The sequence below is a fragment of the Gymnodraco acuticeps genome, unplaced genomic scaffold (genome assembly GCF_902827175.1).
Source record: "Gymnodraco acuticeps unplaced genomic scaffold, fGymAcu1.1, whole genome shotgun sequence".
Classification (NCBI taxonomy): Eukaryota; Metazoa; Chordata; class Actinopteri; order Perciformes; family Bathydraconidae; genus Gymnodraco; species Gymnodraco acuticeps.
In genome coordinates, this window is record NW_022992206.1 from 1801225 (window position 1) to 1945403 (window position 144179).

The 144179-nt window shown below is 39.2% G+C and overlaps 8 protein-coding genes across 13 annotated transcripts; 4 read left to right on the forward strand and 4 right to left on the reverse strand.

The window, feature by feature from the left end:
* Positions 1–3009: 3009 nt before the first annotated feature.
* Positions 3010–33444, forward strand: ngfb (nerve growth factor b (beta polypeptide)). 2 transcript variants are annotated; one of them, XM_034205791.1, is made up of 3 exons: positions 3010–3153; positions 25595–25728; positions 31319–33444. In XM_034205791.1, exon 3 carries the CDS (start codon positions 31330–31332, stop codon positions 31915–31917), a length of 588 nt encoding a protein of 195 aa, XP_034061682.1. In that variant the 5' UTR covers positions 3010–3153; positions 25595–25728; positions 31319–31329; the 3' UTR covers positions 31918–33444. The 2 variants fall into 2 exon arrangements, with proteins under 2 accessions (XP_034061682.1, XP_034061683.1); XM_034205792.1 differs by having other exon boundaries at positions 3017–3153; positions 25598–25728.
* Positions 33445–46054: 12610 nt separating this feature from the next.
* On the forward strand, positions 46055–55354 carry tspan2a (tetraspanin 2a). The gene is made up of 8 exons (XM_034205727.1): positions 46055–46272; positions 49336–49438; positions 53023–53120; positions 53557–53631; positions 53708–53800; positions 53883–53954; positions 54127–54210; positions 54383–55354. Exons 1-8 carry the CDS (start codon positions 46204–46206, stop codon positions 54446–54448), a joined length of 660 nt encoding a protein of 219 aa, XP_034061618.1. The 5' UTR covers positions 46055–46203; the 3' UTR covers positions 54449–55354.
* Positions 55355–56073: 719 nt separating this feature from the next.
* slc25a55a (solute carrier family 25 member 55a) lies at positions 56074–62528 on the reverse strand. Of its 2 annotated transcripts, XM_034205725.1 has the most exons (10): positions 62329–62528; positions 61562–61669; positions 61128–61253; positions 60682–60737; positions 59381–59471; positions 58337–58455; positions 57927–58122; positions 57683–57837; positions 57221–57296; positions 56074–57137 (listed from the first exon to the last, which is right to left on the reverse strand). In XM_034205725.1, exons 2-10 carry the CDS (start codon positions 61579–61581, stop codon positions 56978–56980), a joined length of 999 nt encoding a protein of 332 aa, XP_034061616.1. In that variant the 5' UTR covers positions 61582–61669; positions 62329–62528; the 3' UTR covers positions 56074–56977. The 2 variants fall into 2 exon arrangements, with proteins under 2 accessions (XP_034061616.1, XP_034061617.1); XM_034205726.1 differs by lacking the exon at positions 62329–62528 and having other exon boundaries at positions 59381–60256; positions 61562–61587.
* Positions 62529–66458: 3930 nt separating this feature from the next.
* On the reverse strand, positions 66459–67321 carry tshba (thyroid stimulating hormone subunit beta a). The gene is made up of 2 exons (XM_034205789.1): positions 67151–67321; positions 66459–66737 (listed from the first exon to the last, which is right to left on the reverse strand). Exons 1-2 carry the CDS (start codon positions 67310–67312, stop codon positions 66459–66461), a joined length of 441 nt encoding a protein of 146 aa, XP_034061680.1. The 5' UTR covers positions 67313–67321.
* A 622-nt stretch (positions 67322–67943) lies between these two features.
* Positions 67944–90742, forward strand: slc5a8l (solute carrier family 5 member 8, like). Of its 2 annotated transcripts, XM_034205767.1 has the most exons (17): positions 67944–68012; positions 70553–70695; positions 71361–71456; positions 84963–85028; positions 85230–85281; positions 85598–85665; positions 86065–86219; positions 86704–86844; positions 86928–87057; positions 87174–87262; positions 87585–87697; positions 88664–88731; positions 88836–88922; positions 89006–89199; positions 89993–90102; positions 90228–90313; positions 90426–90742. In XM_034205767.1, exons 2-17 carry the CDS (start codon positions 70672–70674, stop codon positions 90537–90539), a joined length of 1593 nt encoding a protein of 530 aa, XP_034061658.1. In that variant the 5' UTR covers positions 67944–68012; positions 70553–70671; the 3' UTR covers positions 90540–90742. The 2 variants fall into 2 exon arrangements, with proteins under 2 accessions (XP_034061658.1, XP_034061657.1); XM_034205766.1 differs by lacking the exons at positions 67944–68012; positions 70553–70695; positions 71361–71456 and adding an exon at positions 84315–84668.
* A 670-nt stretch (positions 90743–91412) lies between these two features.
* On the forward strand, positions 91413–93453 carry si:ch211-105j21.9 (uncharacterized protein YBL113C). 2 transcript variants are annotated; one of them, XM_034205769.1, is made up of 4 exons: positions 91413–91617; positions 91929–92394; positions 92474–92626; positions 92704–93453. In XM_034205769.1, exons 2-4 carry the CDS (start codon positions 91941–91943, stop codon positions 92835–92837), a joined length of 741 nt encoding a protein of 246 aa, XP_034061660.1. In that variant the 5' UTR covers positions 91413–91617; positions 91929–91940; the 3' UTR covers positions 92838–93453. The 2 variants fall into 2 exon arrangements, with proteins under 2 accessions (XP_034061660.1, XP_034061661.1); XM_034205770.1 differs by having other exon boundaries at positions 92707–93453.
* On the reverse strand, positions 93016–108558 carry sycp1 (synaptonemal complex protein 1). 2 transcript variants are annotated; one of them, XM_034205764.1, is made up of 34 exons: positions 108336–108558; positions 107839–107962; positions 101039–101123; positions 100903–100946; positions 100630–100794; positions 100403–100470; positions 100234–100307; positions 100064–100122; positions 99882–99948; positions 99683–99756; positions 99500–99608; positions 99077–99171; positions 98822–99006; positions 98607–98674; positions 97928–97989; positions 97692–97808; positions 97496–97600; positions 97234–97337; positions 97039–97156; positions 96861–96931; positions 96698–96779; positions 96553–96615; positions 96401–96463; positions 96094–96210; positions 95899–96009; positions 95699–95791; positions 95478–95552; positions 95279–95365; positions 95049–95195; positions 94581–94634; positions 94218–94289; positions 93995–94102; positions 93800–93865; positions 93016–93701 (listed from the first exon to the last, which is right to left on the reverse strand). In XM_034205764.1, the coding sequence occupies exons 2-34, from the start codon at positions 107959–107961 to the stop codon at positions 93561–93563; spliced, it is 3072 nt and encodes a 1023-aa protein (XP_034061655.1). In that variant the 5' UTR covers position 107962; positions 108336–108558; the 3' UTR covers positions 93016–93560. The 2 variants fall into 2 exon arrangements, with proteins under 2 accessions (XP_034061655.1, XP_034061656.1); XM_034205765.1 differs by having other exon boundaries at positions 108332–108545.
* Positions 108559–109150: 592 nt separating this feature from the next.
* slc16a1a (solute carrier family 16 member 1a) lies at positions 109151–119235 on the reverse strand. Its single transcript, XM_034205768.1, has 5 exons — positions 118946–119235; positions 115251–115519; positions 112423–112566; positions 110939–111712; positions 109151–110126 (listed from the first exon to the last, which is right to left on the reverse strand). The coding sequence occupies exons 2-5, from the start codon at positions 115465–115467 to the stop codon at positions 109891–109893; spliced, it is 1371 nt and encodes a 456-aa protein (XP_034061659.1). The 5' UTR covers positions 115468–115519; positions 118946–119235; the 3' UTR covers positions 109151–109890.
* Between the last annotated feature and the right edge of the window lie 24944 nt (positions 119236–144179).

The window sequence follows — 144179 nt, forward strand, 5'->3', positions numbered from 1 at the left end:
TTATAGAATTTGTCCATCACAAAGGCTTGTTGTAAAGGAATAAAGGGAGCACATTTGTTGAAGCTTTTCCACTCAAATCCGACATATTTGTACTAGAACAATAAGTGCACAGGGTTTAAATGTTGCCCAAAGTAAATCTTGGTTTTCTCACTATGTGCATGTTGTATTTCACTCAATTTCCAATTTACTTTCCGAACCGAGGTTGAAATAAGAGAAGGATCACTTCCTTTTTGCCAGACATCGTCCATCCTCTCCCCAATGGAGCTACCGTAAACATGAACCATAACGCTCTTCCTGTCATCTACTTGCACACATTGAAAAGCTTACCCCCTCATTATGACAGCGTTTCAAGCCTGTATGCCATTATATAAGAACATATCTGGATGATCAAATTACATTGATAAGTAGATAAAGCCATAATGTACAGAATATCCCCTTCTCCAGGCTGAAGACTTTTCTTTTTGTCGCTGCTTTTAATTGAACTATTCATATCTTAGACTGCACTGTAACTTTTATTCATGTATTTTTTCTTTTAATGTTTATTTTATTAGCTTTTCTTTTTAATGACTGATTTTAAATGCCATTTTCTTAATGTCTTTCATTTTTTGTAAAGCACTTTGAATTGCCTTGTGTTGAAAAGTGCTATATAAATAAACTTGCCTTGCCTTCTGGCATTGAGCCAACAGCAAATGTACTGGAATAAGTAAGTCTCCTAAACCCCAATAAAACACGAACGCATAGTTTCCCATGGTCAAGAGCAGGCTGCTGCCAAATTAAAAGTTCAAGCTGCTACAACACCAAAACCAAACAATACAAGTATTTCCCTGTTTCCTTTAGGCAACCTGTGTGGTACTGATATATCACATAAAGTCTGTTCACATCTGAACACTGGAAACATTGATCAAATGTCACCGAAAAAACCCATTTGAGACTTTTGTTTTCTCCTCAATTGAGCTTTTTCCCGGCAATCCATCCTCCTTCATTACGTTTTTTCCAGGACATGTCTAAAGATGTCCGAAATCTGTGATAAACAGCAGATGAGGTCTGGTCTGGCCTGAGTGACTAAATGGGCTCCTGCAAATGAGTTTTACAGGAGATCAGCAGGAGGGCCAGGCGCTTCAAATCCCCAAAGCCCTTCAGTGCCAAAGCAGGAAGAAGCCACTAATGTTACTTGTCTGTCATGTCTGGTCTTTCAGATTCACTAAAGAGGGGTCTAACTGTAATGTTAGAAAAATAATTTAGTCTAATCCTTTGTAGCATTTAGCATGTAGCATTGAACTACAACTAGCTGGAAAATGATCAGCAAAATCAGAGAGCACCTTTTTAAACATGGCTACCCTTAAAATTACCTATACATGCCATTAAGGGTCAGAGCAATAATCAACGCCAGAGTGTAACCTTGTGTAATATGGTAAGATGATTTTGCTTCCACATGGTCTTCTAAGGTTCCAGATGTGTGAGGCTGCTAGTGACATAAATACGAACACACTGAAGCCCTTATTTGAAATAAAACTCAACCATTATTTCATTTATGAGGAAAGGAGGGACTCAACAGGATGAGAGGGACAAGGATCCATCGGACCCTCTCACAGCCAAATACTTTTTCCACACCTGGATTAGTTTATGCTGTCTCGCCTCTAAGATCAAATCTCCTTTTGAAACATTAGCACCATACACTCACACAACCTCTCAGTGTTTCATATACCAACACTCAGTAACTATATCCTGTGTTGGAGTCGGTGTCGTCAATTACGTCAGCTTCGAAAAAGTTGAACACTTTCACCAATTTACCATCTGGGGGGAAGACAAGCACCTGCAATAACTCTGAGGAGAATTGTCAATGAATGAAATACTTTAAAATTATTTACGGTGATAGGAAAAACATTATATTCCAGTTCAGCATCACTGACTACAATATCAGCCAAATGAGTACACTCATGGAAAACCTTGGAGAGTTTCTGATCTGTGTAAGCTGATCTCATAAACATCTGTCTCTGTGAAACATCTGCTGGTGCTTTTGAGAAGAGGATATCCAAATCAAAATGGCTAAACACAGGAGATAACAATACTTTCAGGAAAAATGTAAGCTTTTCTGGGATTTCTACTTTGTGTTACATAATCAGATAATGGGTCCTCTATAGATCCCTTGTGGAGCTTCAAGAACCGGATAATAAAGTAAAAGCAATAAGTAATAAATTGGAAATAAATATAATTGACATGTCACAGTTGCACACCTCTGCCAACCAGTCAAGTTTACATCCACGTCTGTCCATTACTTACATATGATTTATTCTACTAAATATTTGAGTGAAAGTTTCATAATAAGCACATTTTATTCTTAACTCATTGAAGTCATTTTTTCTGAGGTCACAGTGACCTTTTTAGATTAAAATCTAATTATTTTATCCTCAAGTCAAAGTAGACATGTATGCCTAATTTAAAGAAATTCTCTGCCAAAGAGGATTGATAGTGTAACATTTTTTCACAATGATTAGATAGAACCATATTCATTGTACCAAAAATGCACGTAATGTGTATTCTAGTTATGTTACCATTAATGAAATAGAACTGTGGATAAAGCTTTTTTTACAATTTAATATATGAGCAAACTGTTTGGAAAGGGCTACTGCTAGTATAGGAACAATCAAGGTATTGCATTTAAAACAAAAGTCTGAAGGAAAGTCTAAGATCACCAACGTAGGTTTCATCTTCTGGGAACAATAAATGTGTGTACAAAAAGTGTCCCAATACAACTTGTAGAGGAAGAGCTAGCGTTAGAGAATTCTGGGAATAAATAAGCATTTGGATTTATTTTCTGGGCACCACTGAATTCCAGATTTCATGTGAATATTGTTTGAGTTATTTGACTCGGGAGTGATTTAAGTCCCTTGTTGGTGGACCATAGTGAGCGGGCTCTAGGACCTGGGGCTCTCAGCAGGCAGTCGGAGCCTGCTGTCTCTGGGACGCTTCTCACTTACTTTTAGAACAATTTTCAAACAAGTGCAAGACTCAGAAAGGACTGTTGGAGATAATTGACGAAGAATCTGTCCTTCCGCTCCCTGGCATCTTGTGAAATTGGACACAAACTGGGATATATTTCAGTGATCCTCAGGAGTCTAACATCAGTGGAGAGAAGAGAGAGCTTCTGCAGAGGTAGAGGACTCATTTACCTTCAATGCATGCATCTACAGAAACGTACTATTGTATACTACAAAGCAACAAAAATATTTTAGCATGATTTGCATTAGATTACAAAATAGACTATTATACAGACAATTGAAAGGAATTGTATTTATACAATAGTTTTGGATGTGAAGCGTTCATGTTAAAGTAAAACCCTTGTGAAGGTAGTAAACTCTACATGCACCACTTGGACACTTGTTCTGTTATGTTTTAGGATAGTAAACCTGCTGAGGAACTATCTGAAATACTGTGTTCTTTTACATCTAAAGAGGGTTTAAGGTTGGAGATCAGACCCAACAGGGAGCTGATCATCTCCTCCATCCCCTCAGAAACTGTTGAAGCTTGGCCTCTGGCTCATCAGGTTACAATGGCAGCGATCAAACCTGCACTCGTCTCCTTGGGCTACGTGATATTCTCAAAGCATTCCTGCACAGTTGTTGTATTTGTATGGCATGTTGGGTTGGAAACAAGGAACTATAGCTGCAGGGTAGTTTTGTGTGCAGCAGACTTAAAACAAATTATTGCATTCTTGACATAATAGCTGGTGATTATACTCGAGAAGACTTGCTATGCTATTTTGACGAGTACTTTTTTTATACTGTACATTTGTCATTATGGAGAATTTTAACACACCTTAAATATATGTATTTTGGATAGGTAAGATTATGTTTTCATTAACTCATTTGCACTCTGGAGGAAAATCACTAGATGTTTGCAGTGTTTAACAGTTTCCAAGTACAAAGGAAGCATTTGCGCTGCATAGTAAATATGGGAACAGAGCAACTCATTTATAAACTAAACCATATGGCTGTTATCAACAGGCAGGAATAACAAACTGGACGATCAATAGGGAGGCTTCTCTAGCTCCAACAAAAGAGGCAGTGGTCAGTTTACAGCGACAAAGAGAGTGATGAAGTCAGAGTGATGAAATCAGAGGGGGGAGCTGAAGGTAGGATGATGGGCTCAGAGCTTAATTAATAAAAGGTCATAAGAAAAATATTATGTATCTCTGAATGGGTTATTTTGAGTTCATTTTTAAATCCGTCCTCATTGGATTCATTTCAAGACCAATTGTCATCTAGACTTTTGAGGAATCTTTGAACTTGCGGTTACTTTTTCTGTGGTTGGTGCTCATGCCTTCAAAGTGAACTTGCTGTTTTTTCTGCTTTCTAATAAAAGGGAAAAGTATACACAAAAGCTTACTTCGAATGTTGCTCCCTTGCTCCACTTTATTTAAATAAATAAATCATAAATGCATTTATCCAGTGTGTACGAGATGCCAGGTGATGCCAGATGATATCCACAACACTATGCCAAGTATGTGAATTTGAAAATATATATTTTTTATCTGTTGTATATTTCACTACATGTTTGATTCATGGATCATGACTCCCCTGGAGCACATGTACATGAACATGCATGCTTCTGAGTGTCATGACTATGATTTATGATAATTACTGATCATTGAGTAATAAAATAACTCTGAAACTAAGGTGGTTATTAAGTTGATAGGACTTTGGAAGGTGTTCCCGTCATGCATCCTTATCTGACATGTCTACTAAATCTTAAAGACAAATATTCTCTGTTGAGAAATGTCATTGATTCTTCGTATTATAGGTACAAATCTCCTTTGTCTTTTAAATGACATGATAAATTGTTTAGTCCTTAAAATATAAAAAAGGGAGACTATCAAACACAATTTTCGCGAGCCAACACTCCAAAAAACGATTGGGGTTATAGATTCCGCTTTTTAAAAAAAATACTTTTTCAACATAGAACATTTTGTTTTTTACCTCAACTTGTAAAATGAGCTTACAACTCATTTTAATAAATCGGTCAAACTGAAAAAGAAAAAAAGAATGTTTTAATGTTTTTAGTGATTTTGAAAAAAATATTTCTGCGCTCACTCAACTGTAGGGATATATTAAGTTAGAGTAACTCATATCTATTGAGTTTCGACAGTATAGTTTCAAAACCGAACACACGCGCGGACTTTTCTACCGCATGTTGAGTTGGAGCAATCTGCATTCATCTTGGAAGCGGAACACTTGGTAGCAGTGGAACAAAAGGATTTTCACCTAATAATCTATCAAATTACCTGGTAAGTAGCCATTTTTGTTCAGTTTAATTTACAACAGCTGTTTACTGCATATACAGTCTAACACAAACTGTAAGGTATCATCAGCTACTTGTTTTAAGCTAATGTAGCATGCATAGCATACTGATTAGCTATAGCTGTTTGTATCCTCCTGTCCTTTGTTTCACAGTTGCAGTCAAAGTTCATTATTTGTAATACAGTATGTATATATATATTTTTTTTCTTGTCAGAATTAACGTTACATTTGATAAAAACTCATTTAAAAATAAATATGAACAGCAACTGACAATGCCCGGCATGTTCAGTTTTTGCAAACAAGCCTTTGTTTTTCTTTCTCAACATTAAAATGTTCTCCTTTTAAGGATGATTCGGTGGAAAGAATAAAAGAGGTTGCTATCCGGTGCTTGGTGGTGTGTCTTCATGAAAAGGAGGATCTCTTCAAGTAAAACTTAAGTAAGTAAAGACAATGCTTAAATCATACTGTAACTTGTGTTAACCTGAAACACAATGCAATGTTTTCAAATCTGATTGCACCAAAAACACTGAAATGTATTTTCTAATCTACTTATTCCAGGATGGTGAAGTGGAAGTTAGCAATGAGATGCTGAAGACTGTCTTGACCAGGGCTGCGGATGCAAGAACAGTGATTGAAGGAACAGAAGTCCTTCAGATCTCGGATGTGACAAGAGCCTGTGCGATGCTAATGGGGCTAATATACACACTTAACCTTAACGACCCAAAAGAGATGTTAAAAACGTTGGAAGCAGGTTCATGCCTTTATTTACATTGTTGTGTTTACTTTTATTTCATATTTGAGAACATTTGTTATAAAAAGGTCATTGTGTAACAAACATTTTAAAATAAACTGTTAACAAGTGGAACTTCAATGTGTATGTTATTTTTGACTCAAAGAAATTAGTTTCTAATACTCAAATAAATTAAGGTAACAATTTGCATGGACATTTTTGAGTAGTATGGACTTAAATAAATACATGACAATAGCTTAAATTAAACAAAATGCAACTTAATATCACTCCATCTTTACGATTAAAATTAAGTTGGTTCAACTTAATTTAAGTTTTTAAAGGTGAAATCAATTATGTTTGTAGTACTGAACTAATTGAGTTAATCAGATTATAAATGGGTACTCGGATTAACTTGATAATCGATTAAATTGGAAATACTTAAAAAGATCAACGCAAATTGTTACCTCAATTTATTTAAGTAGAGCCGGCGTATTTATCTTTAGAGTGAAAGTGGTCAAAATGCTTCTTTGTCTAACCAACGGGTCTTTATCCAAAGATTATTAATTTACAATGAAAAAATAAAAGAGTAATGTCAAATGTAACAAGCTGAAACTAGAGAATGTCTAAGAAATAATTAATATAACAAATAAAACCTTTTTTCAAAAGTTCTTTCCTAAGTTTAAGCCCATTTCCTAGTTAAAAAATATTCAACTTATCCTTCTTCGTGTCCTTCCAATATTTTGGATACAAGAGAAATGTTTATATAGAGATACAGGAAGTTTTCCAATGGGAATATGACTGCTAGTTCTGGTCCAACACAAAATGAACTTCTCTTTTTGGCTGCAATATAATTAAATTACAGACCACATATTGCACCATTATTTAGATCTGTTCTTATTTAAAAGTGTTTTCCCATTTTCATGAAGACAATGTGATGCATTTTATGTATTCAGTAGTGGACTCACTCTGAAGGGTGTTATCATGTAAAATAGAAAAAGAACAGAACGCCACATGTTTACCCTCTGGTATGCAAAGCAACAATTTACTACAGTGGAGATTTTCTGCAGACAAGCATTCCTCATCGCTGAACAATCTGTTCCACAGGTGGATGCACAGGGCAGGCTGGACTCTGGTTACAGATGCTGTACGGGCCATCTGAGCAGAACCATGGTGTTACAGCTTTCTGCCTAAACACAAACCTGTTCCTGCAGAGACACATCCGACTGCTTTTCTTTCCATTGATCTGGGAATTTGCTTTCTTAAAGATGTAATGTAATTAGCCCTTTCTTGCGAGGTTTCTCTTTTATTAGAGATATAACTACTTTTTTAAAGCGATATATTTACTGTTTCACTTTCTTTCTTTTTTTTAATACAGACCTCAATACAAATGGGTTTTTACCAGTACAGTATCTTGTTTTCTAAGAAAATCGTTTTTATCTACATCTTGCACCTGTTAGTTGTATTTCTTTTCCATTCCTAACCTGGTGACCATACTCAACATTTGCTCAGCACCACTATAGTGGTGCTGAGCAAATGTTGTATACAATTGTATACAATAAAAGCTTTTATATCACCGGCTTCAAACTAAACACACAAGATGAAGAGTTAGTGCAAATTGGGAAGTTATGACAACCTCAATTTTACTCTGATGTGTTTTGTAATGGAGTTAACTTTTCCTCTTCCAGTCAACGCGAGAATTATATTGGACGTGTGGAGGAGGGAATATAGGGTGTCAAAGTTCAATTAAGTTCATATTTCAATGTTGGCAGCAAAACCATGGCTGAAATTCAGCTGCTGGCCAGTATGGCCGTAAGGCTCCTATCAGGAATGTACAACTTTGTTAGCGTAAAAATATCCCACTCCCTGTCACTCCTGAAGTTACACGGCAGCTAATAAATATTGATGAAGGCAAACACTCCTTTTCCTGACAGAGTTGTTGGTGAGCAGAGTACAGCGGCGTATGTGAAGAATGAGTGAAAAAATAAACCATTTCAGGTTAAACTCAACTGCATTTCATTGTGCAACCAATAATGAGAATTCAACTTTGAACCCCATTCAAATCAATCAATGTTTAATACAAACGATGAATCATGTGATAATTGTTCTCCTCTCCTGTCTCCCAATAGAGCAGGGCTGTAATTGCCATAATTACAGAGGGCTTGTGTTATTCCTCCCTTCACCAGCATCAAACCCGATTAGCCAGCCGTCATATATAATTCCATCAGCATCTATCCTTCTGTGCAGACATGTCCCATCATCTCCTGCGGCCTCGGGCAAGGTTCAAGGACTATGGTACCCATTTACAACGCATGAAAAGAAAGCTACTCTACAGCTGAAAAACAACTCTTAATAACTCGGGAGGATCATCTCTCTGATACCACAGATGACAGTTAGAATATCCGTCCACGTTTAAAATGTTTCCTTGCGTAACTCAAGAGAGCTGATTAAAAATAACATAAACTGTGTAAATGTGAGTATCTGTGGGGATAAAAATGACATACAACAAGCCTGTGCCTATGGTTGAGTTGCATTTACTCTCCCATGAAGAGCGGGAGTCGCTCATCATGTGAGAGTGTGTGTTACAATTAGGCCACACACACACACGCCGTGAATCACAACCGTCATCCAGCACGCCAACTACAACTTGACCCTGTAACCCCCTGTTATTATGAGATGGGAAACTTACAGTAAAAATAGCTAATGTTTATTTGATTGTTAAATAAGTGTTCCCAAAATCCCGGTTCCCAAAATCCCGGTGCCCAATCCTATTTCACCATCTTCAGACTACTATGACACATCAATGGGTTTTCCAATATCCACATATTTATTTTAACTCCACTTTTTCAAGGATGTAATTTCCTCATAAAACTAGATTATAATAACAATTTTGTAAAAGGAAACTTCTTTTTGATTTGAGCCTCTAAGAACAAATAAGGTTAAAGCACAGACCAATGAGAGTGACAGGATACAAACAGTCAAATATACTTGAAAGAGAAAACGTCAATCACAGCACCACATATGCATTTCTACAGCTGCTTCTGTGGCTTCCTCTTATTTACCTTCCATAACAGCAGAGGGGAATTTATTTGAAGAAGGTGTAACCATAATATGGGGTTACGGAAAATTACAGTAAGGGAAACAAAAGATTCAGTAAAAAGGAGCCACATAGGTGTCAGCGTTTATGTGAGAAGCCGTTTAATTGGTCATAAAAGGTGCAGATGGATCACACGCTCAGTGAACCCAGACTTTAAACAATCAATTTGGAAAGAGTTTTCCACAAAATGTCAAAGCAAGGATGGAAACAAATGCCAGAGAGGGAAATGGGAAAGATCTTTTGAGCAGCTTCAGAATTTCTACTCGAAGGAGAAGGTCCAAAGCCAAAATGTGGTACTTTTAACTTATAGTACTGTGTACTTTTCATAAAAAACATAACATATGCCTCTTGTTAAAAATGAAAACTGTAGAGGAAACTTCTGTGTAGCTATGTAGTGGGAGTCACCGACTCAGGAAGGAGACACGGGAAGAGCAGTAGCTTTGATGTCAAACACATGATGGTTTATTTGGAGTTAACGGCCGGAGGATTCACATCACAAGTCCAAGAGTCAGAGGTTCTGACTTCACGGTAGAGTTGCCACCTCAATTCTGAAGAACTCTACCCCAGACCCATGTATTTAGCTAGTTCAGAGAGCATCATCAACATGCTGCATAACAAGATAGAATGATAACACCTCTATCAGCTGACGCCAACAGGCAGGAACAGGGAGACAAAACACTGAGAGCACAGCAGCCAAGGTTACAGGTGCCTGTGCTCAGTCAGGACAGTTTGAACTGATACACTGGGTCAAAGTTATGGGCCTTGGAAAATATTCCACAACAAAAACAATAGTATTTTGTTTTATAATGACAAAAAGAGAAGATCACATCTTAATATTTTACAAAAGACAGCTGGATATGTTTTCAAACCAACATGCTTTGATAGTTTGAACTGTTGCTCTTCAGAAGAACTGCTGACAGACACAAACGGCAACAAACAAGAAGGTGTCAACATGAGTCCTATTCTGCAGTTCCACAGCAAAATAGAACTGTGTGAAAAATAAATGTTTTTCAGCAAAAACCCCAAAGTGTCAAAAGATGTGTCTGGCACCACATTTTTAAAGGAACTGCATGATTTTTTAAAAATATGACAGCAATGAGATTTAACATTAGCCAAGTGTTGACAGGAGGATTTAAAGGTCTAGCCAAATCATTTCCTAATCAAAGCAGCTATCGTGTCCAAGCGTTGATTGCCATATCTGATCTGGCGTCATTATGTCCTCCTTGGCCATAATCCTGTAACAAAAACTAAAATCAATGCTAGGAGAACTTGAGCACCAGGTCACTGAGACTGTTCAACCCGTAACCGAGCCAAATTCACAAGTAGATCATATTATCAAGATCATCTCAAGAGACGGAGCTCTGCCAAAGTTTGATCATAAACTTCCGCTGCATTGTTCAACAACACTCACGATGACCCCTCGCATTGTTTTTGTCGTTGATTTTATTGAACTCATGTGGAGTGTGTGGAGCTGAGCCTGTTTACTGACGCTGTGTATAGAGACTGGGGTCAGCTGTGTTTCGTCAGCACAGCGAGACCAAACGCAGCCATCACCGAGTAACAAAACTGTTCTCATTAAATCTGCCGTTTTCATGTGGGTTTTTCAGTCATCGGCAGCGATTGTTACTCACGTTGTTGGGTTTGGGCACCGTAAAGAAAACCACTTCACGACGCATTCTGTTTTCACTTATATTTGACGTCATTAAGATGAATAGATTTTGTGCATGCAAAGTGATGTATAAACTGAATAGTTAACAAGAAGCAGGTCCTCTTGTGGGAAAAGCTTAGAAATACTAAATGAAAGCAAAATTATTATTCCTGCAGATTGTGTATCCTATAGCAGAAATATAAACAGTAGGCCAGTATTGTCATCCAGATGTTGTTCTCTCTGGTGCATCACTTAAAGCTTTAGATGAAAAGTGTTTGCTGGCACTTCCTGATCCGGCTCTTTGGCTTCACTCCGATCGGTCTCAGTCCGGACCTGATGTGATCTTCAGGTGTCAGCGCCAGCCAAACTTTCACACATCTGCCTTAAATCACAACCGACTGCCAGCAGAGGCCCCATTTCTCAACCGAGGGTCATACTTCGTTTGAAACAGTTTCCCACATACTTGTCTGATAACAGTGAAACAGAACATTGCCTCAACGAGATGCAACAGGACTGCATTCTGGGGGAAAAAAGGAAATTATGGGCTTCAATTGCATGCTATTATACCGCTTAACATGTTTCCTTTGACTAGTTGCCAAAGGACAAAATAAGACATTTTACTTCCCTAAAACTAAAGGACAAGCTGAGGCAGGTCGGCTTTAAAAACGTAAATGTGTTTAAGCACACGTATAGTGTGAGGTAAGAAAGTTGTTGTGATGCAACGCAATGAAATAGTCTATAGATAAAACATTGGGCTTTAAAAGTGTGTTTTTATTCATTTCATCCAAAGGAAATAAACACTCGTCAAATAAGTCTGAAGATCTTATTTGAAAACAGCAAATAACTCATCTTAATATAAAGGAGGATCTAATGTTCACTGGGGACCACCAAAATGGATGTTGACTGACATTTATCGACCTCACCCTGAAACTAAAACTGCAGTCTCTTTAGAAATCCCCTCAATGATTCATTTGATCTTCTTTCGCCTATACGTTTCCCAGTATTTTCTGGGTAAAATATCCCTTTTTACAGATAAAACTTAACCAACAGTTATGTTTCATTGACCCATTGCCATTATCTTTAACTCAAATGAATGTTACTGTGTTGAACACACTGACAGCTATCACTTCCTGCCGCTGTGTTGACGTGCTTGAGTCTTTCTCAAAGAGACTTTGAATCCACTGAGGGCCGACTGATGCAAGATCTGCATTCAGAAAGAAAAACGGTTCACCATACAGCCAAGGGGAATATTATTTAAGAGAACAAGGACGGAAACTCATTCACCTTTTTGTGCTAAACCACGGATGACCAGTCTTTCAGCAAATGTGGATTGTATTCACTCCTTCCTCTACTGAAAGCAGAACGTAGCTTTGTCTATCTTTCTAATAACACTGCCCTCTTCTCTTTCCATGCCTCTTTACGTTGCCCGTTTTCGACTCATGCAGAAATTAGCCTCAGGAAGAAATATACTCCACGGTTGCCATTGCAGCAACATTATGGTCTATTTACCTTAAAAAAGCAATTCAAGTAACAACACTTGCTGCCTATGAAATCACCACAGAGCTGCGTGCATGGTTAATTGATGGATTCAAATGCGTCAATTAAGATTTGAAGAAGTACACACTAGACATAGCAGAAGTTGAAAGTTAAAGCAACTAAAGTATAATTACAGTGGCACGCACCCAGCAAAACGGTGACAGATAGCAATTAAGTCATAAAGAGGAAAAATATTTAAAAGTTTCAAGCTTCTTTTCACATATGATTGGCAGGGAGTGCAAACATTTGAAATGACTTATCCTCATGTCAAGAGGATTTCCAAAACGTTGTTGAAATTCAGATGAAGACTAAAAAAGGCACACACACATAAAATGATGCCAGGTTTAATTTAGGATTGCAGGGGAAAAAGTCACATGATATTCGATATTTTTGACATTATTGAAAATAGCAGTTCTGTTATGTATAAAAAATGTTTCCTAAATATCTTCATCAAAGAAATTGGCACCCAATTACCTTTTTTCCAAGCTAATTTAAACTGCATTTCTCAATAGCAATTGACTAAATGTATTTCACATAGATTAGATCTTAAATAATGGAAATGTTTACAGTAGCAATTACGGTTAAACATGTTTGCATGACGGACTCGTACATTATATTTCTTGAAATCAAAAATGATGAATTCATAATCACAATGTTGTGCGCAGTTTTGGTTTCATTTGAACATATTCAATAATTGTCAAAAGTTGGATTATTGTTTGCAATCAAAGTTATGGATTTTTTATTTCCACTAAGTTGCAGTTTTTAAAATGATACTCATTTGGACGTACATTTTTGGTTAAAGCCTGAAAACTTCACCACATTTGTTATCAGGCTAACAGTGACGTGCGGTGAGGTTCATGGCTGGTGAGGCACTGACTCTTTCAGAGTCAGATTTACAAATATTATATTCTGACCTTAATCGAAATATTCTGTTATTTTCAAAAGCTTTTTTGGTCTGATGTTTCGATTCATTTTAAACAGACCGTTCAACAAAAGGATACCCACAATCTAAATATTGGATTGTTCTTTCTTAGTAAGATCCCATTTTCATTACCAATGTGGTCTTACCTTGACTTGAAGATGAAGTCCATGCTATCCTTCTGGACAAGGACAACAATCTCTATTACTTTTTTGTAAAAGTCCTCCTTATCTTCCTCTAGTTTCAAAAGTCTAGTTTGTTGTTTACGTCTGGTCTACCGTCTCTGCGTAGAATAACAGTAGCAACAAGAACCTGTGGGCTCACTTGCGCCCCCTTCAGTGCGGCAGAGGTTATGGCTGCCTCCCCTGGTGCTTTTTTCATTGCCGTTGTACGGCGAGCCTAAATATCATATACGTGAAATAAGTTATTTAGAGACTATGGATGGCGAGGATAAATGTAATAAAGGGATCTATCTACAAACATTACACTGGTGACCTACAGTGAGATGGTAACAGGCATGCGCTTAGGGCCCGCTATCCAGACAGTTTCTGTGAGGTGACGCATTTTGAGGTGAGGCAGAGCTCATCTGTGCCTCACCTTACCACACAGTAACTGGCTTGAGCGCGCTCACAAAATAAGTGCCCGCGCTAAATTAGTGCCCGCGCTCCAGCAAATTACTGTGGCCTTACGTGAGGCAGAGCTCGTCCCTGCCTCACTTCTCATCGCTACCCGTAGTTGTAGCGGAGCTCGGCAAATTTGCTGATTTTGACTATAAAAGCGATTGGAATCATACATAAATCACATTTACAACACAGATCAGTGGAGACATTTTATTATTATTATTATTTAGTTTTTCTTTAGTTGTTTTTCCGTTACATTGTAGTATGGCCAGTCTATGAGTATGACAGGTGAGGCTCTGCCTCCCCTGCCTCCCCTGACTGCACGTCGCTGCAGGCTAACATGCAAGACTGTTTTGGAAGCAAAGAAAAAAACACTTATTTTCTATTATTCATTATTTTTGTAAAAACGTTAGTATTTGTATATTTTACTGTAGATGTCATTCCAGGAACCCCTGAGTTTGAGGGCTTGAATTCAGCACAAAGCTTTGCAGTTTTGCATGAATGACCGCAGCAGTGTAATGAGCAGCCTGTCACTCAAAGCCCATTGCTGGCTTTCAGATAAAGTCACCTGCACCTCCTTTCCTCTCTGAACGGGAGCCAGCACCGGAGGGGTCGGGTTACCTGCAGGGCTGTGTGACTTTTACCATGAGAATGAAGCCAATGCCATGTTTTTTTTCAGAGGGAGGTGGATTGTTCTAGTCTGCAGACTGGATTGTGTGGCTGCTTGTCAGTCATCCCAGACGGGCTCATTAAAACGACTCCATTAGAGTTAATGAGATGTAGGGCAGCGGCTGTGGGTGGCCTCTTTATTCAGGGCTAACAGACCACATAACTGATTTGGTTAATTCACAACAAACCTTAAGAAGCCTGGAACTATTCTAAAACAAGAGATGTTAACATAATAATCACACTCCATGAGAAAACACGACTTTAGAACAACAGGCTCAGCTGGATCGGCAGGGAGGTGAAAACAACAAACTGCCTCCTGCAGGATTGTACAGGTGGATGCTGGGGTGAACAACAGCAACTGAAGCAACAGCAAAAGAGTCACAGCAGAGTTTGCACATGAGCAGCAGCACACTAAAGCTGCCATCACAGAAAAAGAGAGTAGAAGAGCAGGAAGGGATTGCATATAAAGACCACAATATTGCAACAAGTCCTCCAACTCATACGACCAAATGGGCCGATTGGTCAGGCCCTTATTACAACCAAATATGTCGTTTGTTCAAGCGCTTAATATGTCCTATAATTACGTTTTAAATGTTTCGCCCTCTAGTGCTCCCGTTGAATGCAAACGTTACAGATGGTCGTTTATTCACAAATAACCATCTCTGTAAAATCCTAAATTGTATGTTAGTTTGGCCATTAAAACGCTTTTTGATTAGATTTCTAGCGAGAAGGGTATATTGTACTTTTAGAATCCACGTCCAGTCGATATGTAGGATCTATAGTTTGATAGATATTACGAAGATGATTTGAGGTATGCGGCAGCCTCCATGTAAAGTTATGGGTTGAAAACAGTATTTCCGGTCTCAACGTTTTCATAATAAAACCAATGATCAAATGATTTAACAGTGATATCTGCAGTACTCATCAACTAAAAAACATAAGTTTATCCTTGTTAACTATACGACATTAATTGGTTTAAATTGTGTACAATGCTTTTGTGTTTTTCCCATTGGTTTTTCTCTTTCGATTCTGAGAGACACATTTATTTTTTCAGAGGTTTTGATAGGCTAAAACATCGATTGTTTTAGCCGCAATACCGGGATATGGTGTTTATGCGATATGAAATCGGAATTTAAAAAAAAAAAATAATAATAATACTTTATTCCGAGTGTTCTTGCTTTTCTCTTTGGAAGTCATCACATAACGGCATTGTAATACACGGTTCGTCTGCATTAAATATTACATATCTGCCGTAGATATTTATTTATAGAGCCCTGATCAGAAGACCTTTTGACAAACTGTAAGAAATGCCGCCAAAACTGAATATGTGACGTGGATCATAAATATATTAGCAATTAAACAACATCTTCCATTTCTTTTCACACAATACGTCTCCTTGCAGTATCAACACTAATTCGGCTGACTTTTATATTTTATCCAATTGGTAGATAGGCTGTATTTACACCATAACGGTGCACAGCTGATAGAAAGGGATTTTTTGTAGTTTTTAAAGATATTATTTACTGAGCTACCTTTCCAACTCCTCATGCAGTTGACTGTTACAGGTCTATACAGGTTCATGGTACAATGCATAAGCTTCAAATCGAGAGACTGAAACTGTATTTTCCTTTACCGTTCTGTTTTAATTTCACAATAAAGTTAATAGTCATATTATGTTTGATATTATTATGTTGTATTAACGACACCACTGTTTTTTTAACCTGCACCGCCTAGTGGTTAAAGCACGTTATTGAATTTTGTTGTTGAATACGTTTTATTTGATGAAAACATTTAAATATTAAGAGTAGCCTACATACACAATAGGGGGAAAGTAGAAGGCATGATAGAAATATAGAATAGAAAATATCAAGAAGATACTGTAGTGATCTCTACAATAAAACAGTTTAGTGCAGGACGTCCAAAGATATTAACAGGAGGATGTGCAAAACAGACAAACTAATAAGGCTTTATTTAAACATTAAAGAATACTTTAAGTTAAGGTCTTCTTTTGAATAAAAAAAAAAACCGTTGGGGTTATCCACAGATAAATATGAAGTCTGACAAAGTACTTAACGTCCAATATATTGCATAGTTTACTTTGGCACTTGACAATCACCTGAATTTGACTGAGGTGTAACTAAAGTCTGATTTAAGGGTTGTTTATATTTCACATCATTAATCAGAATCTGCAAAGTAACTAAAATAAATGTAGTGGAGTAAAAATACCAGGTTAACCTCTGAATTGTAGTGGAGTAGAACAAAGTAGTATGCTGCTGTAACAAAAACATTTCCCAACTTGGGATCAATAAAGTATATCTTATCTTAAGATGATCGATGGCTACTGCCATATTTGCAAAATGTGCCTCTGAACCTTGACAAGTGCATGTTTCAGGCTTATCAATGAACAACAGGAGGGGTCACAGACATAAGACCAGCTGTTAAATAAAGCTCTTCTGACCTTAGGTGTCATGTGGGTATATTAATTCACCCATTTATTAATTATATGTTTTAAATTTGATAACACCACTGTGTTTCATATCCCCTAAACCTCCAGGGTGTACACAGTTTAATACTGGCAACTTCTAATTGTGGGAAATACGATAACGTCTTATAAAGAGACGTGCCATAGAACATGTTGCGAAACACACAATAGCCAGCATGTGTAGTTCTGGGGGGGGGGGGCTGGAGCCGGGGGCTGGAGCCGGGGGCTGGAGCCGTCCAATTCCAGTTTTGGAAAGTCTGCCGTGGTTCCATTCCATTTCATAGAGCTGTTTGACGCTCAGCGTAACCTTGTCGCACTGCCACTCCAACATCCAATCACAGGGCTTGATGACTAATCACGGAGTTTGTAAAGCAAGGCGGATGTTGTAGTCCCAAACGATAGCTGGGGATTCTGGGTAATGTAGTGTCTTCGGAAACTGTAGTATCTAAACTCCAAAAAAACTATTTGTTTCTCTGAATCGAAGGTTAAAAACACAAAAGCATTGTACACAATTTAAACCAATCGATATTGTGTAATTAACAAGGATAAACTGATGTTTTTTAGTGGATGAGTAATGCAGATATCACTGTGTAATCATTTGACAGTGAGGAGAATATATCCGGTTTTATTATGAAAACTTCGAGACCGGAAAAACTGTTTTCACCCACGCTAACTTTACATGGAAGCTGCATACACGTTATTCTGGCGAGACCTCAAATCATCTTCGTAATATCTATCAAACTATAGATCCTACACATCGACTGGACGTGTATTCTAAGAGTACAATATACACTTCTCGACAGAAATCGAATCAAAAAGCATTTTAATGGCCAAACTATTCCACAATTTAGGATTTTCCAGAGAGGGTTATTTGTGAATAAACATCTCTCCGGAGCGTTTGCAATGAACGGCCGCGAGCATGTTGTTTCTTACATGACCACTAGAGAACCTCTAGTGGTCGTGTAAGAAACAACATACACTTTAAAACGTTTCTCTGGGTCGTAATAAGGGCATGAACAATCGACCTATATGGTAGTTTTTTGTTGGAGGACAGGCTGCAATATTGCAAAGTTGGGCTACAACTTGTGTTTTTATTGCATTGATAATCTCCCAATTATTTATTCTATTTAAGATTCAAATATCAGACCATACTGTATGCACAAAAGCAACAGCATAGTTTCTGCAATGAAAATCTCAAGTCTAAAGCAACATGTAATATTCCAAACACGGAAGAAAAGGCATACATTGGTGCAATAATTATAATGGTGGAAATAAGTTACAGGAATAAGATAAAATACATATATCTCACATCAAATAAGGCAAACAGAGTGTAAAATTAAACAATGTACAGTTACAAATATACTATAGTTCTATATGTATGTGTGGTCCTAATGGTTCATTTAAAAATTGCTGATAAATATTCCCAAGATTAGAAGCTATTCTTTTTTTTTAAACTGTGCTAAACACAAATACAATCAGTTTACAAGTAGAAAACAAAAAAATCAGCAAATTCATATTTAAGATTCCGGGACCAGGGAAAATGTGGACTTTGAGGTTAAGAATTAATACATTAATAATCAGAATTTCATTTTCTGTAAAGTGTTTATGATCGGTCAGTGTGTTGCAGTGTTTTCATGTGCAATTGAAAACTGGATTTAGTATGTGAAGACAGAGTTAGGAGGAGATATTTAGTGTCTAAGTTCTGATGTAATCACTTGCAACAAACATATGCCAAACCCAGCATAGCAAACACAGAGCAGAACTAATGGTCAGCTCTATCCCAGAACCTGTTGGATACAGAAGCAGACTGCAGCTTGTATGAGAAAGTTATATGAACTCTATGGGACGATTCGGGGAACTCAAACTAAGAGGGGATTGGGCCTTTTAGTGAGCTCCTTCCACATTAGGGCCAGTCCTCAGCCATTGCCCATAAAAACAGCAACACCTCCAACTAACCCAGAAATATAGGTGGATTTAAAACCAGACCATTTGCAATCCAGACAGTATAATATGCCGTAGCAAAGACAGCCTAATAGCACCCATGGCTGCAGGTATTGTGCATGCTACTGAGTGGCATGGCTTACTGGGCCACTTAAATGCAACAGAGCATCATTAATGTAATTATTTGCACCTGTGTTTTTTTTTTTGAATGGTTCAAATGTGTGCTGTTTAAAAGGGTACATTGACCAGATGCATAACAGCAGAGTTAAGGCACTAAACTACGCTGCAAAATATGAGAAATTATGTGAAGAATATTATGGAAGATGTCACAGCAGGTTACTTAGCTTGAAGAAGAAGCGATGATCCTCGGCAGTGGAGATGAGGTCCAAAATGTTTGTTTCCCATACCTGAAGACACATTTAAGCAGGGGTGGTTATAGGGGGGGGGGGGGGGGGGGGCAGTGCCCCCGTAACACTGACTTTGGACCCCCCTGTGGCCCTGAAAATGAAAAAGAAAAAAAGAAAAGAAAAAAAAAGTTTATGATTAAACGATTTCTTGGCTGACAGAATAGGTGGAACTAACGCTATTTGTCATTCTAGTCGGACCCATTAGAGCGTAACAACTGTAACTATAAGTATCTGAAATAAATATGTGACCTGAAACAAATACCAATAACTGTATTGCATTGTTTTCTTATGCGCAATTACTTCATACTGTCTTTGTCTTTTTCGTCCTGCATTTATTGTGCCCCCCTCAGAAAATAACTGGCCCCAGCCTGGCCCCCCCATCAAATTGGTCCAGAACCGCCACTGCGTTTAAGGACGACAGTTGATGAGAGTTGAGTCCCTGAATGCAACACAAACGAGTATATCCTCTCAAAGTGAAACGGCATGGACTAGCTTATGTTATGAAATGCTCATAAGATGTAATTTGTCGTTTTTAATGTTAAATGATTAAATATTGAGCAGCTGGGAGAGTAACAGTTAAAATAACCCGCCCTTGCTTGATAGTGGTGCGTTCAAAGTAAAGTTGTAAAGTGTGTAAACCATAGCTAGCTATGACCAAAGGACTCTATATAACTTCACAATGCTGCATTGTATGTGGCTACCAGTTTGTTTGTTTATTTCTGATTTACTTTTGTCAGTTTAGTAGCTTTAGCAGATAGTTTAGTTTAAGGATAAAACACATGAGACTGTAGTAGGCTCTAGAAATAATTTGATGTTAATGTAACACAGCAAAGTCAACCTTTGATATACTGTATACAGTCTGTGGCTGAAACTAAAAGGCTTACATTTACTTAAGTATTGTGCCTAAGTACAAATATATGGGACTTGTACTTAACTGAAGTGGAAATACTTCATGCAACCCTGTATTTCTTAAATACTACATCTCAGTGGCAATATATTTATTTCGACTCCACTAGGCCTATATTTGTTAAGCTTTAGTTACTTTCCAATATACAATTTGCATAACCTTTCTGTGCAGTGAACGTCACATATTTCCAGCCCGTTCATTTTGAATGTGAATGTCTTTGACTAATTAAAGGATGAAGTTTTCCTTTATAACTTGAAAAAAATCTTCTTATAATTGAACTAGACAGACATTTTCTTAAAAAAAACAAAACATAGTTGACTTTTTAGAGAAACATGGTTCTAACAAGAGAGATTTGATGATGCATTACTCTGGAAATGTAACTCCTCATCCTGCACAACCTTGAATATCCACAGCAGTAAAATGCACCATGCACATTCATGGTACAAAACATATAATTTATCATATTTGATAAATAAATAAAACTAAATTGATGCCACACATCATACATGTTGACCTAAAAACCATAAATATAATTTATATTACGTGCATTCTTTACAATGTTAAATAAATAAAAAGGTCCATTATAGCCTACACAATAAATAAACAATTACCGCAGTGTATTATGACACAGTCAAAAATAGAGGGAGGATATGAGCATGACTAATAAAACAGATAAACTACACTTGAAGATTGGAATTAGGTCTTGGGTGTAATGTGTTTTGCAGCAGTGTGAAGCACTTGTAGCAGCCAATAGAAAACACAGTTTTTTGCAGTATTACTCAACTTTTTTCCCAATTAAAAGTTGAGAGCACAACTGCAGAACAGTCCTGCGGGTTTTAATGAGGTTTTATTAATATTCCATAAGGAAACCTTTCATTGTTGTTTTAGCACATTTCCCACAATATTATCATTGGCACATTGTGCTGCAAAAACCCTGTCCAAAATCATCCAAAAGCTCTTTTATCGGGTTAGGAATGAATGACAGGCGTTTTCAGGAAGCGAAAGTCAAACCTAAACAAACTTTACACAGAGCGGCCAATCAGGCTCCACCGATTGAAAATCAGCTCAAATATGGAAGGTCAAACTTTTGAGGAACTCTTTGAATCACTCAGCTTACCATAATAACATATTGAGGCTGGCCAATAACATCGTCTCTGACCCTGACCGTGTCCTGAACAGTGATATAAATTGTAACCATCTAATCTGAGATAGGTAACAACAAATGTATAAAGTTAGATTTAAGGCGAGACACCCCAGGTGAATAGGGTAATTTTTTTAACTTAAAGCTATCAGCTAGAAATTTCTCCAGTTAATTACTTACAATAAGGCAATTGTCTTTTGTATTACAAGTTTTTCTGAAATAGCATGTTTAAACATGCAAATTATCCATTATCTCATTAAATATGCACATATTTTAACACATTTCAGGAATCGAAATCTGAACTTTGGATACAGCCAGATTCAAAATTCTTGTTTCATTTTGTAGTCATATTAGTATCTAAGGCTTTTACAGAAGGGATATTGGATATCTCTTTTTATCACTCCATAAATCAGAAAATACTGTCAACAGCCCTAAAATATCCATTTTCGCCATGTTTTTAGGTATACAATGTTGTATAATTCAGGCTATGAATTATATATGAACAAACTCTTCTGTAAAAGCCTTCATAATATTGATAGGAATATAACTGGAAGGTTTGGTGTATTTACGTGCTACTGAAGTTGACATTTCGAACTCAGAGTAGGAGAAAAAACTCAATTTGAGAAAACGACCTTTAAAGATTGCAGTGAGGCGCTAGCTAAACCCTCCTGTTCTTTGGATGATAGCTTGCGCATCGACGCACTCCGTGAAGGTATTTCATGTTCAGGGTCATTTTTCTTTTATAACCTTGCTTCGTGCAAGTGACAATTGTTGTCGTCTTCTCTGTGAACGTTTTTTTCGCCGTTCTTTTGGCATTTTGAGATTTCAATTTCTAGCTGAAAGCTAACCAGGAAGCACACCACGTGACGCATCTGAACGAATCACGTTGTCAGAAATTGACACCAGCCAATGAGATTTCGTTTCTTGGTTTAAGACCCCTTTGTGCTTTCACGATTGGTTGGAAATGACAAAGGAAATGACCATATTTGGATCCGATGAGATTGTGCAGGAGAGACACAGCTTTCCAGCGATACCTCTGTTGACATGGTGCACACAGCGGTCGCGGTACTTTATGTTACGTTATAATGCTAACTTTTGGTGAATTTAGGAGAAATCTACAGACGCAAATAGACAAACTATAATAAAATAAACACTTAAATGTGTATTTTGTACGTTTTCCTTCCAAAAGCCTGAAAGAAAACATGTTATGGAATCAAAATAGCACAAAATCTCAAAATTGACCAGTAGGCTACTTGAAAAACGATGTTTTTGCCTGCCGTGTCTCGCCACACTCTTTTTTTGTGAACCAGTCAATCCTAATTTTAAATACCGAGTTAATCCCAGGTCAGATGTACGTTAAAGGATCTTAAAAATATTGTCTTCAGTCAATGTAATTTATGTAAATGTCTGTTTCCTTTCCTTAATATTTGTCCTTGTGGCTGTTGCAAATGGATCTTGTGTGATGCAATAACAATTCCAGACTTGATCTAACAATATAGTATTATCCTGTTGTACTGTAAGGTGTGCAACATCCTTCACTGTAGCATCACCGTTATCTGAGAGAGCAACATTTTTCCTGTGTGCAGTCATCAGGTGGTTCTGCTGCAGCCCATCTGCTTCAAGGCTCAATGCGATGTGAGATGCCCCAGTGCACACTAATGTTGTACGGCAGCGTTATGTGCATATTTGTAGCCCACCTAGTAGCTTGAATGAATGTTGCTATTCTCCTTCACGGCAAGACCAGACTGCTGACTACATGTTCCTTAACCACAGAGCAACCGCTGTGTGTCGACGGCCAAAATCTGAGCCTCAAATGACTGGGACATTTGTTTTCTGTTAACGTGATTGCTCTTTTGCATGATACATAAAATAATAGTGTTGCAGATTTTAAATAACAACATGAGGCATTTATTCACATCTTGTAATTTTCAGAAAACTCATTATATTCTTTGCACAAATGACACATTATACATGACAAGAGATAGTTTTTCTCTGCTGCTGTAATACAGTTAATTTAAGAGGAATTCTCTGGCATTTCAGATAAGGTGAGATTGCCCCAAAAACAATTCTCTTGCACTCTACAAACCTTAGTTCTTCAATAAATTCACATGGGAAGCAATCAAACTTTTTATTTTTATTAAATTCTAAGCAACACTTACTGACACTGATGTCTTAGAGTTTAGAGATTTTTTTTCAGCTCATGCCAAAGAGACAACTCCAAAAAGAGTGTTTTGAAGTGAGGCTAGTAATCTAATTAAAAAATAAAATAAAATGGGAGAGGAACATTTGTGAAGGGCAACGGTCGTCCACAAACATGAGACAAACAAACAAAGAACAATATCCTATTCAAATGAGAGAGAAGAAGTCTACAGACATGTGTTTGGATCATTTCAATTGAAAAAACATGTAATACTTGGGTACCATTTAGTCAGGAATACATCTGTTGTTAATTTTAATCTTGTGGTTATGTTTTTCCATGTAGTAAACATCTTTAACCTTCTCCCTTCATTGTGGACTCTGGCGCTGCAGCCTCAGCCAGGAGACTGATCCAGCCCAGATCACTGTTAAGACCTCAGTTATAGACAACCTTACAGTGCTTCTGACCACACATGTCAGTGCAACTCCATGACTACTGAAAACCTCTGGAGAAACATACTTCTTTTTTTACATGAAACTGTTGTATTCTGATTTTTTCAGTTTTAACCACCATGTCTGCCTTGTGCATTTAAACATACTTTATTAGGGTTAGTGGTGGATAATGAACCTGGGAGGAAGCTTCTTGTGAAGGTCAGATTTAACACCTACAGCAGTTGGGTAGTCCAGCAGTTAATTGATTTGCACTATGAGGGACAAATAGTTACACAATTTGAGAGAGTAGACAGACTCAGAGTCATAGGAACAATGTGTCTCCATTGTTAAACAGCCCGTCGTGGACTGAAAAGTCACAGATTAAAACGCCATGACAGCCAGAGAGCACCGTTGTCGTGGTGCTGTAAAACGAGAACACTTCCTGTGCTGGCATACATTCTTTAGTTAGAGGAGTAAACTTCAATATTTACAGGCCTTTTACTGCTGTTTAGGAATAGCTTACATTCCTGTCATTTTGCAAGCGAACTGTTTTTCTAACTTCTTCAGCCATGCTTAAAGGTAGCTACTTGCAAAGCTACAGTATCCTCAATTTAAAGAATATACAAGTATGTTTTCCTGTCTTTTGTTTCTGTTTGTGTCAGGTGATTGACACTAAGTACGTTTGAACATAACACTTAACTCAAGCACACTTAGGCTCGGTGACACAAAGATAAAAACAAAATGACAAAACATAATTAAGGCTTCTGGTTTTCAGTGATGGATTATCTTTAATGAACGGTGTCTGTGTTTCATCACTGCAAACATCTTCATCAAAGCACTGGATGTAGGAAATCATGCTTGATGGAAAACAGACTACAAACAGCAATATCAATATTTAAAAGATGTTATGCCGTGTTGACAGCTCATCTGGTTTGTATATGAGGCTTTATACACAAAATTCCTCAATGCTCTGGATTCTTCTTTTTTCCTAAGAAATATTTCCTCATTAAATATGTCTCAATACATCTCGTGTTTAAACAAACCTTTCAAAAACGGATGGGTTAGAGATTGCTGATAGAAATTACAGCAGTAATATAAAATACCCTAAATAAAGTACTCAGATCCCTTGCTTCAGTAAAAGTAATATTACATTACAAGTAAACGTCCTGAATTGTAAATGTTACAGAAGTCAAAGTAAAGAGTATTATTAGCAAAATGTATCTAAATGTATCAAAAGTCAATATGCAGAATGGCTCTTTTCACATTATCCAAATAATTTTTAAACATTGGGTAAATTAGTGTTAAAGTACTGTACAAAAAAAATGTATAACACACAAATGTATTGTATGTACATCAAATAATTTAGTGGAGTAAAACAAAATAGTAGCATAAAATGGAAAAACTTAAGTAAAGTACAAGTATGTCAAAATAGTACTTGAGTAAATGTACATTCCACCGCTGCATGTTACCACTTTTTACATTATGCAGGTCTTTTTTATTTCTGTATGTTCAGTATGTGAGGATCTGGTGAGCGGGAACAACATATTAACTTTGTTTCCAGTATGGTCCTCACAAAGTATGTGTTTACAGTGGGTTTATGAGCCGGGCGAGACACTTTCCCTGCTTGTCTCTCAGCAGGGTGCGGAGCGGTGTGGAGCTGGATGGGGGCCACAGCCGGGCCTGATGCAGGAGCCCAGAACACAGCGATCCCTGATCACGTCCTCTAGAGACCGCCGAGGTGCTACAGTTCACGTGGAGACACTGAGAAGGTACAGGATAGTACTCTGCAACACAAAGCACACAAAACGTAAAAGAAACCCCATATCAGTTGATGCAACAGCTTGTGTCACAAACACAACATACAGCAAACTGCGTAGTCTCATCAAGTGTGTCAAAAAAAAAAACATTTCCTACTCTGAGACTGGTCTTTAGTAAATGCAGTAGATATTCATCTCACATTTCATTCTTTAAAAGGATCATCATTTTACACATCCTTGTGAACGTTTAACCCTTTTTTCAAACTGGTTGTGTGATTTCTTTTTTATCTCCAGGGAAGCAATTAAAAACAATACATTAAGGTAGGGATGAAATAATAGGAAGTTGGCAGCAATTGAAACAAGCAGGAAACGGAGTCAAAATAAGAAAAACAAGTTTAGAGACCTCCGTAGCTCTCTCAAAGTGACTGATGTGAACATGTATGGTTTTATTTGACTTATATCTCTATCTTAAGTATAACATCTCAACTTTAAGCAGGTTAATATACAGTATATGGGCGTTCAACTATATCATCTTCACTGGGTATTCCTCTGTTAAAGATAGTGGTATACACAAAGAGGAACACCAGGGGAAGATGGTATACAGTAGTTGATGGCACAGGTGTAACTAATACTAATAATTAGTGGTATGGCAGGTAAACAAAGAGCAAAACAAATAAGAGTGGGTTATCTGAGGCTGAAGCCATGACCACAATCATGTGCAATCCATGTGCTTTTAAAATGGGCTCCATTGACAAAAAGAGTCATGTTTGCTTACTCAAATCTCCTGTTGGCCTCCATGATAAAACAGACACATTTGTATTGAGTATTGTTTATAATAATCAAACTATGTAACTCTGTGTAGTTAAATATAAGAAATAGTCTATGAACAAAAAAACAAAAGAGACTTGCGAGATGCTGTGCTCACTTGTCATCAGCCTTTAGCTCTTTTTCCAATAGATGAATGTTCCCTGCTTTAAAAAATTGGTACATAGTGTCAAAAGAAAAAGTAAACAGTTTCCCCTGCACGAGTTGTCTGTTTACATCTTTATACTAATCATCCTAACATCAATGCAGTCGAAGGATTTTTTGTCCGTCCAAATGTTGCCCAATTTATTGGTGTAATCATCTCTCACATGGTGCACTATGATTCTTCTTTTGATGTGTTGTGCCAACATTTTAATCCACAAGCACTCACTCTGACACCTGAGGCAAACGGAGCGTATAATAAAGCTTCCCGACCGAGCCTGCTGCTGCGGCATCGCAGGTGTTAACACGCCTGCTGCATTGTGTTCGACGCAGCACGCAGCCTGTGGATTTAGACGGGCCAGAGCAGACAGATGTTGTGTTGAGGAGCCGCAGTGATGGAAACAGAAACTGATGGGATGTCACAACATTGTCTCAGATTCCTGTGGGTAATGTGACACCTATTTCCATGGGTAACTTACATAGACAAGATCCATTTCATGTTCTTAAAAAGGAAATTCAGTACCGTTTCTGGAGAATTGCACTATATTCTCCCTGCTTGCCCAGAGATAATCGTTAAGTCTGAAAGATTACATTAAACTCTCTGTTCAGATCGTAGATGTCTATGAGAGCAAATTGTGAAAAAAGGTATATGAAAGCGTCAAACTCATCCATAAAATCATGGATATTATGCTGAATACAGAACACAAGAAACAAATATCCATACAATAAAACCATAGATTTAAAAGAAATAGCATTTTTCATATCTCCTGTGAAAAAGAGAAAACCCTTTAGTGTGTGTGACGTGATGCATTAGCCTGCTGCTGCACAAAAACACCATACTGTAAAGTGTTGCAGATGTCCTTCACCCTCCATATTTCTACATAACCAGAGTTCAATGTGATCTCTGTGGATGTTATTAGGTGGATTTTTCACTATTGAGCATTAAACTAGAAATAGAACATTCAACCTTGGTGTACTGCCACTGTAACATGAGATTATCCCCTGAGGAAGAGAAATGATTGTGAATCTCATGCAAAAACTATGTTAAAACTGTTGCTATGAGACGATAAGTGTCAAACCCAGTATTAGGCAAGGTGTGTTTTCCACTTTAAAGTGGAGCTGCTCCTATTAGGTCAATCTCACTGCTCAACATGTTGTGCCTTGACACTGTGAAGGAAAAATGGGGAGTATCCACACATCAGACATCTCTGCCTCACAAGTCTTTGGAGCTTTAATCCAGCGTTCAAATCCTCTGCTCTGCACCTGGCCTACATACAAGACAGCTACTTGTCAAAAACATAAACCAGTAACAAGAAGTTAGTCTTAGTAAGAAGAAAATGATTTTCTCTGAAAGAGAGTATTTTGTCAGATTACTTTTGCATGGGCGGACTTTCAGACATTGGGACCCTAGGCACAGACATGCAAGATGCCCCACCACCTGTCATATAAGCAAGGCACACAATATAGTTGATGAGATTCTTTTGGTAGTTGCTTTTGAGTCATTTTGTACTCCTGTTGACACTATCATCAGTACATGTGTGTTTCTTTTAACTTGTTTTTGACTCTTAGTAGTTGTTTTGTGACTCTCCGTGGTCTCTATGTGGTCATTGTTGGTGTGCGCCTCTTTGAGGGACATTTTAACGGTGAAGGCCATTGAGTTTTCTGTACCTGTTCACAGGGCCGTTTCTTCCTATATGCGGACTATGCGGGGGCATAGGGCCCCCGCGGCCACTAGGGGGCCCCCAAGCTGAAAGTATTTTTTATTTTTTTTATTCATCAAAAAAACGAAAAAAGTTTAATTCATACACACAAAGATGAACAAAATTAGTAGAAGCGGGAGGACTGAAGCATAGCTTGTGGAAAGTAGCCCTCCCGTGCATCATCCTAATACAGCGGCATTATTCCGTCAAAAACGTATATAGAAATGAAGGAGTACAAAGAAATAAAGAAAACAGGATAACAAATTAAATAAGAGTTAGGGCAGGAAAACAATAAATGCATATATATATATATATATATATTAGGGCTGTCAGTCGATTAAAATATTTAATCGCATGATTGTCCATAGTTAATCGCGATTAATTGCACATTTTTGATCTGTTCTAAATGTAACTTAGAGGAATATTTTTCAAGTTTGTAATACTCTTATTAACATATGAGTGGACAAATATGCTTTATGCTAATGTTTATTATCATTTGAACAATGACAAATATTCTCATGAATATTAAACACAACAACCTCTGAACATTACATATTTTTATACAGTTGTTGATGTACAGCACTTTGTTCAACTCTGTTGTTTTTAAATGTGCTATATAAATAAAATGGATTGGATTACAAATATTCGCCTCAATTCAACCTGGAACCTCTCTCATACAATACAGAGTGTGCGTGTGCGTGTGCGTGTGCGTGTGCGTGTGCGTGTGTGTGAGAGAGATGGATCGTTGGAGCTATGTGCAACTCAAGGCATATGCTCGAACGGGAGCTGCCTGGACGCTGCAATCATGTTGCGCACTATCCGTGCTGAGTGTGCTGACTTTTCGTACAATGTCCCACTGTCTGGCTTCCTGCATAAGGTCAAGTGCTCAGCGCAGTTGTGGCGAAATGTCGCTCCTCTGTTTTCATTTAAACAGCTCCTTATATCCGTTAGCGCAGCTAGCTAGCACCAGATGCTAACAACAACAATGCACGTAAGGTCTCTCTCTCGCTCGCTCAGGCCACACATACACACACCCTCCCGGTCCTCCCAATAGCCAGTCGGTGCCTGCCGGTGAGCATGGAAGTGTGGTCTGCCACAAGCGGGCAGCAGGAGCGGGGCTGTCAGCATCAGCTTGTAGATGGTATTTTAAACTCGATGCGCTCTGAAACTACGGGGCGGCCGAGGAAAAAAAATACACATGCGTTAATCGCGTTAAAATAATTAGTGGCGTTCATTTTTTTTTAACGCGTTATTAACGCGTTAACTTGACAGCCCTAATATATATATATATATATATATATATATATATATATACGAAAACTAGATATAGGGTCATTTTCTGCACATGTCAATAACAGTTTCAACTATCTTTTTTTGGAAATTAAAATACTATATATAAATAGGTACACATGCACTGGGAAAATGAATAATAATAATAATAATAACAATAATAATATATGCGTAATTGCATATAAACATTGTGAACACTTATTTTCAAGTTACTTTTTTTACATTCATATGTTCACGCTGTGGTTTGGAACTGCTTTTGAATGTTATTAGACATTTTGTTATGGAAAATGTTGTGCATAATCAGTACTGTTTTAAGCTGTACTATCTCAACACATTTTAATAGATTGAGTTTTTTTAAATATGGGAGTTGTGTGTTCATATTTACCAACACCACAGACTATTCGTAATACTTTTTTTTGGGATGTTATTATTTTTTGTAGATTTGTTGAGTACGTGTTTCCCCATATTTCGGAGCAGTATTAAAAGGTAAGGGAGAAATAGACTGTTATAAAGAGTATATTTTCTTCAAGAATGTTCTTAGTATGATACCAAATACCTATTGTTTTTGACAGTTTAGTCTGTACATAATTTATATAGTGCTTCCAATCAACAAGCAGTCCTAAAAATGTACATGCACCAACTTTTTCTATCTCTGTATTGCAAATCCGTATAATGCAGTTATTTCTACTCTCAGACTTTGTATTGAATAACATGTAATTTGTTTTGGCCACATTAAGGGATCATTTATTAACTGCAAACCAGTTACATAGTATTTTTAATTCTGCATTCACAATTTGAACAAGATCGCCAAGATTATGATGGGAGCAGAGAATTCAAAGTTCAGGTTCAGCCTCAATATATTTGGGGAGAATTAAAATGAGCCGTCTTTATTTGTAGACAGCCAAGACCCTCCTGTGAGTGTTCGGTGAAGCATTATATGCTTACAAATCCAATGTAGGATATAAACACGACTAAACTGCAATGATAGCAAAGCTGTGGCTTGGGTTTTTGGGGTAATAAAGTCCAAATCATTGTTGGGCTGACAGCTGAGAAAATGCTGCATCTCTTGCATTTATTGACATAGAGGAGCCTTATTGTTTACCTTTTTAATATGATTTTTTGTAATTTTCAATTGCTTGGTTTTCGTGAAATTAGCCTGTTTTCCTATTCAAGTGTAACAGATTGATGCATCTCCACAGATCATCTTAAAGGCTTCGGAATCCCCCCCATTGTAGTTAAAAAACTGTCAAAACTAGGGCCCCCAAACAGCATCTTGCATAGGGCCCCCAAAAAGCTAAAAACGGCCCTGCCTGTTCAATTATTAATCCATGGACTTTAACACCCCACACACACAAATCTGGCACCAGACACTTTTTATGCTGCTATGGACAGTTTTGCACTAATGTACATTTCTCAAAGATATTGAAGTGACTGTTATTTTATATTGATTTGTGTGCTTTTATTTATGTCTTAATGTGTGCATGTGTGTAAATGTGTTTGTTGATTGTGTATATATATATATATTGTATTCTCAGTCTGTACACACAAACTGAAAGATTGACTTTGACTTTGATGAATGTTTAAGAAACACAACACACCAGTACCTATACATCTGCAGTAACAGTGTTCTCTGTGCTTGTTGACAGGTGGTGTTCTCATGAGGTCGTCTATGCTGGTCCTGTTCCTCCTCTTCAGCGCCCAGGCTGTGGCCGCCATCTTAGGAGCAGCACAGCAGCAGGGTCCAGGCAACAACTCCAACACCATCCCCACAGTGGACCCCAAGCTCTTCACCAAGCGCCGCTACCTCTCACCCAGGGTGCTCTTCAGCGACCAGCCGCCTGATGCAGATCCGGCGGGGTCCCAGGGGGGCGGCAGGAGGACCCCCAGGAGAGCGGGGCAGCCTCAGCACAGAGGAGTCTACTCAGTGTGCGATAGCATCAGCAACTGGGTGGGCAACAAGACCAAAGCCACAGACATCTCAGGCAATGAGGTGACGGTTCTGCCGGACGTGAACATCAACAATGTGAACAAGAAGCAGTACTTCTTTGAAACGACGTGCCACAGCGAGCGCTCCGGCAACTCCGGTTGTTTGGGGATCGATGCCAAACACTGGAACTCCTACTGCACCAACTCACACACTTTTGTCCGAGCGTTGACCTCGTTTAAGAACCTGGTGGCCTGGAGGCTCATACGCATCAACGTGGCCTGTGTGTGTGTGCTGAGCCGTAAGTCATGGCGTCAGTAAAGACTTTCCATTCACATCACAAACACACTCAATTACAAACACAGACATGCTCATCACCAGAGACTTCTCATCCTCTAAACAAAGTAAGTTATTAGTATATGTCAAAGTATCAGGACTGCATGTATATACAACAGCCCTGGGTCAAATAGTATCTGCTAGTAGCGGGTACATTACCAAAGATGCTGTGACACTTAGCATCATACTGTCCTTGCTGCAGGAGACACCACCACATGTGTTAAAATGTGTATAAATCCTTTGTGACATTAATTGTCACAACACTTTTTTGGGTCTAAACACTTTACAGTGTGTTTAAAAGAAGTGAGCTTACCAAACTTCTACAGCGCACTCCTCATATCTGCCAGTTCCTCTTCACAGCAGACATTTTGACACATCACTGCAGATAAACACAGGTATTATCAATACCACTCATTATGGCTCTGGTATTGTGGCTCGCTGGAATTAACTGGACCTTAATTACCTTAATCAATTACACCTGTGTACACCCTGCAACCACATGGCAAAATGGCTGCTGTGAATGTAGCCTATTAGCTTAGAGGCTGCATGTATGTTGCATTGTGGGTAATGTAGACACCATGTTTTGATGCATGGAATTAAAAAGACAATATTTCTGGTTCTGCTGCATCGATTTTGTATTCCTTTTGTATTTGACATTTAGTACAGTTATTAAACAGTATCAGAATGTGTGCCCTGTCCTAAATTCAGAGCATTTTTAAATAGTATGATTATTTTAAACTTGTTGTCTATTTCCAGAACAACCACATCCAGCTACAGTCCTTCTCACACTGCATAGATTTTTACTTTACCTTTCATTTTTAGCAATTTGATAAACACGGGTTAAGCTGAATGACAGCTCAACTTCTCCAAACTAATAATATAAGAAGCCACAGATGATTTAAGATTGGGAATATATATTTTTAATGAGTTGCAGCCGTCGATATGTCCATAATGACCTACTGCAGAAAAACTACATTTAAAATAGCAATGTAACCTTATCGTGTACTTTATCATGTTCTACTTCCACATGACCTTTAACCTACTTTCCACCTCTGCAGCAGATGTATTTCTAACCTGATACGATGACCTCTAGTGGCATACAGGTGACAACTACAAGACATTGAAACTGGGTTTTACGTAAGCATACACTGTATTTCATTTATATAAAGTATTTGGTTGAACTAGACCCTGGTGCATTTGAAACTGCAGCTTATGAAGACACATAATTGGTGTTTAACAAACTACCATAGACTGTATAAAACTACTTTAAAGACATCACAGGTTTAAACCTGTCTTATACCGCAGCTCAGTTTGTGCACATCAACACAATCATGCTGATTACAGTGTTTTATTTTCTCCACCCATTATATATTCCTATAGCACACCACACTCACTATAAGTGGACTGAAGCAACCCACACAGTTTAGAAATACAGTTTGACCCAGGTCTGATATAAGAAAACTTTTGTTAAAATGTTGTTGTTTATTGTTATTTATTAAACACTTACATACATGCACTGTGTGTTTCTTGAAGTTTGTTGTTTATGTATAAAATATATTGTTCATCAGAGACTGAGGACAGAGCAATCCCTTTAAACAAAAAAGAAAATGTAGTCTTTAGCCTTACAGAAAAATGAGTTGAAAACCCATGTGGTTTCATTTTACAGCCACTAATTTGCTGTTTTGGCTTAGCTTTATGTTTTTCCCCTGCTCTTTATTCTACAGTGGATATGAAACAATGGGAACATACATAAACATGTATTTATGAAGGTCTGTGATTCATCATCTAACTCGGGTGCGTTCACACCTGCCTTGTATAGTCCGGTTGAATCGAACCCTGGTGCGGTTCATTTGGGTCGGTGTGAACACAATCCGAGACCTCTTAAGTGAACTAAACAACCGGACTCTGGTCCACTAAAATAGGTGGTCTCGGAGCAGGGCCGGCCCTGACCAAAAAAAAAATAATTCCAATGTTAATAAAATCACACAGAAGCTGTATATGTTTTTTGGGAGATTTTTTTATTTGAACACAAATACAACATTAAAACCTATAATTGCAGTCAGCAGCCTCGCCAACACACCAGTGCTTTCTAAAGGCCTATTCACACATGGCCCCTCCACTTGCTCCCTGCTGAGGTCAGACAGGGCAACAAGTTGCTCCTCTGCTGACAGGCACACAATCCACCTGTACTAATATACAGTCCGTGAGAGACTAATTGCCTCACCTTAAGAGCTGGATGTGTAAGAAGTACAACCCAGAAACATTTACTAATTTAAAACAAAAGCTGCTTTGCTGAACACTTAAACATACTACTTCTGGGTACCGAAATATTTGCTATCAATCACTTCAGTCTTGGTTAAAAGCAAGATTTAGCCAAAATCCAACCATTAAAATACTATAGGCCTCAATCTCACACCTCAACACCTTACCTTAGCCTGACTCTCCTTGCCTTTCTTGAAGCAAAATTATCTATGACATCATCATAAGACAGCTGTTTTGAGACCACATGGTTGATGCTTATGATGGATAGTCCACTGTCCCATAGAAGCTCTCAGGTAAGTTTTGACCAGTTTGAGCTTTGAGAAGCTTCTTTCAGCAGCAGCCACTGTAACAGGAAGAGTGGCAGAGATTCTCAGAGCAACCCACAAATTGGGGTACATTTCTGTCAGCCTCTTCTCATGAAGGAAGGTCAATAGTTCCATGTTTGTCATCTTCTTTGATGGCAAATGTGGAACATTTTGCATTTCTGCAGCAAGTTCCCTGCCATCAATGTCTGGTTGTCCATCATGGGTCAGAGCAGAGCTCAGGGTTTGACAGTGCTTTGGCAGTTCTTCGTTTGATGTGGTGGGAAAGTTGATGAGCACTCCAAACTTGTCATTTACCTCTTCAAGGTGCTGAAATCTCTCATCAAGTGAAGAGAGGGCTGTATCCACAACCACATTAAAAAATGTGATTTCCATTTTTGTAAGTGCATCATCAATAGGCTCATCTGGAGACTCATAACCAAACTGCCGTTTTGTGGATCTCAACCGCTTTTGTTTGAGAACAGACTCCACGTTCATCTCCTCACACATCTCCTTTGCAGTTGTCTGTGCATCAGAAAATCCAGTCCTTCTGTAGCAGGTGAGGGAATCTCCTGTTTTCTTCAGCAGGTTGACAGCGACATCTAACTGCATGGAGGGTGACTGCATCAGTTTGCTCACATGCTGGATCTTGTAGAGGATGTTATACCATATGGTTGTGCAAATGATAAAACGGTAAGATCCAATCTCCTCAGCCAAAGACTGGGCTTCAACTCTCACCACAGGGTCTGCAGTTGTTTCCCTCACCTCCAGAAGAGCCTCTCTGATTTGCCCAGCCTGGTACATTACTGCCTCAACGCTTTTTATCCCGCTTTCCCATCTGGTCTCTGACTACGATTTCAGGGTTGTTTTGACATGTTTCAGCAGGATGTCCCATCTATGCGTGGAGGCAGAGAAGAGTTTGTACAACTTTGTTAAATAGCCAAAGTAGCCTATAGCATCTGGTGAGCTCTTTGCAACATCAGCTACCACCAGATTTAAGGTGTGAGCACCACAAGGGACAAAAAAAGCTATTGGGTTCTGCTGAAGCAACCTAGCCTGAACACCTTTATTCTTACCCTTCATGTTGGCACCGTTGTCATACGACTGTCCTCTGCAGTCCTCAAAGGGGATGTTAAGGTCCTCCAGCCTTTTGAGAATGAGCAATGTCAAACTTTCTCCTGTTGACTGCTCTGCCACAAGAAAGCCCAGGAAATGTTCTTTAACCTGTGGTTTGTCTTCTAGCGATACTATCCTGACAATAACAGAGAGTTGTTCTTTATGACTCAGATCAGGAGTGCAATCCAAAATGATGGAGAAATACTTACACGTTTTTATCTCTTCCACAATTGTGTCCAGTATTTTAGAGCTGATTGAGTCAATCAGTTCATTTTGAATTATTTTGCCCATATAATGTGTGTGACTGCCAGCTCCACTTGCCACCCTACCAACATGCTGCTTTATGACTGGATCGAATTTGGCCATAAGCTCCACTTCTTTTAAAAAGTTGCCATTGTCTGGTTGGTTTAATGTGTCTGTGGACCCCCTCAGAGCCAGGTTTCTCTCTGCTAAGGACTGAATTATTGCCACGAATCGGGTGAGAACGTCGCGCCACCTTTTTCTCTCAGCCTGAGCATGGGCCATCTCTTGCATATCTATTGTAAGTCCCCTGGCAAGACGGACGTCTAACTCCTTCCATGTTGCCATGTTTGTGTTGTGCTCCTTGCTTTCTTCATGTACCTTGAGCAAGTGACTTGCATTTTTCCAGTCCTTTAGTCCTTCCCTATTGAGTATGTAATTTCTCTGTGAAAACATTTTGCAGTGCAAGCTATCATTCTTTTTTGAATACATCAACCAGCTTATTTTGATTTTTTCTCCGTTGATTAAGACTCTGTTAAAATAGTCTTGCTGACACCTTCTCCCGTCTTTTTGTTTGGGAAAGATAAAACTAGGTTTCATTTTATATGGTCCACTCTGAACAAACTCTGTCCTGTCATTATCAGTAAGAACAGATGGCCAGTCGGCAGGGTCTATTGGTGAAGCCTTTATCCCTGATGCTGTATAACTTGGCTCTGCTGAGGTGGAGGGGACAGGAGCGCTTGATGCTGTATCACTGGGCTCTGCTGAGGTGGAGGAGACAGGAGCGCTTGATGCTGTATCACTGGGCTCTGCTGAGGTGGAGGAGACAGGAGCGCTTGATGCTGTATAACTTGGCTCTGCTGAGGTGGAGGGGACAGGAGCGCTTGATGCTGTATCACTTGGCTCTGCTGAGGTGGAGGAGACAGGAGCGCTTGATGCTGTATCACTGGGCTCTGCTGAGGTGGAGGGGACAGGAGCGCTTGATGCTGTATCACTGGGCTCTGCTGAGGTGGAGGGGACAGGAGCGCTTGATGCTGTATCACTGGGCTCTGCTGAGGTGGAGGGGACATGAGCGCTTGATGCTGTATCACTGGGCTCTGCTGAGGTGGAGGGGACAGGAGCGCTTGATGCTGTATCACTGGGCTCTGCTGAGGTGGAAGGGACAGGAGCGCTTGATGCTGTATCACTGGGCTCTGCTGAGGTGGAAGGGACAGGAGCGCTTGATGCTGCAGGGCTGGGCTCTGCTGAGGTGGTATGAGGCCCAAAAAATGTCAATAGTGCATCTGGAGAGAGAAGAGAAGTATATGTGACCATCAAGAGATGTATTATATTTGCTAGACCAAATTATATTATAGAAATCAGAAAACAGGAGCAGCTCACAACATAATTAGAATATCATGGAATATATTGCCTCCATGTAGAATTGATGCATTTATCTCTGCAAAAGGAGCCCCGACCAAGTACTGAGTACATATTTGAATAAACTTTTCAGAAGATCAAAATATCTGTATTATAAATCCTTATCTAATATTATACTAGATACAGGATTATTGATTTTCATGATCTGTAAGCTGTATTAATCACAATTAAAACAAAAAAGGTTTGAAATATTTCACTTCATGCATAATGAATCTAGAATATATGATTAATTTGTTTTATTAAATTAAAGAAAAACAGTTCTATGATATAGTTATTCTTTTAGATGCACCTGCATATTCTGCGACTTACCAGATGGCAAAGAAGCAGCTACATACATTGTAATATAGCATATTAAAGATAAAGGCTAAGGTATGCAGTATTTACAGTAGTGACAAGCATTTTAACACTGATGTAAACGTTACACTATTGATTATTGAACATACTTTAGACAGCATAAACTGTAAGGCAATACAATTAAAGGCCTACAACTATAAATTATTGAGGGGATGTAAAAGGAATAGCATTTTAATGACTATCATTATTAGCGTATTACTACAAGCAGGGCAAACATTGGCTCACCTCAACAGATATAGTAGATGAGCAGGTGATGTAACTCTTTCCAAATGTCCCTGAATTTAAGGTGGGAGTAACGGTAATAATTGACGTTAACTCTAAATGTAACTATTGATTAGCAAACAAATGACCTTGCTATCGTCTAAAAGTAAGCTAGCAAGTTAAAACTGTTCCATCAACGGTAACTACAATCAATTTTTTGACTTTGTTTAATCATCATCACATTAACGTTACTGTACCTTTGTTTTTCTCCGGTCTGTCCTCCTCCTCTTTTCTTTTCTTTCTTCCCTGTGCACCAGATAACTTTGTTCTTTTCGACATGCTAATTACCGTCTTTGTTTTCTTCTCCCGAGTCACAGCAGGTCAAAGGCGGCGGGTCAAGTGTCAGTCAGTGACACTTGACCCGCCCCCCTCGCTCCTTGAGGACATAAACAGCCTGCGGGGCTGGGGCAGTTCAATTTACCTGAATTAGGGGGGGGGGGGGGGCGCCATAGTGTATGGGCTCTGTACGCAATATAGACGTAGTTCTGTTAAGATAAGATAATAAGATGTACTTTGTTGATCCAAAATCGGGAAATTGTTTTATTTAAAAAAAAAAAATCACAATTACATTATTTTATTTTTTTATAAAATATATATTTCCCCCAATTTTCGGCGCCCCCCTGGCTTTATGCGCCCTTAGCATTCGCCTATACTGCCTATGCCAAGGGCCGGCCATGTCTCGGAGCGCTTGCTTGCGAACTCTGGAGCGGTTCATTGCTGGTGTGAACGCAGTCCGCACCAAAACATAGGAAGCGTAGTATTTACGTGTCACACAAGAACGCGGATGTCTTCAAAATCTTTAGCGAAAGAGTCTTTCAAGACATCCGCGGTTGTTTAGTTAAAGAGTGAAGCAGAATGAAGTGTTGAACAGTGTCGTGTAAAGTAAAAATTCTCCGTCAGCTACATAAAAGTAAGAACAACTGTCGTCGTTGAAACGCCCATCCTTACTGCAGAACGTCTCTCATTATATGTGTTATAATGTTTTTTAACGGACGTTGTCTGATTATATAATCATATGCGCGGGCCGCCAGTGTCTGTTGATCTCCAGATCAACAGCAGCATGAGAATAACCTGCCGAAAGTGCCGATGCTCCATGGCGGAGGCTCCGGTAGAAATTGTCGGGATTTGCGTTTTTACCCCCTTAATGTCTGACCAATGGTTGAACTGCATTTCCGTGCACATGACTTGTGTTTAAAGTGTATAGTCCGTTTGAGTTTTGCCCGTGTGAACGCAAACCGAACCTTCTGAAAAATGAAACCATGTAACAAACTGGTCTGGTGCGCACCAGAGAGCGGACTATTAGGTGTGAATCAGTGATAATATCATGGCTCGCCATTTTCTGTTTTGGCTTTGACATTTAAGTGCTGTCAGCGTACTTCACATTGTTCTTTAAAAAATACAGTCAGTAGGCCTATTAGTATATATTCAGGCTCAAAGCTAAATGTTGTATCACAGCTGACATTTAAGATGTATGTGGTGACACTGCAGAGCTTCGGTGTAAAGTGGAAACAGAAACTAAAAGAGTCTGCTGAGTTTTATTTGGAAAACTACACTTTTAAGAGAAGTCTCACAATTTATAATGTTTACCTTCCAACTGTTAATACAATTTTTCAAAGACAATTTGTCTACTGAATTGTTTACTTCAAAGAACTGCTCCAAAAAGAATACAACACTGTCCACTGGAGGTCAAAGGGTGGAACTTGTCTAATATGTCTAATGAACCTCACAACAATGGATCAGCTATTACAATCATAAATGTAATACTTCTGATCAGACACCAAAATGTAAGTAAGAGACTTTAAAAACGTCCAACATTGTAATACCCAAAAGTACCTAAAGTCATAGTACTTGTATGTGATTGGATTCTTCTTATAGGTGCCTATGTGTTCATCACTTTATTGTTGCAGCTAGTAAAAGTAAGGCACGTTTTAAATACTTTTTGTACTGCAAGGTAAATAAATATATCACTCCAACCACAACAACAGAAAATGAAATAAATGACGTAAAAAAAAAAAGTAAACATTGTGTGCTTCTCAGTCTGACCACTAGATGGAGACCTTGGTGTTACTGAAAATGTAAACCCATGATAATTCAGCATGTCTTTCTAGTCATTTTTAAGTGATCTATTTTGAGTGGTAGGCCTACTGATGCAAATATTATGTTCCTAGTTTTCAGTTGTGGGTACACACTGCCAATCATTTTTAATTCATTCTTTACTTACAGGCCCTGTGTTTCATACTAGTCTATCACCATGATTTTGAACCTGTTACTTGTATTAACTGAGTCGCATGACCTGTCCTTTTAAAAGTGTACAATTTCTGCTTCGTCACCTCTGATGTCTTGTGGTTCATCCGAATGACCGTTACACCTATCTATCTATCTATCTCCTCCATAGCCTCAGTCTATGAAAAGCGGTGCCTGCGAAGGGCACGAAACATCATCAGAGACTCTTCCAACCCCAACCATACACTGTTTATCCCCCTACGGCACCCTCTCTGGGACACGCTACCGCAGCCTCCTGGGTAGAACCAACAGGACTACGCACAGCTTCTTCCCTTCAGCAGTCAGACTGCTGACAATGAACACCACACTGTCCCATACTGCCTAGTTGTTGTCGTGTGCTGTGCTGAAGCGCAATTATCGTTGTACATTACTGTTGTAGATACAGTATTCACTGTATTTATTATTATCTGTGTATTTATTCTTATTGATACATTTCCCATCTATTTACCTTTATTTTTGTATCATTTATTTTGTACATACTTCTGATAATTGTTTATATAACTGACTGTTTTGCACTCTGGTTAGACCCTCTTTAATTTTGTTACACTGTGCTTGCATTTTGTAATGACAATAAAGTAATCTAATCTAATCTATCTATCTAACTAAATCAGTCTTTTGATATTATTGTGGCTGTCTCCTGATAAATAAAGAGGATGTAGGCAGTGTTGTGTCTCATGATCCTCTCTGATTCTCTGGCAGGAGAACAGGGGGTCGCTGTTTCCCTCCCACATCAGTGCAACAAACAAAGGCAAGCATGAGAAGCTGTTCTGTCAGAGCGAGGGAACCCGAGCTGACCCCCTCCGGCCGGAAGAGAAAACACAGAACAGCTTCATATGTCGTCTTCATTACAACAACAATTTGCATATTAACACAGAAACAGGTATACGACACTCTCACCATCACAATTACAACATGAAACATATTGTGCAATTCCTTGCCTGTATTCTGCTCAAATATATTCATACATATTTATTCTTACCCAGCTTTAGTGTTCATTAGGCCTACAGCAGAGGTTTTGGAAATGTTTTGTTTTTGTTTCTGAATTGTGAAGCATTGTATGCTGCTTTCTGTGCACAAACAGTGCTATATAAATTAAAATAATTAATTATATCCGTAGAGCCATGCCACCAGGACTTGCGCTTATATAGGATAAAGATTTTTCCTGACCGTGCTTACAAGACTTTGAAACTCGACACTCGACAGTATAATTAAAGAGTATCCTGTTTTTGGTTGTTTTTTTAAACAATAAGAATGAAATTATTTATACAGCTGTTAAACTGGTATATATTTTTTGTTAAATGTGCCAGTCAGTGACTTATCTCTGGTCACTGGCCCTAAGGTGCATATACACATGTTCCAATATTTCCATAATAAACAGTGATGTCATTTGAAAAATACAGTAGGCCTAAGATCTGCAGGTTTAAAAGCACTGATAAACTCTAATCCAACATCTAATGTAAAGGTCACAGAGATAGTCAAAGTGAGACTGTTGCTTTTAGTTAAACTAAGTCAGACTTGCAGTAGTTCTGAGAAACCCATGATGCTCACATGTGACTAAAAAGTGCCAAAAGAAATAAAATCTACAAACAGATGGCAGTTTTCTTTACCAGTTTTCTATCTCCTGCCCACATAGATTGTTATATAATGTGATGTTTACTCATTTATACACAAACACAAATATGTGATGGGAAGGGCAAGATTCAAGGCTTTATTTGCATGTGCACATTAGCTACAGTGTAGATATGGCAATGAAAAACTTAAGTCACAGGCTCCTCCAACAGTGCAACATGAATATATATATATATATATATATATATATATATATATATATATATATATATATATATATATATATATCAGTGGTGAACCCTCAGGGCCTTCAAGGTATTCAGAGAATACCCTGGAACACTCAGATAAAACAAACAAAAAAATCGATTTAATTATATAAATAAAATGTATATAAAATGAATAAATGACAATCGTATCTGTGATGTTGATCTGTAATATTACAGTGTTACGTTGATTTGTTTGTCCTTCTCGGACCATGCACTACGCATTTCAGTGGTTTTGTGTTATAAAAGAAAGCAACCAATCCAACAAGTCCTCCAACTCATACGACCAAATGGGTCGATTGTTTAAGCCCTTATTACGACCAAATAGTCGTTTGTTCAAGCGCTTAATACGACCTATAATTACGTTTTAAAATTGTCGGCCTCTAGTGCTCCCGTTGAATGCAAACGTTACAGAGGCTTGTTTATTCACAAATAACCCTCTCTGTAAAATCCTAAATTGTAGGATAGTTTGGCCATTAAAACGCTTTATGATTAGATTTCTAGCGAGAAGTATATATTGTACTTTTAGAATCCACGTCCAGTCGATATGTAGGATCTATAGTTTGATAGATATTACGAAGATGATTTGAGGTTTCGTCAGGAGAACGTGTATATGCGGCAAGCTTCCATGTAAAGTTACGGGTTGAAAACAGTATTTCCGGTATCGACGTTTTCATAATAAAACCAATGATCAAATGATTTAACAGTGATATCTGCAGTACCCATCCACTAAAAAACATCAGTTTATCCTAGTTAATTATACGACATTAATTGGTTTAAATTGTGTACAATGCTTTTGTGTTTTTCCCATTGGTTTTTCTCTTTCGATTCTGAGAGACACATTTATTTTTTCAGGGGTTTTGATAGGCTAAAATCACGCCGCAATGCACGTCGGGATATGGTGTTTATGTGATATGAAATCGGAAAACATTTTTTTTTCTTTATTCCGAGTGTTCTTGCTTTTCTCTTTGAAAGTCATCGCATAACGGCATTGTAATACACGGTTCGGCTGCATTAAATATTACATATCTGCCCTAGATATGAATTTATAGAGCCCTGATCAGAAGACCTTTTGACAAACTGGAAGAGATGCCGCCAAAACTGAATACGCGTGACGTGGACCATAAATATATCAACAATTAAACAACATATTCCATTTATTTTCACACAATACGTCTCCTTGCAGTATCAACACTAATTCGGCTGACTTTTATATTTGATCCAATTAGTAGATAGTCTGTATTTACACCATAACGGTGCACAGCTGATAGAAAGGGACTTTTTTGTAGTTTTTAAAGATATTACTGATTTTCTGAACTACCTTTCCAACTCCTCATGCAGTTGACTGTTACAGGTCTATAGTTCATGGTACAATGCATAAGCTTCACATCGAGAGACTGAAACTGTATTTTCCTTTAACGTTCTGTTTTAATTTCACAATAAAGTGAATAGTTATATTATGTTTGACCACTGGTCTGAACCGCACCTCCTAGTGGTTAAAGCACGTTATTGAATTTAGTTGTTGAATAAGTTATATTTGATGAAAACATTTAAATATTAAGAGTAGCCTACATACAAAATAGGGGTCAATGATAGAAATATAGAATAGAAAATATCAAGAAGATACTGTAGTGATCTCTACAATAAAACAGTTTAGTGCAGGACGTCCAAAGATATTAACAGGAGGATGTGCAAAACAGACAAACTGATAAGGCTGAATTTTACTCAGGTGTAACTAAAGTCTGATTTAAGGGTTGTTTATATTTCACATCATTAATCAGAATCTGAAAAGTAACAAAAATAAATGTAGTAGAGTAAAAATACCAGGTTAACCTCTGAATTGTAGTGGAGTAGAACAAAGTAGTACATGCTGCTGTAACAAAAACATTTCCCAACTTGGGATCAATAAAGTATCTTATCTTAAGATGATCGATGGCTACTGCCATATTTGCTAAATGTGCATCTGAACCTTGACAAGTGCATGTTTCAGGCTTATCAATTACAACAGGAGGGGTTACAGACATAAGACCAGCTGTTAAATAAAGCTCTTCTGACCTTAGCTGTCATGTGGGTATATTAATGCTGCCCATTATGGACACAAGCAATTTCCCCCCATGTATTAATTATACGTTTTAAATTTGATAACACCAATGTGTTTTGTATCCCCTAAACCTCCAGGGATGTATACAGTTTAATACTGGCAACTTCTAATTGTGGGAAATACGAAAACGTCTTTTAAAACTACAATTCCCAGTAGAGACGTGCCATAGAACATGTTGCGAAACACACAATAGCCAGCATGTGTAATTCTGGGGGCTGTCCAAGTCCAGTTTTGGATAGTCTGGCGTGGTTCCATTCCATTTCAAAGAGCTGTTTGACACTCGGTGTAACCTTGTCGCACTGTCACTCCAACATCCAATCACAGAGCTTGAGGGCTAATCACGGGGTTTGTAAAGCAAGGCGGATGTTGTAGTCCCAAACGATAGCTGGGGATTCTGGGTAGTGTAGTGTCTTCGGAAACTCTGTAGTGTCTAAACTCCAAAACAAAATTTGTTTCTCCGAATCGAAGGTTAAAAACACAAAAGCATTGTACACAATTTAAACCAATCAATATTGTGTAATTAACAAGGATAAACTGATGTTTTTTAGTGGATGAGTAATGGAGATATCACTGTGTAATAATTTGACAGTGTGGGGAATACTTCCGGTTTTATTATGAAAACTTCGAGACCGGAAATACTGTTTTCACCCACGCTAACTTTACATGGAAGCATACAGTACACGTTCTCCTGGCGAGACCTCAAATCATCTTCGTATATCTATCAAACTGTAGATCCTACACATCCACTGGACGTAGATTATAAAAGTACAATATACACTTCTCGCTAGAAATCTAATAAAAAAGCATTTTAATGGCCAAACTATTCCACAATTTAGGATTTTCCAGAGAGGGTTATTTGTTAATAAACGACCCTCCGGAGCGTTTGCAATCGACAGGAGCATGTTGTTTCTTACACGACCCTAGAGGTGCTACACTTTAAAACGTGACTCTGGGTCGTATTTAGCTGCTGAACAATCGACCTTTATGGTCGTTTTTTGTAGGAGGACAGGCTGAACCAATCATATCTTGTTCTCTGAGTAGAATATCCTTCAACCAATGTATTCTACATCCTTGATAGAATCAGCGCCATATAGGCTCTATCTATATGGCGCTGGATAGAATGCCCTGGCCGTTGCACTGAATGAGAGCGTACGTTTGGACTGACAGTTTGATCAACCAATCATATATTGATTTGTAGCCAATGGGCGTATTCTTTCAGAGTTTCCCTCGGTTCCAGGGTATTATAGAAGGCCCGCTAGTTAACTGGCTCGAGACAGAGGATCTAGATGAATGCGACGAAGCAATTCATGCCGTTTTATTGGTTTTGACGTTGAAATGACAAGTGCAACAGGTGAAGATGAAGTTGTTGAGGAATTGTTGTGAGTACCCTTTTCAAGACGACAATTCAGTGAAAAGACGGACATTATAATGCCGCGGAGGGGGGAGCCGGCGGCGGTGGTGGGGGATGTGTGTGTCTACAGAAGGTCCAGTTGTGATAGACACGGTTCGCCACTGAATATATATATATATAGGACATAAAACAAATAAAACAAATAAAATAGTGCAAGAGAATGTTGCATTTGTTATTTATCTGTAACTCTCATTTGAAAAGACAATGCCCTTTATTTCTAATGTTGCCAAACGTGAAGCAGTGATATCACACTCTGAAACGAGGCTGTTCCTCATGTGTTGGGGGACCTCCCGGACCCGGAGATTCCCCCGGGGGTCCCATCCCGTCCCTGAACCCCACCTTGGCTACCACACACACACACACACACACACACACACACACACACACACACACACACACACACACACACACACACACACACACACACACACACACACACACACACACACACACACACACACACACACACACACACACACACACACACACACACACACACACACACACACACACACACATGCGCAGGGAGGGGCTGCGCGAGCGTGGTGTGCAGCTTTGTGCGCATGTTCTGCTGTTAGGATGGTGTCGCTGTGCAGCTCCTCATCATTGCATGGTTCATGTCCAGCTGGAAGAGGCTCTGTACAATAACAGCCATCAGAAATCGGGAATATCGACAAATCAGGAGACATCATGAGCAAAGTACAGGGAGGGATGAAATGCGTGAAATATCTGCTGTTCATCTTCAACTTCATCTTCTGGGTAAGTCCGACTCACTTCGCGTGAAAACAACGTTATCGCTATTTTAAAATCACCCGAATGTTTTGCACATTGTGGCCATTTTTATTCTATTTCTCTTCGATTTATATTTGATTTATTACAAACAATTATTAAGCTTTGTTTGCATGTGGAAAACCGGTTAGTGCTGTGGCTCAGAGTCGTGTTTACATGTTCAACGCTGCAGGATATGTCTGTGTATTGCTTTTGTTAGATATATTTTTTTAATTAACTTGGTTTCGTTTTACCCTGGGGGAGTTCATCTACCTGCTCTGTGCAAACTCCTCTCTGACTGGCTCCCTAAATACTCAAATCATTGCTTTATTGCCATCCATCATCTTCTTATCTAAATCCATCATACATAATCCATCACACCTCTTAAAGTGCTCTCTATCTATTACAATGTAAAATAATTCATGGTTAAATCTGTACAAACCCTTTTAATACCCATGCTTTATGTTGTATGTATTGTACTGTAACACACACACACACACACACACACACACACACACACACACACACACACACACACACACACACACACACACACACACACACACACACACACACACACACACACACACACACACACATACACACACACACACACACACATACACACACACACACACACACACACACACACACACCACACACACCACACACACACACACACACACACACACACACACACACACACACACACACACACACACACACACACAGTGGCTTGGTGCTGGGAGTTTCTAACAGACAGGGTTAATCTGTTTTGGGAACATCATGGAGGTTTATGTCTGTTATGAAACATTATGATCAGATAAGGTTACCTGTGGCTCCGGCTGCTGTGGAGTCACTTTTGAATTCTCTTCTGACATTGTGTCGGTTCTTCTTTTGAACTGTGTAGCTGATGGGAATATAGGCTTGGTAAACTTTAGCTTGAAACCCTCACACAGTTAAAGCTACTGTTCGTTGTGTAGCTATGAAACCTGTTCCACTAAATAGTGAAACACTGAAAGAAAAGATTATTACTTTGTTGTCTGTTGTATTTCTTAATAAGTAGACAGCCACTGAATTGTCCATCCCGTCAAACCCAGGTTGCAAACCAATAGAGTGGAGCTGCAATCATTAGTGCACACATTGAAGTGAATTAAATTAGTATGACAGAAAATGCAGTTTTTAGCCGGTCAAATATTGAAATGTATTCATTTTCTCTGTTTTATATTACATTTAACTGAATCATTTTAGCTTTGGACTGATATAAAAACGATTACATTTGTACAAATCACCTTGGATTTCAAGAAAATGCGATGGACATGTTTTCTAGACCACACGATTCATCTAGAAAATATTTGTTATTTGCAGTCTCAACATCAATGCCGCATTATTTGTATGATCCCACCTCAGATTGCATGATCTGCCTACATGTGTTATGTTCAAAGAATCCTTTGTGTCAATTCAGCACGAGATTAGTTGGCAATGGGTTGAAATATGTCGATTAGAATAGAGATAACCGATAAATGAATCGGCTGCAACTAACAATTGTTTTGTTATTCTTTTGGTCAAGAAAATGTCTGAAGCAAATGACATCACAGTTTGAATGCTAAAGGTGATTTAGTTTAAATTGTTAGTTTTGCATGAACAATGTGTCCAAAACTCAAAGATGAAATGTACTATCACATAAAACAAATAAAAGCAGCACTGTGATGCAATGTTTGGAATTTGTTCTAGAAAATGACTTAGTTAATATGCGTGACAGACTCAGTGGTTGTAGATAGATGCTTGAGTTTGACTGCTAAACGATACAGTGTATAGGATATTGGCGGTTGCATTGGCAAATCTCTGTAAGACAATCTCTTGTGTCACGGACACACAGCGGCCTCTTTGTCTCGCCGTTTGGGGACTGAGAGCAGGGCCGTTGTGGTCCGGGCCAAAAGAGGCGTACAGTACTACGCTGTCATTTTGGGGTGCAAAACCAAACAAGCAGCCAATGCTAGTGTGAGTTACATCACCAGGCCCTGTGAGGCTGGCACAGCCGGCGGCTGCAATGCACCATGGGAGGTGGACCATTGATACTATGATGTTAAGATCTGATATTATGATTGTCCCTCTGCTGTCTTCCTTCTCCGATCATTTTGACTCTTGCCTAGTTCATGTGTTTTCCTCCTAGAATGTTATTTTTAGGAATCAGGGTTACAAGTAAAATGGTTGCGATGATCACATTTACATGTATTATCAGATATCTGATCTGTAAAATGAAGATCAAGAAACATTAAGGGTTGTTATTTATTAAAAGTATGTGTTCAGGAGTTGTGTAAAATGTTGTAAAACTCAACTGGTTTGCTCTAAATAAAAACTTATAATAGGAAATAATCACTAATACACCCCATCTGCTGCTATATTGCTCTCATGTTATTCATATGATTCAAGAAATGTATTCACAAAAGTATATTTAGTATTAAAACCCTTCATCAATGTTAAACATGGGCAGTTTACACCTAAATGTTCTTTGTGTCTAAGGTCAGAAGGATTCACTTTCTGAGGGTGAGACCTGCTTCAATCGATGGTTTATTTCTGGTCAAACTCACCCAGGGAGCAGTGATGACGTCTCAGTGTCGAGAAAAACATCACACCTGATGTCCTATCTTCATTTGTACTACATGCCATTAAGCAGAGGAAACGTTTTCCCTGGTGTTACAGCCTATGATCTGTTTGAGAGTCCAAACAGGTCTTACACTTGTAGTCTCTAAGAGCTGATGCATTAACATTTTTGGCAGCAGTTTGTTCGGGATAAACAGGAGAAAAAAGGGACAGTGGGCACCAGTAGCCACTTAACTGAGGAGACAAAGATGAGAGCAGCACATTCAGAATATTAATCAACAGAAGAGCCAAAGATAAAAACTAGAGGGGCCTCAACATTTAACTGTGAAGGGATTTCTCGGAAACATCAAACCAGAGACATCATTTAAATCCTCCAGAGACCACATTTCAAACAGTGTTCTTTAACACCCTGCCACAGTGAGTAATTGTGACCTGACTGTGGCTCCTCAGCTGTCGGGCCTGCTGGTGCTGGCGGTGGGACTCTGGCTCAGGTTTGACCCCAACACAGTGGAGCTGCTGACGGGGGACGGAGCCCCTGACACCTTCTTCATAGGTACGTCCTCCAAACACACCCTACATCTACTGCAACATGGGGCAAGATAACAGAATAACATGTTTAAGTTGTTTATTTATTTTAGTGTATTAAACTGTTTTTATTTTTTCTTGATTTTAAGTGAAGTAATTTCATAGTTCAAGTTCTTATGTCAACAATGCAACAATGCAAGTTTGGCCTGCAGCTACTGAAGCTAAGTAATGTTATGAGGAATTGGAAATCTATTCTTCAAAATAAATCTTCAAATTCGAGCTACATTGTGGTTAATAAAATCCACAATGTAGCTCGAATTTAGAGATTTATTTTGAAAAATGTCAACGCTATGTTGCTGATTCATTTCCTTTTCAAGCTATTGAACATAGTTTGACTTCTCAATATAAAAAGTATCAAATGTAAGATGCTCAAAGATGCTCAAAGATAGCATTTCTTAGATATTAAGACACATTTTCAGGCATAAAATAAACACTATTCAGGTGAACAAGAACAAGCTTCAGAGAACAAAGGGCAGAGCCAGATTTCACGCTTGAAGACATAAGGTTTTATGGTGCGCTGTAAAAATCCTTTCACAAACATCCCTCTGGGATTCTCCTCCACCATTTTAACTGGAGAGCCTTTCAGGGGCCGCAGGTGTTGTTGAGCGGTAATGAGCGCTTAACAGACCTTTAATGCATGGTGATGTTTCAACACTTCCTCCCCACGACCCAACTCACTGTTCTGAGTGGTTTAGGCCCAGATCATCGGATGTGCCACACCGCTCTGCAAAGTGTGTACTCACTAACATATTACAGTGCTGAGAGGAAGTGAGCACATGTCAAACCGTTATTGACATGCACCATTAGCAGTAGTGCTCTGTTTTATAGGTTATGGAGAGAATTGCTCATGTTTTACAAATAATAATTCGATTTTTCCTCCCACTGGGGGAATACAAAATGATCAATCAGAGATGCTCAGGCAGCGACAAATGGACCTGAGCCTCAAACTGATTCATGAACAGCACTTTGCACTCAGGTTACTTTTGATTGAGCTAAAAAATAAACACTAAAACATTCAAACATAAAGGGTGGACAAACACCCTTCAGTGTGTGGTAGTGCACACAATGGGCTTCTCTCTTTCTCTGTCGCTCTGCGTAGGAGCGGACGATTAGAATGTAGCCTATTCTTGTAACTCCCGTTTGGATCATGCCCTAAAATGGTGACTTCACTTCCTCAGCGCTCTGCTCTCATGGGGCTGCCTCCCTCAGGAGAGGAGGAGCAGGTTGGGTGGGGCAGGATCATGATACTGCACCATTCAGGGCAACTTTGTGAGGAATAAAACACAAACAAAGTTTCTTGTTGAATGTAAAAGGGAAAAAGTGAAGTCCAATACAGCCTTAAAAATATGACTGTAAATATGTAACACCCAATATAAACTGGACAAAGATGCAGTCATGCAAGATATTATTTGAGAGATACTCACTTGAGTTCTCACAGTTGTTCATCAGTTTATGCAAACTACTGCGGCGAGATCATTTTCGTTCAGTTTGGTTTAATTTGACATGCAAATATCACAGAGCGTGCACACTTTTTTAATCGGTGCGTTGCCCATAATCGGTGCTTCACATTTCAACAGGAAATACTTACATTTTCACTCAACTAAAGTTACAGGCATCTGCTCGCTCATCACTACATCAATAATATTAATCCAGTACAGTATAATAAACACTAAAAGTGGGGCAAACTGCATTTATATAATATATTAAATAAAGGAATACCTTCCTTTCTGTGTTGAACTGCCCTTGTTCTAATGTTAGACAGCAGAGATATCTATTTATCTACATTTCCAATTAATCCTGCATAGGGCGTCTAACAGAGGAGCCTTAGCAACAACATAAATATGACCATGAGCAGAATGCTGCCTTCATGCACCTCCAGCACTGAGACTGAACAGAGGGACCTAACGAGGGAAAGTGGAAGCATTCCCTGTGGCTGAATCATTTTCCATGCTGTCACCTTGTTGCTCCCTGCGCCTGCATGTAAACAGCCATTATGTGCATTTATCAGAAAGAGACTGAGATGTTTACACTAATATGTATCGCAACATGCTACCAGCCTTAACAAGGAGGGCCACTTTCTGCTGGTTTCTCTACAAGTGTTTAAGGCAGCAGCTCTGTGTACACTCTGTATATACAGTAGAAGCTTGGCCCATTATAACCCTCCACTTTGAAGCAGCCTATCCCTCGTTTCCTGCCCCCTTCAGCTATCTACCTCATCTTCACCTCCCCTTTTGTTCAACCACAGGAAAACAACAGCTTGCAATCCCCCCCCCATGTGGATTAATTAAATTGCTGCAATGGTTGCCGTCTATGTCACGGAGAAGACCCTTAGCGTGGACCCCGGGGACAGAGTCGGTGTATAGTTACAGTGTGAGGGCTACGTAGTGAGGGCTGGGAGCTGAGGAGCAGACTGGGGGGGTGATGACATCCAGGCTCGAGGGGAGCAGGGACGCCTGGGGGATGTAGTTTAAAAATTAGATTTTCGACCAGACAGATGGCATCTGTGTGCTGCTGTACCCCACAATGTCTGAATCATTGGAAATAACAGCATCAAAGGTCTAAAACCAGAAGCCTTGTTTCTCAGTAGACTCTATCAGCTTGAATGCTAACTCTAATGGTGATAATGCAGAGAGTGTAGCTGCACCTCTGAGACAGAGATGGAGGATTTCAGCTATTTGCAGCTCGCCTGAAGCAGCACAGAGTCCAGTGTCTTGCTCAACACACTCAAAGGGATGGCAGATGGTATTTATTTTCAAACTGAGCTTTCAGTTATTGGACTGTCTCAACCAGCTCTTATCTTCAAACCAAAATTATTTTTATTTTTTAGTTCATTTTTAGAAACAATGACACCAACTCTAATCTGACAGATTAAATGCACTCATCTCTCACTTACGATTCCCCCAGAGGAGGAAACATTACAAAGAAATACTATTTTAGTTCTGGTCGTGTCAGAGATTCCTTTTGCATCTCGATTCAAAGCTTTAATATTCACAAGCTGGACTGAAGGAGTGGGCTCGTAATCACACTGAACTGTGGGAGGTGGTTCAGCGCTTTCGGGCTTCTCAAAGAATTTCCACCTACACTTTTCTGCTGCAAGTCAAACAGTCCTTTTATAACTCAAGTTACAGCAAAGACTTGCTTAATGCTGCCAACTGCAGTTTAAACTGTGAATTGCAGTCATGCTACAGACACTGGGATAAGATTGTATTCATTGAGAACATATATTCCTCTATCCTGAACATTACTGGATTAAAAAATTGTTTTTTAAAATAATTTCTTTAATTGTTATTTGTATTATATATATATATTTACTTTATTTTTACTATATTTTTTATTATTGTTTATGTTATTAAAGTTTTCTTTAAATAGTTCTCTTTGTTTTTTATTTTTGTTTTACTTTTATGTATGCACCACGACACCAAGTCAAATTCCTCGTACGTGTCAACCTACCTGGTAATAAACCTGATTCTGATTGTGATTCTAGTGGATTGTTACTCCTAATTTATTTCTACAGATAAAAACGATTTAAAGTACTACTTTTTCTCTCCTCAGCCGTGTACATCCTTCTTGGTGCAGGAGGCCTGATGATGATCGTCGGGTTCTTCGGTTGTTTTGGGGCTGTACGCGAGTCGCAGTGTCTTCTTGCATCGGTGAGTTTGGGTGCTTTAAAGTGTTCCTATTCTTGTACTTTAAACATGTAATCAATGTGAATCAATCCCTCAAATGTTTTACTTCTACAGGTTTAATAACTAAATGTCCTGGTTATTTATATGCAGTTCCCTGGAAAGATCTATGTGTAATTTGATTCCAATTATAGATGAAATAGGCTTTAATTGGCACGATAATTGGTGTTAATTAATCCTAATTATTTTTGCGAGGGTAAGCAAGAGTTTTTAAATTAATGCACATTAGGTGCAAACAATAGAAAATGTGTCTGCTATTAATATTTTTATTTTCTTAAAAGCATCTAGGAAATCACAGGGAAACGATTGATCTATAAAATGATCAAATGAAGGGATACAGACTCTCCTTGTATAAAGATACCTCTAGTACAGGACATTAATGAGCCTTTCTCCTGCTCTACAGTTCTTCGCTTGCCTTCTGATAATCTTCGCAGCAGAGATTGCCGCTGGTGTGTTTGGATTCATAAACAAGAAACAGGTACAACATTGAAATGAAACATTATAAATCAGATTGTAATGTATTTTTCACATGTAATAACTGATATTTTCTTTAGATTGTTGAGGAAGTCCAAAAGTTTTACAGCAGCTCCATTGCTGACGTCTCCAATCCGAATGACACAGCAATCGCAGTCATTTACCACCAAACTGTGAGTAAGACCTCTCCTCTTCATATGGCTGAGTCACAGTGAACCAGCATCACCATTTGATCTTTCATCTTTTCATTCACAGCTGAACTGTTGTGGAGGCTCCACATCAGACACGTCCACCACACTGTGTGCAGAGGCCGAGGAGAACACCCAGGTGACCCCGCTGCCTGCTATGACACTTTAGACCCACAGGGGGGCACAGTAGCACTGATTTAAGATCAAACCATAATCGGACCATCAGCGGGATCACAGATGTACATTTATCCACAGCGGGGTTGTGTGCAGTAACTGTTATTAACAACATATATGGTTTTTCTATTTTTTAGGATTGTCTCACTGCAATATCAGACTTCTTCGATGAAAAGCTGCACACTATTGGCTACATAGGGATTGGGATAGCAGGAGTAATGGTGAGACTTACAAATCATTGAATTCAAACTTCATCAATCATGATCCCAGTTTACAATCACTTCTATAAATGTTCCCTCAACGACGATTTGATGGCTATACTGTATTGTCCAACTTTACACAAAGCTCATTGTCTCATTGTTTTAACATGTCCAACAATGTGTCTGATTCCAGGTCATAGGGATGATCTTCAGCATGGTCCTGTGTTGTGCCATCAGGAACAACAGGGAGGTTATTTAGAAGTGGAGTCCCACCCAACCAGCGAGCCCACTACACCCTCAATGACCCCTTTATCATTAAGACAACTGAATAAAGATGGAAAACCCCAAAGTTACATTTTATGTCATTTCTCTAGTCCATAAGAATCTGGTGGGGGAGTTCAGGGAATATCACAAAGAGAGAATTCAATACATCCCAGTTGTCCACGGGCCAAAATGCAACACGATACGCTGGATCCTAATCTGCACACCTCAACTCCACCAGCACTGAGTGAAAATGATTTTTTCCCCTGTACTGTAAACCAAGCTCTGCTTTTGGCACGACTCTGAGACATAACTCAGTTTTAACATCTTTTTGTTACACGACGCACTACACAAAGCCTTTTTAGACACAGGAATGTTGTGACTGCTGTAAATATGGACAGCTATTTTATGCAATTGTTGTTAACATTATTTATTGTGCCCTTTTTATGTAGCCAATACTACTCCGTGTGCTTATATGTTTTGAGGACTAGCCTACCTTTGCTGAGTAAAGTTCCACCACGTGCCTATCTTGTCACTACATTTGCCTATTTATTGTGATTTGAATATCTACATGAGTTCCCTGCCACCACTCTCAAGTATTTCTACTTTAAAGCACAAAAGAGGAAGTGAAAATGTGATATTAAAAGGGTTAGGGAAGGTCTGATGATGAACTGCCTTTCTGTGAATCCCCAAACGTATCCAAAAGGTCCCGAGTAACACAGAGTCGTGAGCTCCTCTCGAGCACGTGTGAACTGTAACAGTGAGATAGTTTGCATTTTGTGTGAATTATTTTGGATGTACATTTTGTTGGTGTGCCAATAAGATGTGAATTATAGAATAATATAGTTTATGCCATATTGTTAACCGTAATAAATAGAAATAAATATTGGGTGCTTTTAAAAAAGTGTTTGGTTGTTTTCCTGCCTTTGAAGTCTCTAATGCAAGTTTTGTCTCATGGCAGCACGATGCTAAACCAGTTCAATAATGCTGGGAACAAACAGACCACACTCAACAATAGGGCCTCTTGAGACACATTACATTAGTGAGACAGAATATAATATTCAAGAGGCCTTTATACTTACTAAAATGCATTTGTTAGGCTGCCACCTATATTTATGATATTTCTTTAAAAGATAACGGAGTCCCTTTCCCACGCCACCTTATCCCTCCTGTCCGTCTAGCCATTTCACAATAAGCATGCATGATACTTGTTAGCAATCAGCTGAGTTTATCTATTCACACACATTTTAGCATAACAATGTATAATCCACCCTTAAAATGTCATCTTTTTAAACTAAATTGACATTGAGTCCTCTCCTGATCAATTTCCGCTTTATCAAGGTGTGCGTATGTACAATCCTATTTTACATGAAGGACATACCCAGATTAGCAGCTCTTTCAATAGCCTCTAGTCTAGTGTTTCTCCTTTAGCATCGTTAGGTATTATGACGATTGAAGCCATTTGTCACTACGGATTCAATGTTTTTGTTCTTGCCTTTGTTCGAGGGGCTGCGCTGGCATTATCTCAGTTTAAACCAGCTGTCTTTTGGACCTTTCAAAGTTTTTGTAACAAAGCAGGAATCATTTATGTCCGTGTGGTGTAATAAATCAATGAACACAGAATGAGTGTATTTACATTTTTAATGTTAATATATGGTATGTACAAACAACACAAATACATGCTGAGTCACAGTAATATTGTTTTTATTTGGCATGTTTTCTATTCAGACAGAAAGGTCTTTCTGCTTTGTTTAAGGCATAAACCAATAAAAACATTTTAAGTCAAAGTATCCATATGAAAATGTCTTAACTGAATTGATGTGGACAGATACATATATAATATGCATGAATGCATCTCAAGTTATTGCAGGTAATACTACTAAAACAACTCCAGGGTAACATCAAGTATTTAACAGGACATGTTATGGATTGGAAAGCCATATGGTCCCATGTCAGTAGGAAGGTTCATGATCAGTGAGATTTAAACATGTACAATACCAGTTCTTGCTGGAAATGTGTGTGACAAAATAATTAAAATATCCCTTGGCATTCAAATGGGCTCAACGAGACTTTGTAACATGAGACAGCAGTGGAAAAGGAAAACACAAAGTACTGCAAGCTACTGCATTCAGGAATTCAAAAGTAAAAACTAGCATACACATAAAGTACACCAAAAAAAACCAAAGTGATAGCATGGAAGAAAACACAAAAATAGGATGTGTATTTGAAGGAAATAGCTTTCTTCCCTCACAGAGGGAAACAGGACTGTCTCAGGGACAGAGAAAGAATAACACTGCAACTCTGCATCCCCCAGCCCGGTAAGGCCAACAGCTTCAAGTGCAAACATTGGCTATAGCCTCCTGAAAAAGTCACCAAAGTGTTTAAGTGCAACACAGCAGAAGATGAATCATAGGTCTTCATAAGTCTTTCTGTCTCCAGACAAGACTCTGCTGTAAACTGATGGTATGTAGCTGCCAGTTGTTCCACCATCTACGATCAGAAGGTCCTCAGTCAAGTTGATATGCTCTCATGCCGACAGGAGGTTTAGAGGAGTGTTGTCTAGGATGTATTCGCCAACTCCAGCAAAGTACATAACCTGTGCGATGCCGAAGAGAGGCGCGATCACCAGAGCTCGACAGCCAGCACCTTTCAGTAAGGCTGAGGCTCCCTCCTTCCGCACTATTTTACTGTGGAGAACCAGAGGCAGGGCTTTATGTAAACAGGCATTCAAAACAATCAAAGTGATTTTGTAACAATCTATCGGTCTTACCTTATACAATCAGCCACTCCACTATAGGCCTCCTCAGCGGACCCTTTGTTCAGTGACTGCAGTCTAGTCTTCACCACTACAAAAAGAATGAAAGAAAAAATATGAAATGACATTAAGAAACATGTCTGTTACTAATAAACAGGGCACATCATGCAGAACATATCACACACTTAAATACTGATCATTCTCCATTGCTAACAACCATGTGTTGATGATATGGAGGAGAGCTAGCTAACGTTAGCTTTAAGAAATATCAGAATGGGGATAACAAAGAAAAGCATAGCAAGTTAAGACTTGAATAATTATAGTTGTTCAAAAGAGATGTTTTCACAGTAGTATAAAAAAGGTTAGAGTTGGAACTATGACCCGTTTAACTTCCTAACAAAAATAGAGGAATTTCACTGGTGTGGTAACACCTGATAGATTTCTGGCATCATGGCTGACATGGCTCTGAACACTCACCGTCACACGGGTTAACAACCACAGCGGCGGTGGATCCGGCCACACACCCGGACATGAAGGCCCAGTAGAACGGAGACGCAGCATCAGGACTCGGTTTGCCCAGGCGGTTCAGCTTGGCAAACAACGGGAAGTAAACAATAGAAAAGGGAACATCCCTGAAAGGAACAAAATAAATAGTTGTTTCAGACTGAAACCCTGATACCTAGTAACTGGTCTGCCTAGTTAGCATGAATAGGACTTTCACCTGATCAGGGTGGCCCCCAGGCCTTTGTAGAGCCCCTGGATGCCGTGTGTGTGGAACAGCTCCTTAGCGATCTGAGTGGCAGAAACGGCTCGCGGTGATGAGGACACGGTGCACGAGTTGAAGGAGCGGCTGAGCACCGTGTTGGTGGCCACCAGCTTGGTGGTAGACATCATGACGGGCTTCTGTTGCTGGGCCGCTTTGGACAGAAGACAAAATATGTTAATACACACACAGGCAGTATTTGAGTAAAATGCATATTCAGAGTTTCATGTATTTTTGTCTGGATATTTGTCTGTTGATGTTGGACATGGAGCTGCTGTGACGCAAGTCAAATTTCAGACTTGATCTGACAAATAAAGTAATATCGTATCCTAGATTATAATTCAGTATCAACGGTGTGCTCTTCTCACCAAGTCTGCCTGCGTCCTGTAGCTGTATCTTGAGCATCTCCATGGGGGTGGTGACAACAACCTGACACATGCCTGCTCCACACCCAGCCAGCATCTCTTTGAACATCGTCAGACCCTTTCTGTTAACACAGAGGAACACAAATCATTTAAATCCAGTGTATTGATTATTATGTGTTTAAATGATGTTCAGGGCCCAAGAGTTCAAAGCTTTTAATCTCAATCAGATCCGATCAGATTTTGAAATCCCATTTTTTGTGATCCAGGATCAGACAAGTCGGCCAGATTTTGTCCCTGGAGTTCAAAGCAATTCAGGACAGGATCACCCTGAACCAGATTACGATTTTTCAAGATGACTAGATCCTGAATATCAGCGCTTTAATCCTACTGAGCTCCATCTAGTGGACATGAAAAATAATACAAGGAAGACAAGAGACCACATTGCAGAGACATCTATTGTCCGCAATTACTTTTGAAAGGTGATGACAGATGATGGACTTTTTTTTTGTTGAAGATATTTTTTCTTTAATCTAAATTACATTTGTGATTGACAATCTTTGTTGTGATACTTTCATGAGCATAAACATTTATGTTAACATTTGGTTGAAAACAAAATAGGCCCTCACAAACGTGAGCAAAAAATGAAAAATAAAATTGATTTGCCATGAAGGCTAAAAATAGTGTATTATTTCAGTTAACAAACTTTGCCATCTTATTTATATTGAAACATATTTTTAAATCAATTGTACAGTACATGTTGCTCTGGTAATCCACTGGAAATCCACCCCTCTGGTGGGATCAGGATAATCCAGTTGTTTGGGATCAAACTGATCCCAATCCTGTGTTGTCGGTTTGAACTACCCGTTTTGAAGATTTGATCCAGATTAAAGCTTGGATTAGATTTCCTGATCTGATCGGATATCAAAGTGATCCTAATCCTGTTTTTTGGTTTTGAACTCCCCAAAATCCAAATCTGATTTGATCAGATAGGGATTCAAAGTTTTGAACTCCTGGGCCCTGATGACTGAGGTTGATGATTTTGCTTACCCATTTTTGGAGAGGTGTTGCCTGAAAAAGTCATTAGCAGCCAGCTTGATGGCCTTCTCAGGGGTGACCAGGGTCAAGTTTACGGCGGCACCTGAAATAAAAACACACACTGTTAGCATTGAAGTCACAATCAACAATTCACTCAGTTTCAAAAACATTTCCCTTCCACTATCTTTAACACCATAGGAATTTAATTAGTCCAACGTACAGAAAATCTACACACAGATAGGAAAAATGTTCAATTTGAAAGTAGCTTCAGCTATAAATCACGAGGGGTTATGTCGAAAGAAATAACATTACATGAGTTTCAAAAGGAAAAGGAGAAACGAGCAAAACACAGGACGAGAGAAGAAATGAAGAGGGTGATGAATATCCAGAGGAAGATGCAAACACTATGAAGTACACAAGTCAGTTTATGATAAAGATGACCCTCTTACAAAGAGAAAACTTTAAAGATGATAATGTGTGTTTCTATTGAAAAGACAACAAGCGAGTAAGTAGGTTAATGACGGCAACAGACAAGAGACGAGATGTTGACAGACTAAATCCTCATATGGCAATGCACTGTGTGCAGACATGAAAAGCTGATCTGTGAGACTGTGGACCATCTAGAACTTTAGTCTACCACAGAGTAGTTTTCAAAGTCAACAAGGACACACTTCATAGACAAAATGAGGATCTACAACAAGTTGACAGTGAAGAGGAAAACCAAGTAGTTATTGACAAGAAGTCCAAATATAGAACAAACAGATGGCAAAACAAAAACATGTGCCTATATTTTTAGATAGAGCAATAATGTAAGAACCATTATATGATTTGCCTCCAGCGTGGCTGCGCCTTATCGGCTAGCCTTCAATATCCCAGGGGGACCCAGGTCTGCAATATGAAAAACACAGATGCAAACAAACGGCATTCCTCACAAAAGCAGAGAACCAGACTAAAAAGCTCTCAATTCTCCTCACATTTAACTATGTCCACAACTTTTTACTTCTTTTGACAATAAAATGGATTCACTTATGATTAAACAGTGTTCTCTTACTCATTGCATGAATGCTATTCAAAATATCTTAAAGTGGCAAAACCACTCTAAATGAGAGCAGCTTTGGCCGCCTCACTTTCATAACCTTTCCTAATAACTGTCATTTTAAGTAAATAAAGCAACCCATGCACTTAAAATACACTGTATATGAACCTTCAATAGCTGTAATCACGCAACACATTTGACTCTGTCCTACATCTAATCCTCTGCTACATGTTTCAGCCTACTGCTTCATAACATTTCGTAGGTGCATAACTCTTACCTCTGTACATGCCAACAAAGCCCTCTGATCGAACTGTCTTGACAAGGCAGTCCATCCTGAAGAAACGGAGAGCAGAGAAAATATTATTGGTCTGAATCATATAAAGTAGCAGATTGTAAAAAAGAATTTTACAGATGCTTACTTATTTATTACCATTATATATTTACAACATGTAACAGTGACATGTACGTTAGCATACATGCTAGTTGGGCGCGTAAAATGGGCAGTACATTTCCAACCAAAGGCATTTGAACGCCTCATTAGAGGAATGAGAGAGATTTATATTTATCACGGTCCATTGAGTCAGGTATTCCCCTAAATCTAAAAAGTAATCATGACGTCATTGAAGGATTAGCAAAAATAGTACTGATGATACAGGGACCTATAGGTATAGTGCCAAGAGATTTGGCAAACAGAGCGTTGTCGTGTGAGACGAAAATACTTACATGCTCTTGTAGACCTGCTGTCCTGGTCTCTGATTCTGCAGTCTGGTCTTTGCCAAGTCAATGGGAAAGACACAAGTCACCCCAACAATGCCAGCAATACCTCCATTGATGAGCTTGGCTGGAAGACTGAAAAAAAGAGAACAAAGTTATTATATTGGAAATGGCATTTACTATAAAAACAGTGACAAATAAAATGAAAGTAGACGTAAAATGATGGCTGGAATAGTTTTTAGATGTGATACTGTTCTCTCAGGTTGCATTGTACAGTTACATTTGATTATTATTATTATTAAAATCAGTGATGTCCTTCACATTTTCTTAAGCCATAGTCCTTTCATGTCTTGTCAAACTAACTCAAATATGCTTAAATGTTTGTTGTGAAAATTACTCAAATGGTAATTGGTCACAATAGTAAATACATATATGAGACTCACCTGTTTTGTTGCTGAGCCATGATGATTTCCAAAAAAGGCAAAGATAGTAGTGTCAAAAGGTAGTGATGCAGATCCAAATGTTCTTCAGTCAAATCAATAAATAGAGTCCTGGAGAGAGAAATCGGGAGGAGTTACTTTAGATATGAACAGGTTCCTCAGAAGTCGCAGACTCTTGTGTGCATAGAGCTTATCCCATCCACAGCAGCCGGCTTTAGCTTATCTACCTCAAAGTCACGGGACCGTGAAGCGCTACTTGTAATATGAGTAGTGCAACCCGTGGGTTAACTCGCATACCGGAACACCATACATGGGCATGACCATTTCAGTCATTATTCAACATGACTACAGACTAGCGTATTTTCAAGTAACATGCAGGCAGCAGTGTGAATGTGAATGTATTCGTTGTAAACTGAGTTTTATCGGGATACTGTCCGTGCAAATAAACGCAAAAGAGCTCCCAATAGGCCAATACCTTAAAGAGTTATTACTATTTTCTTGCGATTCACGACTTTTTTTTTCAGAAAAAAAATCTGCATTCATTGTCAAGTAAGTGTTTATGTATAGCAGGAAGGTAAGATGTAGAGTCAACAGTTAGAAATAAATCATAAAAGCAATTATCATCATACAGGTTTGTCTCAAAACATTTAAAGAGCCAATTCTTTAATTCGTTAGCTGTTACTAAACGTTAGCTAACATTGCAAACGACTAAATGACTTTTAAATGCATAATCTTATTATCAATAACGAAATTTAAAAGTTAGTACTCACCAAACGATTGTCTTGTATGCTTTAAGTAAGATTGTTTCGAGCCGTTAACTTCTGTTTCCGTATGAGTCCCCGGTCTGCTGATATATAGCTACGAGGGAAGAGAGTGGAAATTTCCATTGAGCTCTAGACGGGGGCGGATCCACCAAGAATGTAAATCCGGAGCTGATTGGCTACTATTGAACCTTCTCTATTTTAATTGGAAGTTCTACCAATCAATCGACCAATGCACCAATCATGCTTCTACAAATGAGTAAGGGGTGAAGAGAAGATAAAATAAACCATTGTTCGGCGAACATTTTTCTGAATTAGTATTGTTAAAAATAGAAGTAAACAAACACTTAGCAGCTATTTAATCATGATACATCTTTTGGAGTGGTAATCCCGAAAGTCGGTGAAGGGTTAAGACGCGGTTTACTAAAAGACCTTTACTAGATGATCGTGTTCCTGCTCGAGTTCCCATTGTCTCTGTTAAGATCACCCTGGCCTTAAGATCATCCTGGAACATTCTGGTGAACTTGTTTGGGCTTGTTGTAACTACCTGGTTAACTAGAATTATCCTAATTACCTTATTCTAATTGATGCTATTTTGGAGTTAAAGTAACTAAACGCATGAATGTAACATTTTAACATAACTTTTTTTTCTCCAACTACATACATCTGACAGACACAGTTGCTATAACCAACTACATATAAATATTTCTCCATACAAACCATATCACAAGTTTAAAAAATACAGTGCATTGTTACCAGGAACTACCCTACAGGATGCAACAGTTACAACTGGCTCCATGCAGTTTGTACCTGCCTTCATGTAATTGCATTAGTAACAATCATAATAATATAATGCATAAAATAAAAACAATATAGGCCACGTAACTTAAGCAGGACAAACATGTTGTGGGGAACAATTGAGACTGAGCATTAATAAAAAAAACTAAACTCACAGGTGTGTTTATGTGTATAATACATTGTCAGGGAAACCAAAGAATCTGCTAGGTCATGTTGTATGCTCTGGCAGGTACTACTTAATTTACATATTTGATCCGATCTGTTCATCATAACAAGAAGGTTTTGCAAAAAAAGAGAAGCACAGCCAATGGCTTCACCTTAAAAGTTTTAAATTTTTTAATATTGATGAATATTAAATGAAACAATGTCCATCTGTTGCTAAGGTTAAACCAGAAACTAATGTCTATTGAATTACTCAAAGGGGTTTTGTTGCATGAGCATCTAGTAAATTCTATAGGTTTAAATGGCAGATTACCCAAATGCACCGCACCCACAAACTGGTATGTGTCATAGAAAAATTACAAGGTAAATATGCTGAAGGCAAGAGGGCTCTTGTTGAAATGTAAACTGGTTTCTCGAAGAGGTTAGTGTGCAAGGCAAAGAAGACCAAGGCATGACTGATAGAAGTGTTGCATCAGTGTGTGCTACCCCCGAAGGTCGGGTTTTTTTCATTGACAGCTTTCTTACACGTGTCATTTACATAGTGTTTCTTTTAATAGTTTTGGACCTTTTTTTTAGGAAGTTCAGGGTCCTAATATAAGCTGCATGGGACAACATTATATTAAGTTCAATAACAAATATCTAACAAGATTGCTACTGAAGAACATGAACGCGCACTGTTTTTTTGTCTTTTATTTTTATCAAAAACAATGCTTAAACTATTAAATGTGACAATAAAAGTTGCATTACCATTACTTTTGTCCTCAAGAGTATCCCTCCATATTCGTGTGTGCAGGGGCGCCGCTAGGGATTTTGGGCCCCATGAAAAGATATCACAATTGGTTACTTAAACATATTTTTCTTAATATTCTAAAATTGTTTGGGCCCCTGTCAGTCACGGGCCCTAGGAATCGTCCTAACTTTTCACCCCCTTGCGGCGCCCCTATGTGTGTGTGTGTGTGTGTGTGTGTGTGTGTGTGTGTGTGTGTGTGTGTGTGTGTGTGTGTGTGTGTGTGTGTGTGTGTGTGTGTGTGTGTGTGTGCATGTGTGTGTGTCTTATGATAAAAGCCATCAGTTATGTAAATGTGTCACAGTACGAAGGCACAGTAAACATCTATAATTGTATGCTATGCTATAGCTTTGTTAAGGTGTACTTACGCACAGTGATTTAAGGAGCTAAATGCTCACAGTTTAGCATGTTAGCATGCAATCATTTACCTATTAGCAGTGATTATGTCATCAATTAAAGTATTGCAGAAGTGGAAATTCTGACTAGATATAGGCGCTATAGTAGAAACGATAAGGTGTTATAATATTTGTTACAGTTCATCTTGAAGGGAACATGAATGTGAGTACTAAAAACATCTTAATCCATTCAATAGCCATTGAGATATTTCAGTCTAGACTGAAAAAAAGGTCACATTTGTTTTAGTTGAATAAACACAACACAAACAAAACTGTGTGGTTTGTCTCAATGAAAGAGTGGTTGGTATGTGCGTCACATGGCTGTTTTCCTGGATTGCTGATGGAAGCAAATTCCAATTCATCCACTGCTTTTTCCAGTCTGATGATTGTAGAGTTATGTCTGGTCAACTTTTTGTATAAGGTATACAGCATAATTAACCCTCTAGTGAGGTGGGTTTATGAGTAAAGTCAGGCTAGATCATATAGATTCATTGAACTCAGGAAACCATTTGTTGTTGTTATGTTGGTTACAGGATAAGTAGCAATATTGAAACTGAAAAACAAAGACATAAACAATGGACCATAAATCCAGGAATGTTCAATTTGACAGCAGAGTGTAAACAGTGCCGGTCTGTGAGAAGTTGAAGAAGCTTCCTCAAGGTTATGGGCTATAGGGTTCAGCATTAAAAACCGGTTTACATTAATAATTTCCCACACTTAGCTCGTGCCCAAAAAATACAAGGTTTCTAACTTTATGATATGTGTCAGGGATAAGTGGCACAGAGTCAAAGCTTAACTATTGTTCACTGATGAAAGTGAAACAGAAATTAACTTTCTGCCATTCATTTAACATCTTTTGTTTTGTCCTTCAGTTCACCAGCTTCCTGTTAAATTTGATATTTTATTAAATATCTCAATATCTGAAAAGCTGCTATTGAGCTGCAACACCATGAATAACACTTATAATGCTCTGATACGTACAGTTAGAATCTGAGCCTTACAAGATAACAAAGACAAACAAAGAGACACTTAAATAAGCAAATTAAATGTACACTGACGGAGGAATGTTGTAAATATAGAAGTGAGATGAATATAACCTAAGGTGAGGAAAGAGCAATGTAACAGAGTTCCACACGATGGACTTCATAGTCAGTTTCAACTTTGAACTGCTGTGCTATTAATAAGCTCCAGCTGTCTCCCTCCAGAATTCACGGTGACAACGGGAAACAACACATTGATGCTGTACTGTTATAGACATATCTACTCAACAAATTGGTAAAGACAATTGTCATACCGTCATTTTGGAGATGGGTAATTATTCTGCCTTATCTTTGTGGACCAACATGCTCACTGATAATCCATTTGGTAAGAAGAGGTGAGTTAACGATCATGCGCCTTCAGAATGACGGATGTGGCAAATATATCCTGAGGTGACATTGTGGAGCGTCATGGCCTTGTGATTGTGATGTGGAAGCTACTGTAGGGCTATGTACAGGATGTGATTAAGTCAAACACAGCTTAGTCAGAGAGCTATTTTGAGACGTCAGCTTTAATTGAGTTGAATTCAGAGTATCCCTCTCAGAGTAAACATAATATGTCTGGGAGTCACACACACACACACACACACACACACACACACACACACACACACACACACACACACACACACACACACACACACACACACACACACACACACACACACACACACAAGGGTACAGGAGGATAAATAATGACACTGACTAAAATGCGTGCCAGGATCAACCCCGCATTGTAAAGTGAGTAGCAGGGCTGCAGCACAGGCACGCTTGGCAACAAAGACACAATAAACAGTCAAAACAACAATAGGAACAATAGGTACCAGAACAGACAGTATAGATAACTCTATATCCATCACCAACTAAAGGATGGTGTTTGTTTCATCTAAAAACATTCATGACTTATGCAGCTGCTGGGTCGTTTTAACAGTAAAAAGAGATAAGCTGATACCAGGAGAATCAGAAAGGGATCATGTAGTTTCTCTGGCCAGGGTACGGGTAGAGACTTCTCACTGGTTTGGTACAGCGAGCTCTGTCAGGGCCGGACCTCTGTATGCACTCATTGCTGTCCGTTCTGCAGGCCCCACAGTGGCAGCTGAGGGCCACAGGGTAGGTGAAGACAGGGTTGGAGTCCACGGGGCAGCCGGGCAGTACGGCCGCACGGTATTCCACCTTGTCATAGGTACAGCCTCGCTGGATCAGGAAGCGTGTGCGGAGTGGGTGCTTCAGGTTACTGTCCTGCTCAACATACAGTACACAAACACATCATCAACTCATTATACATTTCAAATCCTTGAAAACAAACAACTTTTTGTAGATTTTTATCTTAAAATTGGATAAATCCAGCCGTGGCTCTGTCTCTTTGTCAGGGTTGAGGTCAAGGCCCCCTTAGGCCCCTTGAACAATAGCCAACAGACATATTTACATTGAGGTTGAAACTGAATTGTTGATTAATGTACACTTTTCTAGGTAAATAAATAATGCAACAAGTTTGTTGGTTAAATGTTACAGTCTTTCTAAAAGATCACCTATTTAAATCTGTTTGTTTTTTATTTGACTGTTCCTTGACACCTTTACATCAATCACTTTCCAATATGACAATCTTTATTTTTCCAGCTGAAGAAATGAATGAGAATCTATGTCAGACATACCTTTGAGTAGCAGAATCCCATGCAGATGGTTGTGTTGATCGCCACACAGTAGCCACACTCTGGCCGTTCCACATACAGGGTGAAGTCTGTGGGTAAGCACATGGGAACAGCTGGGCTGAACATCAGGAAAAGGAGCCAGCTGGTGAACACTGCACTCTCCATGTCAAGCAAAGGGATTTAATTCCCAAATAAACTTGGGATCTGCATGGAAAGGAAATATAAAGACACACATTGTCAACCAGAGATCAGCAAGGACATAGAGCGTAGTATCTTCATTATGATTTGCTCCTTTTTGCATGTGAGAGTCACCTGCTCCAGAGATGCAGGACCTGATGATGCGGTGAATCCCTCATGAACAGTATTTATGCAAACTTTTTCGTATCCAAGGTAGCAGTTATCTTCTATCTGTGACGAACTAATGGACTTAGTGTTTAGTCCATTAGTTGAGTGACATGAATTAATAATTATTTGAATGATCAAAGTTTATGCGTCAAAGCAAAGTGACGCAATTGATTCTAAATGAACTGAAGATCCTGGGCTTGTTCAGTGTCCACTAGATGTCACAAAATGCACTGTAAACCCCAATAGTACTACTAACTCATAAGTATTATGGGTACTGCAATCAAAACCAAATATCAAGTCAACCGAACAATAAACTTATACGTTCTTTTAACGAAAAGTACTGTTTAATTTTATGTGAATCATAGTTTATGAGTGAATATTCAAATTTGAATTAAAACTTCTGAGTGAACAGTCACGCAGCGTCTGACGTCATTACGTCATGACGTTGCGACGAATCGAGAAAAATCCATCCAACATGGCGGCTCTTGCAAGCGAAGGGATTCCACACATGGTTTAACTTGTAAGTACCAAAATAAGTCGTTAAAATTGTTTTTCTTGTTATAATATTGTAAGGATATACCACCTGGGCCCAAGAGTTCAAAACTTTGAATCCCTATCTGATCAGATCAGATTTATCTTTTGGGGAGTTCAAAACCAAAAAACAGGATTAGGATCACTTTGATATCCGATCAGATCAGGAAATCCAATCCAATCTTTAATCTGGATCAAATCTTCAAAACGGGTAGTTCAAACCGACAACACAGGATTGGGATCAATTTGATCCCAAACAACTGGATTATCCTGATCCCACCAGAGGGGTGGATTTCCAGTGGATTACCAGAGCAAAATGTACTGTACAATTTATTTTAAAATATGTTTCAATTTAAATTAGATGGCAAAGTTTGTTAACTGAAATAATACACCATTTTTAGCCTTCATGGGAAATACATTTTATTTTTCCATTTTTTGCTCACGTTTGTGAGGGCCTATTTTGTTTTCAACCAAATGTTGATGACATAAATGTTTATGCTCATGAAAGTATCACAACAAAGATTGTCAATCACAAATGTAATTTAGATTAAATAAAAAATATCTTCAACAAAAAAAAGTCCATCATCTGTCATCACCTTTCAAAAGTAATTGCAGACAATAGCATCTCGCCTTGCACCACCACTCAGTCTCTCATTTAGAGAGAAATCCATAGGTGGGCCTAGATCATCAGCAGGTGCGAGGGGCTCTGGGGGATCATCGATGTCAGAGAGGGGGACTCTGCGATGGACGGCGATATTGTGTAGCACAATACAAGCCAGTGTTATTTGGCATGCTCCTTGGGGTTCCACTCAGATAGTTGAGGCATGCAAAACGCCTCTTCAGTACTCCATTCAAGCGCTCAATGGCATACCTTGCAAGCAGCTAATCACAGACTCAACCAGAGAGAAAGTAGTAGGCCTACATCATCAGCTACCATGTCTGACAGAGAGGAAGACAGTGAGGAGAACAGTCAGGAGGGTAGTGATGACAGCTTGTAGGATTACTGGTCATGCTAATGTTGTCTTGTGTTCACCTCTGCATGTGTGTTCTGTGTTCACCTCTGTGTGTTCAGTGCCGTGTGTCTGGCAAATAAAGTCAAGACCCCCTCAAAGTTACGGTTTATTTCATTTTAAGGATGAGCACCAAGCAACATCTCCAGGTGCTCCTTTGAGAACCAGGGCAAAAAAGTTATGTGCACCCCTGTTTATGTTCCTATGCATTGCACTCGGACATGCTGTGGAGTGAATCGAGTCACCTCTGAGAGGGAGTTGGTTGACAGCTAAAAAAGCTATAATATCAACGACAGCTGACACGTAATAACGGTTACGTGCCAGCTGATCTGCACCAAAGTTCTAATGTCCTTATTTGTTTCCTCGCGTCTCTCTCTCTCTCTCTCTCTCTCTCTCTCTCTCTCTCTCTCTCTCTCTCTCTCTCTCTCTCTCTCTCTCTCTCTCTCTCTCTCTCTCTCTCTCTCTCTCTCTCTCTCTCTCTCTCTCACTCACATGAAATGTGTTCTTTTGATGCGGCATGTCTTAGCAGTCCTTTATCAGTCTGTAATGCGTGTTTCCAGTCGCAAAAACCTTTGACAGTAAAAGCCGCATCAGATGAAGACGTATTGACTTTAAACTGTCTACAGCGGAAACAAAAGGCTGCGTCTGCTTTTAACGAATATTCAAGCCATGGTCTGTTGTAGTACCATGCAGCGGCAAAAGTGCGCTTCTTTCCTGAAAACAATCTCCCTGGATAACGATCCAGCTTCACCTGCTTGGGTTTATTAACCCCAAGATCATCACTAACTCAGTCCCGGGGTTTGCCGAGGTCAAGCTTGTGATATTAAGGCGTGCTGCTGCAACGGCAGGTGCAGGGTCGCCAGCAGCACCATCGGCTGCAGTTCTTTCATCGCTATTTCGTTTTAATAAATCCTTAGACCTTTTAAGCCAATTTTTTATGTCCATTTTGTAATTCAAACAGAAATGGGAGTCTACAGAATGCACAATAAACAAATCCAGAATAGGAGGCAGAGTGTGACGCTGTGATTGGTCTAAATGGGGACGAATCACAAATCACAACAGACACATGCATTTATTTGACTTAGCCTGCGATTTGTTGTTGTTGTTCTGACATCACATACATCGTAGCATAAAAGTTCACAGTTTATTTATAATTAAAAAAATGAAATATATATATTTTTTAATTTTTATAAATAATAAAAAAACGTGTTTATTGGGGGAGGGCAGGAATGTAAAATGGGAGGGCCTGGCCCTCCCTGGCCCTCCCACGGCGCCGGGCATGAAGGTAACTTGAACAGAACTGGCCTTTCTACAGATCCGATCATCATGCTTTGTTGAAGTTGCATGGTTGAAATGGTTCAATGGCATGGAAGTGCAAAGTGTGTTCTGTCTCGTCAGACACCCGGGCTCAGTTATTTAGGCACTATCGTTTGAAGCATAGCCAGTACTCAATAGTTAACCCTTTGCCATTTGTCTATGACTCTTTCATTTTTTACTTTTCAATCATTTATCATTGCAGGAAGTTGAGAAAAGTGAGAAGAACCTCATCTTGATAGAAAAGCTCATGCAGACGACTTTTGCCCTTCGTCGCCAGGAGATCGTTCAGGAAAATCCCTCGGTCGGGGACTTTTTAGAGAAATGGCCCTCCGGATGGAATCACAGGTAAAACACAGACGCTCTCAGACGTTTTAATCTGTCTCTTTTCTGCCCCTTCTCACATCTTTCTCATAGTCTGCACACCGTTTTCCAATTTTGCTTGCAAAAACTGCCTACTTTGCACACAATGGAACAGTGTTGTTGTTCAACGTTAATTATAAAACAATATTTATTTTTATAATATAAATAATAATACAAATTAAATGAATACTTTGAATATGATCATGTTGCAATATATTTTTACGGAAACAACTAAACAGGTTGCATCACTAATAATTTTACAGTTGCATATACATTAATGATCTTTATACATTTGTGTGTTCCTGTAGGTTTGTGCCGAGCTTCACCGAATAGAAGTTTGGTCCAAATCAAGTTTTTCCAATGACAGCCGAGGCTAAATTACTTGATTGGAACACACCATAGTATCAATGCTTATTTACTTTTACACATAACCACATTCATTAAAATGCACAAATAATAAACAGATATTGTAAAAGATACTGGATTGTATTTTTCAGAAGAGTGTCACAAATATAACAATAACAAATAGGGGGGGGGGGAAATATTTAAAATTATTAATTGAATTTGACAACAATCAAAAATAAAAATGTATATATTAATTTAAAAAGCCATTGCTTTTTAATTATGCTAGTTTTTGCTTGTCTTTCCAGGAAGTACAGGATGTCCACATGAAACGCAATGCAGCCCTTCGAGCCCTCCCATTATACCTGCGTGAGGAGGACCCACAGTTCTTCAAGTCTTGGAGCGTAAGTATTTAGTGCACTCAAAGTACTGCTAGTGAGGTCAGAATGTGTGCTTGTAAGAAACTGTTTCGCTATTTTACCCTTTCAGTTAAAAAAACAAACAGACGGGAGCAATCAAAAATATGTTCAGATATATAAAAGAAAGGTTCACCTAAACACATTTTTTAAATACCTTCCTATATACTTACCTGTTGAGGAATATGTGAATGAGATTGTTTAGTTACTTCAAGTCAACCTTACAGTTGGACTCTATGCATTTCCAGGCAGAGGAGGTGGACCGGCCAGACATCACCAACACACCGGTTGCTATTGTCAGCATGGTCGCCGAGAGGCAAGGCAGGCAAGGCAAGGCAGGTTTATTTATATAGCACTTTTCAACACAAGGCAATTCAAAGTGCTTTACAAAAAATGAAAGAGATTAAGAAAATGGCATTTAAAATCAGTCATTAAAAAGAAAAGCTAATAAAATAAACATTAAAAGAAAAAATACATGGATAAAAGTTACAGTGCAATTAAACATTAAAAGAAAAAAAAAAAAGTACATGGATAAAAGTTACAGTGCAGTCTAAGATATGAATAGTTCAATTAAAAGCAGCGACAAAAAGAAAAGTCTTCAGCCTGGATTTAAAAGTAGTCAGAGTTGCAGCGGACCTGCAGGTTTCTGGGAGTTTGTTCCAGATATTTGGAGCATAATAACTGAACGCTGCTTCTCCATGTTTAGTTCTGACTCTGGGGACAGAAAGCTGACCAGTCCCTGAAGACCTGAGAGATCTGGATGGTTCATAATTTAGCAGGAGGTCAGAAATGTATTTTGGGCCTAAACCATTCAGTGCTTTATAAACCAGCAGCAGTATTTTGAAATCTATTCTTTGACACACAGGAAGCCAGTGTAAAGACTTCAGAACAGGAGTGATGTGATCCACTTTCTTAGTGTTAGTGAGGACTCGAGCAGCGGCGTTCTGAATCAGCTGCAGCTTTCTAATAGATTTGTTAGTGAGACCTGTGAAGACACCATTACAGTAGTCCAGTCTACTGAAGATAAAAGCATGGACAAGTTTTTCCAAATCCTGCTGTGACATTAGTCTTTTAATCCTAGATATATTCTTTAGGTGATAGTAGGCTGATTTAGTAACTGTTTTAATGTGACTGTTGAAACTCAGGTCAGAGTCCATGACTACACCTAGATTTCTGGCTTTATCTGTTGTTTTGAACATTGCACACTGAAGCTCAGCGCTAACTTTTATACGTTCTGACTTGGCTCCAAAAACCATTACCTCAGTTTTATCTTTGTTTAATTGGAGAAAGTTCTGACACATCCAGTCATTGATTTGTTCAATGCACTTACTCAGTGTTTGAATTGGAGCATAGTCTCCTGGTGAAATTGTTACGTAAATGTGTGTGTCATCTGCATAGCTATGGTAACTTATTTTGTTGTTCTTCATTATCTGAGCCAGTGGTAGCATGTAGATAAAGAGAAGAGGCCCCAAGATGGAGCCTTGAGGAACCCCACATGTCATATTTGTCAACTCAGATGTGTATTTACCTATAGAAACAAAGTTGTTTCTGTCATTTAAGTAGGATTCAAACCAATTCAGAACTGTTTCCGAAAGTCCCACCCAGTTTTCCAGTCGGTCTAGTAATATGCTGTGGTCAACAGTGTCAAACGCAGCACTGAGATCTAATAATACTAACACTGAAGTTCTGCCACTGTCTGTGTTTAAGTGGATGTCATTGAAGACCTTTACAAGAGCAGTCTCAGTGCTGTGGTTTGGACGAAAGCCTGACTGGAACACATCCAAACAGCTATTTAAATGCAAGAAATTACTCAACTGTTGAAAAACAACTTTTTCAATGATTTTACCTAGAAATGGGAGGTTTGATATGGGCCTGTAATTGTTCATTACTGAAGCATCTAGATTATTCTTTTTTAAGAGCGGTTTAATGACTGCAGTTTTCAGGGCCTGTGGAAAAATACCTGAGTGAAGAGATTTGTTTACTATATGAAGTAGATCTGAGGCCATGCAAGGAAAAACATCTTTGAAAAATCCTGTTGGAATAATATCAAGGCAGCAGGAGGAGGATTTCAGAAGTTGAATAATGTCCTCTAGGTTGTTATCATTAATCTGATGGAATTGTGTCATGGTGTTTGAATTGATGTTAAGTGGACACAGAGACAACACATTTGCTGTTCCTGATGCAGAGGCACTGACTGCTTGTCTGATTTTCTGAATTTTGTCAGTGAAAAAGGCAAAATCATTGCACGCCCTGGTGGATAGAAATTCAGAGGCTACTGACACTGGGGGGTTAGTTAGTCTGTCGACGGTAGCAAACAAGGCACGTGCGTTGTTTTTGTTTTTGGTAATGATGTCAGAGAAGAACGATTGTCGTGCGTTTTTCAATTCCAAATTATAAAGGCCAAGTCTCTCTTTATAGATTTCAAAGTGAACCTGGAGATTTGTTTTTCGCCACCTGCGTTCAGCTTTTCGACATTCTCTTTTTTCTGTTTTCACGGTCATGGCCTTTCTTATGGAAGCAAACAAGAGACAGAAGTATTTGAATTTTATTAGACACCGAATTTATAGCATTGAAAATAATTACTTTGAAAATCATGTATCTGAATGTTTTTGCTCCGAATTTATCTATGTGAAATAAAAATGTAAAAATTCAAGTGAAAAAAATTCGAATGTTCAAATTCAGATCCCAAAAATTCGACGTCAAAAAATTCGATGTCAAAAAATTCGGTGTATAAAATTGGATGTCCAAAATTGCGATGCAGCATCATCCGGGCTACTCAGACAGGATAAGCAATCGAGCCCTAATGCAATCAAACTGACTTGGCCTATCAGAGCACGGCTTTGTCAGTCATGTGATCACAACAACCCGGGAGAAAAATGACGGAGAACAGCGGGGCTCGCCGCTCGGGTAAGTAGTCAGTTTGTGCTCTTTATCTTACAAGCAGTGAGGGCTCGACAGCATTTGTATCTTACATTAGCTAAATGAGTGAAGTAGCCTTGTGCCTTGCTGTTAGCAAGCTCCGTAGTTATCATTAATTGAAGTGAATCACAACGTTACCGTGTCCTTTTGTGTGTGTGTGTGTGTGTGGGGGGACGGGACGGGGGGGGGACGGTTTGCAAAGTAACGTAACGATCACTTCGGTTAGATAAGTCAAGTAGACCATGCTACACTATACGAAATACTCTCTTACAAAAGCCCTGCATTTAAACATGTTAATGTTACTTTAGTAAAAGTATGCTAGTATAATTAGGAAAGTGTTGTTAGAGTATTTAAAGTAGACACAAGTTATACTATTATATTATATCATTTGATTTATTGTTATTACCGATGCACGAGTTGACTTAACTGTTGTAGTTGGAGCTCATTTGAACAATGAGCTAACTAATTATTACTTTCATAATGGTGTAATGTGCCAACTATTTTCTACATTAATAGATGAAGGTCTGGTTTGTTCAAACTCTCAAAATAGTAGGACCAGAGCCCGAGAGACTCTAGGGCTCTGAGTAGGACATGCGGTCATAATTACCCAGAGTCCAAAGTAACACCTTTACAATGTTAAAGCTGTTAGTTAAATGTAGTGACGTAAAAACTAAAGTATTCAAGATAGTGTAGTGGAAAAGAGATAATGTTTTTTTTTTTTTTTTAAATGTTACCAAAACAAAATCTCTTGTTTTGGACTGACAGCAATGATTCAAGAAATAGTAGATAAATAAATACACACACATCAATTTGTTGTGGATGGAACACAACAAATGGTACTCTTACCTGTGATGCCTCCTCCACACATTATAACCAGACTGTATCATTCAAACTACAAGTAACAGTTCTAGCTACTTGACTTCAGACAAACAATTCAAAAGACAAAATCAACACAATTTATTGAAAGACCAATCTTTATTTCTCTCCTTTTGTTTGTGTTATTAAACCCTGTCAATCTAAAAAACTGAGCAACTCAACAGTTAACTTTATATTTCTTATTGTCCAAAGCATCTATTACACTATTTGTTCCCCTCTCATATTCACAGGATGGATGATTAGAGACTTTGGGGGAGACCTCAGCTTTATGAACTTCCTGTCTGTTGCTTTGGCCGGAGAGGGCTGAGGGTCTTTCCCTGCGAGGAGTCCTCCTCGCAGGGAAAGACCCTGCAGACCTGATGGAGGAGGACCAGACCTGATGGAGGAGGACCTGCACCACCTACAGAACTTAGCCCATGCTGGGCATAGCTGTTACCACCTGCACAGGCCTAGTCTGTCAATTAACAGATTAACATTGAGTGTAACTTATGTATATTATTTCGTTTTTATTTAAAAAAAAAAAATGGTGATGGTTCATGCTTGATAACTTTTAGTTCACATTTCAATAAATTGTATTTGCACTCCTTTTGTCCGTTATTCTTACTGAAAATGTTAGATTACACATTCACATCTGACTGAAGATTGGCACCATTTATTTATGACGTTCCAAACTCGGCGGCACAAAGTGATGTGAAGCTCATAAAGTGAGGCAAATGCATTTGATCAGCTGACTTTTTTTTTGCCAAACTTTATAGGCCTGACAATAATCACACTGTCTCTGAGGTGCAACGTAAAACACAAAACAACACAAATGAAGTTCCTGTTAGACTAGAAAACTAGTCAGTGTGCAGGTCTTTGTGTTACAATACAAGTGTCTCTTAGTGAATGTCCTGTACTGCTCTTAAATCTCATCACATCAGCTTCTCCTTTCCCTCTTGGATGTTCTTCTGGACCCTCAGAGAAAGAGAACATGGTGAAGCAGTCCTGTCTCTCAGGCGTGTCCTTTCCTAACAGAAATATCAAAAAACATATTATTGCAGAGCAAGTGTGTTATTTAAGAAAGAGGTGTGTTTGTTTGTTCATAAATATAATGATTTTTTTATTTGAATGTGTTTTTTAAATCCAACAGTGTACTGCAAAGATAATCAGATTATGAATCAACCGTTCTAAATTCATCAACATTGAAATAAATGTATTATTAAAATAATATTTAACTGTTATCAAAACTTAGTGCAACTGTAGAAGCTTGCTCTGTCCGGTTGTCTCACTGAAAGACAAAGGGTCGCAGCTCTCACGTGATGTTGCTTGGTAAAATGTAAATGTAACCTTTTGCTAATAAAGTCCACTCAACATCACTGATGTGTAGGGGATCTAGTATTCAGCCATGTTTAATGGCATGTCTATCAGTGTATTGGAGTCATTACTTTATGCATTCTTTGTAAAGCATGAAAAAGGTGTACCTTGGAATCCGTGCTGAAGGTCTCTGCTGTTAGGACTCCAGATCTGTCTCTCCTCCTCTGGTCCAGCCTGTCTGGATCACCTTGAGGACACTTTGAACAAACAGATGTAAAGTTACATGCATGGGTTACAGACTTCTTTCCATGCAAACAACTTTTTATCTTCTTTTAAAAACAGGTCATAATCTTATTGTTATACTTAAGAAATGGCTGGATATCACAGTCCTTATACTGTATCAGTTTGATTTGAGTATTATTGTGTAGGTCCTTTTTATTTTACTGTTACTTTGGACGAGGTTTTCATGAGTCAGTCAAATTAATTTGTTTTCATATGCCATATTCATATGTATCACACACGTAAGGGTAAGACACAAACCTATTGAACAAATGCAATGCAATGGATAAGCTTCATTTCCACTGAAGTCACAGATAACGTCATATATAATATTTAAACAAATCATTTCCTTGTCACTAAAGCATTGACTACGCTATTCATCGTCCTTAAATGCAGGAATTAAGTTACATGTTCTGTTCTACAGCCACGATGAGGCTGTTTCTCAAGTGTGATGATAATACAATTAAAAGAGGCATTGGTAATAATATTAAAAACAACAATGTTTGGGTCGTTCGTCGGATAGGCGGTTAGCTGCAATAAATAACTCCAGTTCAACAAACCATATTACAATATCTAAGGGAGCGTTATTTCTGGACCATCTTGAAATGTGACGTTCATATTTTAAAAAGGTACACATATTTCATTGTGAGGTTGATTTAATATACACTAAGCCTCTCTTCAACAATACGTTGACGTTAGCTAGTCTATTTTATGCTATAGTAGAGCATAGCGAATTTAAACGAACCATAACAATGCATACAGTAACCCAACTAGCAAACTAACTATCTAACGTACAAGGATGACCTTATTTTAGCAACCTCGCACAGAAGCCTTTTGGTATACAGTAGCATCCCACTTAATGTTTTACACTCTTGGATGCTACGCATAGCATCGTTAGCACAGATGGAGCTACGATTGCTCAAATGCTAACCCAACTCTAAACATTCATTAACGTTAGCTTAATAAAAACCCCAGTAACATAACATAAAGTACGCAGGGTTGACTTACCGAAGAAACTGCATCCATGGACGGTCTGTTTCAACCGCAGATAGATCCTATATTTGCATGACGAATAGTCCACCAGGAACAAACACAACAAACACGGCCGAGTTCAAGTAGTGTTCTCCTCATGAGCTGAGCCGCTGTAGCATCACGGAGCTAACGGAGCTAGGAGCAGCAGTCCCGTTGTCATGAAGGGGGAATCTAACTATATACAGAATATGTTTTTGTAGATCCAGGCTAGAAACATGTTCATTTTCTTATGTTAAGTTGGACATTTTAACAAAGGGTCTACGGGAATTGCTCCCATCTGCATCCATCGCCTACAGTTTGCAGCATTGGGCTTCACCGCACTGTCCCGGGGTTTGCCGCTTGGCTCTGATAGGCCAGAAGTCGGTTTGATTGCATTAGGGCTCGATTGCTTATCCTGTCTGAGTAGCCCGGATGAGGCTGCATCGCAATTTTTGACGTCGAATTTTACACACCGAATTTTTTTACATCGAATTTTAAACACCGAAATATTTGACGTCGAATTTTTTTCACTTGAATTTTTAGGATCTGAATTTGAACATTCGAATTTTTTTAACTTGAATTTTTACATTTTTATTTCACATAGATAAATTCGGAGCAAAACAAATTCAGATTCATGATTTTCAAAGTAATTATTTTCAATGCTATAAATTCGGTGTCTAATAAAATTCAAATACTTCTGTCTCTTGTTTGCTTCCATACTTTCTCCATGGAGATATTTTCTTGCCAGACACTTCCTTTACCTTAGTTGGAGCAATGGCATCTATAACATTTTTTAATTTTTTAATTAAAATGATCTACTAGCTCATTTACTGAGATGTTGGCAGGGGCAAGTGTGGAAGAAAAACTCTGAGTAAACATTTCCCTAGTGTTTTCAGTTAAATATCGCTTTGTGGTTACCTCTTTTTGAACATGTTTGTGAACAGAAATAGAGCTCTCAGAGAAAACACAGGAATGGTCAGAGAGTGCAACATCAGTCACCACAACCTTAGAGATATTCACACCCTTTGAGATAATTAAGTCCAGAGTGTGCCCCTTATTGTGCGTGGGCTCCGTCACATGCTGAGTCAGTCCATAGCTATCAAGAACACAAAATAGTTCTTTAGCCCCTCTGTCCTGGGGGTTGTCAACATGGATGTTAAAATCACCAACAATGACTAGACGGTCAAAGTCAATACACACTATAGACAGCAGTTCAGTAAATTCATCAAAAAAGTTTGCACAGTATTTGGGTGGTCTATAAATATTTAGGAACAGAGCTCGAGAGGAGCATTTCAGCTGAAGGGCCACATATTCAAAAGAATCAAAGTTTCCATACGATGTCTTCCTGCATTGAAGGGAATCATTGAACAGAATAGCAACTCCACCCCCTTTCTTATGCATTCTTTCCTGACTCATAAAACTAAAGTTGGGAGGGGTTGATTCGATAAGAACAGCTGCACTGTTATTTTGTTCAATCCAAGTTTCTGTTAAAAACATAAATCGAGATTGTGCTCAGTGATAAAATCATTGATTAAAAATGTTTTTCCTGCCAAAGACCTGACATTTAATAAAGCTAGTTTAAGTTTGTTAAACACACTATCAGTCATGTTTTTTGTAACAAGCTGTGGCTGACATGGAATCACTGCTAAATTAGATACACTCACACAAACGTTTGAGCGCTTCCTGTTTCTATGATTCACCGCTCTTAATCTATTACCTATCAACACAGATATCGTCAAAGCTACTGGCAGGCAGGGCCCCGACATGTCCTGGAAAGAGTTGAGAGTGCCATACGCCCTTGAGCCTGGACCCATCACATATCAGTAAGAGTTTGTTGTGTTTTGTACACACACATCCTTATCAGGCTTCGGAGACTGCAGATGCCCCCTCGAAGGGAGGGGAGGTGGTCGACGTAGGCACGGTGATGGAGACGGGCGAGATGGTGCGGGGGTAGAGGACATGCTGCCAGGGGGGGGAGGTGGTTGACGTAGGCGCGGTGATGAGGACGGGGGAGATGGTGCGCGTCTCCGCGGTGATTTTGGTGGGCGTCGTTGAGGAGCGGGGGTAAAGGACATGGTGCCAGCCCTGCGTATCGCCTTTGTTTGGTCTTTGAACTCCAGGAAGGAATCGGTGCCAACCCTCTGTATCTCCTTTGTGTGTTCATCGATCTCCAGGAGGGTGGGCGAGGGTGAAAGGGTGAACGGAGTATCCTCAAAGGCGTTGACAGGGGGGGAGGGGGTGACGGGCAGTGGAGACTCCTCCATTTGTCTCATAGGTCTCCCATAATCAGAACATTCCTCAGGCGGGTGCAGTGATAATTCTTCAGGGTTTTCTGCGTGATGTGTTGTGTCTTTCTCCTGTTTTGATTCCTCTTGCCGCTTGTCCTTGGCAGAGGGAACAGATTGATAACGCAGGCAGTTGAATATGTTAGAGATAAACAATTTCACTCCTGACTTGTTCAGGCAAACTCCATTTGCCTTGAAAAGATGTCTGCGATCCCAGAAAAAGTTAAAATTGTCAATAAAATGAACAGAATGGTCAGTACAGGCCGTTGAAAGCCAGGTGTTCAGTGCAAACAATCTGCTGAATCTCTCCACTCCTCTTTTGACTGGCGGTAGTGGGCCACTGATGAATACCTCTTCATTTAGAGAGCTGGCAATTTCCAACAAACATTTAAAGTCTTCTTTCAGCACTTCTGACTGTTGTTTCACAACATCATTTGTTCCAATGTGCAGTACCACATTCTTCACAGTCGGATGTTCAGCCCCAATATGCAGGATCTTCTCAGCCAAGTCAGAGACCACATCCTTGGGAAAACAGAGTACTTTGGTGTTGCTCTTATTACACAGACCTTTTACATCTCTTACAACAGAGTCACCCACAATCAGAGTTTCAGGCCCAGTCGTTAGCTTTCCCTCTAGCCTTTTACTTTTGGAGTAGCTATTGGTCCTTACCCTGCTGCGTGAAGAGGACAGGTTATCCAGGTCATCAGATCTCCGGTTCTCGGTCAGCGGAGCGTATCTGTTCTGGATTGGCACACTTGGTGGTTTAGGAGAATTGTTTGTAGTTCTCCCTTTAGCAGCTGTCCACTGCTGTTTCCTAGTATGAATAGGGGTTGAAGAGGCGCTCTTCCTGGGTGATAACAATGCAGGCCAGCCGGTCGCATCACAGATTTCGGAGCTCTGGGCTCTGCCTGTTATCCGTCCTCCCAAATCCTATGGAAATGATTTACTCTTAGGCTTTGCACCCAGAGAGTTCCAGGGAGGACTACCACTTGTAGATTTATTACCCGGTACACAGCCCTCCTGTTCCTTGGAATCCTTGTAGCTGCTAACTAGCTGTGAGTTAGCATACCCTTCTCCATTATTTTGCAACACTGGTAAAGTCGTGTCATTCCCACGACATAGTCCATTCAGTTCCACGTTAACTTCCAACCGTTGCATTTTCATTTCCAACACAGCCATCTTCTGTATAAGTTTCTGGAAGTCATCTGTAGAGAACGGAGGCATTTTGCTACCAACTAGCTAAATAGCAGTAGCCTACCAGGCTTTAGCTGTTGCTAGGCCACGCTATTGTAAGACTGACGTCGTCGTAAAAATGTTGAAATATGGCTGAAACCCTCCGTCTATTTACGAAGATGAACTGTCCCAGTGATAAGTTAATGTCCAGGAGCCGCTGCTCGAAGTTTTCAGAAAATAAGAATAGGAAATCAGCATAAAAAGTAAGCAGAGGCAAGAGCAAGCAGAAAAGCGTCTGCACTGTAAGAAAGATAGGACACACAAGCACTCCAATTCAAGTTGATCTCAGTCCGGCAAGTACTGCTATTCTGGTGGAAGGTGATTTCGTCATCAGCAATATCCCCAGGATGGCGGATTCCTTTGCATTGTTGTTTGGCTTGATGTACGTGTTACATTTGGACTACCCCAAGAAACTCATCAACACTTTCACTTTCATACAGAAAGTGCTGATGGGCCTTGATGATGGTAAACCACTGAAGCCCTGCATACTCAATCTAAAAAAATGACCTGTTACTGAAAAAGTAGGCCGTGTTACAGATTGAAACTTTGCACATGCCAATGTTTGTTTTACACAGTTAAAGGTAAGTTTGAGAAACCGGCTCGAGATACACTTGTTGTTATATTCCATGGAATGCTCTTAACATCCCGATAGCAATGAATATCTGAAGTGCTTTGACAAAAAATCCATAAAGAAGTCTCATCTGTGGAAGCCGTAGTGCTGTAAAAAGCACGACCAATCATCTGAGGCCGGCTAAAGTAACTGGATGGCCTACCTGCCTGTCAGCCTTCCATCTGTGCACAAACTTACCTCGTGCCCTCATTGGTCATGTGCGCGTTCGTGTGTGTTGGAGGAGGGGCTCTGTAAGGAAGTAGCAGATTGTTTCCGGCTGTGTATTTTCAAATTCTAGCGCGCTCGAGCTGGTTTCTCCAAAATTACCTTCCCCACCTTTAATTTGTTGCTTAAAGCAGTTGAATGATGTTTACATTGGGTAGAATGTCTAAATCTACCTCAGTTGTTCATGTTTGCACTGAAAGTGCTGATGGTCCTTGATGGTGGTAAACCACTGAAACCCTGTGCCTACAGTTGTTCAAGTTTGCACTTTAACTCCTATGGCACGCTGTTTGAGTATTTATTTCATATCCTTGATATCAGACAGCAATTACCTACACTAGCTGGCTCTTTGATTGCACTTGTTAGATATATGGTCACACTAGTTTGACATTCTGCTTTACTAGTTGAATAACACATTATACTAGTCACTCTTTTTCAGCCACTAGTGGCACTTTTGTCTGACTAGTTACTACATAAGCCTTACTAGTGATGCCAGGAGTAGCACCAAAGTCCCAACTTGTAATCTTTTTTGATGAACAAATGACCCTCTGACCGTACTAGTAACACTAAAAGTTAACAGCACTGCAAAAACTCAAGTTGGGACTTTAGTGCTACTAGTGCTGCTCGTGGCGTCACTAGTAAGGCTTATGTGGTAACTAGTCGGACAAAAGTGCCACTAGTTGCTGAAAAAGAGTGACTAGTATAATTGTGTATTCAACTAGTAAAGCAGAGTGCCAAACTAGTGTGACCATAGATCTAACAAGTGAAATCAAAGAGCCAACTAGTGTAGGCAGAAAAAAAACTAAAGTCTACAGAAGTTGTTGAAGTTCTTTGAGTATTTTGTATTTAAATAAATAAAAAAATATTGGTCAATGAGTTATCTAGAAATATATTTGTTGATTTCAATATTCATGCAATTAAGTACTTTTGCATCAAACTAATTAATTATGGAGACATTTAAAAAAAAAAATGTGTCAAACAATGTTTATAAGTACAGTATATTTAAATAATACACAAATAATAATTAAAGTTTTAAGTTTAAGTAACTTATCATTTTTGATCAATGATTTACTCTATAGTCTTAAGTTAGTTTACTTAAAACTTTGGTGGTAATCAGTTTCCACAAAAGTTTTGAGTACTCCGAACTAATCGGGTTTTACAGTGTGCCTAAAAGCATACATTCTTGGAAGGATGCATATTTTCTAAAGCACTTTTACATTTTAACCAGAGTTGTACTTGTTTTTCCAAAACAAACCTAATCTGTCCCTCATTTGGATACAAATTAACTAGATAAAAACACACTTTTTGAACTAGATAATGTCTGAGCACTTCTGTCAATGTGCATGTATGCTTCATGCATTGGTGGTTCCAAAAATCCACACCAGTCAGCAAAGTTTATGCAAGACTTTCACAAACGGCACAGTCCAAATTTGTTATAAACATGAGTAAAACATTCAGAGTAGGGTTATCTAATCTTTTGTCCTATAAGTCGGTATGTTCACTTGAGCCAAAACTGCATGGATTTACTTATTTTTGTTTAATGATTGTCAAGGGTAGTTAAAGTCTCTCTGGTACATTCTTTTTGTCATTCCAATAGAGAATATCTTGTCTGCCTTCAGCACAAACCCCAGAACCACCGAGCACCACCTTTTACAATCACTGGAAGGCTGACTTGAGTACCATCGTGTCCTTGATGGATTATTAACTAAGTAAGCTAATCTTTATAGTCTGCAGAAAACGTCAGAGTGGCTAAAACACCTGCGGGGGATGAAGAGTGGTTAAAGTGTCTTATACCTCTACTATCAGCTCGAGCAACTCTGATAGTTGGATTACAAAGTGGAAAACAGCGTTGGACTAACGCCTCAAACTCTGGATTTTTTTATTCTTTGTTGAAAGGACATTTTAAGGATGAGTGCAGTTTATTTACACCCGTCTCACATTTGACACAGCTTGCTTTCTCTGACTTACTTATGTTTTGGTTTGAGTACAACTGGAGTTTAAGACAGTTTCAGGCTAAATTAAAGGGAAGATCCTTCAACGTTAGAAACAACAAATAATTCAGAAGCATTCATAACAAGAGTTCAGAGAGAAGTGTTGGTGAAAGCTGCTAAACTAACCATGACTGGTACAGGTGGTCCAGTGGCCACTTTCTCCGTTTGGGATTATGTGGTGTTTGCGGGAACTATTTTGGCTGCAGCCGGCATTGGCCTTTTCCAGGCCATCCGAAGCCGCAAGGAGACCAGCAGTTCTGAGTTCTTGCTTGGTGGACGACAAATGACAGCTGTGCCTGTTGCCATGTCGCTCACTGCCAGCTTCATGTCTGGCATCACGGTCATCGGCACACCGGCTGAGGCCTACCGCTTTGGAGCTGCCTTCTGGCTCTTCGGCTTCTCCTATGCCATCATGTCTGTTATCACCGCTGAGGTCTTTGTCCCACTATTCTACAGACTGGCAATCACCAGTGCCTATGAGGTACGGAAATTATTAAAATATTACAAAAGCTGGCACCAAATACCTTATATAATTGGAGCATGCATTTGATGCTTTATTGATGGGCACTTTGACAAGTTAACATGGCTGTAGCTTGTTTAAAGGGTTTTACTGTTATCCATTGCTGTACAAAATCTGCCATAAAAGCATTTCCTCCCATAATTGGGCAGACATTGGAGTGAATAAAAAACACTTTGCATATTGTGTAAATATGGATATATAAATCAAATGAACAGTTTACTGAAGTGTGACTGTCTGTTTTCCTTCCATTTCTAGTACCTGGAGCTGCGCTTCAGCCGGCCCGTTCGTCTAATTGGGACAACAATGTACATTGCTCAGACGGTAAAGTAAAACATGCTTTTCAAACATATTCATGGTTGCTATGTATTTAGATAATTCAAAAATAACATGATAAATATAACATGGTGAAAAGCACCTGTTTTGCTTCATGTAAAATGGATTCTTGATACCAATTTCAAGATGAATATGAATCACGTTTGATGTGTTTCCAACTAATCAGCTAATGGGAGTACTTTTTTTCAGATCCTGTACACCGGCATGGTCATCTACGCCCCAGCTCTTGCACTAAATCAAAGTAAGTCTGCTGCAGCAGTTATGAATAAAGAGTTCTTCAGTCGTCCAGAGGTAACCTGTGTTAGATTTGATTTGGCCTGAAAACAGAGTTTATACTGTTCAATACTGATAGATAGGACAGATGGTTTCTCTGTCTCATGTTTAACTTCAACACAGATTTAACCTAAAACTAAAAAAGCTGAGTATGTGTTTTCCTTTTAAATACAACATTTTTAGGAGGTTATGAGAGCGGCTCGGATTAACTGAAATGTCTCATGGTGTTATGTCTCAATGCATTTGTTCTGAAATCATAAAGGAGTTTTTCTGTGGTTACTCAGTCACAGGGCTGGATCTATGGGGAGTGCTGGTGGCCACAGGAGCAGTGTGCATTGTCTACTGCACTTTGGTCAGTATTCTGCACTTCATATAGTATATAAATAAATGATCTGCATACCAACCCGGGCGCCGTTCATAATGGCAGCCCGCACTGCTCCTAACACTAGGATGGGTCAAATGCAGAGGAACCATGTCGTTACATAGTACCTGTACTATGTAACGACAATAAAAGTGCAAAAAATAAATAAAATGTTTCAAACTAAACTTATTTTTACAGATTGTACACCCCTATTTAGGTGTGCGGTTAATTACACTGTCAGATCTGCTTGTGAAACTAAAGTTGTCAAAGTTGATTTATAATTGTACACATTTGAAATTCACAGCATGAAGCATCAACTAGCACTACATTGGAAAGATCTTCAACATTACTTGGAAATGATAAGCTGACAGGAACTTGGATTTGTTTCAGGGCGGTCTGAAAGCAGTGATCTGGACGGACGTAATGCAGATGGTGATCATGCTGGCAGGGTTTGTGGCGGTTATAGCTCGAGGAGCCGTTCTGCAGGGAGGCCTGACCAATATTTGGGAAGATGCTGGCAAAGGAGGCCGACTAGATGCGTTTGAGTAAGTACACCAGCAGAGTTGTGGAGGATAGTATTTGTTGTTGGTTTGTTTTAAACAGATTATGATGTCAGATGGGCGGGGCTTCCATAATCAGATCAATTAGACTGCAGTGACAGAAAAAACTATTTGATTAACTCCGGTAATTGTTTCCTGTGACTAACTGCTTGTGTATACACGAAAGGAAGGTTCTCTGGAAACTGTTGATTAAATATCAATCATTTATGTTTATTCACTGGAAAAACAGAAACGTTGACTGTATTATGCCTATTGGGTTAGCTGAAAGCAACAATATACTGTTTTTATTCAAACTTAATATTATTGCTTTTAACTTACCTAATACAATTATCAGTCATTTGTTGACATAATACATTTCATTCAATTCAACTTTGTTCTCAGTGTTGATTTAAAAGACCTTTCTTTACCAGATGTTTGTGCTGTTGATGTCCCCAAACAATCAAACCTTACACATGTTGTTGACTTTTAGCTTTGACCCGGACCCTCTGAAGCGACACACTTTCTGGACTATTGTAGTCGGTGGCAGCGTCATGTGGGTGTCCGTCTACTCCATCAACCAGTCCCAGGTGCAACGCTACATCTCCTGCAAAACCTTGCGACATGCCAAGATGTGAGCGTTCCTGCAATGCCAAAAGTATGTTGTTAGATGTGAGCAAAGGTTTGTGCACTGACGTGTCTTCTTTAACATCCCAGGTCTTTGTATGTGAACCTGGTGGGCCTGTGGCTAACTGTGAGTCTGGCTGTGTTTTCCGGCCTCACCATGTTCTCCATTTACAAGAACTGTGACCCACTTGAAAACGGTGACATAGGCACACCTGACCAGGTAACCACAGCTGTTATAGTCTCATCATCTCATGGTCATCATGCTGTGTGTGACACACAGCATGATGACCATGAGCATTATTGTTAACTGTAAAATGGCTCTTCTTTGGAAACCAGATGCTGCCGTACCTTGTGATGGATATCCTGGCAGCGTACCCTGGAATCCCTGGCTTGTTTGTGGCTGCTGCATACAGTGGTACCCTTAGGTGAGGCCTGAGACAAACATGGAACATTTGTTATAGTTTAAAAGGAATAAGGAAAGGATCTTGTAGATAAGATACAATGATGAGTCAAAATGAGCTGGCAGTACCTGGGTTATGTTTCTTCCTAACTCCATGTCATTGTTTTTCTGACGAATGAGAAAGTCATTGTTGGGTTCTAGCCATTTTATGCACGCATGACGCACGAAACGACCGTCTGCATCCTATCTGAGACTAATCCTACCTGTAATCTAAATGGCAATCTAAATGCATAAGTCATCCTGTTCTATTCTAAAAGGCTAAAAGCTAACTGTTGTATATTTTTCAGCACAGTGTCTTCAAGCATTAATGCTCTTGTTGCTGTCACTGTGGAGGACTTTATTCTTCCAGTGTTCAAAAACCTCACAGAGAAGCAAGTTTCCTGGATGAACATGGGCCTCAGTAAGTTCAATATACTTTCACGTCAGCACAAAAATGAGCAAGTATCAGAAAAAGTGTGATAAAGACTAAACTATACTCCCAAGAAAATGCTTTATGAAGACAGTTTTGCTATACAACCTTACATATCTCATTATCTACAGAGATACAGTCAGTTCTGACCATAAATACCACAGTAATGATCTTACAGTGACTCCTTGAAGCTCATAAGATACTAGTAGTTACAGAGATAACCATTATCTTATGTTATTCTTCCAAAGAAATATAATTGGTTCCAGTTGCACTGATCAAGTTACGACATGACCAGGAATGTGGTAATAAAATAAATGAAACCATTATTGGAGAAAAGCTTCTAGAAGCAGATTTCGCAAAGCTCCATGTACAAACAGTGGTTAATACCTCAATTGGCTGAAAAAAACCTGCAATGGTTGAAACACGTAGGTGAACTCGGATCAAAGTTGTGGTTTCCATTATTACTTTGAAGTTAAACCCTTTATTAGTTAATTACTTGGAAGATAAACCCTTTATTAGTTAATTACTTGGAAGATAAACCCTTTATTAGTTACCCATAGGATATATTTAATACAGGTTACATAACCAAGTGTTAATGATTAAAAACAAAAAAACTAGTGATGAATGGATTAACCACACATTAATTTAGCTCAAACTGACACGTGTCCTTTATATGACAATGTGTTTCCTTCCTAATGTAATTTATATGTGTAACGTCTCCTGACACCCACAATCATATGTGGAATTATTTTTTAAATAACATCAACGCCTATAAACTGACATAATTAACTAAATGCAATACTTTTCATGACTTTTCAAGAACGGATACAATACAAGACAACATTCAAAAATACATTGAGACCAAAAACCGCTAAATTATAAAAAAACATTTGTCTCTGAAAGCTGTGTTTAGATCCTTTCTTTGATCTTAACAATGCTGATTTGAAAACCTCCCAGGTGTTTTCTTTGGTGCCGTGTGCATTGGGATGGCTGGAGTTGCATCAGTCATGGGAAGCATTTTGCAGGTGAACACCATGCACTCACACCATGCACTCATGTATTGCTCTACTGCCCCACCAAGAGCTGAACAACATGAACTACAACCCTACTGATCGTTTTCTTTTCACAGGCAGCTCTGTCCATATTTGGCATGATCAGCGGGCCTCTTCTAGGTCTTTACCTATTAGGCATGCTATTCCGCACATCAAATTCAATAGTGAGTATTTCCTTTTACCCTAGCATTCTTTTTGAATGTGACGCATCCAGGAGGTATTTGACTGCACCATGTTTACTTTGCAGGGCGCGCTCGTGGGAATGATCATTGGCCTGGTGTTGACTCTGTGGGTGGGGATTGGAAGCCAGATCTACCCCTCCACAGCTGAAAAGACAAACCCTCTCCCAGTCTCCACTGTGGACTGCAACAGCACAATGAGTCAAAACGTCACAACCCCAGCTCCATGGACCAGTCCCGTGACTCTGACCTCACAGCCCCAGTGAGTTATTCATGACACTCAGGGGGCGTCTGCTGCCACTCACATGACATGAGCAGAGCCAAAGCAACATTAGCATTTTCATTTTGCAAATGTATACAAATTATAGAAATGTTTCCAAGCTTCATATCTGACCCGCAAAGACTTTAATTTGCCGGTTTATTACCAAAAGTAAAAACTCTAAACACATATAAATAAAAAATAAAATGATTTAGCTGTTGTCAAGGATGAATGCTACGAGAGGGAATGCTTGAATGCTGTATCACTATATTAATACATGTCTTTAAACTTAATATATGCTGAACCCACCACTTTTCTGGACTACATTTCAGAAATGGATTTTTATACAGGGTTTTGATGCTTTTCAAAATAATTTCTGAAATACAAAATGCACATTGATAGAGACTATATCCAAAGAACCTCAGTCTAGATTTATATATATACTTGAGCAGCAGTTACTTGCTTTATTAATACGTCAATTGAAAGAAAATCAACTATTTCAACAAGCTATTAATTCCTCAGGGCATTTGAAAAATGGCAACTTTTCACATGTTCCAGTTTCTTAAAGGGATAATTTGCGGATGTTTCTGTTTTATATTATTGTTTATTAAAATATGTTAGGAATTTGGACTGCACGTTGGACAAATCTATTAAAAGACGAATAATCAATAATAAGGATAAACGATAGTTGCAACCGAGGTTCATGCAGTATGCCATCAGAAGAAAAGTGTCATGTTGGTGTAAGGAGTGCAGAATAGGATGAGGACATAATGCAATGATGTCCTCTGTGTTTCAGTGTGAGGCCGCCTCTGGCAGACTCCTGGTACTCTCTGTCCTACCTCTACTTCTGTCTCCTGGGTACGCTCACCACGATGGTGGTTGGTCTGCTGGTGAGCATGGCCACAGGTGAGACATCTCCTTTACCATTACCTCCAAATACACATACATTCTTATGTTGGTGAAATATTGAACAGTATAATGTAAATCTACAATTAGAACTGTTATGGGAATATGTTTCCATTTGTGTTTAGGTGGATGTAAGCAAGATGAAAAGAACCCTGAACTGTTTGTGAAGGCGAGTGACCTGTTTAGCTTCAGCTGCTGTGGTAAATCAAAGGTAGGAGAATAACCCCTTTGTTATATAACAAGTAACAAAGTAAGGATATATGAAATGCAGATGTGTATATTTTGTCACGTGTTAATAATAGTTTGTTCTCCCTCCATTACAGGTATCAGAAGTCACAGAAAAGTCTGCAACAGACTTTAACACGGTGGCTGACAACCCAACATTCACAGACTTTGAAATGAAAAGCAAAGATCCCGAAAGAGCCACCAAACTGTGACACTGCTCTATTCATACATATTTACTGAAAGGAGAGATTTTAATAGAATTATTTTTATAAACATGACAATGACAAGACTCAATTGTTTTGCTGCTTGATCCCCTGTGCATTACATTTGTGGAAACAATTGTTTTTACAAATCGTCCATAAACATGTTTCTTGAATTTCAATAAAACATTATGTATATTTTACATTGAGAAAGAGCTTGACAACTTGTCTTAAATTGAGCTTTAAGAATATAAAGAAAATCCAAATCTGTCTTTGGATATTACTACTGAGGTGATTTTAATAATAGAAAGAAAAAGAACCCCTGAGTTAAACCAGGACATTTCTGCCGTTGTAGCATTCATCAGAACAATAGGCTTTGAGATCACACACCTCATATTTGCTCTCACTACGACAGAGCAGCTCTCATTTCCTGTTAAGCAGTTGCATTGCCCTTTGTTCAATTGTTCTCTTTCACGGCGTCTGCTAGCTCTATGTTCTCTACCTGAACATTGTCCTCCTTCATGTCCTGCTGACAAAGGCACAATGAAACACTGTTTGATATTACAAAATGTATGATGACATGGCCATGTGTTTGTATTTGTTAAGTGGCTGGTTATTTTGGGAGGGGGGAATTGTGAACTTGTTTAGTAACTACCTATATGAATTTGTCACAAATTCCACTCATTATTAAAGATTTGATAAAGCCTTGTACACAAGCATACAGAAAACCCCAGTGAGTGTGTGACCTCTGTATGTAGAGTGAGTATATATGACAGTGAAACTAAGAAGACTACATGTACTCTGCAGTTTCTGTTCTACTCAGGGCTGTAAAGTGTTTGAACTGAGCAATAAGGAAAAGACCGAGAGTGAGCTTTGGTCTGGATAATAAACGTGTCATTTGTCTCCTTGGCAACATACAATGGAGGAAGGTTACAAAGCACTGACCTGCCCACTTTCACCTGCCACTGCGCCAGCAAATCCACACGAGCTGCACAAGGTTTACAGGAAGTGGAGTCAGCCGTAGCATGGAGGCAGACTCGCGGCCAGTGAAGTGAGCCCAGTTTGTTTTCACTGACACCGACAAAACAAGGTGAGTCTGATCTTACATTTACTTCCTTGATCAAGATTTGAACTTAGTTGTTTTACATAGAGTAAGAGGGAGATGAGAAATGATTCTATTTAAATAAAATCAGAGTTGGTATGCCATTATGTGTTTGAATGTGTCTGATCTTTGCTGGATTATGTTTATTAATGTAGTAGATATGACCTAGTTATTAAAAGGTCAACCACCATGTTTAAGATGTTGTTTTCACAGGCTTACGGTTTAAACAGATTACCAAGATACGGGAAACATATTTGACACTGTTTCTGGAAGTGCTCATGTTTTGTTTACCATTACAGGACTTAATAGTCATGGATACCAACTCTGCTGGTCTGGCTTGTTGCCTTCTGGCTCTTTCTATTGCTGTGGTACAAGCGGAGAATATCACTACTATCAGACCTATAATACCAACCTCCAGGTCAAACATGACAAACGGAACAACAATGGTACCTTCACCTAACTCTACTGTTATCTCAAATTTGACTGGAAACACGACTCCTTTCACCAGCACAACCCGAGACAATGAGACGTTCACAGGAAGTACAGCCACAACAAATGAGAGCACAAGTCACCCATCTCAGGCGACTGCTCTAACAAACACCACATCACAAATAACCACGACACCTGGCAATCGCACACCGACACTCACGGCAACACAGACCACAGCAGGTAACATGAGTACACCGACTGCTACAGTAATTACAACTGCAACTTCATCACACACCGTCAACACAACGTCAGATTCAATGAACAGAACCACACAAGGTAAGCCGGCTTGAGTTTTTCAGTTTTTGATTGAATTGCTCATTGTAGGTTTTTAATGTGTTCCTTTTCCCGTTGCTAGGTTTGCGACTGAACATTTCAGAAAAGAATATGACTATTGTTTTCAGCGTTGTACTCGGAGTATTTGCTCTGGCATTGGTTGGGTTCATGTTTCGCAGATGCAAACATAACATCCAATACTTGCATCAACCTCTCAATAACACTGATGACACGGGTAAGGACTTTCCCTTCCTCACACAATAAGTATATTCTGTTCTTTATCATTACCAGTTTAACATACCTGGTTTTCAGCAGATGCATTTGTGGCAGACGATGACACACTCGTGATTTCTGGAGGACTTTATGATGGCCACCCGATATACGACAACGTTCCAGAAGCCCCAGCAGCAGACCGATCTCAATTCCGTCTCCAGTTCCTTCATTAAGGACCGAGTTCCTGCAGCTTTGGTGATTGGAAGTGTTTTCCTCTTCCCCAAATGAGTAGAGAACTTCAGGACTGACATTTCACTCATGAGAAATGTCAAAATGATTCATAAGAGTCTGACAGCAGAGAGGACAGCCACAACAATGATGGGCAGAACATTGAAACAAGGACAATGCTGATTGATTTGAACATCAACTTTACTCACTAAGCTGTCAATACTAGAATACAGAAATACATTAAATATATTAAGATAGCAACACGTAACTACACTATTTCTCACAACAACAATATCAACTTGTGCAGATCAAATCCATTTCATGTGAACACCAGTAAAGATTAGTCTTAACATCCAGCAGAACTACAACAAACTGATTCTTTCTAAAGCACCTGAATGCATTGAAGGGGACTCTGCAGTCATTGAAGGGGACTCTGCAGTCATTGAAGGGGACTCTGCAGTCATTGAAGGGGACTCTGCAGTCATTGAAATGACCTTATAGCCAAACTTGCTTGAACAGCTGGACAATGAACACTTTTGATAACAAGACTGTTTAACTGATCAACCTATCTAATCTTTTGTGCATGTAAAGAAATAAATTGGCCTTTTGTTATTAATGATACAGCGTGTTAAAGTCTTACCGATGCTATTTGTGAACGATAACAAAGTTGAAACATGAACATCTGAACTAAAACCTTGTAAGGGTTATCTGTCCCGTGAGCGCACTATTTATGCAAAGATCTTGTCATTGGTTGTCTTCTTCTTTTTGTCACAGCCCGTAACAGCCGTCCAACCAGCATCTCGCATCCTTTTCATTGCTGCTAACTTCAAGGAGTTCCCTGGTGATTTCTGAGAGATGGGGCTTTGGATCTGAAAAAACAATGATCCATTTTTGTATAAATAAAAATGACATGTTTGTTTTTATGTCTATGTATACAATCCATCAACTTTTTTAAATAGCATGTCACCTTTTTGAAGATGTTGAACTTGCGATGTGGAGCGGAAACATCTGGTATAGGTGTACTAGCAAAGGTCTGCCAAGAAGAGAAACAGACTAAACCAGCTCTTTTGGTAATCATGCACTGAACAGATACAACTCACAAAAACAATGATACGATGTACTGACTGTGTAATTCAATAAACCAACAATCAATACAACTCACCAAAAGATCATGCTGATCAGAGCTGTCAGACTTGTCCGACAGCACTAAGGTGCTCTTTCCCCAGCCTGATGCCTTTTCAGAAGAAGGAGGAGTCCTTATTCTGTAGGACTGAATAAAACAGATCAGAGCGTTAATGTCCGCACGTCATTCAAATATTTGTTTTCTTTCTGGAAAATGATATCCATTAATAATATAATATATATATAATAATCCATTATATTACTTTGATCTTTGACGTTCCGCCCAGTCTGTTTGTAGTGCTTCTTGGGGTTTTTAGGTCTTCATTACGAAATTCCTTCAAAGGGAAATCAAGGTCAGACTGAGTTATAATGACAGCAACTACAGACTCTCCATCATCATCATCATCATCATCATCATCATCATCATCATCATCATCATCATCATCATCATCATCATCATCATCATCATCATCATCATCATCATCATCATCATCATCATCATCATCATCATCATCATCATCATCATCATCATCATCATCATCATCATCATCATCATCATCATCATCATCATCATCATCATCATCATCATCATCATCATCATCATCATCATCATCATCATCATCTACCTTGGTCTTTGGTGTTGTTCGAGAGGATTTTCTGATGGATTCCGTGTAGGATTCCTTAACAACATATGTATAATATTAATGCAGTTAAATTGATTCCTTGACAACCAAACATGTATTGCAATATCGTTCCATAACAGCCTTACTGACCATAATCACTATGGACATGCAGTCCATAGTGATTATGGCACATGAACACAATACACAGCCCTGAAACTGCATTGGATGTGTACTCATGTGCTAGAGTTATCATTTCAGTATGCGTTGTTTTGTTGAATGGATACAACTTGACGTCCATGGTAGGAAGATGGTCTGAATTGGACTAACAGGTGAGTTGAAGAAAAGATCTGCAGTGTCTTTGAGTTAATACAACTTCATGATTTGATTCCTAACTCACCTAAACAATTATGGATGTGTCTGAAATAAGAGCATTTAGTCTATCTGTCTAAAGGAATCTGGTAGGTGACTCACAGCTTTCTTCATTAATGCAGAACTTCCCTCTTTGTTGCTGGAGGAGGGAGTTCTCCTGGTTTTGGTGAAGTCAAACACGTGTCTCGTTGAAGAGCTCTCTCTTGGAGTCTCAGAACGTTCCCCTTGGGTACAGTTTAAGGCAGGTGCCTGGAATGTTAAAGGCCAAGTACATGTGAGAACAAACCACCTCATCAGTGCTAGCATATTCACAGATGAACGGATATTTGTACCTGCTTGTTCCTTGCCTCTGACAGCAGAGTCATTTTCATAGATGACATTTCTTTCTTGAAGTCAGCCAGCTCCTTCTGCAGTTTTTCCTAATAGGATTAAAAGTGTTTCATAAAGAACTCTCTCAAAAGCTATTTCAGTGAAAGAAAGGGGAACGATATAATGTACCTGATTCCAACTACTGCAGTAACTAGGACATACCTTTTCTGTTGTTCCTGCCACCAGCTGTTGCTTCAGGTGATCGTTATCCGTCTTGTGCTTTGCAAGTTCCAAGTCCTCATTTTTTAAATGTAGATTTGACATAATTCATTTGTTAACAAATAATTGTTGATCTCATTGTATATATATATATATATATATATATATATCTATATATATATATATATATAGATATATGTTCAATTATGTATTAAATACCATACCAGTGATTTCCGATGTGCAACAGCCTGCATCTCTTTCTTCTTTGTCTCATCAAGCTCTGCATCCTTTTCTTCAACCATCCGGTCATACTGGCTCTAATGATAACAAACACATTTCCAATTCAACATGTGTTTGGAATGACAATCATGTTGTAAAAAAACTATTTTTAGAAAGCACAACATGTGCTTTTTGATGAGGTTACCTTATGTTTCTCCATCAGAGCGACCATATCTGCTATTTGGTGTTGACACTTCAGTTCTGTGTCTTCTTTGTTCTTGGTGGCCTCTGCTGCTGTTGATTTGAGCTTTTGTACCTGTTAGACAAAGTGTTTTTATTCTTTATTTTGAATTATGAGGAGTTGAATATGTGGTTAATCACATAACAATAAATAAGCAACCTCAATCTCAAGCTCTGCTGCCAAGGTTGATTTGGCCTCAAATTCCTTTAGCAATTTCTGACAGTTTTCTTCGTTCAGCGCTCTAAGGCTCTCGGCCTCCTCATGGAGATTGTTGATCTTAAGACAAAAACAATCATTTACATAATGCAGGGTTATACCATTTATATCAATGTGTAGAACTAGTAGGGGAAAGCACTCAAGTTGACTGGATTGTGCCTTCTCCTATGACATTTGTTTCTTACATGTGAAAGTACACGATGGAGCCGTTCGCTGAATGACTGACTTCAGGTTCAGGGCACTCACTAACCTCTTTCTGGTATTCCTCCTGGGCTTTCAGTTTCATTTCAAACTTTTTCCTGAAACTGCGCAGCTAAAAAAACAAAACAATTTCTTGTTATTTTAAAAATGAATGAATAATAATAGTGTTTTTCATGTTCAGTATTTTCAAAATTCAATCACCTTGGTTTCCACAGATTTGATCTGTTTTTCTTTTTCTGCAATTCCCTCCTCCATACGTCCATACTATAAACAGGAATCACAAACACATCCTCCTGTAACACCTTCACAACAACCCTATTGTTCATTGGTTTGTTGGCATACTCACATTTGCTTCAAACTTCTTCTGCAGAGTCTCAGTTTCTTGACATTTCTCTTGGCTCTTGTTCTCAATGGACGTCACTTCCTCTCTATTTAACAAAGATAAATACCATTTTATCTGAAAAACGACACAACGTCTAACCTCTTAGGTCTTCAACGTGCTAACTCACCGTAGACCTTGGTTTTCTTCTTCCAATCTCTGGATTTGTTTTGTGAGTTTCACAGCCTTCTTTTCACTAACCTGTTTAGTCAGACCCACTTTCAGAATGTGTCCTTCATGAAACAGCCAGTCATAATGCAAACAAGTTGATATAGACAAGACAATCATCTACATTGGGTAATTCATACCTTCAAGTTTTCCTCAACAGCTTTCACACTCGAAGATCCGCTCGCAAACTGCTGCTGAATGACTGTCTTCTCACAATGCAGCTCATTAAAGTTGGCCAATAGCTCCGTGTACTTATCTCTTAAGAAATAACATTAATTAAACATCAACATTACAAACATGTATTTATACTGTATAATGCGCTACTAAGAGCTCACTCATGCTGATGGATGTCTTGTCTCAGTTGCACCATCTGGAAGGTATGTTCTTTATTTGTCTTTACTTCTGTGAACAGTTGCCCCTCCAGCTGCTGCACTTTGATCTGAGGGTATATAACACATCATGTGGTGAAGCTATGTGTTGAGTAAAGTACACCATATCAATGCATTTGTTTTTCATAATAAAAACAACTTCCCAGACAAATTCCCCTCAGTGGGTAAGAGATGATGAGTGCAGCAAGATAATGAAAGATATCTACACCTCAGTCACTCTGGATTTCTCCTTCAAATCTTCGTGTGCTTTTTCAGCAGCTTCACAAGCTTCCTTTAGTAGATCATGTTCTGCTTTCTCAATCTCTGCATCATTCTGTATCAACACAAATATAATAGGGCTTACATTTGAAGGTACACACAATCGACTCCCTATTCATTGGGAGAAGAATGATCTATTGGCTCACCTTATACCGCTGGGCTTCTTCGGTTTCCCTTGAAAGCTCAGCGGTGAGTTTCTCCACTTTGACTTCAGTGACCTCGATCTTTTCCTTCATGGACTCGACACATTTAGATGTTTTGTCCTGAGAACCACACAAACGTACTGTAAGTGTCTTCAAATGGGCTTCTGTAGTGTGCGGGCTACAATGAATGATTGAGAAACGAGTTATATACTCTTCTAGAAAATATAAATATACCCTACCAGTTCATCTTCAAGTATTTTGATCTGCCGTTCTTTCTTTGCAATCTGCTCCATGTTCTCTCCTGTAGATGAAAACAGCATCAAAAGGCTTCAAATGAAAGGCAAGGCCATTTGATTTATATAGCACTTTTCAGCACGTGGCGATTCAAAGTGCTTTACAGATTAAAAGTAAAAGACATTTAAGAACAAATACAGCATAAATACATTATTAAAAAGGCATTTAAAAACAGGCATAATAAGCAAAGGTAATGAAATAAATAAAACACAGCAGGTACAGAATACATGACGAAAAAGGCATACTGTAGTGTGAGTATGAGCAGCTCAATTAAAAGCAGCGGCAAATAGGTGCGGGATTTACAAATAGGAAGTGTTTCGGCGGACGTGCATGATTTGGGCAGTTTGTTCCAAATTGTTGGGGCATAATAACTAAAAGCTGCTTTTCCATGTTTAGTGGTTATTCTCGGAACAGAGAGCAGACCCGACCCAGAAGACCTGAGACTCCTGGTTGCTTCATAGTGATGGAGGAGGTCGTCTATATACCTCGGTCCTAAGCCATTTAGAGATTTAAAAACTAGCAGTAGTATTTTAAAATCAATTCTTTGGCAGACTGGAAGCCAGTGTAATGATCTCAGAACCGGAGTGAAAGGATCTACATATGTCATATGTAAGTCAGGCTTACCTAAAAGTGTGTTTCTTCTTTCCAGTTCCTCACTGTTGGCCATGAGCTTATCCTCAAGTTCCTTAGTCCTTGAAAATAAGATATTCCAATATTAGTTCCCAAAATGGTAATTTGATATTATATATATTTAGTCCTAACAGGAAAATAATGGCATAGGAAACATGAAGGAAGGAAGGAACATGCCCCGATATGTTTTGATGTAATGACATGTATACCTCTTTGTCTCTAAGGCTAGGGAATCCTGGAGCTCCTGAATGTTCGTCTGAATCTGCTCCAACGTCTCTGCTTGGTCATTTTTTACTTTGCTGAGTTCCTGCAAGCTTGAGTCTTTGCTTTGAATCATCTCTGTAAATTCTTCTTTAGTTTGTTCCAGAATTGCAGCAAGAGCTTCACATTTGATCTAAAGGATAGAAAACTATATTTAATCAAAGCAAACAAGGCACAACAGAGCCCAGTTTCATGTCACTCACCTCGGCTTCTGTGCAAAGCTGCTCTGCAGTGAGACGTTTCTGAAGCAGGGACTCTTGTTCAGTTTTTGAGCTACTGAGAAGTCCACATTGTTCATCTGTAAAGTAAACACTTATTTAATGAGGTATTCTTCCCTAGATGATCATTTCATTATCACTGTAATTATTACATTTGATCCAAACCTATTTATCTTTAAACATTTCTACTTTATTACAATGCTGAGATGTTTCATCTCAGCATTGTTGAAATGACATTGAATGTTGTTTCACAAGAACGTAACAAAACATTGATTATGTAAACACAAAATGCTTTGGTAAAAAAAATAATGTTTATAAAACAAAGTTAATCAAAAATAACTTCTGCAAAATTCTGAATCTAAAAAGAAACAAGCCAAGCGCACATGATCAGAAAATAAATGATCGTACTTGTTGCTTCTTGGAGTTGTTTACAGTGCTTCTGGTTTTCATGGAGGTCCAGCAGGAGGTTTTGTAGTTCATGTTCCTTATCCCGTATTTGAGTTTGAAGCTCTGCGACCTGCGAATGCCAAACCGTAAGCCTTGAGTTTCATAAACTCCTAAATAAACGGACCTACATTTCCTTCTACTAACCTCTTTTTCTTTCACGTCATATTCTTGATTGTACTTCTCTTTCAGATCTTCAAACTGCAGCAAGGCCTCTTTGACTGAAAACATGAAGGCAATGTTTTCTTGCTGTTGGACATTATCTCTTAATCCTAGGTCCTTCAAAGTTAAGATTTGGTTCTACTGTACTGAAAAGGCTACGGCAAACAAAAAGATCAAAGCAAACCTTTTTGCATCTCTTGTTGATCATCTTCTGCTTGAACACGAAGGCTTTCAAATGCTGCAACCATGTTCTGCAAGAAAAAGAAGTTCCATATAAACTGACAATCACACATTTAATCGCGCTGTTTAATCTACTCCTGTCCATCACATTATTAGTTAATAACATGCTGATTTAAAGGTGTTTACCTGAATACTTGAACTATTTTCCATAAGCAGGTGATGTGTTTCTTCTCTTTCGGATTCAACTAAAACATTTAAAAAGACATCAGCAAGTAAGCAGCCATGTGTCCATTGTTCAACACTTGATATGACTGGTGAAGACACAGAATACAGAAGAAAAAGCACTTTTAACTTACATAAATGCATCTTTTCAGCTGACCGCTGAAAAGTGTCTTTGAGTATATTACACAGATTCCTCGTTGCGTTGTTTCTGTTTTTTTATAATTAAAATCTGTTATTAACAGAACATTTGATAGAGACAAAACATTTCATTTAAGAATTGTGTTTTTACAACAAAACTCATACTTGTTCCTCAAATCCTCATTTTCGCTGATCTGTTCCTCCAGCTTTACACTGAGACTTTCACTTCCAAACTGTGAAGACAGAACACACAATACAAACAATATCATCAAAATAATCCTCTGATACAAATGAAAATAGTGTTAGAGAGAGGCAAGAACTGAGGCAAGAACTGAGGCAAGAACTGAGGCAAGAACTGAGGCAAGAACTGAGGCAAGAACTGAGGCACAAACCTGCAATTCTTGGATGGCTTTGCGCTGAGTTTCAATTGTTCTTTTGTTTTCTTGGAGTCTCCTTTCCTTTTGCAAAGTGTCAGAGTCAACTTTGACCTTCCAAGACTTAACTTTCTCAACTTCATCAAACAACTTTGAATAAAGCTGTCCAGGATTGGAATTATTCTGTGGGATATACACAAAGATGGTAAGGTAGACATTATGTTGAATTAATACTTGTTGCATACGCCAGATCTATCCTATTTATGCTTCACTATACAATGAAAGTATTACCTCGCCTTTTTCCATTGGCGACACAGCTTTTATCTTTGGCAACTCTGTAGAGAAGAGATAATGTTCAATGTATAAGGTTTAACATAAATATTTGTGTGCTGAACTTATCTAGCTAGTGTTGTTTAGTAGAAAATACCTGTTCCGGTGGGTTTAGTTGGTGCAACCATGCTTGTATTGGGAAATGGCATGGTCTGCTCCTTTTCGAAACCTTTACTAATAACCTGGGAAAACAGCAGTCTTTGGTTATTTTGTGTATTTATTATGAAAAGATCTCCATGTATGTAATAATGTGCCATTTCCGTTATGCGGCAACATTTTTTTACCTCATAAGTAACGATCAAGCACATATACAATAACGTTTTTAAAAAAGTATTTTAAGTGAACTATTCTGTAAAACCTTCATCTGTAATTTAAGAAATATGTTAGGCTACACATATTTGACACATTTTAAAGAAAAATAAGTGGAACTAATTTATTGTGATATAGTGATGTTGCTTTTTCATAGAAATAACTAAATATTGTCAGGCTACAACAACAATTGCATTAATACGGAGCCCCCTAGGGCAGTGGTTCCCAACCTGGGGGGCGCCAAAGATCGCAGGGGGGGGGGGGGGGCGCCAGGCCTCAGATGATTTGAGGCAAAATATCATATTTAGACTTTTTTATTTTTTTACATATAATTGTAACGGAATACATGATTGTCACTAAAAGCCTTGTCTCTACATTACAATAAAATATACAAAATAATTGATTAATTAGTTTTAATAAAAATTCAATTTAGTAGCTATTAAAGGCATAAAAAGACAGAAATGTATAATTCTTTCTTTAATAGAAATGTTTCTTCTGCCCGTAAAGTGTCCAAACCAGGCTTTTCTGGATAAGCACATTTTTAAAACATAGTCATTGTCCATGCCGGTTTCAGTTGGATTATTTGTCAGTTGCTCCGATCAGATCGGTCTCCTCCATTTTGTAGATTATTTACGACTTTTAAATCCACATAAACACATCGGCAAAATCTGGTTTACTTTGAGCATGTGTTTTAAACAGTTTAATCCCTTTGTGAATTGTTTCCACTTGCGCCGTCCTTTAATTTCTTCATACAGCGGGAATCCAAATGAATTAATCCTGAGTCCAATAACCATCCAAGTCACTCCAATAGTGCTCCTTAATTCCGCTTTCATCCTCCTTTAACAAAATACTTCACATTCATTCAGTTTGTGACAGTAGTTGTAGCATTTTGAGACTTTTAAACTTGAATTACCGCTGTTGCGCCCCCCCCCCCCTTGTGTGTGTGTGTGTGTGGGGGGGGGGCACAACTTCCAACAGGAGTCATTTGGGGGTGCTCTTGGGAAAAAAGGTTGGGAACCCCTGCCCTAGGGGACATGGAGAAAAAAAAAAAATGTATTTGGAAAAAAAATATATTATGTTTTGCGAAATCTCGCAAAACCCCTTTGCGAGATCTCGCAACACTTGTCATTTAGCTCAATGTACTTCCTGGTCACTTCGGCAACACAGAAACCACAACAATGGAGCGCTTCATCGATTTTACTTTGAGCTTGGCCTTAAATATAAAGATATAACATCAGTGCTTGGCAATAGGCACGGGTAAGTGAAATACACCTCAAGAGAACACTCAGAGCGAGGGGACATGCACGTCGCAATCGCAAAGCATACTCTGAGCTGAGTTATTGACAGATTCGAATTTAGCGGATCAATAACTCATGAACATAACGTTGTAAAAATACAAACAACATGACTTTACAATCATAGAAAGGTAGACAACGAGCTACAGAGTAGTTTTTTATCAGAACAGTTCGATTCTTTCACACACAGTGACGTCACGAGCTACCCACAATGCAACGCGCGCCATATAAATACGCCATTTTCCTGGAGATGCAAATATCCTGGAGGTGAAAATATAAACAGCTAGCTAACGTAGCCAGGCAGAGCGCACTAGTTTTTTTTTCTGAATTAACGACCGAAGAAATCTCTGCATGTCTTCGGATTACATCTCTGGACTTGAGGGGTGTGCTTTAGGTCGTTACCAGCGTAAACTAGAGCTGTGTGGGTTGTCGGATTGCCCTTACAGACTGCCTGCAGATGTATGGAAAAACGACCCTCGAAAGTGGCCTTCGTCGATTTTGGCTGCATCTACGTCTAATTTCTGGAAACACCAGGTGAATACCCCACTTGTCACAATAATATTATCATGCCATTGCATATATGTGGTATTTTAGAGTTGACTAGATATTGATAGGCAATAGACTATGATATTCAGTACAGGAAGCTTAGCAACACCTAGACGGTGTACGGCTAAACCCTCGGCCTGCTTGCACCTCGCGTAAAATGGCGGATACCGGAAGTACCAGTGACGTGCGGTGAGGTTCATGGCTGGTGAGGCACTGACTCTTTCAGAGTCAGATTTACAAATGTTATATTTTGACCTTAATCGAAATATTCTGTTATTTTCAAAAGCTTTTTTAGTCTGATGCTTCGATTCATTTTAAACAGACCGTTCAACAAAAGTATACCCGAAATCTAAATATTGGATCGTTCTTTCTTAGTAAGATCCCATTTTCATTACAATTGTGGTCTTACCTTGACTTGAATATGAAGTCCATGCTATCCTTCTGGACAACAATCTCTATTACTTTTTTGTAAAAGTCCTCCTTATCTTCCTCTAGTTCAGGGGTGGCCAACCCGCGGCTCTCGAGCCGCATGCGGCTCTTTGCCTAGTTTCATGCGGCTCTTCAGTTCATATCGAATTGTATATGTGTGAGTTTGGGGGAGAGACACTGACTCCTGACTAGTGTTGCACGGTGTACCGATACTTGAAAGGTATACCGCGATACCCTGTCGTTAAAAACGTTACGATTCCTCCGTTTCATTAGTATCGGTACTTTAAGAATGACGGGGGAAAGTACTCCGGTGAGAAAGCGCTGTTTTAATAAGAGCCGTGTGTGTTCAGTGCTCTGCTTCCACTCCCTGCACTGCAGCCTAGTGATGGGTCGTTCGCGAACGATTCGTTCTTTTGGAACAAATCTTTGAAGTGAACGAGATGAACTGATTCCTCCCACAAAACGATTCGTTTGTTTGAGTCTTAAAGAACTGGCGGAAACAGTTCAGAACTGTTTCCTACAGTGTACTGTAATCAGAGCCCTCTCACCTGAGCTCCGTTACACACACACACACACACACACACACACACACACACACACACACACACACACACACACACACACACACACACACACACACACACACACACACCACACACACACACACACACACACACACACCACACACACACCTCAACCTGTCCGCCATAAAGAGGACGGATACCTGAACCGTAGCGTCCAGCTAGCTTAGCGATAAATACACACATCGTTGTATTCGCCTCCCCCTGTCGGCCCTAAAAGCTGAGCTCCATAGCGTCCCGCTAATGTGAAACACACACACACAGCGTTAGCGGGACATTCTCCTCCACCTGTCGGCACTAAAAGCTTCAGAGGGCGGATAGCTGGGCTCCGTAGCGTCCAGCTAGCTTAGCGATAAATACACACAGCGTTGTATTCTCCTCCCCCTGTCGGCCCTAAAAGCTTCAGATGGTGGATACCTGAGCTCCATAGCGTCCCGCTAATGTGAAATACACACACACACAGCGTTAGCGGGACATTCTCCTCCACCTGTCGGCACTAAAAGCTTCAGAGGGCGGATAGCTGGGCTCCGTAGCGTCCAGCTAGCTTAGCGATAAATACACACAGCGTTGTATTCTCCTCCCCCTGTCGGCCCTAAAAGCTTCAGATGGTGGATACCTGAGCTCCATAGCGTCCCGCTAATGTGAAATACACACACACACAGCGTTAGCGGGACATTCTCCTCTCCCTGTCGGCCCTAAAAGCTTCAGAGGGCGGATAGCTGGGCTCCGTAGAGTCCAGCTAGCTTAGCGATAAATACACACAGCGTTGTATTCTCCTCCCCCTGTCGGCCCTAAAAGCTTCAGATGGCGGATACCTGAGCTCCATAGCGTCCCGCTAATGTGAAAAACACACAGCGTTAGCGGGACATTCTCCTCTCCCTGTCGGCCCTAAAAGCTTCAGAGGGCGGATAGCTGGGCTCCGTAGCGTCCCACTAGCTTAGCCGCTAGCTAAAGGTAAACATAGATGGGTACATAGAATATGAATAAATCGTCACCGATGTAGAATATATATTTTTGTATTCACTTTGAATTCCGCCAAATGGAGTTTAATGCTTTGGGATTTAAGTTAGGCCACATAGTACGTGCATGGGTTTGAAAGTATAACGTGCTAGCCTGCTGTAATACATCGTATAGTCAGGCACAAATTTATGAGAGATTTAACAATGGCCAATGATATTTCTTAAATAATATGTAGCCTATTCCCAGAGCATAATTCATGGGGCAACAAGTTGAGGTGTAAAATGTGTTTTAATATCATACATGTTACGCCAGCAAACTTCTTGTACGGACTTCGGCAGTAGTGAAGACTCACTGAACGAATTAAGTACAAAGACGAATCGTTCGCGAACGTGCAAATCACCAGAAGTCGTTCGCGAACCGGTGAACGAATCAGTGAACGAATCTTTCAAGTGAACTGAATCAAAAGATTTGTGTCCCCGAAGGGAATCGGAATTCCCATCACTACTGCAGCCGTGCCTGCAGTCCCTCCCTCTCAAGCACGCTCTAAATCCCTCCCCTCTCTCGTGCACGCGCTAGCTGCCAGAGCATGTAAGAAAACGAGAAGCATGGCTGCAAGTGGGAGTGCAACTGCCGCTGCGCCTCGGCTTGTTGACAAAAAATACGCCAGAAGCAAAATTTGGAAATATTTTAGCTATATCTCTGACAGTGAGGGCAAGCCTACGGACACCACGAGGCCTGTCTGTATTACATGTATTAATTGTATTTAATACGAATTCTTGTCATTTATTTTATTTATTGTTCTCATTGTTTAAAAGTTTGTGTTATGGTTATGATTCTGGTGTGACATAAAGCACAATAATTACATTTAAGACTGTTTCCCGTTTTTTAAGAAAAATAATCGGAATCGCAATTCTTGACTTGGTATCGACAGTTAAACCTGATATTTAGTAGGTCTGTTAAGTATTGAATGCTGATCATTCTGACGTAATTTGGCCGGTCAAAGTTGTTTGGGCTCGGATAAAATCGCTCCGTTACTTTCGTCCCGTGTTACTTTCGTCCCGGCTCTCCCTACGTGTGTATGTGTGGTGTCAGGTGTCAGTATGAGAGGATGACAGCGCGTCTAATTTTGATGTGGCCCAACAGCCAATCACAATAATACCTGCAATGCAGTGAACCAATCACCTTTGAGGGGGGGAAACCTATCGTTGATTAAACACTATTCAGTGTTTCCCCTACCATTGTCTTGGAGGAGCACTGCGAGCCGCCAACGGAGCCCCGCGCCCCCCCTGAAATTCAAGGTGTTATATATATACTTTAAAAAAAAATATATAGCATCAAATTGCAAATAATCTATAACTACTGTCACTTTTCACATTGAATATGTGCTCTTTTATTAAATAAACTAAACGCTTTCATTTTAATTTGTGGGTTTAGTGTTTTTGACCCTAAGAAACACTGATGCATTAATCAATAACAATAATACACAGCTCCTCTCTCTGCTCCAGAGGATTTTAAAAATATATCCCAATGCCACAAAAATGAATCAGTGACGTGGTTGAAATCTTGTCTCCAGAAAACAAAAAACTGAAACAAGCGGTATCAGTGACTGTGTGTTTGATGTGGCTCCTTGCAGTAACATAGAAAACATGTGGCTCTTAACCTCTGACTGGTTGGCCACCCCTGCTCTAGTTTCAAAAGTCTAGCTTGTTGTTTGCGTCTGGTCTACCGTCTCTGCGTAGAATAACAGTAGCAACAAGAACCTGTGGGCTCACTTGCGCCCCCTTCAGTGCGGCAGAGGTTATGGCTGCCTCCCCTGGTGCTTTTTTCATTGCCGTTGTATGATGAGACCAGCGAGCCTAAATACCATATATACGTGAAATAAGTTATTTAGAGACTATGGATGGCGAGGATAAATGTAATAAAGGGATCTACAAACATTACATTGGTGACATACAGTGAGATGGTGCAGGCATGCGCTTAGGGACCGCTTTCCAGCCAGTTTATGTGGGGTGACGCATCTGAGGTGAGGCAGAGCTCATCTGTGCCTCACCTCACCACACAGTAACTGGCTTGAGCGCGCTCACAAAATAAGTGCCCTTGTGAAATTAGTGCCTGCGCTCCAGCCAGTTACTGTGGGCTTACGGGAGGCAGAGCTCGTCCCTGCCTCACTTCTTATCGCTACCCGTAGTTGTAGCGGAGCTCGGCAAATTTGCTGATTTTGACTATAAAAAGCGATTGGAATCATACATAAATCACATTTACAACACAGATCAGTGGAGACATTTTATTATTATTACTATTTAGTTTTTCTTTAGTTGTTTTTCCGTTACATTGGAGTATGACAGGTGAGGCTCTGCCTCCCCTGTCTGCACGTCGCTGGGAAGTACAGTGTCGCCCTCGGCCCAATACCCGTATGTGTGTGTGAAAGAATACACGCGGTCATCAGAGCTAAACGGTCACAATCTGCAGCTGGAGGAGGGAGAGGAGTGCTTAGGAACCGTCTACAAACTGCAACGGGGTTTTGCGAGATCTCGCGAAGGGCTTTTGCGATATCTTGCAAAACATTTTATTTATTTTTTTCAAATTATTTTTATTTTCTTCTCCATGTCCCCTAGGGGGCTCTGTACATTCAAGAGTAGATAGTGTATGTTGAAGACTTTCATTGCTGGTTGAAAAAAGTTTGTCTTATTGTTGTGCTGACAGGCCGTGTCAGTGCTGAGCTGGCATATGTTAAGCCTTGAATGAGTTAACACTTTGCTAGTTGAATGAACAGTTACCTGCTGCACCATGAAGTCCCCACAGGTCTCCTCGACTTCCTGCGGTCGAACAGCAGACACTTGACCGTTACTCACCCTGGAAGGCACCAACAGTTTGAAGCTAAATCCCCGGTTTCTGTCCATCCTGAAATAACACCACGTAGGTCCATATTTAAACGTAAAGTACAGTTAATTAAGCTTAAACATTTAAAGGAAATTCATTGTTTATCAACAGGGGACATAACGTTTGAGAAAGATAATATTATACAACTTCACATAAACGTTATTTATTTCACCCAGCCGTTAGTTTAACCCGTTGGCTAAGTTAAGTAAGCTAGTTAGCTTGTTACTTCAGTTAAGCTATGAACTTAACGGCACTTTGCGCTAGCTCTTGTGTCTAACTAAGTGTCGAACCTAATTTACCTTCAGGAACATTAATAACAAAACAATAATACAATAACTAACAGGAAAACAATTGATTTAACAAGCAGTTATTTGGCAAACGGGCAGTTACCTACCTGTCCTCCGGTCCCTGGTTGTAATGAGTATGAAGTATTTAACGTCAAAACGTCCGTTAACGGTTTTTATCTGACCACCGTATTCGAGCGCGTGCAATAATCCTGTGGCGTGACCTCAACAGTTTATTTCAAACTTTGTGCAACCGTCACGAGGAGCATTACTTCCATTATCGGACAACAAGGAGCATAATATTCCTGAACTGACACTCAGAGGAGGCGCTTGTTTTGGTCTGGGTTTATACTTATTACAATATCAATCATACATACAAAAACATCTCTGTTTTAATGTTTAATGTAATATACTAGACTGACAGTTTATTATATTACTGTCACTGTGAAAAACCTCACACATTTTGTGTAGGAAAAATATAACATCGAAGAATAGGTATGGCCAGGCCAATTTGACGTGCAAATAACTAGTTGCCCCTAAATTCACTTACATTGTTCAACCAGCGAAAATGTCAGAGGTTAATTTTGTCTATTGTCTGGCAATATTCTATTAAGCCTATATAGGCCACTTTTTTATAGTTTGATTTTGTTTTAATGTGGTTGTTATTAAATGGCAAGAACATGAATAAAATAGAATGTGGAAACATTTGTAACAATTGACTATAGGCCTACAGTAAATCTATTACACTTTTCCCCCAAGGCTGCTTAATAAAGGTTAATTAGATTTGGTGTCGTTTCTAAGAAAAGTAGATTGAGTGCATCTATGAATACTCAGTCTTATCTCGACTCCAATTTATGAAAAACATTGAATACAAATACATTTTTTTATTCTAATCAAAGAATACAAGTTTATTGGATTTGTTCAATATAGGAACATGTAGTTTGTTTTCTTTCATATGCAAACACACAGTTTCAAAGGTTTAATGCCCTCAGTATAATAGATATTTCCCATCATCCATTGTCAAAAATGAACCAAGCAAAACATAAAAGGAGAAATAGAGAGTAGGCTATGAATATGTTTTTGTAATATATATGTAAAGTTATAGTTTACCATACAAGTAGATGTTTTCAAACATTCAAAAACTGCGGAGAGCCACAATATAATTGTAGACAGCAAAAAGGCCTTTACAATGTGTTTGAGAGATGGTGTCAAAAATAGTGATGTAAGACTATATGATGCACTTTGACAGAGAATGTTTGCAATCTTTTTTTTGTATTGTCCTAAATTGAGCACAACCCTTCAAATGTTCCCTCTTGAAAAATAACTTTAATAATCTGATGGCACATTTAAGAAGGTTAAAGTACCCAAAATGGTGAACTGCAATAACAGTAACAGAAAAGTCAGTGATACCATCTCAGATTTTACACAGATATTTCCTATAAGCGCACACTTGAATTGTCTACCAAATTCATGTAACAGTCCCTATATGAATATAAGAGGCCTTTTATGTGTATTGTTTATTTGAGTTAAAAGGCCTTTAATTGGTGTGTAAATAGCTTAACTTTCATTGCAGGTAAGGCTTTCTATGGTGGTCTTAGACTGCATATTTGCCTCACAGGCACTGTTAAAACTGAACTTAAATGTAACATAACATATTACACAATATTAGACAGTGTCTTCCTTGTTACTAGCCACTGACACACCCTTGGCAGTATTTTCCATGATGGACTTTTGTTCTTCACTTTCCACCCTGGCCAGTCTCTCTTCCTCTTTGTTCTCTTTGTCCAGCAGTCGATAGTTGAGTCCCATCCCTGCAAACAGAATAACACTGGAGACGATGAGGAGGATCCCGCAGCCCTGGTATGTGTACTTGTAATCATGATAGATGTCTTTAAACTTCCCTGTGAAGAGAATAAGAAGGGCATTGCATAGTTGTTAGTCACTGTCAACATTAAGATGCAGTTAACAACACAGAAATATATTGAAATTGGTACCAGTACCAGGTAGTAACAGGTACATTCGTTGGTATTTTCCCCTATGAATTACCTTCAGGTTGTAAATATCTGAACAAATAAACCGGGTTTATAATGTGGTCATTGCCCATAAGTCTTTATCTATCATCATTGGCGCCTTTCTGTTGTTACACAACAAGTCCTGGCCTTCACAACTTTACCAGTCCACATTTGTACTCTACTTCAAAGGGAGCAAGCTTATTTCCCTGACATTATTGACAGATTAGGCAAGTTCTACATCATTATCATACTATAATGTCAACATCTCTGTGGTCATACAGTATGTCTTTGGATATCTCAGCTTTTGACTATCTAGCCAACCCTTGGACCGATCTACTTCACGCTTGTTGTGTGTGTTTTTAATGATCCTATTAATATTGAACTTGAGAAACTAAGATTCTCTCTAATGACTTTACAGAAACTGACCTGCTCAACATTTCACCAACACAAAAGAGAGTACTACACCCCATATGTATTTTTATACAACTCAAATTTTCTTTATATTTTTTTGGGTAATGGATATGGATATTATTAAGGTTCGGAAATGCTTTGCATTGTTTCATGCTGTTTTTTGTATGAAACTTTTTTTTATACTGTACTTAATGTTTATAAACTCGAATAAAATCACAAGCAGAGAAGTGGAACAAATAAAAAATAGGGCCGATGCACTTGGAAGTTCGTATAAAAGTCAATTTACTCACCGAGCAAAGGGGGTCCCAACAACACAGGACCACACTCCACAATGGTGACCAGCCCAACAGCACTGGAGAAGCGCTTAGTTCCCACCAGGTCCATCAACGTCTCAAACAGAATTGCACTCAGCCAGCCAAAAGCAAACCCAAAGAAGATGGAATAAATCACAAAGCCTGTGAAGTCAACTGATAATGGTGATAAAATGTGGCAAACGCCGTTAAATAGAACAGATACAGCAAAGAAGTACTGTATTCTGGGTCGAACCCACTTAGTGTTAGCCAAGGCCCCCATTGATGGCCGGGCCACCATGTCCACAATAGCCAGCACAGACAGTAAGAAAGCCGCCTTGTCTTTAGGGATGTCTTTACTCTTTGCATAATTACTGAGGTACACAAGTGGTGTAAAGAGACCGAAAAACATGATGACATTTCCTCCAATATAGAGCATGAAGCCGCGGTGCTTGAACAATGACAGGTCGATGAAGCTGTTAATGGTCTGGACTACAGTCCTCTTCTCTGTGGTCTTCTCTGGAGGTTTTGGTTTTGGTCCAATTGGCCGCATGAGGGAACCAGCGACACAGCAATTAAAGAGCACTCCACCCAGGATCAAAAAACTTCCTCTCCAGCCAAACTTCTCAAAAAGCCAGGTGTTTATAGGAGCCATGGTGCAGAGAACGACAGGGCTGCCTGCCATGGCTATTCCATTAGCAATAGGTCGCTTATTGTAGAAGTACTTTCCAATCATTGTGAGGGAGGGGTTGAGGTTGAAGGACAATCCCAAACCTGAAAGAATCAATAGAAATAAATACGTTAATGTATTAGACCTCTATGAATATGAGTTGAAAAAGAAGGATTTGAGCATTCAACAGTGTTTAGAGATTCAGTTAAAAGAAACTAAGCATTTTTGTCCTCGATTGAACCATGTTTAGCGCATTGAGATACATTTCTTCTTCTAGGGATACTCCTGGTAAGGATTGCAGCGTAATCAGTTTGATATAAACTGATTGTCACAAGTTAGAACACATACAATATATAAAAGCAACACAAGAGAAATAGTGAAAAAAAGAGAGACCATCACAGTCCATACAAGCATTATTCCAGAAGTCAAGTGTTTTTTTTAAACAGCAACACATTTCCTTAAAGGCAGTTTGTTAGAGACCTTTAAAGGTATCAAAATAAAGGACTACTTCAGGCGATGATATATTGCATCTCATTCCATGCCCAAGTTTCACAGAAAGAGAAGCAGTTTTAGAAACCTCAGAGCGCACCGTAGGGCATTTGAAAGAATCCCATTAGTAGATCAAGTTCTGTAGTTGCTGGTATGAAAGAATAAAAGGCTGGGAATAAATGTTGGTGCTTTAAAATGTCTCGGCAATAAGTTCCCTGGTTGTTTTTATTATTTACCACTAGGGGGCAACAGTGTGCTGTATGACAGAGAAAAGAAAGGGTGACTCATTGTTAAACTTCAGAATATAGAAAGTTGATATAGGTACCTCCCACCACACCAATAAAAAAGTACAGTTCTTGAACAGAATTGCAGAAAGACGCAGCAATGAGGCCCAATCCGGACAGGAGTCCTCCCGACATCATGACAATACGACTCCCATATTTATTCACAAGGATGCTGCTGATGGGACCTGAGGAGAAAATAACAATATGCACGTATTAGAAGCAGAATGATGGGGATTTCTCTCCAATCATCAAAGCAATGGTGTTTATTTTTTTATATTTAACCACAAGAGGGCTCCAGTGTCACGGCTGTGGCTCAGCAAAATCAAACAACTTCTGCAATCATTTTTGTCAGTGCTGCACTGCAGTAGATGTGTTCTCATGCCATTAATAATGTGATGTGTCAGAAAAACCATGAAGGCTGTTGTGCATTAAGCATCTATTTGGTTCAGATATTCATAGACAGAGGGAGGGATCATTTGTTAGTGGATTCTTCAGAAATGGGCTCTAAATACATTTAAATGATTATCAGATAATCTAAGTATAAGTGGATGTCTGTTGTTTTTAAATGAGAGGAGTGGGGGCAGGTAAGGGGACTTGTGTGTTTGGGGTTAAAATATAAACTGGTACTTTCTTACGTACACTTTTCTGACATACAGTATTGGTATAAGTGACAGAATCAGGTAATATTTATATGCATTCACCTTGAATTCTACATCAATTCATGCAAAATTGGTGTGACTTGTAAACAAATGACTAAATGACATGCAGGGTTCAGGTTTCCATCTCCATCTACGGCTTATAACCACCAGCCTAAATGAGTATGAGGACCCACATGGAAGACACTTCTCCCTTCCTGCCAAATCCCTGCACTATCCAATGAGCCCAAATGGAAAGTGACAGTTTTTGTTTAGAGGTTGTCCAGAATCATTTGCCAGCCCTGTGCAAGACAAAGGGTTTTTAAATTGTAATGCAGGCGGTCTCCACACTAACAATGAGTTCTTTCCGTCCGCCGTGCAGCGAGAGTTGCTTAGGATAAAAGGTTGGAGACAAACCAATGTAGAATATTATGAATGTAATGAATGAAAAATTGAAGGAGTACAGAGGTACGCAACAGTAGGTTGTTAATGAACTTCTCCTGCCGATGTGCTCAGAATGTGTAACACAACAACAGACTCAGCTGTCATCTATAGCGGTGATGACAAACATTTCCTCGCTTTCTTTCAATTACCATGCATAGCTTGCTTTCATCTGAGTTTATTTGCTTCTCAACATTTGCATTAATTAACATTGTTACACATGGATGTTCATATTGAGTCTACAGTGAGTGAACCCATTGTAAAGTGAAAGAAAATTAAGAATGATTAGATTGTTACCCTGTGACCCTTAACCACTGCAGGGAATGTGTTGCTGAACAATAAGCAGCTTTGATTCCTTACACATACTTCTGCTGTACTGCATTGAGGGTTTAACTTGGACGTGAGGTTTTGCACGTATTTAACATGTAATGGAAGTTAGAAGCAGCCAATGGTTTTCTCTTCCAAGATCTCTTAATGTTCTCCAAAGAGAAAAATATAAGAGAAGTCCGACGCACCAAACCTTCTAAACATTTACTGTAATCTCACTTGATAATAGATTGGAGACGTGTGGCCGATTTTATATAATTAGCATCGGAAACACCCAGTATTCACAATATAAGGGCAGGTCATGTGCAACTACTCTGGCACATGCACGAGAATCGAAGAGATGCCACCAAAAAAAATGCTCTAAGAAAGTCTTCACCAGTATTGAAATCAAGTTTATGTTGAATAAACTAAAACCGTTTTTCTTATTTTGTAAAGAGTTTTCTCGGCTGCTTGTAAACGTTTCTCTTACCTTAGAAAATAAGAAAGAAATACAAAATAAATAACATGAATCAAAGAAATACAATTGAGAACAAATCGTGGATACAAACTATACAAACTCTTTATATTGCTTTCTTCATCCGGCCGATTGGTTTTACAGAGGTTGTGCCGCAAATATATGATGTTAAGATAAGTTTAAATGTAATATGTTCAACACTTTGCATGGGAGGAAATACTAGGCTAGCAATAAAACACCATATCTAATTTTATTATATTTCTTTTAGATCTTGCAAATACATTTTACACTGAGGCCAGAATAGAATATTATGGTGTAATATTTTCCACTTCAGATTAGTTAGGCACACAACAGCAACTTTCTCAAAGTTCCTAAAGAATAGAAAAATATGCCACAGTCATCATTTCCCCAGTTTATCAGATGCAAGAGAAAAGAGAACTGCAGTGTTTAGATTTCAGAGCAGACGGTCTTGAGGGGCGAGGAGAGCTCCTTTGAACTCCGCTCGCTCCGTGTTGAATATCACGGACATGAAAAGAGCCTTATCATCACCTGACCTGTGCGACATCACCCAGCGCCTCATTCATCTCATCAGCGCAGGAACACACGCTACCCCCCCCTGGTCCCCCGCTCTCACAGCACAATGGGACAACAATAGGCCGGTATACACGGCCCATTAACGTGCTCAAGGGACAGATAATGTTGCACTTTTATAAACAACACTTCAATAAAGGATTTACAGTTTTGTTTTATCTCAGTATGAAATGTGTTTGATTTCAGCCGCACTATAATTCTGAGACTCTTTGTGGCCTCTTTGTGGACATACACGCTGAAAGGCTACAATGCAAGTCTGTTCTGGAGCAATGAATCGGCTTTTAACACTCCAGGAATAAATCTTTTACCGTTGTGCTAAGAGCCAGAGATTGATTTAATGTATACATCCTCTTGTTGTGCTAAATGTCAAGTGTTAACAAACTCATTTTTGGCAGGTCGTATTTTTGGGTTGTATACTCACCTCCGCCGTACATGACGGCCAACATGATGGAAGATATCCAGGACACCTGGCTGCTGGTCACGTCGAAGATCACCTCAATCTCTTTAAAGAAGACAGTGATGGACTTGGGGAATGCATAGGAGAAGCCAATAGAGATGAAGGCCCCAAGCACCACCATCCATCCCCAGCCACCCTCAGGGGGTGTGTAGCCTTCAGGACCACCAACGGCGGGTGCCATTTGCACTCTCAAAAGTCCTCTTCAATATATCACGTTTTACTGATACAAGGACCTGTTCAGGAGAGAATGAAAACAAATGTTACTTAAAGGGACTCCAAATATGTACTTTTTATCAGCCGAGTATCAGCCCACTCAAATATTATGGAAAAGAGATAGGACTTTGCCTGTCGCTCATGAACGAGAGTCTCGTGCTCATGACATTGGAATGTAAATATTAAAAGGGTCTTCCTCAGATGAGCTGTAGAGTTAGCAGGAGAGCTTTTATTGAAGAGTTTATGCTTTCTTCTGCGCGGTGATACGGTTAGCACTGTTGGCAAGTTTTTTTGGAAGAAAATAGTTCCTACATGAAACTGCCCACAACAAAACTGTGAATTATTTTTGAGTAAATAGGTCAAGATCTTTGGAGACATTGTTGTTAAGTTTCTCAAATGTAATTTTTGGGGCTTATTTGCGCCTCAAACTGAGGGCCATCTACTTCCACTATATTCGAGAGAAGGCAGACATCTTTATGGACTGAGATAGTTTCTAGATTACACCATACAGGTAGGCTGAAAAATATTTATTCTGGGATGAACTGTCCTTTCAAACCTGATGATTTGTCCTCTGCTTTGAAACATTTATCATTAACAGCTCGGAACTTTTTTGTAACATGGAACGTGTTATATTTTTAAAAGATTGTATTTATTGTTAAAAATTGTTTTTAACCAGTTGGTTTATCATTGTCCTATTTGGTAACATTAGAAATGCACTTTGGTATTTTCATTAGCAAGGTTTGCTAATACTGTTGCTACAGTCTGGCTGGGATTATATCAGGAGCTTTTATTGTCAACATGCAGATCTCCATGAAAAGATCAGATGTGATTCATTTCTGCTTGTTTCACCTTCATATACTGCCAAATATAGTACATGCTCTGTACACTGACCTATACAAACCTCTGAGTACCTGATAATTTGTACGTATTTGGAAAGAGATAAAATATGTCTTAAAATATTTCCCCAACTTGATAAAAGAGGGATGCCGTTTTTGGCCTTCTTTTGGCTTTGAATTGTTCTCTGCATGTATTCACTGAGCGCCCACCCACTGATCTCCCACAGTCTCACTTTAGAGATGATGAATAAGAGTCCATCTGCAGAGTCAAACAATTTACTGTATTGTTTACACTGGGGAGACTACAGAGAGAAAACATTGATCAGACCATGAACACTGGTTGAATTCACACTGTTCAATAGCTCAGGGCTACGCTCAGGAGTGGGTGATGGTATAGTGTTTTTCAGCAAAGGAGGACTTGATTTGGTTGATGAATTGTTGTAGTGCTCTGAAACGTATTGGAGAAGCCAGTTGAGTGCAGCGAGTAGTGAATATTTAATGAGTTAAAGAACTTTTATTATTGAGCTGGGATTTTAGCTGCAGCGGTGGAGCTGTAAATGTTCCTCCTGCATTATTCTACATATTCAATAGTCAATGAAGGCGAGATTTGAGAACTTATGTCTTTCATTTATTCAAATAGACCTTAAGGGTGACTTTAAATAATAAGATAATAAGCACTGAGGTGTAATGAATCTAATTTGCAATATAGAATATATAGAAAGAAAGCGCAACAATTGTTAAAGCTGCAATCACGTAACAGCTCCTCGAGTTCATGGATATGTTGCTGTTAACATAGCCATCATCATCAAGAGGAGGTGGAAGTGTAATCTGACATGTGTCCCCTGCTTATTGTTTAATAATGTAATAATATACACATTGGTGATTTGTCAACATAAATCAACAAGCAAACTTCAATATCTTGGAAGCTTTCAGGTCAGTGTTCAGCAACAGTTTATATCTACTAATGACAGCGTTAAAGAAATAGTCAAATCTTTTTTGGATTGATGGTGTTTTCATAAAAATGTTCAAGTGCATGAAGAGAATCTTGATATAAATCAAAACGTGTTAAGTATGGACCTGTGTAGCCTAGCTTAGCATGAAGGCTAATGGTGGGGGAAACACATCAAATAATTACCATGTTTTTCTATTGTTTTAATCTTAACATATGTAACAATCTAATAGTTAATACCTACTCCTGGTATTAGAGATGAGCAAAAACATTTATTCATCACTGTTAATGTTAGGGTTAACACGTTTACAAGAACGGTTGGTTGAAAGATTATCACTGTCTGAGAAAAGTCACCACAAATTCACCGGCGGCCTCTGAAATAGGACAGTATGCTGGGGAAGTGCTCTGAACTGACAGCAGAGACAGCATTGGGTTTTAGAAGAATGAAACATGTATTGTATGGCTTTAGATGATGAATCCAGGAAGTAGCTAATAGAGACAGGACACCAGATAAAGCGGCGTAATCGCAGGAATAATAAATAAACCGGATGATTTCATACTGATTGATCGATTGCTACGCTCTAATTTGGAGAGAATAGCATCAAATGATTCAGTGAAAACTGCAGAGTCTATTCATTTATACCTGGTAGTGGAAAATGAAACAAGTGGGACGAATGGAGTCTGTGGCTCAGTGATAGTGCGCTGAACTTAATGCGCTGAACTTTGAATCAGGGGATAGCAAGTTCGAGTCCCACTGCAGTCAGCATGTCGTTGTGTCCCTGGGCAAGACACTTCACCCCAAATTGGTCCTGTGGGGAATGCCCACAGTACTGAATGTATGTAAGTCGCTTTGGATAAAAGCGTCTAACAAGTAACATGTAATGTAATGCAACGAATGGGCAGAGGCATTGATGCTAAGCCAAATCACATTGTAAAGGTCTAAAAAAAGCAGTCAAAGTGCCACTTGACAATACAGACATCCCTCACAGAGCATGGTGGGTGTGTCTGAGGACAATAGAGACGCAGAATGAAAAGGTGTCATTGTTAAAAGGATACGTTCTTCTCTGGAAATAATTCAACTAACATTGGTCACTCGGTTAGATTTATTGTTGGACTTGAATAACATTAAACATGTTATAAACATGCATACAAATACAAATATGTTCCATGTGGTACATTCTAGGGTCTAAAAATAACCTCTTATTTTGTTGAATTCAGAGTTATTTTTGGTTTGGATCAATAGAACACTACTGAATTAAATAGATGTTAATGTTGTAAAGTATTATAGAAAAAGTCGTTTAAACGTTGTTGAATGAACATAACATTTTACAACTTTGGCAAAAATGTTGTGCTTCCAGCTAAATATGTTTGATTCATTCTCCCTGCAGCAATGCTCTGAGCCTTTTATGACCCCAGGTCTTCTCATACTACTTATTAGATCAAGTGAATTTGGCTGATTCATTATGGATGAGAATAGCTTGTTAAATATTTGCAGAGGGAAATCTTACCCTCACACAAAATGTATTGTTATAACTGACAAAGCAATACATCTTTTATGAGTATCAAGCTGAAAATAGCCTACTTATGCAAGTAATTACTTTTAAAGAGATCACTGTTAAATGGTAATCGTGCATAGTGTGTGTGTGTGTCAAGTGTCTTACCTTGGCAGGAGCTCTCGAACAGGCCAGATGAGCTCTGAAGATAAACACCCGTCTCTACGGCACGTTAACAAACTGCAGACATCATTGAATGGGACTGAATGTCTTCGAATATTTACGAAATATAAAAAAACACTATATGTTTCTAAGATACTCCTGATGTTATCTGTGGGTCTAAATCCACTGTGACAGTCCAAAAGTAGCCAGTGGCATCTCAGCTTCACTCTTCATCTAAAGTGACTAAAGTGAAGCTGAAAGGTTGAGTTTATTCAGTGTCCAGACCACACAGATGAACTGTGTGGACACTATGGGGCTAAATGTTGAGGTCAGTGAAGTTCTTATTGGCTGTGGGAGGCTTTGTGCCGTGCCCCTACAATTCTTTTTTCTCCACCCCTCTGTCATGTGCTGAGCTCCCACACAAGGTCAGGGTAGTTCACTGCACGGCCCTATAGTACGTGTGACCTGAGAGGATATCGAATAATGTCTGCACCCTCACAGATAAGATGCTTCTTACGTTGATTATCCACATTAGCTGTTTTATAAGCACTTTAAGAAATCTGGTTTACTTAAAACAGCACATCATTTGTTAACCTCATCCACCTACAAGAAAGATTTCTAAACACTTTAGGGACAGAAATTGTTGAGCCTTTCTCCAAAACCTCCCAGAGGTGCTATTATAGTCTCAGTCTGAGAGTCTGTATCAGAGCTTGGGAAAGGAAAGGCATGAGTACAGGACGTTATTGAAACAGTGTGTGCTTGCAAAGTGCCTTGAAATTCTCGACACCCTCTAAACATTATGTCTCTTTGTTACGTTGTTTTATGTTGTTGCCCTCATGTTTCCCATTCCAATAAGAACTTTTACTGCTTTTCAAACAGAGGATGCAGTGGAGCACCACCTATAATTCAGGCTTTTCTCCTGGGCTGGTATTTAGTGTGAATTGGGAATTGATTTTGGGACATAAACATTTAATTTTGTGCACAAACGCAGTTTATGACCACCTGAAAAAATTCCCATCAGCCTTTGCTGCACTTTGTATTTATTAGCATATTTGTGAGAATGATAGCATTCAGTTTATACCACAAACTGCAGCTAAATATAATTATAGAGATATTATGGTTAGTGGTTACTCTATTTTCAAAAAGCTATCGTGGTTCTAAAGTAGCAGCTAGCTGGCTCATGCTAACAGGCTGTGCCTTGCTTCGCTCATGATAAGTGCAGGCTGATGTATGTTTGGGACCTAGATATTACATTACCAGCCCCCAGATCCCTAATGCATGAATTCTGGTTCAAAATGATGTCAATATTTTGAGAAGTTGCACATCCATCTTTATATATGGTCACAATGTTAGCTTCCCGGTTGCAAGAATAAGAAAGTTGAGTGGAATAAGTTGACAACCAAATGTAATGATGAAGTATGTGAGCACTGTTGTGGGCATGTCAAAAGGTGAAGACAGAAGCAAAGATCATTCAGACTAAAATATCTTAATATTTTTTTCTCTCTGCCTCAGGGGAAAAGTTCCGAGGTCTTTTTTAGCCTGCAGCGCTGTGGTTAGGAACAAATGACCTTATAGCAGTGCAAGAGGGATTCAAATTGATTAGCTCAGCAATGTGCAACACAGCTTCTATAAAACTACTATACTGTCTCTATCAAACTAGGACATTCAGCACACACTCCACGTGCTCTTTGTTCCTTACGGAGCTGCCTTGATCTCAGACACAATGCTTTGCTGTACTGTATACCCACCTCATCAAGTGCACAGCATGTACCCCTACTCTTTCTCAGATTATTACTAAATAAATCTGCCCTATAAGAGCGGGTGTCTTATAAAGGTTAGTTATTTTTACAAAAACAACACCAGCAGAGTAACAAGGTACCAAATAAACATTGCACCACCTCCAGCTTTGACTGGTCTAAAGGTAATTGCACCGTGTCCTACAAACTGACACTAGCAGGTCAAAAGTCAGTTGCAATTACCTTTTTGCCAGGCATGGTGGTGCAGATGAAAGTGGCATAAATCCAGGCGTGCTGAACCGAGAGAGAGCGGGATCTTCATTAAGGGTCAGGGTGAGGGCACACTGTTGCAGAAGCCAATTAGCTCAAACATACAAGGAGGGGGAAATATCTATTCCAGATAGAGGCTGTAGCCTTTACCAGGTGGAGTGTATAACAAAACCTACTGCACCTCCAGCTCAAACGCACACTCACATATCTGTATGTGTGTTTCTCCCCGTTTTTCTCAGGACAGAGGAGAGTTTTTGGCAGACATTTACTGCTGTGGAACAATGCCAGGCAGCAGAGTCACCGAGACACTGAGGCTGAAGGTTTATCCAGCTCCGGCCTCGACAGAAATGTATCATTTTCTCAGGAAAGCAGACTTTAGTCTTTTGAATGGTCTACTTCAGGATGTAATGCACTTAATAGATCCGTGAGAGTCCCTACATATTTAGATGTTAATGGTTTAAGGAAATATTATGCATATGCTGGCTGCTGACTTAATAATTATACTGTTATTAACTTTGTCCATAATGTTGAGTATTCATTTGGGATATCAGTAATATTTGAATAATTAAATAATGTTTAACAAGACACATGTTGAGTAAATAATCAAACGCCTCTTCTTTATTTTCTTACTTTGTTACTCTCACTCCAACTTGTTTTTTTTCAAAGTTTCTAGAGATTACACGACAATTTCGAAATACTTCCCCTGATACTTCTTAGAATTAACCTGATCATACAGTACGGTGGCCAGCAGGGGCAAGCACTCTACAAAGGCCTAACACACTTCCATCAGGAGAAACACGCATGAGCCAAAACACGTGCACATAATGTAGCGTCGTCACCAACATGACAAGGCTCAGCATTCAGGAAACATTCACCAACTTCACGAAACATGCATTTACTAAAAGCGCTGCAGATATGAAACGTTGAAAATACAAAATGCTGCAAGAAGCTCAAAACACAATGGAAACAGGGACACTAAAAATGTATGCGCACAGCTGGGACCGGGACATGGGGAATATCAAATTGACCAACTGTCACTGTTGGTATTTTAACAATTTGATCGCATTATTTCTTCCAGATAATATTGCAGATGTTGTAAGATAGCTAGCTAACATAGCTATCCTAGTCATTTCAAATATACTGACAAAACACTTTTATAAAACAGGCTAACTGTGCCAAATGTATAATCCCAGTGGTCAGCTGTGTGCATCACTTCAGTTCTTAGTGTTACGATTATTGTGTTATGTCACGTTTTCTATGTCGTGTTTTGGGTGTTTTGCTGTTCTCCCTGTCATGTGTTCCTCTTGTTATATTGTCTGGTCCTTCTCCCTGTGTTTTTCCTCCCGTCGTTAGTTTCCCTGGTGTGTCTAGTTGTCTGATTGTGTTCACCTGTGGCCCTTGTGTTTCTCCTCCCCTGCCCGGCTGTGTCTCGTCTTGTGATTACCCCTCCCTGTATTTAGTCTTGTCTCTTCCTGTGTTCAGTGTCGGTTCGTCTTGTGTCATGACTAGTTCGTCGGTGAGTGTTCTGTTTGGTCTTTGTTTATCACCTAGCCTTGAAATAAAGGAATTTTCACTTTAATCAACATTTGGGTCCTGCCTGCTTCACACACCGTAACACTTAGTGTCGCTGTTTTCATTGTGTGACAGCTTTCTTTTATTTGCAGCGTTTAGTATTTGCAGCGTTTTTAGTAAACGCTGCGTATGTATCGTCAAGTTGGTGTTTTGGCACATTTGTGTTTTTTTATATGCTTAGTTTTTGAAGCAGCACATTTCTCCTAATGGAAATGTTTTGGGCCGTTAAAACACGTTTGCACCTGTGGGCCACCGTATAATCATGCCACAGCCAAATGTGTCAACGGTTAGTGAGAGGGGCATCCTGGATAATGATTACCACAGCTACAGCACTCGGTTCTCTTCTGGTTACACCTGAGTGCATTAACGCTAATACACGATTACATTTTCTAATTTGCTCCATGTTGTTTGGCTCAGGATCACTGTGCATCCTGATGTGACCGGCCCGTGCCTGGCCTCTATAGCAAATGCATGGAGGTATTTTATCAAATAACAAAGCATTTTTCCAGGGAGTCTTTGAAAGCTGTGTTGCGTGTCAGATCATATTTAAAAGTTATCACGCAAGCTTTTTAGACCTAGTGATGATAGGCGCCAATAGGTGACCATTGAAAAGTTTGGAAGCTTCAAATCTCGAGGGGTTTCTGGTAAAAACACTGGTCACACGAACTTTATTTTAATCTTTAGTTTGTTTACAAGCCTCTTCCCTTGCATCAAACACGAACAGGACACTTCTTCTCTTATGGAGCACTTCAAGCACTGCTTTGTGCTGTCAGGTATCAGGCTCCACAATACTTCCTGTGTTAAAGGGCCCATGTCATGGCCATTTCTACTGATCATAATTCCATTGTTGAGGTCTACTAAAATAGATTTATATTGTGCAATTTTCCAAACTCACATTGGTTTCTCATACAGCATCTCTGTAAAGTATACGTGTATTCACCGGTATTCACTCTCTGTCCTAAAGCTCCTGCCCCCCCCCTCCCTTTGAGCCCAGTGTGCTCTGATTGGTCGGGACGTTGCGAGGCTCGTTGCTACAAGGAGCGGACGGGCTTCAGTGTCGGCGAGAACAAGTGAAACTCATCCTGAGCACACACAAACACTCACAGCCGAAGTAAAAACAATAAGTGTGACTTGATATTGAGTAAGCAAAAGATTTATAACGCTGTGAGAATGGGTCTGCGGAGAGCATTTCTCCGCGATCCCAACTTAGTAGTCCGAAAAACGTTTACCCATTTAAACAGTCGTGGTAGATACCTTGTTTGTTTTAAACATCATAAATACACAAACAACAATGAATACTTACAGGTTGTGTACCCGAATCTCCCGCTGGTCCAAACAAAGTAGGAACAGCATCGTTCTTCAGTGCCCTACGCTGTACATATCCGGCATGAATCGCTGAAAGGTTTGGGAAGCTTTGTTTCGTGAAATGCTGGCTGAGGGTGTGGCCTCTGAGTATTCACACGTCAGAGTACCCAGGAAGTAAACAATGGAAAATGAGAAATCTCCAACGAGGCGTTTTGGGGCAGCATAGACTGTGTTAGAGTTGTACTCGCTACAGGGTGTACTTTGAGGGTTTTTGACTCTGCAGACCGTTTACATGCAGAAAAACCTTCATAACACACAAGGGGACGGGTAATAACTGGAAAAGCATGACATGGGACCTTTAACCTCAAACCACTGAAAGTTGTGCAGAACCGAGGGCATGTGCACTAGTTTCCAGCTGGGCTGACTTACTTCTCCTTATTCTCTTGCTCTGTACATCTGCCATGTTATCAAAGTTTTTCTAGAGCAGTTTTCTTCATAGGGGCTCATATTCCATACAAAGTTAAGGTATATTAGGAAACTTGTCTTAAAATGCAATATGATGCCCTTATCACACATTTTTACTAAATAAAACAAACCTAAAAACATTTGAAAAGTTGATATCATTAATATAAAAGATTTTTCATATTAAAAAAAAGTTATTACATCCATGCTTGCTTTGAGTATGCCCCATTACCCCCTTTATCAAATGCAGTTCTGCACTTCTTCACAAAGACTGTTAAAACCAGTGAAATCAAACCACGGACAGGAATATGCACTCATGCACGATTCAGACAAAAAAAACGTTCCTCTTTGCATCTAGGGGTACAAAACTAATAAGTGTAACTCATATTATAAGAAAAGATTCCCTCTTTCCTTCCTTAATCTGCGCAATATATATCTTGTTTTTAATTGCCACTTTTATCTGTATTATAATATCAATATTCTCTGTTAAGAGAGCAGCTCCAACAACCCAATTTACCTACAGGGATCATAACAGATTCATCTCATTGAAAACATTTTGAAATCTAATCTAATCTCAACACACACAAATATGTGTCCAGGGAAGAGATATAAAGTTAAGTTGAATTAGAATAAGTGTATCTAACATTTATCTATTGTGGGGGGTGTACAGCCCAGTGGAGATGTGTCACACATCAAACACTGTTGCAGCTCCTGTGTACACAGATGAAATAACCATGGCGGGGCATGTTCTGTCATCACAGGGGTCCTATTGTCTGATGAAGGAGCATGTGAGGGAAATGAGCCGAGGACTGCTGCAATAGATTGAACAAGTGGGTGGGCAACAAATCCCCTTCTGAGTTCTGTTTCCTGCTCCTTTGTACACCACAGTGAAGTTATCTGCTTTTTTAAAATTTTATAGTAAATCATTTTCAAACAAGAGAATACAAAAATGACACATTCTCCCTATTACAAACAAACTCATAAGCAATAAAACACACCCTTGTTTAGTTCAATACGTTCAGGGATACACTAAAGTGTCATAATGTTGCTTCAATCACTAGCACATAAGAAATTATTAAGTTAATGTGATTTCTTTTGTGACTTGCCATTATACTGTAAAACTCATCTGGGGCATCACATGCATTCCAGAGATGGTTAAATGCCTTTAGGCTTTAATAGTATTTCTACACCCTGTGTCACACTGATTTGAAGTGATGTCAACACGTTCCTCTAACCCCAGTGTTGATGCAGGAAGGCGGGGTTGTCATTAATGTATCTGATATGTGATTGGTGCCCAGGTGCAGAGGGGTGGAGGTGTGCGGGCTGCAGAGCTGGATGTGAGGGAGGCAGTAAGAGGAGAGCTGTTCTGCTACTTTGTCCAACAGCACAGAGAGCTGACCTTGAGGGGAATGTGGAAAATTGACAGGGGGGAGCGCGGTAACAAGGGCCAGCTATATATCAGGGAGGCAATTTGGAGCGGTTTATCCGATGAGGGTCAATTCCTGCTGCAGTACCATAGATCAGAGTTTCGGAGCTCGAGCGTGCCTTCACGGGGAGAGGTTAGGATGGATCCATTTTTGAATTACTGAGCTGCTGATCAAGCCCAAGCAAATCATTCACACAAAACACAGAAGACTGCGGTAATCATGAGGATTTGTGATGCAGGAAAACGTGCTTCAGCCGATTTATCTCCTGCTATTTGTGGCCTTACTGCTCTGGCTCTGTTCCAAATCAAATCTTTTGTAAGAGGCAATTTCCCCATGTTCCTTTCAATTATTGTACATATCAAGGACATGAAACAGGTTATTATCTAGATGATACAGGCATTAATGTTATTATTATTACCGGCTATAAAACGGAACACCCCCCATTTGCGACCTAAGCATTTTCCTCCTCTTTATAGAAAAGACATCAAAGATCGGTGCTAAATCTGTCAGTGTTACGCCAAGAGAGAGTAATTTTACAGATGCCTTGACTCTGTGTCTGACCTTTTCTATTGCTTCTATTTTGGATCAGCCACTCTGCACCTCTGAGACTGGCCAGATGGCAGGTCTATTGAGTGATAACATTTGAGAGACAAGAGCACTGTTACACCACGGGACTCTTTGGCTCGAGCCCCAGCTTCAGTGAAGGCTGGAATGAGAACATAACTCCAGCATAACATTTTAATTCTCCTTCATTATCCTCTCCTCCTGCGCGGCCAACAGACTGAGCCCGGCTCATATGCTCTGCAGTTTTTAGAGTGGCCAGTCCATTTAATGCAAATGGGGACTTATGTAGGACATCCTTAAGCAATTTGTTCCAAACTGAATCGACTGTTTTTGTAGGAAATTAGGTGTTTCTCGTGTAAATTCCAATAAGGAGGCTCATCAACTAAATGATTATGTGGGGACATCTTGTGGACAAAGTTTATTTTGCACCATGTTGATGTTCCAAAAAAGAAAATTGGAAGCTTCAATACATCGATAGATACAATTACACTCAGCACTACCTGCTTACAGACTCATGGGAGGGTGTAGCTTGGCCTTATGTTATCTTAATTCAATCCTAAAGTAAAAAGAAAATGAAGTAGTTTCAAATATTAAAAAAGGAATTCCTATAAAGGTAATAGAAATAATGCAAGACTTATCACCAGGGTCCACATTTCTTTCCTCGATATGGCAGATCACTTTACATTTCTAGCAGCCACTCAATGTATTAATTATACTTCCAAAATGTATGGAGAACGATTTAGAATATTTAACACTGAGTCAGTGTTACCAGACAGTTCCAATATGGAGTATATCATGTTACCTTAATCCTTCACTTGGTTTGTCATTGGCAGGTGACTCAAAATGTCTTTCTTGTCACTGCCAATATTTAACCTCCAGATGCCACTTTTCCCCCTTTATAACAGATAGCAACTGGGAGTTAGCACGTTGTCAAACAGCATTTATTTTTAAACTATAAGTATTACGTTTTATTAAATAATTGTTTAGTCTGTTATTTATGTATTTATTGTGTATATGATTTGATATTTATATACAAATATATTTTATTATTATATCGTATTGTTAGGTTTTGTATTCATTTTTACTATCTTAAGATAGCAATAGAAGTATTTCGTTTTGTTTAATAATTGTTGAACACATTTTTGTTATTTTAAATTTTAAATATATTATTATTATTTATTATTATCATTATTATTATTGTTATTATCATTATTATTATTATTATGTTTTGTAATCATTCTTTATGGTCTTTAGCTTGCAGTTGCTATACTTACACCATGTGTCTGCATGTTTTGATTTGTGTTCCTGTTAATCCCTTGTCCTTTTGGTGTAGAAACCTTAGAAGTGGACACTATATTATTAGGCTGAGGGGGAAAAGAATGTGTGAACTACATTTCAAGACAATCTATCCAATAGTTATCAAGACATGTTTCTAAAAATTGATATATCAACCGTGCCTGTGGCGGTACAGTAGATGAAAGCTCAGGGGACACAACTCGATAGAATTGATCTTCTGGGACCATGAATGTTCCCAGAGGATGAATGTGCAAATCTCATGGCAATTCTTTTCATCCTGTAGCGTGGCAAAAAAGGAGAAAACCCTGACAATTCTTAAAACACAAGAACACATTTTACTTAATTCAGTAGCTATTTTAGTTTGTAAGAGTAGATGTACGGTTTAAAACCCCTTTATATCTTATTATTATAATTTAAATCTCATCACTGTGTGACTGCTTGGGTCAATGACTCATTCATTCTAGTTAGGTGTTGGTTGTAGCTGCATCCATTAGTGTCTCTGCAATGCCACGGCTGCATCGCAATAATTTATCTGAGCTAAGTAAATCCATTTATCCATGAATTAATGACTATATAGCTTTGTCAGCTTGAAGACTGAAGTATATATATACTGGCTAATACCTAATGAAAGCACAACAAATAGAATCAGAGCCAGAAATGGTCGGATGAGCCGGGCACATTACCGTGGAGATCATGGAAGAATATTTATGCAATGTGATTCGATTTACAGTCGGTCCCTGCTTAAACAGGGTGTTCACTGTATGCCATCGTAAAGCAGATATACTACACAGTCGACAATGCACCTTCGCATCTTATCCGTGCTCTTCTCATTTTACGCTTGAGGAAGTTGGCAAAATTGACTTAGAATTGCTCCATGTAAAGTAGCTGCACCTTCCACTCACACATGGTTAGACAAAGGGCATCGGAGTGTGGCGCAGGTATGCATGGATTTCAGCGACGCAGGACACCAAGGGCTGCAAATAAAAGCCATCAGCACTCCTCGCTTGAATTAATGTACTGAGGTGTGTTCAGGAATTTAGGATGCAGCATCTCGTCCGCGGAGACACATAAAAATGCTGGGTATGCTTAAGTAAAATAATGGATTATGCAGCCGAAGCGCTACCTCAGTCTCTTTCTGAAACGCAATTTGTTGCATACCCGAAAGGACAACACAGGTTATGCTTGGCTTCTACGGAGGTGTACTTCTTTTGTCACAAAACACATTCCTGATATATACAACACATTCCTATGATGCATTTGATTTGAACAGCCCACTCTTTCCTATCTACACTGCAGCGGTCAGCAGTCATTTCATTTAAAGCATGAATATATCAACACAGCAGTTCCTTGTGCAATGTGTGTTCCTGTCCTCTTTAGCTAAAGAGCAGTAGCATGCAAAGCAACCACATCCATCATCCTAATTTACCACATTTCAGATAATAAAAATGGTAATTTGGAGACAAACAGGGTGAAAGCAAAGTTCTGAGGAGGTGAAGAAGCCTGTAATATATTACCATTTGCATTTCGTACATCTGTTCCTGACAGGTACATACAATCCTTTACTTCTGCCTTAAAGAACTGTCTCTGAATGCTAATTGTGAGCTGACATCAGAAGCTTTGTCAGGAAAGGCCTCTGCTATCTGAAAAGCTCCTGATGAATAATTAATTGTTGCTAATGCAGTTAGGGCATAATTTACCTCACCATTGCGCGGTGATTTTATTAAGTGCTGCGGCTGGCTGGCCAGTCAGGTTGGAATCCATGCAATATTCATCAGAGGAAAGATGCATGGCCTGGGGGGCCAAATCTGGCCCGCGACTTCATTTCATGTGGCCCTGCAAGAGCTTGCAAAGAATATAATACGTTTATTATACGGTTACATGCCACTTTACAGAAGGAGGTTGCCCATAAACTCCATGTCCCACAATGCATCTCGTTTTGTGACATGCACACTGAAGAGACTTGCAATTTTTTGCCCTGGACTTCTGCTTTCAGACGTAGTTAATTATAGCCTGAGGATTTATTATAGCCTGAGGATTTATTTAGAAAAAAACAACAATAACATCAACAAATCCCAACCTCTTGTAAAAGCCAGGCATGCTTCACAGCTCCTCCAGTCTGTGTGCGTGGAGGATTTGTGGTAACCTTTCTGCAGGAAGCCAAATGGCTGGAGAGGAGCTGTTCTCATAGCTCATAATGCTGCGCTGGCCTCCAGGGAACAAGGCTGCAGAGTGGTGGGGGGGCAGGGCCGGGCGCTGTGGACGCACCACCGTAATGTCCTCTATGTGCAGTACATACTATATGAGCCTAAAGGTTTTTTAAACATTCAGGAGGCCTCCACTGCTACTCCATGTGCTGCTGAGTTGTCTTTACTCAAAATGTTCCTCAAAGTACAGAATACACGGAAAAACGTTCTTATTTCGCAGTATGGTTGGTTTACTAGAATGGTCAGTGTTATATTATGATAATTATGAGGCAGGACTCTATTGTTAAAGTTGTTTAAGGTGAAGCTCATTTGAACCACCTCATGTACTGGACAGTAGTTTAACAATGAATCATATTGTATTAATTGTTTTATACACAACATCTATAAAGAAAGTTTGGGGCTCTCTGCTGGAACTGCTACCCCCGCGACCCGACCACGGATAAGCGGGAGAAGATGGATGGATGGACAACATCTATAACAGCGGTGTCAAACTCAATTTAATCGCAGGCCACATTCGCATAAAGGTTGCACTCAGAGGGCCGGTTGTAACTATATAAATATATAATATATATAAAATAATGTATTATATTATTGCCGATTATTATCGGATAGGATAATAACTTAGTAATTAACTACGTCTTAAAGCAGAAGTCCAGGGCAAATAATTGCAAGTCTCTTCAGTGTGCATGTCACAAAACGAGATGCATTGTGGGACATGGAGTTTATGGGCAACCTCCTTCTGTAAAGTGGCATGTAACCGTATAATAAACGTATTATATTCTTTGCAAGCTCTTGCAGGGCCACATGAAATGAAGTCGCGGGCCAGATTTGGCCCCCAGACCTTGAGTTTGAGACCCCTGATCTATAATAATAATGAAGTACTCCATTATCTCCTTAGTAATCTAGTTAAGTATAAAATGAAAATATCGAATAAATAATACTTTAGTTCCTTTAGTAATAATGTCACATCATATCTACACTATAATTATCAGAACAATGTTTCTGCAATGATCTGTAAATTAAGATTATGATAGACAAATATATCATTTACGACTATTTAAAGGTGAAATGAACATGTATATAGTGGGTGTGTTTATTTGGATGATGTTGTTTCTAATGAACAGAAGTTGCGATGTTAACCCTTGTTGGACATTCTTAATAAATACATAATTCTGGAACTGGTACGATTTAATGTGCAGACCACTGTTTTTACATTTGAGTTTAATACAGAATCGCTAACTCTTGGGTTTTTTCCTGCCATCAAATCCAGCTTTAATGTTACAGTGTGAGGTCAATAGAGTTCCCCTACTTTTCTTTTTTTTCATACTGTATTAGTGATAAATTAAATCTTAAGTAGATCTCTTATTTTGTTCAATACATTTAAAATCATTGTTTTATTTTGGGGGACAAAGGTTAAAAGCAGTTTATGACTGACTCACACTGGGTCCTGCAGGAAGCACCACGGGAAGAACAGGGTTTTAATGCAGCGAACATCTGTATGCAGACTGGAAAGGTTCGGTAGGCAGTTAGGATGAAATATTCATCCGCTGCTGTCTTTTGACAATGAAGCTACATGACAATGGTCAAATATCTGAGGTGCACAAATCCAAAAGGGAACTTCCCTTACATCATTTATGCTTGTTTCATTCAGCGCTCTCGTGCCAAAGCAAATTAAATACTCAGAGTTCAAAAGCACAATTAAATGAGAGGTTTAGTGAATCAGCAGGTTCAAAAAACAGGGCCCTTGACAACAACCTACAAGAAAACCTACAGAGGAAAAACACATTGTATATAAATATGGGGAAAGCAGCCCATGAATATTTAATTTTCTGGCAATGTAGCACAGAAGATAAAAATAATGCTTCCTTCAAGTGCGCACCTCTTTATGAAATAGGGGTAAAAGCTATTCTGTGTTATCAGATTTTCTATGGAGCCCGGCATTTCTTTTGAATTGCATCATAATTTATTTAAATGTCAGGGTCTGGCTTTCTGCTGCTGGTGTTGGATGATGACTCCGGCTTCTCAGCTAGCAAAGATCAGGAGGACACAGCGGAGCAGGGACTTGGATTTGATTGAACTTAGAACACAAAAGGTCAGTGTAAAAAGAAAAATTCAGATGTTATACATCTGTTACAAAGAAGGTTATACAGTATACACCATATAGGGGATTGTTTCCGTCCATAGAAACACAACACTGGCACTCATAGGTCTGCTTTTTCACAGGCACAAAACAAACACATTCCAGCTATCTTATATCTGTGAGTGCAGGTGTTTGGTTTCTCAGACCTCTGCCAATACTTTTCAGCAGATACATTACATAAGATTTGGAGATGTGCTGCTTCTACCCGTGTATACACGTAGGCATTCAAAACAACAACTGTATCTGCTGTTGCAATAGTGTACATTTCCCTGTAGCGGGACAAATAAAGGATTTCTGATTCTGATTTATAATTGGTATATAATTGGTCGTAATTGGTTCCTTCGAACAATAAAAAGGCCCTCGGTATTTAAATTCAACTATTTTACTTACTTTATCAAATGATGTCAACACTTTCTCTCCTACCAAAACCAATTATAATGTCCTGCAAATGTTTAAGGGTCACATGAATACAAACAACTCATCCTCAGAAATAAATGTATTGAAATTAAACTTGAGGTGAACTGTTTTGCTTATGTTTGTCTGTTTGAGACTAGATTTTGATTACAAAATAAACGTTGAGTCTTATTTTATTTCTGCCTCTACTACTATGCCTACTTTTGATTTTTAAGATTCTTTTTTGAAGGTTTTTCAGAGGAAACTGAATATGACTTTAGTCTTTAAATCCTTTCTAACAATGTACTATACAACTGTTTTCCTATTTGCAAAGAAATAGAGCATTGTAGTGGAAAAAACAACCTACCACTAGAGATCCCTTGTTATGGGTTTGACATCAAGTAAATGTGATCTTCTGTTCCTTCCTTTCTTTGATTTAGAAGCAAAGACGCTTAAATAAAAAGGTCATGCGCTGCTGGCTAGAGATGTCAGAGCTGATGCAAAACTTGCATATTATCTTGCAATCGCAGCTCCCATAAGTCCATTGCAAACGATACAAATGGCACGCGCTCGCCCCTTAATAGAAGAAAGTTCTCCCTCCACAAATCACAAAAGTTGACAAGCGTGGAACAATTATGGCTTTGTTTAATAAGGATGACGATGGTGAGCATATATTATGCATTTTATGGAGTGCAAAGATTAATGGGTCCGCATATTGAAAGTTAATGTATTGTTCATTATAGAAGCCAGTAGATCATGAGATGTTTTCCATTATACACACATGCATATTGGATTTTAAGGCAGAGAAACTAACATTACTGTAAATATTTTATTCATTAAAGGACCAACATGATATCGATTGGCTGCAACAATTCGCTTCCAACTGTGAGAATAAACTCTGATGTTTAAGTCGTTATAAAATAAATAAGTGTGGATGTTAGCAGAGTAGCAGAGATATTTTTTTGTGCAACAATTACAATTTTTCCGTTAATTCAAGTATTTTTTTCTTTATGTCTGCCACAGTTCTTACAGTTGACACCAGCTGCTTTTTAAAGCCAATCCCCTTTCAAACAGCCAAATTCAATGTTGAGGGTTAGCTTAACATAATTGATCAGTTCTTGAACTGAGTATTTGTCAAGTTGGTTTTCTTTTTCTTCGAACTATCCCTATTTTTCGAAACGAGTTGTGCATTTAGGACTAAAGATGTTGTTAACAATGGATTAGTGATTTGGGGGCTGATGCTTTGCCTTTAGGTGCATTAATTATAAGTTAATACAGTATCTATTGTATTTTGAAAACATCCCTTCAATACACTGTATTTATTCAAATGTCTTGCAAAAAGTAAATTGTATAAGATTACGTTTGAGCACATCATGATAACAATATCATTTGCCTGCTACTCATTTTTCAGGTGAACCACAGGCAGCTGAAATATAACTTTAATCAGCTCTCCTCTCACTGATTTTACCACATTTTTTCTGTTCACTATTAAGAATCATTAAAGATCTGCGACGATTAAAAATAAATGGTAATGTCATATTTTTGATTCACACTGGCTGATAAATTGAGACGTATCAAGTTTAATAATTCTGAAACACTTTCCTGGACGGCCCATCATTCCAGATTCAGGGCATTTGCTACTGCTACTTCTAGGGGATTACAAAGAAGACTATTGGCCTTTTTAAATGTGTGTTGATTGAATAAAGGACCTAGAATCAAACCTTGGTGACCAGTAGCGTGGCGTGGGGAAAAAATTAGGGGAAGCCAATAATACCTCCTTTCTTTTGGGTCGGGGGTGTGGTGGTCAATGTAATAACGTAACCAGATGAGTTACCTGGTATCATTTTACACACATTTGTATCATACAGATGCAGGACTTACACACGCCTGTTATCTAACCGACAGATCCGCACGCACTCTCCAGCCTAAACTCTAATAAGCATTCATTCACAAACTAAATCAGGAGACCTTTAACGTTTTACGTCCGATTCGCTCCTTTGTTCCTCGCTGTACACAGCTCCAGTTTGGGCATTGGCCTGTCATCAGATTGTATTTGTTGTTGCTGCTGTAGCGGAAGTTTAGTACAATTATTTTTGATGAAATACTCCAAATCTCCACCCTCCATAATTGCACTTGCTTCAGTTGCTTGCTACTTTCTAACGGCAGTGAGAGTGGTGCAGTGACGCTATCTATCTTCTATCGATTAGATTTATGATTCGAAAATTATAAAAGTAGGGTAGACATGTGGATATTATCCGGCTGAACAAAACGTGCATTTATCTAACAGCTACGTTTTCCACTGACCTTATGGTGACACAGGAGTAACAAAAGATGAAAACCCTAGAAAAAACCCAGACAGAAGTTTCAACTCTTTTTTTGACACGTAAATAAAGCAATCATCCGTATCAAAGGCACTGATGAGATCAAGAGCCAGTAGATCATTAGTGTTCATGAGTTTATGGCTGGTGCTGTGAAGATCTTTAAAGCCAGTTTGATTGATACAAAAAATACTGAGGTTATTCTTCAAAGCAGTTTCTTTGGGTGGTCTCCTTTTCTAAAATGGTTGAGTATAGCTGGGAACAAGGGTCCAATGGGCTTAAATGATGCACAGGAGATCATACAAGCTTTGGTTTAAGTCTTACCATCTTATATAGAAATTCAAAACTTGAAAAAAGAAAGCCAATAATAAGAGCTGCAGTACAAATGTGTGAAGAGACAATAGGACTTGATAGAACAGGGTCTTTCATTGCCTGTCACAAGACTTTCTGAAGAGACCTGTATGGCGGAGATAAAGCACCATCCAGCTCTCCACTGCTCCTCCACTCTGGTAAATGTATAAGACATGTTGCCAACAGAGATTGATGATAGCATCTGATGCAATTTACTCCGTGTCGAGGGTTGCTGGTTCACATTCTTCGGTTAATGGTGAAATTTCAGTTTGCAAAAGAAAATCTCCTCCGAATCTGTCAGCTGGAATTGAACACCAAGATTAAGCAGCACAGCCTCTAGATTGGATTTCTTTCTTTTGTCCTGCTGCACATGCAGATGGGACATTTCATGAGATTTGTTGGGTAAATGATAATTGTGCAGGGTTGAGGGATCTTCAATTAATGATGTTCACTGGTTGTACAAATCTGACCAGACATACACAGTATGTAAAACGAATGTTCATATCAAACAATTCAAGTGTGGGTGTCACGATTCCAAATCTGCAATTTGATTTGACTTTCGATTTTAAAGGCGACAATTAAATTGAAACTCTTTTTCTAAATCTAAATGTGTGAAGGCCATCAGATTATTGTTTTTATGCCCTGAAAACTGTTACATTGAGAACAAAGGCATCATGCTATCAAGTCCATAAAGCCACCATATAATTTTTGGGATATGACTTATTCAAAATATAATCATACCTGATTTCACTATGAAACTAGGCTACACAAAAACAAAGAGACCCACTGACTAGATTGCAGATTGATAACATGCAAACATCATCAAATCACAAACTATAGTTTTCTGTCTAAGACCCATTTAGATAACTCAGGGAGGAGGCTTAATGTAGCCATATATTGACTTTAGGAAGTCAGAAGGATTTTCCAGTTCTTTTGTGGCATCGTCAACGCTAGCAATGGAATGGTGTATTTTAGCGCAAACAAATTAGATAGATGAGTATTGTATTTGATCTGCAAGCTCCAGGAAGATGCGCTGTGCTGTGATTGTTTTCTTTTGGACAAGCGCAAATAAATGTAGGTGTCGAAAAAACTTGTACTGAGAGATTCTGGGTTTTGTACACTCATTTACATTTAAAATCAACATGGTGACACCTGCTGTGTATTCAAAGAGAAATGGTGTTCAGAACTGCTGCTAATTAGTCTTTTTTCCAGATAAACTCACAGGAACAACAATAGAAGTATTTTGGTCAAATCAATATGGCTGTCCTTGGTCCCCCATTTAGAAAGAGAAGTGGCCACAGACAGGACTTTGTGTAGGAAATGAATCGTTAAAACCTGAAAAATGACCATGTTAACTGGATTAGGCAGGGCAACTTATCAAGTAATCTCTTGATAGGCCATCTGAACAGTGTGATGGATTGTGTGCTCTCTTTTTTTACGAATTGTATTCTTAATTGCTCATTACAATTACGTAAGGCCACAGTAAAGGTGTTCTGTTTCCCTAAAGGTGTTTGTTATTCAAATTTGTTTCAAGGTTCCCAGCAGTGTATTCCTTAGGCAGAATATGATATGTATTTTTTAACAATTCCCAGACCATATTTGTGCCTTGGTATCATTAGATCTAGACTAATACATTGGTCAGGACAATATATCAAAGCTATGTTGGATGTCGTTTTTTAAAAGTAGATGGATATCAAGTAAGATAAGGTTTCTACATTACATCTGATGGTTGAAATCCCCTTTGTTCGAGCCAGGTATCTACAGTACAGAAGTATCCTCTGCGGACACTGTGATAACAGCAGCATAGATTAAACTAAAATCAGCCGTCATTCTTTGTCTCATTAAAGTGACAGGAAAAAGGCATGAATCCAAAAGCCCATGAGCTATTGAAGCGTTTATCTAATTCCTGACCAGTTTGACCGCTGAACGATCTCTGTGGAAGAAGGAGCAGCATCAAATTAGAGTCTGTGAAGACAATAATACTTTAGTCTAACCCATAGTTAATATGATTAATCCATGTATTTGTCTTGTTAGTAGGCTAGTAAACTTTTATTGCTGTAGCTAAACTGCTTCAGTGAATGAGTTATTCTTCTTCTGGCATTTGTGGCACTTCAGATTCAGGTGTAATACCAATACAGCCTGGAGGAGGAGTAGGACTGATTCTGATTGACAAGCAGCCTGGGAAAACCAAGATGCAATGCAAACATATTTGTATTCAGGCCAAAGAATAATTGTAAATACAATATGCAGTGTTACAGGGGTTCTATTATGCAAATGTTCAGTTATTGCCTGTGCTGCAGCACCTCATGTCACCCTCTGTCTGAAACCAGAGCCCACTCTGCTCTGACTGGTTAGCTGGCCGGCTCTGTTGTGATTGGTCAACTGCTTAGAGAAGTCCCGCCCCTTAGCCTATCATGTGTTAGAGCGTTAGCCAATAGAAGCGTGAGTTACATACTGTAGTCATGTCACTATGGTACCATAGCGTTTCAGGCAGGGGGAGAACTCCCTCTGGAGAGTACTTAGAGATTTTAGTCTCCTTCGAGGCCAAAAAGAGACTAGTGTCTGCAATTTTTCTGTCTGTGCTGGATTATGGAGATGTGGTTTATATGAATGCATCTTCTCAGTGCCTTCACTCGCTGGATACCGTCTACCACGGTGCACTGAGATTCATCATCACAACCCTCAAAACCTTGACGCACCACTGCAACCTATACGCTCGTGTTGGATGGTCTTCCCTGACCACGCGTAGACTGAAACACTGGCACATCTTTATATATAAGGCTATTCTTGGTGCTCTTCCTCCCTATCAAAGGATCTACATAAACCGAAAATGCACAGGATCTTATCGGCTTCGCTCCGAGGATTTGTTTCTTCTAACTGTACCACAAGTCTAAGAGGGCATTCAGTTACGCTGCTCCAGTGGCTCGGAACCAGCTGCAAATTGAGCTGAAACTCAGAGAGCTGGTCTCTTTAAGGAAACTCAAAGCGACGCTAAATGACCTTGAAGCAGGCTGCTGTGTCTGTAAATGCTTTGGCTAACTGTTGTTTGACTGTGTTGTGATTGTGTGTTTACATTAAATTATCTGTAACTGTGCTGTTACCATTCTTGGGCCAGGACTCTCTTGAAAGAGATTTTAAATCTCAATGAGACCTATCCTGATTAAATAAAGGTAACATTAAAATAAATATATAAATAATTTAGCCTTTGCAGACCATTACCTATAGAATACACTGCAGGAAAGGGATAACCCGAAAAGCATAATAGGGTGCTTTAAATATCATCTGAATGTTATCCAGATACAGGACACTGTGGGACTATTTCCCAACATTGAATCTGTCCTTTGGTGCAGATTGTATTTTATGGAAATGCCAAAGGTTGTAACTGTCTAGTCGGGAAGAGAAACACGCGGGAAATGAAGCAGACCCTGTCCATGTTAGACAGAGATTGGATCTTTGTTCTGGAGAGAAATTAGAATTGAATGACAATAGCTATTAACCTCAGCCTTTCTCTCTTCCTGCACTGGAGCTCTTGACATTGTTGCTCCCCTGAAACTCATGCGCCCCAAAGTAAAATCTGAACCCTGGCTCAATGACGTCACTCGTGCTGCCAGGCGTGAGTGCCGGCAGGCTGAACGCAGGTGGAAGAAGGACAAGCTTCATGTAACTCGTGACATTTTGAAAGAGAGTTGGAAAAAGTATCAGAGCACTGTAAAAGCTGAAAAGATGAGTTACTTTTCTGATATTATTTCTAGTCATTTAAACAAACCTCATGTTCTCTTTAAAATAATCGATGCTATGTTAAACTCTCCTTTATCCACTTGTATTGATGCTTCAACTGAGATGTGTGAAAAATTCCTCTGCTATTTTATAGACAAGATCTCCACTATTAGAGCCAGTATCTCACCACCCTCTTTTGACCCCTCCATTGACTTCACATGCACTGCTGTCTTCCAGCAGTTTGGACCTGTGTCGTTGTCATCTCTCAGTGACATTGTTGCTAAATTAAAACCCTCATCTTGTCCCACAGACCCAGTCCCTCCTCGACTTTTTAAAGACGTATGGGACACTATTGGACCTAATGTCCATAGAATTATAAATAGCAGCCTAGAGTCCGGTTCTGTGCCAGTTTATTTCAAACAAGCGGTTGTGGCACCCCTGATAAAGAAAACTAATCTGGACACTTCTGTCTTCTCAAATTACAGACCCATCTCGAAGCTTCCTTTTATTTCAAAGATATTGGAGAAAACCGTACTCTTACAGCTGCAGTCTTTTATACATGCACACAATATTTTCGATATTTTTCAATCCGGTTTTAAAGCGCTTCACAGTACTGAGTCTGCCCTTCTAAGAGTATTCAATGACCTCCTGGTCACTACAGACTCTGGTGACTCTGCCATCCTTATGCTCTTAGACCTCACAGCTGCTTTTGATACGATTGACCACTCCATCCTTATCTCTCGTCTAGATCACTGTGTGGGTATCAGGGGCGCTGCCTTAGAGTGGTTCAGGTCCTATCTGTCCAAGAGATCTTTCTCTGTTACGCTTGATGACTTTACATCCTCTTCTGCCCCCTTATGCCTGTGGAGTTCCCCAAGGTTCTATTTTGGGGCCTATTTTATTTTCCTTATACCTTCTCCCCCTTGGACTGATTTTTAGAAAACATGGCGTCTCCTACCACCTTTATGCGGACGACTCCCAATTATATCTACCCCTAAGAAAAAACACTAGCTCTCTGATGCCCCTGGTTGACTGTCTTAATGACATAAAGGCCTGGATGGCGCTAAACTTTTTAAATATAAATGAGAGCAAAACGGAGGTAATTGTGTTTGGACCAAATGGTGATGTCCCTTCCATTGACCTGGGTTCCCTGCAACAGTTTGCAAAACCCATGGTCACAAATCTGGGTGTCAAAATCGACAGTGCTTTTAAATTAGATAAACAGATAAACTCTGTGGTTAAATCCAGTTTTTATCACTTGAGGCTCCTGTCCAAAATTAAACCGGTTTTATCCTTTTTAAACTTTGAGCGTGTAATTCATGCCTTTGTTTCAACTCGTTTAGATTATTGTAATGCACTTTATGCCGGCCTAAATAAGACTTCGCTGCAGCTTGTACAAAACGCTATGGCGCGGCTGCTTACAGGAACCCGCAAGTTTGACCACATCACACCAGTTCTGGCTTCGCTCCACTGGCTTCCTGTCCATTTTAGAGTCCATTTTAAGATTTTATTGTTTGTTTTTAAATCTCTTAATGGGCTGGCCCCAGAGTACATCTCCGACCTCTTACAGGTGTACACCCCCTCAAGGGCTTTGAGGTCGGCTGATCAGCTGCTGCTTGTAGTCCCAAAAACAAAGAAAAATACCAGGGGAGACCGAGCGTTCTCATCGGTAGCCCCCAGGCTCTGGAACGACCTGCCCCCTCACTCTTGAAGCTTTTAAGTCCCGCCTAAAAACCCACCTCTTTTCCCTCGCTTACCAGTCAGTCTGACCTATGTCATACCTATTTGTATGCTTTTACTGTCTGTCCATAGCCTTTATGTGCCTTGTATTTATTCTTATGTGTGCTTTTTTATCTTTTCTTATGTGTGCTTTTTATCTATTCGTGTAATATTATATTTTATTATAATGTTATGTTCATTGTGAAGCACTTTGGCAAACCCTCTGTTTTTAAACTGTGCTATATAAATAAAGTGGATTGGATTGGATTGGATAGAGCCTTGAGAGAGGATAAGACTCAAACAGTAATAAGTGTTTAGGGTTTCCCATTAATGTCTCGGGCGCTAAAGTTGAATCTTCTACTGCAACAATCCCCACACGCACATACACAGTGTACCCGCTGTGTATGTGCGTGTGGGGACATTACCGACTGTTACAATGAAGGCTCGATAGTCAGCTCACGGCATATAGGTGTAAGCAGGGTTAAAGTGCTATGTTTTTATAAGTGGGGGGTGGACCTAACATCCTCTAGGGGGGTCAGGGGGCAAGCTCCCCTGGGAAGATTTTTTAATATTGAAAATAAATGCATCAATCTGGTGCACTTTGAGAGCAACATTAAGAGATCTATGAATATCTCTCAACACCCATATGAAACAGAACTGTAAGCAGATTTACTTTTTCTTTATGGATATTTTACAAATCACTCCCCTTTTAAACTGTATTCTTGTTTTACTGTCATATAGTATTTCATACCTGTTTTTCATTTATGCTCTTGTTTTGTTATACCTATAGGGGGGAGAGTGGGGTAATTTGTGCCAAGGGGCAAGTATTGCCACCCCTGTTATCTAGAAAACCATAGAAGAAGTTGGTCATGTGACCACATATTTCTGAAGAGGCATCCATTTCAATCATCCTGCAAAGAAGGGAGACACATGGCTTGAGAGGTAAGCACATTTAAGTTAAAAAAACTATTTTTTGCCCTCCAAAGTAAAATGTCTATGATCAAGGTTTTTTGATTGCTGTGTTTGAACAATTTAGACAACTTTGAAAACAGTTCACACATGTTTTAGTGCTTTAGTAAGCTACACCATGAGTCTATACAGTTATCATGATGCTAGCTCAAAACAGCTGGGGGATGCATTTTTTTCAAAATGGTGGGCTTGGGGTGATTTGTGCCAAAGGGCCTGGGTTAAGTTGTGCCAGTGGCACAACTTAACCCAACTTATGATTATTTACTATATATTACTATATTGTATTTTATTGTTATTGTACATTGTATTCTTACATTTAATCACTAAAACTATGTGACATTCTTAATTTTAGACCAAAATCCATCATGCCACGCAAATACAAAAGGAAGACAGACAGGGTTTCAACTCCTCTTGAGGAGTTGGAAAGAGCAGTGAAAGAGGTGCAACAGGGGAAGACCATACATCAGGTTGGAAAGGAGATGAAGATCTACAGGATGACCATGAAAAGATATATGGATAAGAAAAAAATAGGAGAAGTAACAAAGCCAGGCTATGAAAGAACAGCAGTCGCCAAACGAGTCTTCAATGAGAACATGGAGAAAGAGCTGGCTGACCATATTAAGACACTAGCAGCAATGTTTCATGGCATAGGTGTCATGAAATGCCGTGAACTGGCTTTTGAGTTCGCACAAAGAAATAGCATTGACATGCCTGCCAGCTGGACCAGAGACGAAAAAGCAGGTTAGATCAAGTATAGGCTATTGGATAGTTATTTGGAGTGGATAGCTTCAACTTATCTGACTGTAAACTGCAATGTGCTGATCAACTTTTCATTCATTCATTGCCTTCCTCATCTTCCTGAAGCACTTCATCCACCACACCAACTGCTCCACCGATCACCCAGTCCTGCTCATTCTGGACAACCATGAGTCTCACATCTCACTCAAGTCAGTGACAATTGCTAAAGAGAATGGGGTCATTATGCTCACCCTCACACCGCTTGCAACCATTAGACAAAACTGTCTATGGACCACTCAAAACCTACTATAACCGAGCGATGGATGGGTGGATGCGATCACATCCTGGGCGAACCGTATCGATCTATGAGGTCTCGGAACTTGTGAAGCAAGCGTTCCTCTCTGCAATGTCACCAACAAACATAACCTCAGGTTTCAGAGCAACAGGCATATACCCTTTCAACAGGGACATCTTCCCGGAAGAAGACTATGCACCATCAATGGTGACAGACAGGGCAAATCCAGAAGATGAACCCAGTGCCACTGCTGACCTGCCTGGAGAAGAGCCCTCCACCAGTGCAGCTGCTCACCTGCCTGGACCATCTCATGAGCCAACACATGTCACAGGTATTTTTAAAAAAGTCTGGTAGGCCAATAGTGGCGGTGCGCATAGTGGCATGGCTCAGGCTTACCCTCCACCTGACCACGTAATCTTGTTGTTCCCTGTGTTCAATGACAATACAGTTCCTTTCCTTTCCTTTCCTTGAAGCAGATCCAGACCCAGGAGAGCCACCTGCCACTCTGACAAATCCCGAGCACTTATCAAGTGACAAATCTGGTTCTTCTGCTCACTTGGGTTATGTGTCTCCAGAAGTCATTCTTCCCTTGCCAAAAGCCACAGAAAGAAAAAATAAATTGTAAGAAAGAAAGTGAAAACAAGAATCGTGACCGACACACCTGAGAAGATGGAGTTGGAGAAGGCTCACAAAGAAAAAGAAGATAAAAAGGCTGAACAGGAAAAGAAAAAGAATGAAAGAGAGAAGAAAAGGGCTCTGAAAGCTGCAAATCAAACCAAAACCAAGAAGAAAACAGCTGTGTACAGTAGCTCAGAAAAAAGCTCCACCACCAATGATGAGGCAGAAGATGGCCTGGAGAAGACACACAGCAGAGAAAAGGAATGGGCTGAAAAGAAGAAAAGGAGTGGAAATAAGAAGGGGGCTCTGAAAGGGTCAAAACCAACCAAGCCCAAAAAGAAAGTGCTCTCCAGTAGCTCAGAAGAGAGTGACTTTCCGATTCCACTTAGCGATGCCACTCATTATGAGAGTTCAGATGTCCAGAGTAATGATGATGATGGTGACAAGGATCTGTGTGCTGGTGACTTTGTCATTGTGAAGTTTGCAGGTAAAAAGTCAAAATCCTATAACTATGTTGGATTGGTGGAGAATGTTGAAGGTGACGAGATCAGTGCAAAGTTTCTGAAGCAAAGTTGTAAGAGGTCTGTTGATGGAAAGCCCATCTTCACATTTAGAGAGAATGATGAAGGAGTCATCCCTAGAGGTGATGTGCTCAAGAAACTACCCACACCACAAAAACTTGGTGGTACAGCCAGAAGGGAGTATAAGTTCACATTCCCCTGCAGCATTGACAAGTGGGATGTTCAATAGTAGGCCGAATCTGTGAAGAGATTCAGATGCAGATGATTTGCAGATGATTTGGTGCTCATTTTGGAATTTTTATTTTGTTCTCAGTATGTGTTCATGTGGCGCTAGGCCTTGTTTAAGCAAATTGGCCACACCACAAAACTCGGTGGTACAGCCAGAAGGGAACAGAAGTTCATATTTCCCCGCAGCATTGGACAAGTAGGATGTTAAGTGTTCATAGGCCTTGTTATAGAAAAGTGGCCTTTGATGTTGTTAAAACTTTAAATAAACATTAAATAAATAATTTTGTATTGAATTTGTCTTGCTTTTATATAGCATTATTGTTTGTGAGATTAAAATGATCTGTTTTACTTCAATTATCAATGGCACAATTTACCCCAGTGTATTGTCTCTAATGGC

Coding starts and splice junctions, on each gene's coding strand:
- slc16a1a (XM_034205768.1), bottom strand. CDS start 115,467: ATGGCACCCGCCGTTGGTGGTCCTGAAGGCTACACACCCCCTGAGGGT. Junction 111,713..112,422: donor TTTTATTGGTGTGGTGGGAG/GTACCTATATCA, acceptor TGATTCTTTCAG/GTTTGGGATTGTCCTTCAAC. Junction 110,127..110,938: donor GTTGGGACCCCCTTTGCTCG/GTGAGTAAATTG, acceptor TTCTCTTCACAG/GGAAGTTTAAAGACATCTAT.
- tspan2a (XM_034205727.1), top strand. CDS start 46,204: ATGAGCAAAGTACAGGGAGGGATGAAATGCGTGAAATATCTGCTGTTC. Junction 49,439..53,022: donor CCCTGACACCTTCTTCATAG/GTACGTCCTCCA, acceptor TTCTCTCCTCAG/CCGTGTACATCCTTCTTGGT. Junction 53,801..53,882: donor CAGTCATTTACCACCAAACT/GTGAGTAAGACC, acceptor TTTCATTCACAG/CTGAACTGTTGTGGAGGCTC.
- slc5a8l (XM_034205766.1), top strand. CDS start 84,315: ATGACTGGTACAGGTGGTCCAGTGGCCACTTTCTCCGTTTGGGATTAT. Junction 84,669..84,962: donor CAATCACCAGTGCCTATGAG/GTACGGAAATTA, acceptor TTCCATTTCTAG/TACCTGGAGCTGCGCTTCAG. Junction 85,282..85,597: donor AGCTCTTGCACTAAATCAAA/GTAAGTCTGCTG, acceptor GTGGTTACTCAG/TCACAGGGCTGGATCTATGG.
- tshba (XM_034205789.1), bottom strand. CDS start 67,312: ATGGAGAGTGCAGTGTTCACCAGCTGGCTCCTTTTCCTGATGTTCAGC. Junction 66,738..67,150: donor TGGGATTCTGCTACTCAAAG/GTATGTCTGACA, acceptor TATGTTGAGCAG/GACAGTAACCTGAAGCACCC.
- slc25a55a (XM_034205725.1), bottom strand. CDS start 61,581: ATGGCTCAGCAACAAAACAG. Junction 58,123..58,336: donor ACAGGACGCAGGCAGACTTG/GTGAGAAGAGCA, acceptor TTCTGTCCAAAG/CGGCCCAGCAACAGAAGCCC. Junction 57,297..57,682: donor GGTTGTTAACCCGTGTGACG/GTGAGTGTTCAG, acceptor TTCTTTTTGTAG/TGGTGAAGACTAGACTGCAG.
- si:ch211-105j21.9 (XM_034205769.1), top strand. CDS start 91,941: ATGGATACCAACTCTGCTGGTCTGGCTTGTTGCCTTCTGGCTCTTTCT. Junction 92,395..92,473: donor AATGAACAGAACCACACAAG/GTAAGCCGGCTT, acceptor TCCCGTTGCTAG/GTTTGCGACTGAACATTTCA. Junction 92,627..92,703: donor CAATAACACTGATGACACGG/GTAAGGACTTTC, acceptor CCTGGTTTTCAG/CAGATGCATTTGTGGCAGAC.
- ngfb (XM_034205791.1), top strand. CDS start 31,330: ATGAGGTCGTCTATGCTGGTCCTGTTCCTCCTCTTCAGCGCCCAGGCT.
- sycp1 (XM_034205764.1), bottom strand. CDS start 107,961: ATGGACAGAAACCGGGGATTTAGCTTCAAACTGTTGGTGCCTTCCAGG. Junction 97,990..98,606: donor AAGAAGAAACACACTTTTAG/GTAAGCCTGACT, acceptor TTTCATCTACAG/GAGAGAACATGGAGCAGATT. Junction 96,780..96,860: donor GAAGAAAACCAAGGTCTACG/GTGAGTTAGCAC, acceptor TTTGTTAAATAG/AGAGGAAGTGACGTCCATTG.